Below are 137,691 nucleotides of genomic sequence, written 5' to 3'. Positions count from 1 at the left end.
CAGTATGTAAACTCAATGAGAGGTGTGTTTTTGCCCGGTAATCTCATTCATAAAAATTATTTGGATACCATACTACATCGAAATGCTTATGGTTCTTTGATTGTCCTTGAATCTTTCCCCCACACGTGCCATCCTCTCCTGCCATGCCACTGTGGCAAGCCACACCCTTTGAGAATCACTGTGCTAACTCATTCTGACTGAACCTGGAGACGAAGCAGGAAGGAAGTAAAGCCTGAAAGGATCTACTGTGCCAAGAGTAAAGGTAAAGGGACCCATGACCATTAGGTCCAGTCGTGACCGACTCTGGGGTTGCGGCGCTCATCTTGCTTTATTGTCCAAGGGAGCCGGCGTACAGCTCCCGGGTCATGTGGCCAGCAGGACTAAGCTGCTTCTGGCAAAGCAGAGCAGCGCACGGAAACGCCATTTACCTTCCCGCAAGAGTGGTACCTATTTATCTACTTGCACTTTGACATGCTTTCGAACTGCTAGGTGGGCAGGAGCAACAGGAGCTCACCCCGTCGCGGGGATTCGAACTGCTGACCTTCTGATCGGCAAGTCCTAGGCTCTGTGGTTTAACCCACAGCGCCATCCGTGTCCCTTAGTGTGCCAAGAAGTACTTACTAAAAGAAAAGGAATCGGTTGCCTCTCTGTCTAGCCCCCTTCTGCATCCTCTGCTTCAGGTAACTGATTGCAAGTGTTGTTGCCTTACTCCCAAGGTAAGGTGGATTTGAAGTGGCAGAGTGGAAAACATGATAAGATCCGAAGGTCCTGAAGAAGCAGGCTGCAAAAATATAGTGCATTACTTTGCGTCCAATCTGCAGAGAATTAAGATTGCACAAAGATCCACCTGTTTCAACAGCTGCATATAATAATGATCAAGAGTAAAAACATACTGAAAGAGAGCATCAGGGCTGGCACAGCATGGATTGCATCCTGCACCATGCGAGGGAATCATAGAATCATAGAACTGTAGAGTTGGAAGGCACCCTGAGGATCATCTAGTCCAACCCCCTGCAATGCAGGAATATGCAGCTGGTCCATACAGGGATCGAACCTGCAACCTTGGTGTTATCAGCACCATGGTCTAACCAACTGAGCTATCCAGGCTATGGCAAGCAAACCACCCAAACTAACCTTCTTAGCTTCACCGTTGTCACCAAGTAGATCTCCCCACCACCACCCAGCTGCCTCTACTAAACCAGCTGCCTTCTTGCCTCCCAGACTCAAGACTCATGAACACAATCACATAACATTTCTCTTCTTCAGGATTAAGCTCTGTGTGAACTGAGTACGAGACCTAGAACTCATCCTGTGGCTGCATATTTGCAGGAGGAGATAAGTAATGATGGGCAAGCATGAACTGAAATATAACGTTGGCTTAGCACTGGCACGCAGAGCTTGCACATGTACTTTAAATGCAAACGGCAGTCAGTGTGCAGATTCTAATACCGATTTGCATTTTCTAATTATTGTACTAATTGTGCATTTCCTAATACTGGGCATGGATTGAAGGTGGGGAGGATGAAAGCAGTAGGGTGGCAGTTTAAATTAGCTGTGGGTCAGATAAAAAGACTCCAAAAAGCTTGAAAATATGGTCCAAATCTGTCTATGTGGCAGGGCTACATAGTGAAAGGGTCCCTTGTAAGGTATAGCTTGTTTCTGCTGCTAAGCGTGAAGCTGTGATGTCCCAATCCACTCCCCCCCCCCCCACCATGTGACTCATCTTCCTCAAGGGGAGAGCGCTTCATGTTGTCCCTCTGAATCAGCGATGTCTGAATGACCATGCAGTTGATTCCCCCCCCCTTATATTTTCAAAGCCTTGGGGAGAGAGGGGTGGGGAGCAAGAGGGCAGGCTGAATGCCGCTTCTCTTCCTCTTCATTCTGCAGGAAAAGTGTCTGCAGCTTAGTCTTTTTAATTTACTTGTGTCATCACACACGTCTTGCACTGCTAAGCAATGCAGTTCCCAACTTCACTCACAAATATATGTTGTCGGCAGCCTTCTGTCTTGATGGAGTGCATCTCCAGGAGTAAAGTCAAACCAGAGCACAGGCCTGGGCAGTGTGTGTGGAGGTCCTGGGCTCCCCATATGACAAGACCCACCCACCCCCCGGCTCACTGATGGGGTCCAAAGGAAAGTGTTATGCACTGAAGTTCTCACCCTGGGCCAGCAGGGGGATACTGTAGATAGTTCAGGTCCACATATGCAAATAAGGGATCGAAAGTGACGTTCAGTGATTGGATAGTTACAGAAAGTTGTTACAGTTACGTTGTACTGGAGCTCTATATAAGCAGGCTGACTGAACCCTTCAGTTCAGTTCAGTTCTGGCCTGTGAATAAACAAGAGCTGTTTGAAGAATCACTGTGTCGTCTGATATGTTCACGCACAACTTAACAGAAAGTAGAGCAATACGTTTGGCACCAGCTTGGCTGCAGGAGTTGCTGGAAAGAGGTGTACAAGACTCCACTCCAGATTTGTGAAGGATTTACTCCTCAACCCTTTCCAAAGACATCCTGCAAGGCAGCAGAAGTTTAGGATCTGAGTTTTCCTTCTCCTAGGTGGGCTACCTTCCCAGGTTGATGAGCCCCATCCATCGCTCACTTCACTCTACAGTACATATAGAAACTGCCTTCGTGACCATTGGACCCACTATAGGTCTTGCCTGCTCAACCCTCTGGATCCTGTCTTTGCATGCAGGGGTGTCCCTAATTCACCTAGGATTTCAGACCCATCGGCTACCCCCACCCGGTTTAGCCAGCCAATCCAAGCTGTTCCCTTGCAAGCAGGACCAATGGTCAGGGTTGATGGGAATTGTAGTCCCCAAACAGATGGAAGCCCAAGTTTGGGAAACACTGATCTAGACTCTTACAAGTAGGTTGTTGTTGTTGTTGTTTCTATACTGTCCTTCGTCCAAGGATCACAGGACAGTTTACAATATAAAAACCCAAAAATATATAGCATAGTCACGAACAAAAACAATAACTGCTCCTCACACCCCCCGTTTAAAAGGCTGTGGATTGTTTAATTAACTAAAGTAACATTGAAGTATCTGGTTTCAGATCCCATCCCTACATTTTCAGTATTCTTTTATGCCCAGAGAAGCTGCTCTTCTCCTTCTTGCTGTTTATTTAGGTCAGAGTTGTCGCTCCCCTTTCAAAGTGTAGAGCCACTTCTATCACACTTCCGTAATAAAGAATTTTGATACCTACCTTGTGAATTTTTCCTGCGGCTTCTTTGGGCGACCTTGAAATGTGCCAGCACTGATGCAGCTTGGGGACTTTAGGAGATTTATTGAGAGCGCCTATCCAGAAAAGACAATATCTGCTCCTTGCTTGGCTGCAGACAGGTGCCCTGTGCATTTGGCAGCACACATCAATATATTCCGTACAGACTGTGTCAGTCCCACAACACCTCTTCCTCCGACTCTTGAGTGTGCCTTCCTAAACTCCTGGCTTGCTGCCCTGTCAGCTACCCAAGTGTCTCACACAACCCTGAGAGAGGGGGTAATGTGTGCCAACATTTGTCCCTTTGCCTTTCAACGCCAGGACTGGGCTCTGGTATCATGCATTTAGGGCTGGCTCAAAAAAACTTGTCCTCAACAAGCAATGCAGAGCATCCCTGTGTTTTCAAGGGATCTGGGCTGCACTCACCATTTGAAAGGGTCCAGCCAACTCTACCAGAAAGAAGAGTTTTGGCTTCTGTGCCACTTCTTCAATGGTAGGCACCCTTTGAATGCTGCTGTCCTGTATAGTTGAGTGGATCTTAGACGTCACTGTAGATGAGACATTGGTAACGTAAACCTCCTTTCCCTCTCCATACCGCAACGTTCCTTTAGCCTAATGGCACCTGGCTAAGTATAGGTATTGCTCCCATTGCCCTAGTTCCAAAGTCAGACTGGGCTGACAAACCAAAGGGAGAATACTCCCTTTGCTGGTTAAAGTCTGGGACTTCTTCCAGTAATGCAAACAGCCCACGGAGGGAACACGGAATTATGGAACTGTAGAGTTGGAAGCAAAGACATCACCTTGCCAACAAACGTCCGTATAGTAAAAGCTAAGGTTTTCCCAGTAGTGATGTATGGAAGTGAGAGCTGGACCATAAAGAAGGCTGATCGCCGAAGAATGGATGCTTTTGAATTCTGGTGCTGGAGGAGACTCTTGAAAGTCCCATGGACTGCAAGAAGATCAAACCTCTCCATTCTGAAGGAAATCAGCCCTGAGTGCTCACTGGAAGGACAGATCCTGAAGCTGAGACTCCAATACTTTGGCCACCTCATGAAAAGAGAAGACTCCTTGGAAAAGACCCTGATGTTGGGAAAGATGGAGGGCACAAGGAGAAGGGGACGACAGAGGACGAGATGGCTGGATAGTGTTCTCGAAGCTACAAACATGAGTTTGACCAAACTGTGGGAGGCAGTGGAAGACAGGAGTGCCTGGTGTGCTCTGGTTCAGGGGGTCACGAAGAGTCGGACACGACTAAACAACAACAACAACAACAACAACAACAACAACAACAGAGTTGGAAGGGACCCTGAGGTTCATCTAGTCAAGGGGTAGCCAACTCCCAAGAGACTGCGATCTACTCACAGAGTTAAAAACTGGCAGTGATCTACCCCCTTTTGGGGGGTTCAGGTCAAAGTTGTTGAGCTTTTATTAGAGAGGAGGAAAGCCCTGTTTATAGGGGGTCTGGGGAGCAAAACTTGTTGAGCTTCTTTGGAGGCAGCCAGTGATCTACCACAGATGTCCAGTGATCTACCGGTAGATCACAATCTACCTGTTGGACGTGCCTGTCTAGTCCACCCACCTGCAATGCAAGAATATGCAGCTGTCCCTCACAGGAACCTGCAACCTTGGGATTATCAGCACCACGCTCTAACCAACTGAGCTATCCAGGAGGATTATCTTTGGGTGTCCCAGAAGCATATATCATAGTTTGCAGACCCTAAAATGAGGGACAGGGGTTATCTGAATGGGAAACAGTCAAGGGCAAAAATAAAAATAAAACTGAACCTTTCTATTGTTTATCTACATTGTTTCCAAATATTTCAAATAGCACCAACAAGCAAAAACCTCATCCGGTGCTGTTGCGCCAATCAAATTGGGAATCCCCTGCAGCTACTTTAAAGTAAAAATAAAAAATGTCAGGGGATCCAATTATGCCCCTCCAGATTCTCTTACTAAATTCATCTGATGACAGATCTCCTGCATCCTTGCTTCTGTAAGGAATTATTCTCTGGCTCTCCATGTCAATGTGACATATGGGAAGGAAGTGAGTGATAAATTCCCATAATTTTATTTTTCTCTTTTTCTTGGTTGAAAACAAGCAATGAGAAAACAGCCTGTGACACATATTTGCTATTTAAGTAAAAGGAATAAGTTTTTAAGGGCAGTCAGAATATTATTACTCATTTTGGTAGCACCTTTTTTTTTTGGGTGAAAACTACTTTGCAATGCTCCTCTCATTCAACCAGAAAAACTTGCAAGATGAGTCATTAGAATGCTTATTCAACAAAGGTTGAATCGAGGCTGAGAGAGATTTTTGCACAGGGCCAAGTAGCAAGTTCAGAGCTCAGCTAAGATCTAAACCTCAGACTCCCAGGACCACTAGAATCTACTATGGGTGCCGGAACCATCAGTTGCCATCTCACCAACACCAGGGGTTGTAAACAGTGACTGCTGGAATCCACCTTAGTTTTCCACGTTTCAGTATGGAGAGAATGTCTGGCTGCCTCTGATGGAGAAACATCTCACACATTCTTTTGTGCCCGTCTCTCAATGACTCATGTGTACGGCTATTTATATTTCTTGTCTAGCAATTTAAGTCCCTTTCATTTAAGGCTATTTGCTCCATTTGTTTGCGATTCTCAGTTGGTGATCTTAAGAAGCACCTTACTTTCCGGACTAGGTTTGTTTACCCTGACAGCTTCTTATAGAAAATGCATTTCCTGCATTGAGGGAAGGAGAAAATGAAGCTGAATATATTTTTATGTGCAAAGAATAGCAGAAAGGTGGATGGAGTCTGCTAGATTCTACAGTGCCTTTAACTCATTGGTGGGCAGAAGGTAGATAGGGATTTGTTTATTTATTTATGTTTTATTGGTAGAGTTCTCCGGGGCTTTTATATCAGCCAGCACTCACCAGAACTCTGTCTCAGCACCTCTAAGGTGGGCACCATTGCCATTATAAAAGAACAAGGGAGGTGTTTGTGGTGAGTTTCAGCACCTCATTTTCTAGAAAAAATAGCACTGGATTTCTGGGTGATTTTTTAATGATTTTCAGTTTTATACATTTCAATAATATTACAATCATGTTAACATTTCAAAACTCGACGTCCTTCCCCCTCTTTCTGCAATTCCTTAAATTTGTTTTTTTTAATAATTTATTTTCTGCATATTCCAAATTAACTTAATTTACTCATTTATTCATTTACTTTAAATATATACTCTTATAAAACTGCAGGTTATTACAGTAATCCTACCAATGTTCTTATCTGCTTACAGTTTATTTGTAAACATTCAATAAACCATTTCCACTCTTTTATAGAATGTTTGTTATCTTGATTTCTGATTTTAATCAGGATTTCTGGGTGGTATGCAGTTCGGTGGCTAGGGTTCCTGACTCCCCGTCATTTAACAATAGCACCCATAGCCTAAATTATGTTGCTTAAATTAAAAAAGCAAGGCAGGGTGGTAACAAGATATACCGTATTTTTCGCTCTATAAGACGCACCAGACCACAAGACGCACCTCGATTTGGAGGAGGAAAACAAGGAAAAAAATATTCTGAATCTCAGAAGCCAGAACAGCAAGAGGGATCGCTGCGCAGTGAAAGCAGCAATCCCTCTTGCTGTTCTGGCTTCTGGGATAGCTGCGCAGCCTGCATTCGCTCCATAAGACGCACACACATTTCCCCTTACTTTTTGGAAGGGAAAAAGTGAGTCTTATAGAGCAAAAAATACGGTATATACACACACACAGAGAGAGAGAGAGAGTGTGTTCTGTGAACTTCATTCAGTTCTAGTATTCAAAATGGACTCCTGTGGTCAGAATTATTTAATTCCAAAGTTAGGTCTTTTGCACCAAGATCTAGTTGGTGGATGTTGGGGAATGCAACCACAAGGTAGATTCAAGTCTGCCTACCTCTGCTTTAACAAGAATGTCTATATGCTCCCAAAGACCAAGGGTTGTATTCAAAACCTAGCTTTACATAAAAACCTCTAATCACAATATAACCATTGTAGTTTGTATTTTTGTATTTCTATACCACTTTATATTTTTAAGAAAAATCTCAAAGCAGTTTATAGCATATTAAATCAATAAAACAATCTGAAGAAAGTCAAATATAGAGCGTACAGTCAAAACAACAGAACAGAAAACTAAAATATTATCTGAAAGATTTCAAAATAAAACACTACAAAGGAGGTCAACTACAAAATACATATTGTGTTTATTAAAGTTTGAATTTTACACACAGCGCTGCCCACTGCTTTGAAGCAACCGGATTAAAAGCTCTCTGGGACCTGTTGCCTTGGTAGGTGTTCCTCAGGACCACGTGACATTGGAAATCGGTGAGAGGATCTCCCATCTTGATTTTACTTGATAGCAGCTGCCCTGCATTTTGTCAGAGCAGCAGTACCAGAGACCTTTTCCCCTGCAAAGTGAAAATCACACACACACTTCCTATTATTTGACCTGCACTTCAAGACATACAAGTATAATTCAGGTACTGGTAAGTCCTACACATACTCCCTTGGGGCAAATAGCAGCCGGGGAGGGTTACCTTCTGAACTCTCCTGTCATTAGCTTTAATTGATGAAACCATCAGTGGATCATTCTGGAACTATTAGAAAGCCATTAGCCTAATGAAGGATGATCTCTTAGCCTTTTCCTTTTGAGGCAGGGAAAGGGGTTTTTCCGGTGATGGCATTGGGCCAGCCATTAGGAGTGGGGTGATGGATTTTATGGAGCTAGCTGACCTCACTGGAAGAGTCTGCGACCAGAAAGAAGAGGAATTTCAAGAAGATTGGAAGAAATTTAAAGACTATTTGAATAAATATTGTAATATTAAAGACTAGAAATTACTTGAAAGTACTAATTAGGCCTAGGATTAAATTAGGATTTAATTAAATAAATGAGATCTAGAATGTTAAGGAAAGTTAATAAATTTGATTACAATCAGAATATTGTTTTTTGAATACAATATTCAAACTGCTACATTCAGTTACAAGGAAATTCAGATGGGAAGGATTAGAGGAAGTCAAGCAATAAGTTTATGAGGCTGGAATTTTAATTAATTAAATAATCTGTACTGTTTATATTTCCCCCCGTTGTGAATTGTTGTATTTGTTTCATTTCTTACTTGTTCTTTTTATTTTTGTCTCATTTGTTTTACAGTATGTGTTATATGTGTAAGAAAATTAATAAATATTATTGGGGGGGGAATCATTAGGAGTGGGATGACTGCCTCAAGTGGCAGATGCTGGGAGGTGGGGAATGACAGAGGGATGTTGAAGGATCCGAGGCCTCTGTGGAACGATCTGCAGCCATATCACAAAGACATGATTGCTAGACAGTCACCATCAGGAGCAATGACACCATGGAGTTTCAAAACCTGTATTGTATAGAGAGGACTCTATGATGCCATATCCCCAAACCTGGTGGCGGGGGAAAATGGGTTAATCTCTATCCCTTCCTGTCACTTCACACTCTTCTTCTTACCTATGATGAGGTAGGTTGCCTGTGAGCTCTCCAGGAAGTGCACTCCATTTTGAACTGGACTATGGACCTTTGTAACTTTTAAGGATTATCGCCTGTCTGGTTTTCATCACTGCACCTGTTGAAACCTGGCAATACATGTAAGGTGAGTAAACCTCCTATTTTTCTGGTTTACTTAAACTGTCTGAGAGTGATTTCTTTGTTAAGAGGGAGACATATAAAAGCAGAGGATCCAAGTCTTCCCTAAGCATAATTAGATATAATAATTGTTCCGGAAGGTTACGCAACCTTGTCCTAAAAACTTCTAAAGATAAGCTGTGCACGGATGGTAATTTTCTCCGCTGAAATACGTATTTGCATTCTCACACAAGTGAGAAAAAGAGGGAGGATAATTAAGAAATAAAATATCCTCCCTTACTCATCTAAATCCATCCAGCAGCCTCTTAGCCCGGCCTGTGGCACCTAATTCCAAGTGCTTCCCTTTTGTGGATGCTGTCCTGTCAAGAGTTATCTTCTGCATTTATCCTTTGCTTTGCTTCAGGCAGCAATATGTCTTGGGCTAGCTTTGGTGAGACAACGGCAGTGTAGAATGCCTTTCCCCAACCCAAATAAAAGGAATAAAAACCTCATTTGATTTGGGCTGCCTTTGGGTTTGGTGGCCTCTGCAAGTGCTGCAAGATTACAGAACTACAGCAAGTTTGACTCTGTCTGGAAGCAGACAAGGTTGTTGTTGTTTTACACAGAAGAGAGATGATGTCCACACTTGATTTATTTATTGCCAGTATTTATAGGCCACCCTATATGACTGGGTTCCCAGGGAGGCTAACCACTATGTTAAGAACAGATTAAACATTAATACCATAAAAGAAGACAACGGCAAAGCACAAAAGCAGCATGAAATATATATGGCAACGATAAACGAGATTAAAGCTAGTGCAGATTAAAAGCAATGGAAAAGGACCGGTTTTTTAAAAGCCTCCTCTGGGCACCACAAAGTACATAAACGAAGGTGCCAGGCCACTTTCCCATTCCAAATTGCGCTGCCTCCGTGCCCCAAGGGCTTTTCTCTCCTCGGGGATACACCAGGGGCCGCATTTCCTCCGGCTAGCGCGTGCTGGCATCACCGTCTACACGCGATACGTGCGAAGCAGCCCAACACGTGTCCCCGGATCCACCCCCAAGACCGCACACCCCACATTTCAACCCCAGGCCCCTGGTGGCGTTGCGCGTCTCTTCCCGCCTGTGGCCGATTCGTCTTCCTCTGCCTTACACAACCCCCACCTCCTGTTATGCTCCCGTTCAGACGTGACGCGCGCTCTCGCGGGCCTCCCTCCGTCCCGTGCCGTCGTCCTCCCACCACCCCACTTGCCGCCGTCACACCTGTTACCCCGGGCCCGTCCCCGCGTCTCCATCCCGGCCCGAGGCCGCTTTGGATCCCCTCCGGTGCGGCGATGGGAGGCGCGCAACGCCCTCGGGCTCGGCGCACGGACGGCGCGCCTCCTCCTCCTCCTCTGTCTCCTCCTCCCGCTGCTGCTGCTTCTCTTCCCCCGAGAGGGACTCCAATCCCCGAGAAGCCCTGAGCCGGGATAATGCTGCCACCTCCCCCGGGGACACGGAGGGAGGGAGCGAGCGCGCCGAGGGGACGGACGCGCGCGCACCAGCCCAGGCGGCCGAGCCGGGGCCGCGGCCATTAACAGAAGCACAAGCGGGATTCGCTTGGCTGGGTGGGTGGGGAGCTAAGGTAGGTAGGTGGCCGCCTGCCCGCCATCCATCTCCCTCCTCCTTCGCCCCAGGATCTCTCCTCCGCCCGCCTTTCCCCGCGCGCCCTCGCTCCCCCTCGCCAGCGCCGCCGCCGCCGCCACTTCCAGGCGAGATGCGGGCAGGAGCGAGCGGCGTGGCTGGCGAGCGAGGCAGCCGCTCCCGCAGGCAGACACGCACGCAGCCGGCGGCAGCAGCGGCAGCAGCAGCAGCAAAGGATGCTCCGGTCGCCATGGCAGCAGAAGCGGCAAGAGGTAAGATGGACCAGCTCGCGCAGCTCGCTGCCTCCCTGCCGGGGCCGCGGGGAAGGGGCGGCCTGGGTTTCGCGCCGCGGTCCCCAGCCTGCCCTAGGGGCGCCTCGGAGCCCTGGCGCGCCTTCGGGCGATGGACGGCGCGCTTCGCCTTGGCTGGAGAGCGGGCAGCTCTTGACCTCGGCCCGAGGGACCCTCTTCTCCCCAGGACGGAGGCCCCTGCCTGCCTGCCTGCCTGCTTGCTTGCCTGCCTGAGGCTGCAAGGACCCGACTTCCACCATCTCCCTCCTGATGACTTGGGCATGGCCACCGGTGGGCACGGATCTGTCTCGGCTGGGTGATTTGCCCCCACCTCAGCCAGATTCTCTTATCTTCACTTCTGCAGGAAAGGGCAAGGCAGGCCTGTTCTGCTCTCCCCTTTACTACCTGCCCACCCCCCCTTCCTCATCCCCATAGGAGCCAACTCTGAGGAGCCCAGGTCCCTTCATGCTCCCCCCCAAAATATTTGAGGGGGCAGCCCCCAAGTTGATGGACACTGCCATTCAAATGGTATGTGTGTGTGTGTCCACCTTGTAATCAATTTTGCAGGACGTGGCTTACCTGTGTCCACCCCCACCCGGCTATTTTATTCAAGTTGGCACCCTTGCCCCCCCCCAGGCCTACCCTCATCAGCAATAACCATGGTAACTTAGTTGAGGCCAAGGTCTGCCCAAGACAGAAGGATATATAGCGTTGGACTGGTGGCGTTGGGGGAGGATGTGTCAGTGGGGAATATCACCCCCCACCTTTATTATTCCTGGTTTCCCCCTGAGCCCCACAGGGCAACAGCAGGGGCTCTTCCTGGCCCAACCTCGGCCAGGTTTCCTCTCTCATGCCCACCTTGTGTTTTATTTTTATTGTCTCTCTTCATTTCTGGGTCATCTTGCTCTCCCTCCCAGTCCCTCCTTTTCTGCCTCTTCCCCGTCACGAGCTTGTGAGTTAACTTGTTTCCGTAGTCAGGCAGAACTTCCCATATGGAAAGACGGCTAGGATGGTGGGAGCTGGCATTTAACAGGAAGCGCCGTGGGGGGTGGAAATCTGCCAGCATAAGGCTTGCTGAGAACCAGGCAGGCCCACGGGATCCCAGGGTGAGGAAAGGCAGGAGGAGGAGGCAGCAGCGGGGTGAGGTCTTAGCCAACCAGCTTAGTATTGCGAGGCTTGACCAGAAGTTATGAGAAAGGTGCTGTGTTGCATTTAGGGAACGCGTTGTCATTCCGAGCTGAGCTGACCCAGCTAAACCTCCGTGTGCCATTCAGATTAGCAGTGGCCGGCGCTGTCATCAGCACGGCCGAGCGTGAATTGCGAGTGACAGGCACAGTGATCCGACACACCTGACACCCGTGTTGGGTCCTGCCAGTTTTCTGAGATGCCCAAATATGGTCGGGATGCTGAAGCATCATAAAAACCTGCAGAAGCTCCCCGGCCAGAAACCGTAGCATGGGAAGCAAAAAACAACGCCTGTATGATGGGCAGTAATGACTCTGTCACATCACCTGCAAGTTGTTGTTGTTGTTGTTTTTGGGGGGTGGAAACATTGCTTGTACAAAAAGCTCACCACCAAGCAAGCAAAACAGGATTCCAGGCCAGGCTAGCAACCAGGGTCTGATATAAGACTGATATAAGGTACTGTAGTAGATATTTTTGCCAGTCTTTGACCCTCTTGTTCACAAGGTGTTCATGATGTGAGTCCCAAGATTTGTGAATTAGCATGGATAGACTGTTAATGGAATTTCCAGCTATCTCAGAGGAAACAGATTGACACTGAAGCAATTTGCCCCCCCCCCTTTTAAAGGTCAAGCGAAGTGATAGCTCTAAGAATGCCCTTCAAGGCCGGCCACCAGTGCCCCCTGCCAGGCTGTAGTCTCCTGGGTGGTCCTTCACTCTGGAACTATTCCAGGAAGGCTGCATGTGTGCAGCAAAAAAAACCTTAACTGGCAGGGAGAGGCTGTGCAGCTGAAGAATATTTTACAGCCAATCATGTAGAAAGAACAAATAGGCCAAATGCATGACTCTGGGCAAATTGAGGAGACATGGGTCAGGATGGATTGAGGTTTATCAGCTGAGCTGCGTGTAGAGAGACAGGACTGCAGTGGATGATGGTTATGAGGTCAGGGGGTCACTGGCAGAGAGCTGTGGGAAATAACCGATGGCAAGAGAAGAATGGGGGGGGTGCGGCAGGACTGAGGAGGAGGAGGAGCAGAACTATAGTGGGAGCTCAGGAATGAAACAGCATGTGGGAATTGAGGACCGATGAAAGGGCATCGTTGGGTGGCAACAGCACAGACTTCTGCTCTTTGGGAGAAAAGCAAGTAGGCAAGACTGTCAGTTGGTCAGGTCACAGGAAAAGCAAAAAGAAAAGGAAAAGCACAGGGAAATGAGGGTCTTTTCAGCCGTGCTTTGAGAACCACCACTCACTGCAAGGTATTTCAGTACGGGCTGTTCAGATACAGCCCAAGACATTTTGATCCCCAAGGCAGAAAATCCAATTGGCATACCCACCCAATAATAATCTAAAGGACATGGGGGTGCAGCTCACCAGGAAAGTTCTCCTGCCTAAAGGTAGATGAAAGCAGTGGGAGCTCTGTTCCCAGTTCTGTCAGCGGGACTTGCACAGAAGAACTTCCCCAGTGAATTGTGCCTCATGGGCCAGGTGTGTCTCCCACACTGCCACCTTTAGCAGTGCATGAAATCCACTGTCTGTGGCACTGGCTCAGCTTGCCTCCTGCAGAGCACAGGGGAGTTGTAAGAGGCAGGGAGAAAACTAGGACCCTCCCCTTCCCACCTGCCTCCCAGCAGATACTTTCATATTTCATGAAATTATTCCGGCCTGGACTCTCCTGGGGTGCAAAAGAGCAGGTAACAAGAGGCACATGTGGTTGAACTCCTGACATACAATTTCATTGTTCTATTGATCTAGTAATTTGGCACACTAGGCTATACACGCTCATTGCGTGGGCTGGTGAATTGGGAATGATTTCTGCGAGGTGGGGAAGAAGGCTGGAAGAGATGGAGCTGTTTTCTGACGCTTTCCTTTTTCTTCTTTCTACAGTAAGGTTTCTCTAAACTCTTGAGTTACCAAGGAACTCTGGGGAAACAATTATTCCCTCCTGCAGTTGTTGATTGGCTGCCTACAGATTCCAAACAAGAGGAGAAGGTTCAGGTGACACTGAGAAGCGGAGAATGTTGGTGTCCTTTAGGCACTGAAGAAAGAAAGAGAGAGAGAAAGAGAGAGAGTAAGAGAGATCACTCAGTGGCCTGCAGCTCAGGTGTTTGGTGACAGAAGTCTGGTCTTGCTCCCTGTGAGAACCAGGGCTTTCATTCTGTGCACCATTCCATTTCCCCATTGATTCTTTATTCATCCAGGAGAGTCAGAGCAGTGTGGGGTTAAGAGAAGGTTATCTTCTTTTCATTTCTTTTTCTTGAGGGAGACAGAAAGCAAGCAAGCAACCTAAGAAGTAGTACCAGTAAATAAAAATGCTTCTTGCTTATTTCACCTCCTTAAAATTTATTATTTATTTTCAACATATATCCTCTGCCTCTGTACTTGATGCTGTGTAAAAATAAAAAAATATAAAGCCAGTTACAACAATAGTTTAAAACGCAACAAGGGAACCAGCCGCACAAATATACAGAGCCTCTCGAAGAAAAGCAGCTGAAATAGACAAAATGCCAAACCGCTATCACTAAAACTAGCAGTAAATCAGTAAATACATAGGCCAGCAATTCAGGAAAGCAACTTTTGCTGACCAGAGGCTCTGAGGAAAAGTGTCTTACATTTCCTCCCAAAATCCAGGAGGAATGGGCATAGGCTGTCATCCTCCAAAAGGTTGTTCAATATTATCCAGCATACAGCTGCAAAGAGTTATAAGGATCCTGTTGCTATACGTGGACTAGCTTTCCGTACAGACAAAGCAGGAGGGCGTTAGTACCTAACTTTAAAAGGTAGGAGGAGGGGCACATACAGGTTGCAGCCTTCTGTCTTCTTTCGCTAGTTTCTTTGTGTTCTGTAAACAAAATTAAAACAAGATATAAATTTAAAAGATATATAAGAGGAAAAGCGAGACAAAAATTAAAGCAGGGAGTATGGATCGAAAGAGTGAAAAACAAAGAATGCAGAAAGAGCAGAGGAGGAAGGACTAATAAGGAATAGGATTAAGAGAGTGGGCCCTCCTCATGGCAGTACCTTCCGGACGTTCCTTCTACAGTTCTCTCCTAGTTCCTCCCGGAAGTAGATGAGACAGGCACCCCTTTGCCTTGTGCATGCTCCTCTGTACTGTCTCCAGATCCCAAGGTGGAGGAGGCACAATGAATCGCGGTGGAGGCAGCAGCCCCATGGAGGAACTCTCAAAGGCTACCCTGCACAATAACTCGCTGTGGTGGCTGGCTTGCGGGCTCCTTGCCCTGCTGGCCAACTCCTGGATCATCCTGAGCATCACAGCCAAACAGCAGAAGCACAAACCTCTGGAGCTCCTGCTGTGCTTCCTGGCAGGGACCCACATCCTCATGGCTGCCGTGCCACTCACCACCTACGCGGTGGTGCAGCTGCGCCGCGAGTCCTCCGACTACGACTGGAACGAGAGCATCTGCAAGGTCTTCGTCTCCACCTATTACACCTTGGCCTTGGCCACGTGCTTCACAGTCGCCTCCTTGTCTTACCACCGCATGTGGATGGTGAGGTGGCCTGTCAACTACCGCCTGAGCAACGCCAAGAAGCAGGCCCTGCATGCCGTGATGGGGATCTGGATGGTGTCCTTCATTCTCTCCACGCTGCCTTCCATCGGCTGGCACAACAATGGGGAGCGGTACTACGCCAGCGGCTGCCAGTTCATCGTCAGCAAGATAGGCCTGGGCTTCGGCGTGTGCTTCAGCCTGCTCCTCCTCGGAGGCATCGTCATGGGCTTGGTTTGCGTGGGCATCACTTTCTACCAGACCTTGTGGGCTCACCGAAGGCACCACAGATGCCACCACCTGAGAGCGGAGGAAGCCGCCTCTGCTTGCCCGTCTTCAGCTCACAGCACCTTCAACGTGCCAACTATCGTGGTGGAGGACGTTAGGGGCAAACGGCGGTCGTCGCTGGATGGGTCTGAATCTGCCAAGACTTCCATGCAGATGACCAATCTCATCAGCGCCATCGTTTTCCTCTACGACACACTGACCGGGGTGCCCATTTTGGTAAGAAATACCCCTTCCTCCTCTTTTCCATTGTCCTAGAGCAGTGCTATGGGGTGTTAGAGGAGGGGTAGTACCTCTGGTGGGGGGGACACATCATGCCCCTTCTGGGGTAGTTTGTCCACCTTTGAATTTCAATTTACATTTTATTGTTAAAAAGTGCAATTAAGTCCAGCCCTAAATTTGGATAAGAGCTTAATATAAGGTCACACACATAACTATCTGGTTATAGTTTATTATGTCAAAAGTTGACACAGCACAGAGGTTATCTAAGGGTACTTGAGGAATTTGGTCTCAACCTCATTGTAAAATACACCCTTTCAAGAGCACCAGATTAATTTCACCCCATTTTCCATTTAGAGGGTCATTCCTTTGTGGGTACTGATCACGTATACCACTCTAAAGGTTGTGAAACAATTTCCACCATAACTCTTTGTCTGAAACATCCTCATACCTGTGTCTGAAAGATTCACCTTAGGGCTCAAATGTTCCATTTTGAGTCTTCACCGTTTTAAAAAAACACTGTTACATAAAAAGAAAAACTTTTTCAGTTTGTCCACCTTTGGTCCCACTCTGCACTCTCTCACCTGTGGCTCCTAGAAGCTGCTAGCATGCTAGAGTGGCCGCACCCCAGGAACGGCTTCGACTGGCCGGCTAAACCAGGTGAGGGTAGCCAATGGGTCTCAAACCCTCAGTGAGTTAGGGACTTCCCCTGCATACGAAGACTGGCCTCAGCAGATTGAGTGGATGAGAGCAATAGTGGGTCCAAAGGTCAAGAAAGCGGCTACTGTATGTGCTGCAAAGGAAAATGAGGGGCAGATGGGGCTCATCGACCTGGGAAGGTAGCCCATCTAGGAGAAGGAAACTCTGATCCTAAACCTCCACTGCTTGGGGGAATAACTTTGGCTGAAGAAAAGCCTAAGGAGTAAACCCTACACTGATCCCCTAAGCCAGTCGGATGGCGTCTTATATGTCTCCTTCTGGCAACTCCTGCAGACAAGCTAGTGCCAAACCTATTGCTCTGCTTTTCTTTGACCACATAAGTGAGTCGGGGGGGGGGGTCTTGCCATACAGGTAGCCCAGGACCTCCATGTGCACCACCCAAGCTTGCACCCCTTGGAGGTCACTTCGGTTGTCCATTGTCTCTTGAGACAGACAGATGCTAACATTAGTTTCCTGAACCTTTGAACCTTTAGGAAACACTTTCTGCACTGACATGTTTGCAATGAACCTTTGAGACTCCAACATGGGCTCCCTGTATTTTGCAGAGGATTTGGGGACATAACTCATGTGGCCAGGTCTCTTAGCCCTCCCCATTGCAATGTGTCCACTAGAATTCACCCCAAAACACTCCACTGCATCTAAGGGGCTCAGGAGAAGATCAGAAGCGATGCACAGGGTGTTTTCAGAGAACCCTGCTTGCCATTATCGATCACCTCACTGAGGAATCCCCAGTTAGCTTCCAAGGAACATCAGTGTTCCCTGAAACATAGCTTGAAAACCACAGTTTTAGAAAGTCAACAACCTCCCTGCCTCATTTTAGAGAGAAGAATGAGCATAGTTCGACAGAGGCATTGTTGGCCTTGATGTAAAGGTAAAGGGACCCCTGATCGTTAGGTCCAGTTGTGGACGACTCTGGGGTTGTGCGCTCATCTCGCTTTACTGGCCGAGGGAGCCGGCTTACAGCTTCTGGGTCATGTGGCCAGCATGACTATGCCGCTTCTGGTGAACCAGAGCAGCACACGGAAATGCTGTTTACTTTCCCACTAGAGTGGTACCTACTTTTCTCCTTGCACTTTGACGTGCTTTCGAACTGCTAGGTTGGCAGGAGCAGGGACTGAGCAATGGGAGCTCACCCCATCATGGGGATTCGAACCGCCGACCTTCTGATCAGCAAGCCCTAGGCTCTGTGGTTTAGACCTTGATGTACGCACACTATTGTTGTGTCTGCCATTGCCTCTGATCAAACAGGTCTAGGGGGATTTTGAAGAACTGAAGAAATTTACAAAAACAGCTTACCAAAGACAAGAGTGAGATGCATACACCACGAGGCGCAGTGCATGTGCTGTTTTGCTTTAAAAACTGAAGAAAACCATCTGTTTCCAGCCTCAGGTTGCATTTATATACTCCTCCAACTAGCCTCTAGAGGGCATAATCTCTGTCCTGGCTCCCCAGTTCCTGTTAGGATTGGCAGATCAAAAGAACTTTTAAGAAAGGAGCAAACACATACACATAAAGAGATGCTATTTTCTGAAACGCGGGCCTTTGATATTTTGAAATAACGTTATCTTGAAACAACAGGCAGCCTAAAGGACTTGTGGATTATATCATAGGTACCTAAGCTATTTCCCCCCCACCTGTTCAGCTTCTCTAAGCTTTGATGTCCATCTCTTTTGGCACCCCTTGACAAATTAACTTACATGCTTCGGTGACTGCACACACATCACACACAGCCATGCAATCTCTGTCCTCAGGCCCCGTCTACTGGACCTGCAGTGTGTACCAAGCAGGCACCAAGTGCCGTAGTTCTGCTACAGAAGGAGCCTGTTGTACATTAGCGAAATGCAAAGCTGGTGCTAGACTTTAGGGGGCGTTGGCACAGGGGTTGTCAATAGGCCTCCTAGCCAGGGGAAGACCTATCTGTAGTCTTGGTCCTACTGGAAGTGTAGTTCCATAAATATATATATAGATGTTATGGCTGTATAGGCTGGGGTACTGCATTTCTGGTATAATTAAACAGGCTGAGCAGCCACTAAAGATGGAAGCTGAGTTTGGCTTCCATTTGAAAGTGGCAGCGCTGCCTGCCCTGCACTGAAATCACCTCTGGAGGCCTGGTGAGAAGGATCAGTGCCGGATTTACATATAAGCTAAACAAGCTATAGCTTAGGGCTCCACTCTCTTGGGGGCCCCCAAAAACATTTAAAGGGAAAAAACCCCTGGATGTACATTTCCAATATATAAGACAAAAAACAAATAAAATAAAACCTACATACAGCAACAGTGTTTTGTGTTGTGTAGGCTCCTATGATGTAAGTAATGGGCCCCGCCTGCTAGCCTGCTCCCTAAAATATCACTGGTTTGCTCATTTCTATATGTATGGTGACTACATTCTGCAAAGGGATGCGGGTGGCGCTGTGGTCTAAACCACTGAGCCTCTTGGGCTTGCCGATTAGAAGGTCGGCGGTTTGAATCCCCGCGACAGGGTGAGCTCCCGTTGCTCGGTCCCAGCTCCTGCCAACCTAGCAGTTTGAAAGCACGCCAGTGCAAGTAGATAAATAGGTTTCACTCCGGTGGGAAGGTAAACGGCGTTTCCATGCGCTGCTCTGGTTTCAGTGTTCCGTGTGCCAGAAGCGGCTTAGTCATGCTGGCCACATGACCCGGAAAAACTGTCTGCGTACAAACGCCGGCTCCCTCAGCCTGTAAAGCGACATGAGTGCCGCAACCCCAGAATTGTTCACGACTGGACTTAACTGTCAGGGGTCCTTTGCCTTTACCTTTTTTTACATTCTGCATGTGCAAATGGCTTTAGATACCTATTAGGTCCATAAATTTCCATATAGCATATATTCAACACAAAAGACAGCGACAATTTGTTGTTGACAAGGACAGCTGGACATATCAAGGAGCTGAGGGCCTCATCAAACCTAAATCCGGCCCTGGGAAGGATGCAAAGTTGCAGCACAGCAGGGCCCTTTGGAGCTCCTGGGGCCCTTGGCCAATGCCCAAGCCAACTGACCTTTGGCACCAGGCCTGACACAAGGCATGGGGTGTGGGGAGGGAAGCCCTTTATAGTACAAGGAGCACTGGGGATGCAAGGACAGGCAACTGGGGTGAGAGATTCTGGAGGGTGCTTGTCTAGTGGAAGATAGGTCAGCGTGTGCTAGAATTAGAGGGTGCCCTGAGCTTAGCTGTGGCCCCATGAGCAGCGCTTTCCTCTATATAAATGAATGGGGCCTATTGTTCGGAATGATGTAAAGAAGCGTATCCCATGGGGCACCACTGGGCGGGCACTAAACCTGCCTTGGTGACCCCAGTCATCTGGGCAAGAGGTGAGTTCGACCTGCTCTCAAATGTATCCCATTGGAGGCTGAGCCTCATTTATTTGCATTGCCCGATGGCCTTCGTAGGAACAGCTCCGTTAGGAGTTGGCTCTTTCCTTTTCTGGGGAGTGTTATCAAAACTTGTGCGGATGCGCTTCTAAGATACAAACATGCATTGCAATAATGCTTTCAACATGTAAATAAATAAATAAATAAATAATAAAGCAAGCATCAAGGTAGAAAACCAGTTTTGCAACGTTTGCCCTCAGATACTTTTTCAGAAGTCCTGACCTTTCAGAGCAAACCGGAATTGCATTTTCCTTTTCATAAAATGTTCTCTCGGGTCCCTGTTGAGTGGGTATAAAGCCCAGAACCAGTGGCGTAGCGTGGGTTGTCAGCACCCGGGGCAAGGCAAGTAATTTGCGCCCCCTAACCCGTGGATTTGCGCCCCCTAATCCTAACCCCCAGATGTTGCGCCTGGTGCGGTCGGGCCCCCCTGCACCCCCCACGCTATGTCCAGAACTGCTTCTCTAGCCGGTGTTCTGGGGGCAGCTGGAAGATGTGGAGTATGACTGTTCATGAGAGTGGCAGGAAGAGACAGGACTGCAGTTGTGAGTTTCAGTACAGGTCCCTAGAATCCTTGTCAGTTTCAAGCAGAGTTCGTGCCCCTGGAGTTTTGTTTTCCCACCCATGGATGTACATTCCAGCAATGGAGAGGGGAAGACAGAGCTTCTAATGATCTTTTCTCTCTCTCTTAAGTAGCAGAAACTGTTAGCAAATCTAAGAGCACTACTGGGGCACGTGGTTTCCAGGGCTTAGCAGTTAGAATATCTACAATTGTCTGGCACAGCAGCAGAATATATGGACTGCAAATTAAAACACATACACACTACATGTTAAATAAAAAGACCACAAAGGTCTGGGGACCTGAATTTTGTTGCACTACTTTGGTAACATTTGTGTAACCACATTCCACACCTAGTTTGTGATTTAGAATGGTGGAGTTGCTGAAAATCGTAGTTTCCCAAAGACAGGGGTCAGCAAACTTTTTCAGCAGGGGGCAGGTCCACTGTCCCTCAGACCTTGTGGGGGGCCAGACTATATTTTGGAGAGAGAAAATGAACAAATTCCTATGCCCCACAAATAACCCAGAGATGCATTTTAAATAAAAGGACACATTCTACCCATGTAAAAACACACTGATTCCCGGACCGTCCACGGGCCAGAATGAGAAGGCCATTGGGCCTTAGTTCGCCTACCCATGCCCAAAGACAAAGTCCAGATCAGCCATTGCTCTTTACATTATTCTAGCAACGATTAAAGGTAAAGGTACCCCTGCCCGTACGGGCCAGTCTTGACAGACTCTAGGGTTGTGTGCCCATCTCACTCAAAGAGGCCAAGGGCCAGCGCTGTCCGAAGACACTTCCGGGTCACGTGGCCAGCGTGACATCGCTGCTCTGGCGAGCCAGAGCCGCACACGGAAACGCCGTTTACCTTCCCGCTAGTAAGCGGTCCCTATTTATCTACTTGCACCCAGGGGTGCTTTCGAACTGCTAGGTTGGCAGGCGCTGGGACCGAACAGCGGGAGCGCACCCCACTGCGGGGATTCGAACCGCCAACCTTTCGATCGGTAAGCCCTAGGCACTGAGGCTTTAACCCACAGCGCCACCCGCGTCCCTTCTAGCAACGATTAGCATTTGTTTGTTTTTAAAGTGCTTTGTTAGTGCTTGTTTGCAATGAATCAAGTTGCCTGACACTTGCCATGAGCGGAAGCTGAAATGCTGCGAGTCAGCATTCAACTCATTGATCTGATTGCACCGAGGTGCAGAAATTCAGTTCCTCCTGTGGCGAACTAGTTGAATGAGCTTTTTGCAGTGAGCACCAGGCACAGAATAAAGTCTCTGCTGTGAGTGAGGCAGGTATGTGAACTAGCTCACAAGTTACAATGCTTCCATTAATGTTAGGAATGACTCCCATGTTGATGCAGGAGTTTTGCCAAGAATATTTCACTACCAGCTGCATTTTGCAGGCACCTCTCACAGCCTAGAGACACCCTCTCACACAGCCCAAATAGAAGTTAAGGGAAACTCTCAACAACGGCCATGGAAAATTAGTGTAGAAACCAGAGAGTTTAAATGCTGCTCTGTTGGGTGGGAGAATCCACCATCTTTTCAGCAGCCCCAGTAAACCCCAAAATGGATCCACAGGAGCCAGATATATGGAGAAACGTGACTCAAAGAAGTAGGAGGCCCAGGGTTCACTCTGATGGTTTAGAAATACACAATCGTTTTGAGGTCCTCTCCCCTAGCATGGAAGACGAAGAGCAGACTCCATTTGAGGATCTCTCCCTCATTACAGTCGATCAGGATTTTCCCAGATTACTTTAGAACATATAGAATTCTCATCAGGGCCAGTTCACCCATGAGGCAAGGCTGCCTCAGGTGGCAGAAACGATAGTGGCAGCAGATCTGGCCTCCAAGGAATGAATTACCCACTGTTGCTGGTTCCCAGATTCCCGATGTAGATCTTTACTCACCTTTCTTCCATGCCCCCCCCCCACATTTTGTAGTTTGACTCAGGTGCGAAAATTTCTTGAGCTAGCCCTGAGTCCAGTGTAATTTATATGCCAAGAAGCATACCTTCAGTATACCTGAAGGAGTGTCTCCACCCCCATCGTTCTGCCCGGACGCTGAGGTCCAACGCTGAGGGCCTTCTGGCGGTTCCCTCATTGCGAGAAGTGGGGTTACAGGGAACCAGGCAGAGGGCCTTCTCGGTAGTGGCGCCTGCCCTGTGGAACGCCCTCCCTTCAGATGTCAAAGAGAACAACAACTACCAGACTTTTAGAAGACATCTGAAGGCAGCCCTGTTCAGGGAAGTTTTTAATGTATGACATATTAGTGTATTTTTGGTCTTTGTGGAAGCCACCCAGAGTGGCTGGGGAAACCCAGCCAGATGGGCGGGGTACAAATAATAAATTATTATTATATTATTATTATTATAAGCAAAAAATGTTAAGAAACATCACACTTATGAAATGATACACCATGAAGCAAAACAAACCTCTCTTTAATCTGCTCCAAAACTACCATCAATTAACTCAATATTATTTACAAATACAGTGGTACCTCAGGTTAAGTACTTAATTCGTTCCAGAGGTCCGTTCTTAACCTGAAACTGTTCTTAACCTGAAGCACCACTTTAGCTAACGGGGCCTCTCGCTGCTGCTGCGCCGCTGGAACACAATTACTGTTCTCATCCTGAAGCAAAGTTCTTAACCTGAAGCACTATTTCTGGGTTAGCGGAGTCTGTAACCTGAAGCGTTTGTAACCTGAAGCATATGTAACCTGAGGTACCACTGTATGGTGGTACCTCAGTTTATGAACTTAATCTGTTCCGGAAGTGCATTCTTAAACCGAAACTGTTCTTAAACTGAGGCACACTTTCCCTAATGAGACCTCCCGCCGCTGGTGCCCTTCCACCGTTCGGATTCCGTTCTTAGACCGAGGTAAAGTTTGCAAACCGGGACACTACTTCTGGTTTTGCAGAGTTTGTAAACCAAATTGTTCGTAAACAGGGCTGTTCTTAAACCAAGGTACCACTGTATTAGCTTTGTCTGGTACATTCCGTAACATAGTTCACATGATTTAACATAATGGAATGGATAAATGAGCAAGATTATGCAAGCAATTGTTTATTTATAATGGCATTATTTACTGTATTTTTCCGTGCATAAGATTAGCTATTTTTTACCAAAAAATTAGGTTTAAAATTGGGGCTCGTCTTGTATGAGTGCTGAGGGGTGTTTTCTTAATTTGGAGTCCCCCAATACACGAAAATATACGGTATTTGCACATTCAAAACACAAGTCAATATTTTTTTAAGCGAGTGAGTGGCTTTCCATTTCTATTGCTTCTAAAAATGATCACTGCTTGTTATATGCAGACAAACAAACAAATGTACAAAATACACAGAAGCCAGAGAGGGCTTCTATTTCACCTATATAGTTTACTTTCCCATGCCTGAAAACACAGATGCTTAAAACACTTTGCAAAGGTGTGGAAGAAAGGAAGCATATATGTGTGGAAATGTCAAGTCGTGTGACATAATGTAAACCACTTATGTGAACGATGGTGAGGAACATGGCGCACGAGCCTAATGCGCATATGAATCTGAGTTATTTGATGAGTGTGTGGGAGAGGGTTAAGCAGCAAGGGCCAGCTCAAGACATTTTGCCGCCTGAGGCGAATGGCAAAATGGTCACACACACACACACACCCACACACACCGGGGAAGAAGGGATGAATGAAGATCTGTATCAGGAACAAGGGGGGAATGAAGATTTACACCAGGATCTGCTGCCCCAGTGGATCTTGCTGCCTGAGGCAGTTGCCTCACCTTGTCTCATGAGTGGGCTGGCCCTGAGGAAGACATTTTGCTTTAAACTACATTATTTAGTTGGGGCATTTATAGAAAATTCCTGTATACTACACTAACTTTGCGGTGGGACGGGGGAATATATCAAGTATTATAGGGACCACTTGCTGGGCATTAAATGCTACAGTGCAGCAGTGTTGCTGCTTGGGTAAATGTAAACATCATGAACTGTGATTGCTCTTTCTTCAGCTTTTCTTCTGTGTGTATTGGGTGGGGGGGACCTGTCTCCAGACTTAGCTGTGAATGTTGTTGTTTAGTCGTTTAGAGCACACCTGGCACTCCTGTCTTCCACTGCCTCCCGCAGTTTGGTCAAACTCATGCTGGTAGCTTCGAGAACACTGTCCCACCATCTCGTCCTCTGTCTTCCCCTTCTCCTTGTGCCCTCCATCTTTCCCAACATCAGGGTCTTTTCCAGGGAGTCTCCTTTTCTCATGAGGTGGCCAAAGTCTTGGAGCCTCGGCTTCAGGATCTGTCCTTCCAGTGAGCACTCAGGGCTGATTTCCTTCAGAATGGATAGGTTTGATCTTCTTGCAGTCCATGGGACTCTCAAGAGTCTCCTCCAGCACCAGAATTCAAAAGCATCCATTCTTTGGCGATCAGCCTTCTTTATGGTCCAGCTCTCACTTCCATACATCACTATAGCTGTGAATAGGGAGCCTGATGGTGGAATGTTACTCACAATGTCCCCGTCCTCCTTTCCTTTCTGATTTCAGGTGGTGAGCTTCTTCAGCCTGCGCTACGACACGGCTCCCACCTGGATGGTGCTGGCTGTGCTCTGGTGCTCCATGGTGCAGACGCTGCTCTTGCCATCCTTCATCTGGTCCTGCGAACGCTACCGGGCCGACGTCCGGACTGTGTGGGAGCAATGCGTGGCAATAATGTCAGAGGAAGACGGGGAAGACGGTGAGCTGCTCCAATCCCATGTTCTCTCTACGCTAGAGGAGGCTCTGTGTATTTCCTTCCTTCCTTCCTTCCTTCCTTCCTTCCTTCCTTCCTTCCTTCTTTCTTTCCTTCTTTCTTTCTTTCTTTCTTTCTTTCTTTCTTTCTTTCTTTCTTTCTTTCTTTCTTTTTCTTTCTATCCTTCCTTCCTTCCTTCCTTCCTTCCTTCCTTCCTTCCTTCCTCTTCCTTCCTTCCTTCCTTCCTTGCTTCCTTCCTTCCTTCCTTCCTCCCTCCCTCCCTTCCTTCCTTCCTTCCTCCCTTCCTTCCTCCTTCCTTCTTTCTTTCTTTCTTCCTTCCTTCCTTCCTTCCTTCCTTCCTTCCTTCCTTCCTTCCTCCCTCCCTCCCTCCCTCCCTCCCTCCCCCCTCCCTCCCTCCCTCCTTCCTTCCTTCCTTTCTTTCTTTCTTTCTTTCTTTCTTTCTTTCTTTCTTTCTTTCCTTCCTTCTTTCTTTCCTTCTTCCTTCCTTCCTTCCTTCCTTCCTTCCTTCCTTCCACACCATCACTGTGGTACGGTCAAATCCACACGCGTTTTCCTTGTGCACGTAGTCAACTAGAAATGGCAAGCTATTTCCCATAAGCACAGAATACAAGCAAGGCTGCATTGTGGGAAACTTGACATGCAAGCCCAGCTCATTACAGGCTTGCGGCAATAGATGCCACAGTCGTGACGAACCGCTTAGAAAACCAGCTCGCCACAAATGAACACTCTAGCCTCCTCATAGCGCAAGAATCCAGATGTTCCACGCCTGCATAGGTCTGCCTTCTGTCTGTTTGAGGTGGGGAACAAGAAGGAGGAGCGAAAATGTGGCAAAGACATTTTTGTCGTCCTCTAGATGGCACTGGTGACGATTACGGTGACGGGAGGATCTGCAAAGTGCGATTCGATGCCAATGGTGCTGCATCTATGAAACGGGATCCCAGGGATGCTAAGCTGCTGCCAGTGCATCACATGCTGTTGCCCCATGACAGGGTGCACTACCTGCAGGTAAGCAGTCCCCTTCTTCGGGGGTTTGGCTGCCAGTCTGGGACATGAGCAGATCACGCCTGCCAACATTTGAAATGTACAAACCAACATTCTGTTTATTTAACACATTTATGGGACTGAGACCACATAACACCGGTCCTGAGAGATCTTCATTAGCTCCCAGTACGTTTCCAAGCACAATTCAAAGTGTTGGTGCTGACCTTTAAAGCCCTAAACGGCCTCGGTCCTGTATACCTGAAGGAGCGTCTCCATCCCCATTGTTCAGCCCGGACACTGAGGTCCAGCGCCGAGGGCCTTCTGGCAGTTCCCTCATTGTGAGAATTGAGGTTACAGGGAACCAGAAAAAGGGCCTTCTCGGTAGTGGCGCCCACGCTGTGGAACACCCTCCCTTCAGATGTGAAGGAAATAAGCAGCTATCCTATCTTTAAAAGCTATCTGAAGGCAGCCCTGTTCAGGGAAGTTTTTAATATTTAATGCTGTACTGTTTTTAACATTTGATTGGGAGCCGCCCACAGTGGCTGGGGAAACTCAGCCAGATGGGCGGGGTATAAATAATAAATTATTATTATTATTATTATTATTATTATTATTATTATTATTATTACGTTGCTCACTGAAAATTTTCTCTGTGCATGATGTAGCCTTGAACTGGATCCACCTAGCAGAGGCAGATGGTTTCCTTAGCCCTCTTCCCTGAGATGCTAAGGAGCATAACTTCCGCATGCAAGCAGACTTCCACCCAGAATTGAAAAGGGAGAAAGTATGGACTTACCCAAGGGTATGGGGTGTTAGGGAAGGGGCAGTACGTCTGGGGGGGGACACATCATGCCCCTTCTGGGATAGTTTGTCCACCTTTGGTCCTCGCCCTGAATTCAGCCCTCCTAGAAGTGGCTCCTAGATGCCGTCAGCATGCAACAGCAGCCACACCCCGGGAAATGGCTTTGACGGACTGGCTAAGCCAGGTGAGGGTAGCTGGTGAGTTAGGGACTTCCCCTGCATGCAAAGACAGGCACTGGCATATTAAGCAGACAGGATCCATAGTGGGTCAAACGGACAACTGCACTATCAACTGCAGGTCATAATACAGTGGTACCTCTGGATGTGAACAGGATCTGTTCCGGAACCCCGTTCGCATCCAGAGCAGAACGCAACCCACGTATGTGCGGGTCACCGCTTCTGCACATGTGTGTGACGTCATTTTGAGCATCTGTGCATGCACGAGCGGCGAAACCCGGAAGTAAAGCGTTCCGTTACTTCTGGGTCGCCGCGGAGCGCAACCTGAAAACGCTCAACCTGAAGCGACTTTATCCCGAGGTATGACTGTAGTGTGCAGTCCACACATTACCTGGTCTGTGTGTGTACCCACAAATGGTGGGGGTACCATGATTTCTGGGTGCACCACAGGGGGAAAAACCAACGCGGAGATTTATGTAGGGGAGAACATTAGAGGGAGAGCTGAGAGATCGCTTTGCTTTAGGAGTGTGAGGACAGCCTTATTGTCCCCTTCTCTCCTTAGAAAACAGAGCAATGTAACTGATCTGTAGAAAAGACTTCACAGCATGAAAAAAGAGACAATGCACATACGTTTGTAAATCAAGAAGATATTTAATAAAAAATATTTTTTAAAAAGAAAAACAGAACAAGGATGAACTGAGCAGCTAAAAGGTACTCCAGACTCTCCCACCAACACAATTCAGGACCACAAATCTGTGTTAGTAGAACACATGGGTTTTCTTTCTCTGTCTTGGAAGTTGTGTAGCCCCAAAAAGCTACAAAACTAGGAAAGCCAGGGGGAGAGGTGTGTGTCACATTTTCTTTACAAAGTGGTGTTACGGGGCAGGTGTGTGTTGCTCACTAAGACTCACATACCCAAAACATTTCTATGAAATTTGCATAGCTGCAGAACTCGAGGAAAATGCATCAGAAATAGTGGCACTAGGTAAAGGTAAAGGGACCCCTGACCATTAGGTCCAGTCGTGGCCAACTCTGGGGTTGCAGCGCTCATCTCGCTTTATTGGCTGAGGGAGCCGGTATACAGCTTTCGGGTCATGTGGCCAGCAGGACTAAGCCGCTTCTGGCGAACCAGAGCAGCGCATGGAAACGCCATTTACTTTCCCGCCAGAGCAGTACCTATTTATCTACTTGCACTTGGACGTGCTTTCAAACTGCTAGGTTGGCAGGAGTAGGGACCGAGCAATGGGAGCTCACCCCGTCACAGGGATTCGAACTGCCGACCTTCTGATCGGCAAGTCCTAGGCTCTGTGTTGTGTTTCCTCTTTCTATATATATATATATATATTTGCCATTGGAACTCCCCAGTGCTATTTTTCTAGAAAAAGAGCTGCTGGAACTCACTACGAACACTTCCCTTGTTCTCTTATAATGGCAATAGCACCCACCTGAGAGGGAAAAACCCTATACTGTATATTGCACGCCGTCCAACCTCCTTGCCCGCTGTCTCTCACCTCCTTCTTTCCTCCCAGGTCCCTCTCTCCCGGAGGATGTCCCACGACGAAACCAACATCTTCTCCTCCCACCGCTCCTCGCCTTCCTTCCTCCACAAGTGGTCCTCATCCGACGACATCCGCGTGCCTACCCCTCACAAACCCGGGGGCGTCCCCAGCTTCCTGCTGCCGGAGCTCCGCAGCTACCATCACCACCACCGGCGCCACCGGCCTCCCGAAGACGAGTTCACCACGCTCCGGCAGTTCCTGGAAGCCGGGCTGGTGTCCCGGGTACCTGCCTCGGGGTCTAGCGTCTGCTTCTTCCGCGACGAGATCACCACCTTCATCGACGAGACGCCGGTGCCGTCCCCGCACAGCAGCCCGCGCCACTCGCGCCTGCCGCTGGCGGCGCAGCAGGAGAGGCGCCACTCTCTGGATGGCACTGAGCAGGAAGACGGCCCCGAGAGGGATCGGCGGTGTTCACTGACTGGTGGGGAAAACCTATACCTCTACAGCGGAGAACAGGAGCCCGGGATACGGACCTTGGGAGCTCAGGAAGCACGGGGTTTCCAAGAGCTGGGCCTATGAAACGGCGGCAAAAGCGTTTGCTGGGCTCTGGATTTTTAAGCCAAACTCGACGTGTCTCCCCAGGACCCAAGGGGTGTTTTTAGGTCCTTGTGTTTCTCACCATGTTGGCAGAGGAGGGGGGTGGTGCCCACGGCGGGGTCCTGATGTGGTGGGGAAGGAGAATCGGCTTTGTTCGAAGGAGCCACGGAGCCCTGCGTCCAGGTGGCAAAACGTGAGCACAGACCACCGCAGTTCACCGGAGGGCACTTTTTTCTCCAGTTCCACCCCCTCAGTAGCATTGTTAGTGCCACACGCCCCTCCCTTTTCTTAGCTCCACCCATTATGAGAAACGCTTGTCGTCGGCTGCCAAGTGTGGGACAGGAAGGTATTAAAAAGAAATCTATATTTGGAGTGTCACCAGTGCCTGGCTTTCTCTTCTTAAAGTGTGTTCACAATGTCTGTGGTTTTGTTTTCAAGTGATTCAGACATGCATTTATCTGGGACTAAGCCCCACTGAAAACAATTGAGACCTACTTCTGAGTACAGTGGCACCTCGGGTTACATACGCTTCAGGTTACAGATGCTTCAGGTTACAGACTCCACTAACCCAGAAATAGTGCTTCAGATTAAGAACTTTGCTTCAGGATGAGAACAGAAATCGTGCTCCGGCGGCATGGCAGCAGCAGGAGGCCCCATTAGCTAAAGTGGTGCTTCAGGTTAAGAACAGTTTCAGGTTAAGTACGGACCTCCAGAACGAATTAAGTACCGTATTTTTCACTCCGTAAGACGCACTTTCCCCCTCCTAAAAAGTAAGGGGAAATGTGTGTGCGTCTTATGGAGCGAATGCAGCGGGGAGGCAGGCAGGAAAAGCCCCCAAAGGCCGCACACAAGCTCCGTGCGGCTCTTGCGGGCTTTTCCCCAGGAGGGAGAAAGGACTGACATGGCCAGTCAGTCCCTTCTCCCTCCTCGTAGAAAAGCCCGCAGGAGCCGTGCACTCCTTAAAGGGTGTGTGGCTCCTGCGGGCTTTTGCGGGAGGTGGGGGTATTGCCATAGCCGCGCACAGCCTCTCCCAGCTGGAGAGGTTGCGTGCGGCTAAAGAGGAAGCCAAGACAGCCAGCGGGATGGATCCCGCTCGCAGCCTTGGCTTCTTTGCTCTTTGGGGCTGGGGGGGGGTGGGACCCGGGCTTCCCCCAGCAGCCCCAGAAGCTCTGGGAGAAGCGGACAAGATTTTTTTTTCTTGATTTCTCCCTCTAAAAACTAGGTGCGCCTTATGGTCCGGTGCGCCTTATGGAGCGAAAAATACGGTACTTAACCTGAGGTGCCACTGTAGATACTACTTAAAGAGACTCAACAGCCAACTGAGAAGAAAGGATTCCAAGACGGAGTGTCCCAGTGCCAAGAGATGACGCATGCATGTAATATTGAGCATGCAGCGCTCAATTTAAAAATGCTCCAGACATGCTATTTCAGTTCTCCTGCGGCAGGCACGCTGTGGTGGGCTGGTAACATCACCCCCATGATACAGGTGAGTTTGGCTATCTTGTCAAGAAAAAGGATGGAAATCTTCTCCATCACTAGCCATGAGGAAAGCTCGATTTCTCCGTATACAGCCTTTGCAGTGGCGTAGCAAATGTTGCTGGCGCCCAGGGCAAGACAAATATTGCACCCATTGGGTAGACTGGGCAGCCTTATGCAATTTAGGACCCCAATACCTCAAGAACTGCCTCTTACCCCATGAACCAACCCAGACCCGGCGTTTTCCACATGAGGCCCTTCTGCATGTGCCCCCTCAGAGCGATGCAGTGGGTGGCAAGACAAGAACTTGCCTTTTCAGTGGTGGCCCCCCATTTATGCAGTGCTTTCCAGGGAGGCGTGTCTGGTGCCATCGCTAACTGTTTTAGGCACAAGGCAAACACGTTCTTGTTCACCCAGGACTCTGGGTCTTAATTTTAGTGGGGTGAGGCAGAGTTGGATCTGTGTGTGTGTGTGTGTGTTTGTGTGTGTGTGTTATATATGTGTGTGTGTGTGTGCGTTGTTGTTGTTTAGTCGTATCCATCTCTTCGTGACCCCATGGACCAGAGCACGCCAGGCACTCCTGTCTTCCTCTGCCTCCCTCAGTTTGGTCAAACTCATGCCTGTTGTCTTTGTCCTAGGAGTTTTCTTGGCAGGGATAATGGAGTGGCTTGCCGGTTCCTGCATATATATATATATATATATATATATATATATATATATATATAATATTCGTGTATTTTAGGCTGCTTTGTCCTTGTTCCTTACCCCTTTTAATGTTTGTTTTTTGTAAGTTGTTTTGAGCTTCATTTGGAGGGGGGGAGTAATTAACAAATAAATAGTAATAATCACCTCAGCCAAAACTTAATTGAGATAAGACAAGCTATACTTTAGCTCAAACACCTTAGAATATATGAGAGCTCATGCCCTCTTTTAATCCTTAATGTAACATTATCAGATTACTTTGTGCTAGTAATGTCCAATTCTCATTGATTTTAAAGCCAGAGGGAACCATTAGCCTGATGTAGTCTGCCCTCTTACGTAACCCCAACCACAGAAATTCACTCAGCCATTCCTGCACTGAAGCCAGAATTCTTGGAGGAACTGAAATTCCAAATGTATGTATTATATCAAAGTGTGAGCCATTAGAGTTCTTTAAGACCTCAGACCATTTATTTGAAGATGATTTCCACTGCTGGCAACTTAATTTTTTATTCTCAAGTGTTTTGAGTTTGTACTGGCTCTCGTGCCTATCTTTTTGGAGATATAAAAAGATATCCACCCATAATCACATCACACATTTATTTTACTGAACTCTCAGGCCATTTCGAAACTTCAGGAGGGTCGTACATGTTAAAAAATAAGACCTGTACACACATTGTCAAAATGTAGGCCCGCCGTCTTAAGGGAAGAAAAGTTTGTTCATCCTGGTTTATTATTTTTCATGTATGACGATCTCGCTTAGGAAGAGCGGGATTTAAATTATTTTCAACATATACTGTATATAAGGGACGTGGGTGGCGCTGTGGGTTAAACCACAGAGCCTAGGACTTGCCGATCAGAAGGTTGGCGGTTCGAATCCCTGCGATGTGGTGAGCTCCGGCTGCTCGGTCCCAGCTCCTGTCAACCTAGCAGTTCAAAAGCACGTCAAGTGCAAGTAGATAAATAGGTACCGCTCTGGCGGGAAGGTAAACGGTGTTTCCGTGCACTGCTCTTGTGTCACCAGAAGCGGCTTAGTCCTGCTGGCCACATGACCCAGAAGCTGTACGCTGGCTCCCTCGGCCAATAAAGTGAGATGAGTGCCGCAACCCCAGAGTCGGTCATGATTGGACCTAATGGTCAGGGGTCCCTTTACCTTTACCTTTATACTGTACATACATATGTATATACATCCATACTTACACAGTGTGGGGTAGTGGTTAGAGTTGCGGGCTAGGATCTGGGAGGCCCGGGTTCAAATCCCAGTGACTGCATCCAGCTAACCTGCCTCACAGGATTGTTATGGGAATAAAACAAAGGCAGGGAGAACCAGGCATTCCACCTCAAGCTTCTTGGAGGAATAGTGGAATGCAAATGCAATAAATAAAGGATACACCAGGGCTCCTGGCAATCTGAAACAGAAGCCTTGCAATCCTAACTGGGGATTTGAACCTTGGGCCCCATTTTTGTTGGGGGAGGTCAATGTATAAAGTCAATCAACCAACCTGGGTTTCCTCCTCCTCATAGCCCTAGGCTGGCACTTGACACGGACTGGTTGGACACAGAGGAATAGTGGGAGGAACCAGTTGAGAGTCATATCCCAAGGGAAGAAGGCTCAGATCCCAAGAAGTGGTGGTGGGACAACAATGATTGGTCAGAGGGAGAAGACCAGGAGGAGGAGGTCTCAGAAGCTGAAGAGGTAACAGGGCTTAGGGAGTGGGGAGACTCTTTGCAGGGACAAGTCCAGAATCAGAGATAGAAGCATAGCTGTCAACTTACAGATTTGAAAATAAGGGACCAGCAGCCTCGAAAATAAGGGACCAGCAGCCAAAATAAGGGATTTTCCAGCCACAGGTATGTTCAACTTCTGAGCCCCTCCGAGCCAAAGGCAGAAAGCCCAGCCAGCAGCCAAACGAAGCCTCAAGCGGTGGTTCCCACAGCGCAGCAACCCGGCAAAGGGGATGCAGCAAGGAAAACCACCGTCACCTCTCCGCTGGGAAGCGGAGAGCGTTGGGAAGCACTGGGAAGCGCTGAGCAAAGGTGAGTCCCCAGGCAACGCGGCCGATTTGATCGGCACAAGGCATGCAAGCTCCACCCCCCAGTCATTCTTATACTCCTTATTGGGTGAGCAACGCAGCCAAGCAACACAGTTGGAGCCTCCCTCCTCCCTGGCCTCCCTCCTCCTAATCATGGCTGGCTGGCAGGCCTGTTGACTGCACTCCTTAATGTAGAGGCACTCCTACCATGACTAAAAAATGTGCTGTGTCAAGGTGCCCTGGAGTTCTGCGAATCCTGTTAGGGTGTTGGAGGCAAAGCTCTGTGAGGAAGAGAAGCAGAGTTTGATGCTCTCTCCCTCCCTCCCTCCCTCTCTTTCTTTCTTTTTTGGCTGGGTTTCTACATCTATCATCCTTCTAGCAGGCAGAAATCCAGCAGGTGGGGAGGATTTCCTTTCAATAGTGCTGCTGGAACCTTTGCAGTGACTTGAGAGCTTCCATTGGATCCTTGTGATGGATTGTTTTGAAGTGATTTCTGCACCAGGGAAAGGGATTTTTGTTGTTGTTTAGTCGTGTCCGATTCTTCCTGACGCCCTGGACCAGAGCATGCCAGGCACTCCTGTCTTCCACTGCCTCCCTCATGCTAGTAGCTTCAAGAACACTGTCCCACCATCTCGTCCTCTGTTGTCCCCTTCTCCTTGTGCCCTCCATCTTTCCCAACATCATGGTCTTTTCCAAGGAGTCTTCTCTTCTCATGAGGTGGCCAAAGTCTTGGAGCCTCAGCTTCAGCATCTGTCTATTCCATTGAGCACTCAGGGCTGATTTCCTTCAGAATGGAGAGGTTGGATCTTCTTGCAGTCCATGGGACTCTCAGGAGTCTCCTCCAGCACCAGAATTCAAAAGCATCAGTTCTTCGGCGATCAGCCTTCTTTGTGGTCCAGCTCTCACCTCCATACATCACTACTGGGAAAACCAGAGCTTGAACTATAGGGACCTTTGTTGGCAAGGTGATTAACCCCCTCCCACACACCTGTCCAACCAAAGGTGGCAACCCTACTTAAAGCACAGGAATTAAGCAGCAAAACGTACTTTATCCCCTCCAGGCTAGGGCAGAGCCGGCGAGCGGGCGCGCCCCTCTCCACCACCGTGCGCCCCACCTTCCTTCCCCGCCGCCACCGCGTCCTTCCCCGGCTTGTTTGGGCCTCCTTTGCCCCTGGGAGGAATTTCCAGCCTCGGGCAGCAGCTCCGGATTACGCATCCCTTCTCCCCGCCTTCCTCTCCCCCTCCGCCAGCAGCGCAGGCCCCTTTCCCAGCCGCCTCCTGCCCGCCCCTTTCGCCCCAACTCCTCGGGCGACGTCTGCAATTTCTCCCCTCCGCTGCTGCTGCTGCCTCTCCTTTGCGCTCTGCCATGACTCTCCGCTCGCGGCCTCCTTCCTCCTCCTCCTCCTCGCCCCGCTTCTCGGTCCCCTTCCTCCTCCTCCTCCTACTCCTCTCCATCCTCCTCTTCCTCTCCTCGCCCTCCTCCGGCCACCTGGCGCCCTACGACGCGCTCTACGCCGACGGGGTGCGCGCCTACTTCGCCCAGGACTGGCCTCGGGCGGCCGAGCTGCTGCAGCGCTGCCTGCACAGCTACTCCGGGCTGCAGGGCGCGCGGCGGGAGTGCCAGGGCGCGTGCCAGGGGCAGGCCGGCTTCTCGGCGGGGCGCCCGCCCTCGCGGCCCTGGGAGACGGGCTTCTTCGAGCGGGTGCTGCAGCGGGCCGAGTGCCTGGAGGAGTGCCTGGGGCGCCGGCTGGGCGGGCAGCCCTCCCTCCACCGGGCCAGCGCGCAGATCCGGCAGGACTTCGAGGAGAGGGAGCCCTACAACTACCTGCAAATCGCCTTCTTCAAGGTGAGGGGCAGGACGGGGCCAAGAGGCGCCCGCAGCTGCTGATGTGGCTGCCTCGCCCGCCCGCCTGCCTTTAAAAACTTGGCAAACTTTCTTTTTCACTTTCCCAAACTTGGGCTTTCCAGCTGTCTTCGGACTACAACTCCCATCATCCCTAGCTAGCGGGATCAGTGGTCAGGGATGATGGGAATTCGTAAAATCATAGAATTGTAGAGTTACGATGCAGGAATCTCTGCTAAAGCATCCATGGCAGATGGCCAGCCAACCTCTGCTTGAAAACCTCCAAGGAAGGAGAGTCCACAACCGCCCGAGGGAGACCGTTCCACTATTGAACTATCACTGGCAGAACGTTTTCCTGATGTTTAGTCAGAATCTCTTTTATCGTATCATACTTTGTGGTCTTTACATTAAGAGCAACCATGTGTCGTCGTCTTCTATGGGCAGAAAAATGCCTAGTGCAGTCAAGAAACATTCAGGCCATGCAGAATTACTCAGCAAAAAAATAAAAATGTGCAGATGGCCACAAGCAATTTAAACTGGCAGGTCCTTGGCACTCAGTTCAGAAGTCCTTGTTTATCCATTTTTTTCTGCTGCTACGTCTACTGCCTTCCAATTCCATGCCTGGGCTGCCTTAGAGCAGAGTTAGCTGCTACACACAAGCATTTCTAAAATGGGGTTATGGGTATAGAACTTAGGACTCCCCCTCCCCTTGCAACATACCTTAGAATCACAGAATCATAGTGCATCCTCCTGCAATGCAGAAACCTTTTGCCCAATGTGGTGCTCGAACCTGCGGCCCTGAGATGAAGAGTCTTTGTTGTTGTTATTTAGTCGTGTCCGACTCTTCATGACCCCCTGGACCAGAGCATGTCAGGCACTCCTGTCTTCCACTGCCTCCCGCAGTTTGGTCAAACTCAAGCTGGTAGCTTCGAGAACACTGTCCAACCATCTCGTCCTCTGTCGTCCCCTTCTCCTCTTTCCCAACATCAGGGTCTTTTCCAGGGAGTCTTCTCTTCTCATGAGGTGGCCAAAGTCTTGGAGCCTCGGCTTCATGATCTGTCCTTCCAGTGAGCTCTCAGGGCTGATTTCCTTCAGAATGGATACGTTTGATCTTCTTGCAGTCCATGGGACTCTCAAGAGTCTCCTCCAGCACCAGAATTCAAAAGCATCCATTCTTCGGCGATCAGCCTTCTTTGTGGTCCAGCTCTCACTTCCATACATCACTACTGGGAAAACCATGGCTTTAACTATATGGACCTTTCTTATGCTGTACCAAGTGAGTGGTGATGGGTGCCTCGTGCCTCCAGGGCAGGCCCTGCCATGAGCCACAGCGAGGTGATTTCCCTTGGGAAACGGATGCTTTCTTCTCTTCAGCTGGCAGAGCCTGGTGTGCCAAACAGCCTGCCCTTCGCTGCCTCAACTCGCCTTCTTCCCTCAGGTGTGATGGTGGAGGATGCTGCGAAATCACTAGCATGAGAATGATGCTGCTGACTCTGTAGGGTTCTGCGTATGGACTGGGCTGCATAGGCACCTCCAGCACCTCTAGCAACAAAAGGCCTTGGGCTGGTGATGCTTGTATCCGTGCCAGATTTTTTCTTCTTTTTCTTTTTCTTTTTCTTTAAAAAGAACTTTTATTGATAAATGCAATATATACAAACACAAACCAGAACACTAAACAAGCTTATTATACATAGATACATACACCTCTCAACTTAGATTACAAAAAAGAAAGCAAACATACAAACTAAACATACAGACATAAATTTTGACTTTCCTCCACCTATATGTGGCTTCCTTTGTTTCTTTTCTTCTTTTCACTCTGTTATCAATATTATTTTTTACTATCTTGTCTTAGACCCATTTCTTCTTACTTTTTTACTCTATAAGTTTCATTCATTGCATATTGATATATTAAAACAGTGGTGCCCCGCAAGACGAATGCCTCGCAAGACGGAAAACCCGCAAGACGAAAGGGTTTTCCGTCTGCAGAGGCGCTTCGCAAGACGAATTTCCCTATGGGCTTGCTTCACAAGACGAAAAATGATGAAAAAAATCGAATTTTTTTTTTGCTCCAAAACCCCTTATTCTGAATCACTAAGCTGCTAAAAGCATTTTAGCAGCAAAACCGCTAATCCCCCCCCCTAAAAAAGCCGTTTTTAGCCCTTTTTTAGCCAATAGCGCTAATAGCGCTACTCTGTCAATGGGCGAAAAAACCGCAAGACGAAAAGACTCCCGGAACGGATTCTTTTCGTCTTGCGAGGCACCACTGTACCAGAACAATGTTTTTTGATGTATTCCTTCATGCAAGTCCACTCCTCTATCAGTTTCTGGTCTGATTTGCCTCTTACCACTGCTGTAAGTCTTGCTGAGTCTATATATTCACAAAATCTTATTTGCCATTCACTTATTGAGTGTGGGTATTGTGGACAGTTGCTCTGCACAGGGTGCTGAGCCAAGAGGGCACAACATTGAGAAGATTCATTTGGGGCACCAAATGTTGGCCTTGATCAGGGAGCCATGCAACCAAAGTCTGCCCCTGCTCATATTTTCCCCTCACAGACTGCAATCATTTGTAATCTGAAATAGGCCTTTGTCCAAATCTTGAAGTTGTTGCGTACAGAGGTTGACAAGAACTTTAAAACAGGGGAAATGGTGTTCTGTCAGGAACGATTATGAGAGGGGGAAGTAGTCATGGACACACATATCCTGTGTTGCAGAGGGCAAGTGTTTATTTGACAGGGCTACCAATAATAATAATAATAATAATAATAATAATAATAATAATAATAATAAAATTTATTATGTATACCCCAACCCATACAGCTGGGTTTCCCCAGCCACTCTGGGCGGTTCCCAACAGCATATTAAAAACATAATAAAACATCAAACATTAAAAACTTAACTAAACAGGGATGCCTTCAGATGTCTTCTAAAAATCAGATAGTTGTTTGTTTCCTTGACATCCACAGTGTGGGCGCCACTACCGAGAAGTCCCTCTGCCTGGTTTCCTGCAACCTCACATCTGACAGTGAGGGAACTGCCAGAAGGCCCTCGGTGCTGGACCTCCGTGTCCGGGCTGGATGATGGGGGTGGGGACGCTCCTTCAGGTACCTACATTTCTATAGTCTGCATGCTGGGTGGCTTTGTTTTTAAAGCAAAAACCCTTTTTGCTTTTAACAACAAACGAAAGCTGTTCGATAGTGGAATGGGCTCCCTCAAGAGGCTGGGGAATCTTCTTCACTGGAGGTTTTTAAAGCAGCGCTTGGATGTCCATCTGTTGGGGAAGCTTTAGCTGAGGTTCCTAAATTGCAGGGGGTTGGGCTAGATGACCTTTGGGGGTCCCTTCCAACTCTACAATTCTATGACATCTCTTTTGACATCTGATAATACTTGTTGTTGTGGTCGTTTAGTCGTTTAGTCGTGTCCGACTCTTCGTGACTCCCTGGACCAGAGCACGCCAGGCACTCCCGTCTTCCACTGCCTCCCGCAGTTTGGTGAAACTCATGCTGGTAGCTTCGAGAACACTGTCCAGCCATCTCGTCCTCTGTCATCCCCTTCTCCTTGTGCCCTCCATCTTTCTCAACATCAGGGTCTTTTCCAGGGAGTCTTCTCTTCTCATGAGGTGGCCAAAGTATTGGAGTCTCAGCTTCAGGATCTGTCCTTCCAGTGAGCACTCAGGGCTGATTTCCTTCAGAATGGAGAGGTCTGATCTTCTTGCTGTCCATGGGACTCTCAAGAGTCTCCTCCAGCACCAGAATTCAAAAGCATCCATTCTTCGGCGATCAGCCTTCTTGATGGTCCAGCTCTCACTTCCATACATCACTACTGGGAAAACCATGGCTTTAACTATACGGACCTTTGTTGGCAAGGTGATGTCTCTGCTTTTTAAGATGCTGTCTAGGTTTGTCATTGCTTTTCTCCCAAGAAGCAGGCGTCTTTTAATTTTGTGATAGTACTATGAGGTATAAAAAAAAACTGTAACAAATGTTTTTAACTTGCACTGCTTTGCGTGTGTGTTTGTGTGCATGCAATTAAATCCTAGAGTGGGCTTGTCCACGCTCTCTGCCACTTCAGTCTGAGAATGGTGCCCTCGTGGCCCTCATTTTACTTCTAAATGGTACTGTTTTGTTCCTGCAGCTAAAGAGACTCGATGAAGCCGTTTCCTCAGCTCACACGTTCTTCGTGGCCAATCCACAGCACCTACAGATGCGCGAGGACATGGAGAAGTACCGGCGCATGGCAGGGGTGAAAGCAGAAAGCTTTCGGGATCTTGAGGCCATGCCACACTGGGTGAGACACTTCTGGGAAACTGGATGTTACTTGGCAGATTAAGGAGGGCTGCTTTGTGAACCCTACTGGGGCTCTGTGGGTGGTAAAGAATTCACAGAATCGTAGAGTTGGATGGGACCACCAGGCTTACCTAGCCCAATCCCCTTGCAATGCAGGAATCTCAACCAGATCTTATGTGACATATGGCCATCTAACCTCTGCTTAAAAACCTCCCAAGGATTGAAGGTGGGGGTGCGCCCCCCTTCCCACAGTGCTACCTGTGTCTCCAGAGGGGATGGTAACCTGAAAATGGCACAGAAGGATGTCATGGAATTCTTCTCAATATGGATCCAGATTCCAATGTATAGTTAAGTAAAGGTAAAGGGACCCCTGACCATTAGGTCCTGTCGTGACCATTAGGTTGCGGCGCTCATCTCACTTTATTGGCCGAGGGAGCCGGCGTACAGCTTCCGGGTCATGTGGCCAGCACAACTAAGCCGCTTCTGGCAAACCAGAGCAGTGCACGGAAACGCCGTTTACCTTCCCGCTGGAGCGGTACCTATTTATCTACTTGCACTTTGACGTGCTTTCGAACTGCTAGGTAGGCAGGAGCTGGGACCGAGCAACAGGAGCTTACCCTGTTGCAGGGATTCGAACCGCTGACCTTCTGATTGGCAAGTCCTAGGCTCTGTGGTTTAAGCCACAGCGCTACCCGTGTCCCTTAATGTATAGTTAGCAGAGTAAAAACTGAAACACGTTGCAGGATTCCCAAAAATTAAACCAGAGGCAATAAATATTTCATCCAGCAGAGCTTTACTGCTATGGAAGGCAAATGAGCATAATGGTCACAAATCCAATATAGTGATACCTCTGGATGCGAACGGGATACATTCCGGAGCCCCATTCGCATCCTGAGTAGAACGTAAGACGTGCCTGAACGTGCGCAAGTCACATTTTGCCGCTTTCACGCATGCGCGTGACATCATTTTGAGCGTCTGCGCATGCGCGAGCAGCAAAACCCGGAAGAAATGCACTCCGTTACTTCTGGGTCGCTGCAGAGCGTAACTTGAAAACGCTCAACCTGAAGCACATTTAACCCGAGGTATGACTGTACATTCAGGATTGGCATTGTCCATAAGAAATCCAGTTGCAGCAGACTTAACTTAAACTTTCAATAACTTACAATAAGTCTAAACCATACCACTATATACAGAACAGCACACCAGGAGGAAGAGAGATAGAAAGAGAGTGTGAAACCCCGGCTCCTCCTGGCCTATTATAGTCCGCATGACCTTGACAGAAGAGATAACAGAACCAGTTTAAGCCAGCTGTACTCAGCTTCTCTGAAAGTATAACCCAAACACCATGAACCTTCTGCTTGTTTCTTTCACACAGAGAAGCTTCCAGAACACTATTGAATTAAGTAGAATAGGAGAGATCTCTACACATCAGATCAATACTTTCTGCACTAAGAAATGCAAACTGACAAGGGAAGGGTTAAAGACCCATTAGACAACTCTTACCATTCCTACATGCTGCTTTTAGGACTTAAAAGATACATCTAGCCATAAACTCCCATGCCTCACGTGGTTTGGCCCTGAGAGCTTAGCCTCTGGTTGCAAAGGCCTGCTACCACAGCCCCCCCTCCCCCCATCATCATCATCATCATCAAATTTTATTTATATCCCGCCCTCCCCAGCCAAAGCCAGGCTCAGAGCGGCTAACAACAGTAATATAAATACAACATTCTAATATCATTTCATTATAAAATTAATTCAAATCAGATTAATGGCAACTGTTGGGCTAGAGTTTTGTGAGGATTGCCAAAGGAGGGGATCAGGCTGTGCCCTGGCCAAAGGCCTGGTGGAACAGCTCTGTCTTGCAGGCCCTGTGGAAAGATGTCAAGTCCCGCAGGGCCCTAGTCTCTTGTGACAAAGCGTTCCACCAGATCGGGGCCACAGCCAAAGAAGCCCTGGCTCTGGCTGAGGCCAACCTAACCTCTCTGTGGCCCGGGACCTCCAATATGTTTTTGTTTGAAGACCGTAAGATCCTCCATGGGACATACCAGGAGAAGAAGTCCCATAGATATGAGGGTCCTAGAGTCACAACCTGGGCTGTCCTGGGGGACTGATGGGTTTGTGACCTGCAGGTGGCCTACGAAGCTGGAATTCAACATTACAAGGCGGATGACTACCAGCAGGCGGCGACAAAGCTGGAGGAATCGCTCAAAGAAGGGCTGCTGGCGCTGGAGGATTGCAGGGCCCTTTGCGAAGGGCCTCAGGAGGATGAGGAAAAGGAGGAGGAAATGCAGCTTGGCCTCTACGAAGCCATTGCAGGTAGTAGCAGCAAAAGTCTGAGGGAGCGCTGAACGTGAAGAGCTGGAGAGAGCTTGTGGTTTGAGGCAGCCTTCCTCCTGAAGCAAGCACATGTGCTTACTCCTCTGTAGACTCATAATAATAATAATAATAATAATAATAATAATAATAATATTTATTCCCCACCCATCGGGCTGGCATGTTCTCCAGATGCTTAACGAATATCAAATGTTTGCCTAAGAGTCACAAAAAATGGGTGAGGGTTTAAATAGATGAGGTGGTGAGAGCCATTAATGACATTTCCTGTGTTCTTTTAAGAGCAGTTAGAGGGGTATTTGGGTTGGGATCTGGCAATAGAAAGAGGAGGTTTATCCACTTCCCAGCGATGTTTTCCCAATTGAAATGTCCTCCCCACCACAAGCATCTGTTTCACCTCATGGGAGAAAAGGGGCAGGTGTGTTTTCATTTAGGTTGCTTTCCTGCACTGTGGTGAAACTAAAAAATGTTGGGGAATTTTGAATATTGGCAGTATTCCTCCCCTTCCCCCCCCCTAAGTTAATGACTTCTGGGGGCATTAAAGGTAAAGGTACCCCTTCCCGTACGGGCCAGTCGTGTCTGACTCTAGGGTTGTGCGCCCACCTCACTTAAGAGGCCGAGGGCTAGCGCTGTCCGCAGACACTTCCGGGTCACGTGGCCAGCGTGACAAAGCTGCTCTGGCGAGCCAGCGCAGCACACAGAACGCCGTTTACCTTCCCGCTAGAAAGCGGTACCTATTTATCTACTTGCACTTGGGGGTGCTTTCGAACTGCTAGGTGGGCAGGAGCTGGGACCGAACGACGGGAGCTCACCCCGCCGCGGGGATTCGAACCGCCAACCATGCGATCGGCAAGCCCTAGGCGCTGAGGTTTTACCTACAGCGCCACCCGCGTTCCTCTGGGGGCATTACCGTGAGAGAAAAGGTATTCCCTAGGTAGAAGAAACATCCCATAGCCCTTAAAGAAGCACCTTCTGCTTTTCAAGTGCTGCTCTTCGAATAATAATAATAATAATAATAATAATAATAATAATAATTTATTATTTGTACCCCGCCCATCTGGCTGGGTTTCCCCAGCCACTCTGGGCGGCTTCCAACAAAGATTAAAAATACATTAAAATGTCACACATTAAAAACTTCCCTGAACAGGGAAAAGAGGGAGGGGGTCCCGCAAAAGGGAGGTCAGGTCATTGTGGAGAGTTAGCCATCTGGTTTCCAGGATACAGGCCTTGAAATCCGACACACAGGTAAAGGCCGTGGGTTTCTTGAGGGTATTGTAATCCTCCTGGCAAATAGAAGGGGAAGAAATGGAGGCAGTGAGAGATTTTACTTTCTTGGGCTCCATGATCACTGCAGATGGTGAGAGCAGCCACGAAATTAAGAGACGCCTGCTTCTTGGGAGAAAGGCGATGGCAAACCCAGTGGTGTAGCGTGGGTTGTCAGCACCCGGGGCAAGGCAAGTAATTTGCGCCCCCTAACCCGTGGATTTGCGCCCCCTAACCCTAACCCCCAGAAGTTGCGCCCGGTGCGGCAGGCCCCCCCTGCACCCCCCACGCTACGCCACTGGGCAAACCCTGACAGCATCTTAAAAAGCAGAGATATCACCTAGCCAACAAAACTCTATATAGTTAAAGCTATGGTTTTCCCAGTAGTGATGTATGGAAGTGAGAGCTGGACCATAAAGAAGGTTGATCGCCGAAGAATTGACAGTCCAGCTGTTACTCTGGGGGCATGTATTCTCTATTTCTATTTCTCATTCTCTTTCTGCCTTCTTCCAGCTCACTACATCCAGGTCCTAAAGTGCAGGCAGAAGTGTGTCCTGGACATTGCCACCAAGCCCGGGAGGGTGTCTTCCACAGAAGACTTCATCCCGTCTCATTTTGATTTGCTGCAGTTTGCCTATGAAAGAAGTAAGCAGGGGGTGCTGTGCTGAGTGGGAACGTGCCCAGGACAAGAGTGGGGTGGAGCACGGATGGAATGGTAGTCGGAGCCGTTGTAACTTGAGTCCATCTTCTCGTTTTCAGCTGGGAATTGGGCCCTCGCCGCTGAATGTGCAGCTACCTATTTGCAGTTCTATCCATCAGACGGGGCGTTGCTGGAAAAACTGAAGCAATACCAAGCAGAGCTGGGAGATGTGCCCATTGCAGCCAGAGAGGTACCAGTAAACATTTCTTCCATCTGAAAGCAAGCACCACATCAATGAGAACAAAATATTTTGCACACCGGGCATAATCCAGAGAGAGTTAAGGATTCCCAACTCTCTCATGAAAATCACTCAAGTGACCTTAAGGCACATGGGACAGATAGCTGTGCAGATTTACGGTCAGAGTTTGTTGTTGTTGTTTTTAAGCAAAAAAGCGGGAGCCATTTTGTAGTACTTTTTTTAAATGCCTGGTTTTAATATCTTTATTTCTCTCACAGAATATCCGCCACTATGTGGAGAGGTCTCTTATGGAGAAGAAACTAATTTACTATGCAGTGGAGCACCTTGGGGAAACTTTTAATGACCCTGTAAGTAGCTGCAGTCTGCTTTTTCATCTATGGATGTGTACTGGACAAATTAATATATGGGAGTGGACCATTCCCCCCCCCCCCACTTCCTGCCTTGGTGCCTGAAATAAGTGATGAGCAGGAAGAAAAGTATGGATATAAAAGATGCTTCAAGATGGCTGCTTCCAGTTGAGCACAGTGAGTTCCCAAAGCCAGGAGGGCGAGGACTGTTTAAATAAAGGAATCGACTGCTTACCTCCCTGACACAAAGTACACCTTTGGTCAGGCTTCTCACTTGATGTGGCTCCAAAAAGATCCCTGTGGTTTGGTGATTTTCAAAGAATGTGGCGCTCCACACTGGTTTAGCCCGAAGGATGGCAAGTGTAGCCGGAATATTCAAGGACAATCAAATAAACATTGAAACATTAGTGTAGTGTAAAATAATAATAATAATAATAATAATAATAATAATAATAATAATAATAATTCATTATTTATACCCCGCCCATCTGGCAGGGTTTCCGCAGCCACTCTGGGTGGCTTCCAACCTAATATTAAAAACAATACAGTGTCAGACATTAAAAACTTCCCTAAACAGGGCTATCTTCAGATGTCTTCTAAAAGTCTGGTAGTTATTATTCTCTTTGACATCTGGTAGGAGGGCATTCCACAGGGTGGGTGCCACTACCGAGAAGGCCCCCTGCCTGGTTCCCTGTAACCTCACCTCGCAGCGAGGAAACTGCCAGAAGGTCCTCCTCAGTTTCCGGGCTGGATGATGGGGGTGGAGACTCTCCTTCAGGTATACAGGACTGAGGCCTGTATAGTATAATATAGCATAGCATAGCATAGCATAGCATAGCATAGCATAGCATAGCATAGTAATTGTTTTGGACGTACAAACAGAAACAGTATCCCCGCCTCTGTTCAAGAGCATTGGCTATACTACTGTTCTCCACGATATATTGTTGCGAACAGGGATTTTCAACACTGACAAATCTGATACATCAGAAAAGAGTAAGGCTTCTTTGCACTGATGAGGAGATGAAAGTTTGTTTGTTTCAAAGTAAACATCATATAAACAAAATTACCTGGCAAAAGCAAGCTCACACCTCTCAATGAGTTGGTATACACACTTAAGGTACATGTGTAAGAGGCTCATTCATAATTACATTTTGGGAACGATTCAAGTTCTTCTGTAGCTGCATTGCTTTATACTTTCTGAATGTCCCATGATTACATTGGCTCAGGATTTCAGTGTTTGATCTAGGGAAGGGTTTGTACCAACACCTGACCAATGAGGAATTTGTCAGCAAATGCAGAAAACCATGGCTAAAAAAGCCACCTCTATTGGTCTGTCACCCCCCCCCCAACTGTATTACCTGGGTTATGAAGGCGCCCTAAAGATGTTAAAGCAAAGATTATGGGATAATGCACACAGTGACTTGCGATCTCAATCACACACAGTCTGTAGTCCGCTGGCAGTAGGAGTACAATATGGGTATGTCTTTAAGTTAACATCTTACATTAAAAACCTGACAGTACCAAACTACCGAAGGCTTTTCACCAAAGCCAGACTAAACGTCTTTCCTTCTGCAGTGTTGGATGGTAGGTTGAGAGGATTTCCCTACCAGGACAGACTTTGCTCGTGTGCTCAAGACATTGATTCCATAAAACATATTTTGTTGCACTGTGTAAAATATGAGCAAGCCAGGGCTGAACTGATATTACCCTTGCTGGTACCTTTCCCAGGAAAATCAGAGGCTCACTATGTCAGGTTCCTATTGGAAGACCGCACAAACGCTAGAACATTAGCAGTGGCAAAGTTTTTGTCAGTGGTTGCAAGAACCAACGATCCCTATATTCTGAACAAAATGCTTGCTTAAACTGGAGGTAGGCTGTATGAATTGTGTATTGCTTTGTAACGATTTGTTGGGTCTCTGGACCGTAAGATTGATGATGATGACATTCTAAAGTAGTTGTATTCTGTGTTATAAATCGAGCACCGCTCTGGAGCGTCTCTTCCTGGGCTCCAGTGTATTTATTATCAATGAAAAATTGGTGTGGTGCTGGTAAATTTTTATTCTGAAAGTGTGGCCCAGAGAAGAAAGCTTGGGAGCCACAGCTGTAGCAGGAACTAGCTTGGAGGCAGAGAATGTGTGCACATACCATGGTGAGGGAGCAGGAATTTTATACTGCAATATGTAGAAGGAGGTGAGGGTTCTGCCACAGCATGGAAAAAATCTTGTGTAACATGAGTCCGTGCCTTTATTTCTTTAGGATTCGTGGACTCCAGAGGAGTTGATTCCTGAAAGCATGAAGGAAAAACACAAGTAAGCACCAGAAGGTGGAGAGGCTGGGCTGGGGGCAGGGAGCTATATTAAGTTGTAGCCTTGGCTTTTTTGCCAAACTTTTTAATCGGGGAGAGTCTCATGTCCTCCATTTCTACAATTGATGGCCTTTCTTGTGTTTGTTTGTAAATCCAAGAGAAGATCAAGAGAAGCAAAGGCTGAAAGCCCCAGAGATGGGACAGCAGGAGCCAAGAGGTGAGTACCAGAAAACGAGCTGACATGCAGGGAGGAAAGGCTGAATAGGCAACAAGACTTAGTCATCCCCACCGACTCCCTATGGTGGTTTGAGTTGGGCATTGGTGAGTGAGATGAGCCTGAAGCTTCCTCTGAACCTGGAGCTAAAGAGAAGAAGGAGCCAACTCTGCCCCTTCTCCAGCTCCTAAGTTTAGCTGAAGCCTGGGATTTGCGTGTCAAGACCCCCATAGTTGAGAAATAGCACACACAAGGACACGGATATTAGGTTAATGTTATTGGGCAAATTTTGGCCACAACTTTATTGATTACAGAATGGGAGCGGTATTAGGCACTGAATGGACCCGACTATATCTGACTCCTGCCCGTCACGCAGGGAGTCCAGTAAGGGTCAACCACCGGAAGGGGGAGCCCCATCAATGCATACCAACTCGAGCTCCCCCGGTGTTCCCGTCGAGGTTGTGTCATGGCTCTAGCCCCACCCCGGGCTTCGGACAAGATCCACACCCCTGGATTCCTTTAACGGAATACCCTTAAGCATGGAGGGGCAGGGGATGGCCACACCTCCCCTTTCCCACACAAGGTCAAACAATGCCTAACCGCAACCCTAGCAAAGTTGTGACCATTGCTACTATGTAGGCGAAAACCAAATGGCCTGTGCCAATTTGCCAAGTGGAAAAATTCCTACCAGGCCCCTTAATGGCAACCAACCGAGGTCCATAGCAAGGCCAATGACGAAAACCTGCAAAATAGGGAGGGAGGGCGGGCAATTGAGGAAGCGAACCAAAGAGGAAGCCCTCTGGCTCACGCCTCTGCTTAAATGGATTGGCTGACTGGGCACTGACGTGGCCAGGATCCCCCGGGCAAAGCGGGGCTACGTCCCCTGGCCCCGGGGGAGAGTGGGTGGCCACGTGGTGAACTAGAGGGGAGACGAAGGTGCGTGGCTTGAAGCAAGCCTCTCCCCGGTTGTCCTGTTCCAAATTGTTGGCGGTGGGGCCTTGTTTTCTCTCTTCCTCTTCCCCTGCAGGCTCCAAGTTTAGAGCTTCAGAAGGGGAGGGGGGTCCTGGCAAAATGAAAGTTTGGGTTTGCTTATAACGCTAGCCAAAAAATATTGTTGAGACTCCTGTTCAAGTTTTAGATTGAGCCTTGTAGCCTTTGGAAGAGCACTGAAGAATTTTGAACAATCCGCTGGTTTTATCTTAATTCGGCATTTCTGCTCCCAGTGAAAAACAACTGACTTTGTCTGAAGCCGTGCTTGCAGCACAGGGTGGGGTGTTTTTTATCGCTTGAATTAAGTTGGCTCTGAATTAAATTGGCTTTGGTGAATTAGGTGAAGCTTTACGTTTTAAGGATTTACCCTGGGTTTGAAATACCATTTTGTTTCGTGATCCTTTCTTTTATAAATATGTGAATTGTGCAAAGGATAGCTCAGCTGGTAAAGTGTGAGATTCTTAATCTCTAGGTCATGGGTTTCAGCCCCATGTTGGGCAAAAAGATTCCTGAATTGCAGCGGATTGGACTAGAGGACCCTTGCGATCCCTAATAATAATAATAATAATAATAATAATAATAATACCTTTATTGTCAATGTACAATCTGTGTACAATGAAATTAACTGAGCCTCCCTCCCCCCCCAAACACTCAGTCTCATTGCACTCTGTGTGCTTGTCGCAAAACACACCAACCCCCAAAGTCAATTGCACTATATTATTTTCCGTTCAGCAGCCTAACAGCCCACGGATAGAAACGGATTCCAAACTCTATGATTCTGTGAAATGACAGGGACCCAGTGCTGAAGCTTCCAAACTCATGCTAAATCAGATCGACTCGGAGGTTGCTTAAGAGGCAATATGCTGAGAAATCGGAAAGTACTAGGGAATTAGGAGCTTATTCACTATATTTAAGAGCAGCCCTGCTGGATCAAGCCAATTCATCATCATCACTTTTAATTTGTATACCGTCTTTCTATCTTACAATACCCAAGGCGGTTTACAAGCTGAAGAAACAAAGAATGTACACCGTATAACAATCTAATGCAATACAAAAATATGATAATAAAACATAACTTTAAAATACGCAACCTACATCAAATAAGTAACATTCAACATTCCTTAGAATAGTAGAGAATAATATTAAATATCAGCATATAAAAATTAAACTGAAATCCACTCTTAAAAATTACAATAAATAATTTCTAAACTCCAATCAATAAAACAACGGCAAGCTACGGTGCATAAAATAATACAATACAAATGGAGAAGCAGAGACTGGAGGGTGGGGCAAGGCAGGTGGAATAAGGCTTTGCCTGATGAAGTCTCTCCCAGTTGCCATACAGTCCAGCATTCTGTCCCCACAGTAGCCAGCAAGATGCCTCTGGGAAGCAGGACTGGAGCACAACAGCCCTCTCCCACTCATGATTTCGGCGGTCGGTATTCAGAGGCATACTGCATCTGATTACAGAGGCCGTGTAACCATCACGGAGCATAAAGCCATTGACAGCCTCATCCTCCATGCAAACTTGTCTTGGGCCCATAGCTGCTTTTGCAGAGCCAGGCAGCACCCTTGGGGTGGCAGTGTTTGCTTATGCACAGGCCTTGCAGCGGCAGGGTTGCCTTATGCACATGTGTTGTACCCATGCAAAAAGCACATTACTTCCCAGAAGGAGCATGTTGCCCCCTTTCTGCGCAATGCAGGGGCACGTGCTTGTCTGTTTTGATGCTGTTCCTTTGGCCATCTGCACAGCAGATGGGAGTGAAAGTGAGGCCAGCAGTGGCTGCCCTGCCTGTGTGACCCAGGGAATGGTGTTGCCAGAGATGAGCATTTGAACACCATGTTTATGCCTCCTTTTTGGACAACAGCTCCTCTACTTCCAGCTGGGACCGAAACTGTTGACTCGGAATGGGAGACATGTCTGGCTGGTGTCTTGTACCATGCATGTTCATTGGTAGTAGCCCTTGACTATATCAACAAAGATTTGTCAACGTATTTGGTTCTTACGCCAAAGGTTATGGCAAATTTACAAGGTGAAAATAAGCAATAGCTGGATTGCAAATCACACACTGTTTGCTAGTGTACTAAACGTGAATAAAGTGTACTAAGGATCTATCTGGATGACAAATCCTGAATGTCTTTAAGCCTCCTAGTGGTCTTGCTTGTTGGTTTTACGAAATTTTATACTTTTTTTTTACTTTAACCATTTCCAAATATTAAAATAAAAGGTTCTTTCAAACCTTCGGACCTCCTTCCCTCCCTCCATGGGTTCCATATTCAAAGAAAAATATTTTGCGTCTTTTACCGTTATCTATCTGTTACATAGGGGACGCAGGTGGCGCTGTGGGTTAAACCACAGAGCCTAGGACTTGCCGATCAGAAGGTCGGCGGTTCGAATCCCAGCGACGGGGTGAGCTCCCGTTGCTCGGTCTCTGCTCCTGCCAACCTAGCAGTTTGAAAGTAAGTCAAAGTGCAAGTAGATAAATAGGTACCGCTCCGGCGGGAAGGTAAACGGCGTTTCCGTGCGCTGCTCTGGTTCACCAGAAGCGGCTTAGTCATGCTGGCCACATGACCCGGAAGCTGTACGCTGGCTCCCTCGGCCAATAAAGAAAGATGAGCGCCGCAACCCCAGAGTCGGCCACGACTGGACCTAACGGTCAGAGGTCCCTTTACCTTTACCTATCTGTTACATATCCATAGTTACTAAAGTTCATTTCACATTACAAGTGTCAGTGTATCCCTGCCAATGATTTTAACTGTTTACAGTGGTCTTTTAAATATATTAAAAAATTATTCCATATAACCGGTGTTATATGGTCTTACAGGTATTCTCCCTACATGTTTGGGAAGCAACACATAAATGACTAGGGCCTGTAAGGAGATCAGTTTCCTCCCTGTTTATTTACATCCCTTGGGCACAGCGGAAGGATAGCATGTTGCCTCATGTATGCATTCCTATACCGCCTTGCTCATCTCCTTTCCCCAGAACCCCTTGCTTTCGAGGGCATCACCATCACCATGGACTCCCAGCAGCTCAATGGCTCCCAGAGAGTTGTCTTGGACAGAGTCCTGACTGAATCTGAATGCAAAGACATCCTCCGCCTGGCCAAGGTAAGGAGAGGTGCCAGCCCCTGTTCTGCATCACCCCCCGCCAGCAGCAGCAGGAGAGGGAGCCAAGAGCAACCCTGCGCCCCTCACATTGTTCCTCTGTGTTTCAGGCAGCTGGAGGAACAGAAGGCGGCTATCGCGGCAGGCGTTCGCCTCACACGCCCCATGAGAAATTTGAAGGATTAACAGTGTTAAAGGCTCTGCAGGTAAATGTCTTTATTATTATTTTTAATTGAATTTATATACTGTCCTATACCCGGAGGTCTCGGGGGGTTCACAGAAAATATCACAATATATAAAATAAAAATAAAAACCCAATAACACCCCCCAAAAAAGTGGTTGGCGCAGAAAGGGCTCAGCACACCCAGACGTGCTTCTTCTCTCCAAACAATCTCTTCCTGAAGCTGCTTTGCCTTCCAAAAAAAAAAAAAGCCACTGGGTTCTCTGGGACGAATTTGCATGTAATGTATAGTTTTGCCTTTATGTAGCCTTCATAGCCTGTGATGTATGCGTTTATTCATGTTCTCTGGCAAAGAGTTTCTGATGGATTTTGAAGAATGACTTTTTTTTGTTTTTCGTTTATTCAAAAAACAAGGAATTTAGAAACATTATTCCACACAGCATCGTGCCGCAGACTTAGCCCATAAAACACTCTCCATCATAGAATTGTAGAGTCAGAAGGGACCACAAGGGTGATCTAGTCCAACTCCCTGTAACGCAGGAATCTTTTGCCCAACGTGGGGCTCAAACCCACAACCCTGAGATCAAGAATATCAGGCTATACCAGCTGAGCTATATCCCATATACCTCTCCTCCTTCGTACCACCCAAGAACCATTTCATTATTAGTCTTGCTGCTGCTAAGGATCATAACATTTCAATGTGCCTGCACATAAGATTATAAAGGTAAAAGGCAAAGGGACCCCTGACCATTAGGTCCAGTCGTGGCCAACTCTGGGGTTGCGGCGCTCATCTCACTTTATTGGCCAAGGGAGCCGGTGTACAGCTTCCGGGTCATGTGGCCAGCATGACTAAGCCGCTTCTGGCGAACCAGAGCAGTGCACAGAAACGCTGTTTACCTTCCCGCCGGAGCGGTACCTATTTATCTACTTGCACTTTGATTTGCTTTTGAACTGCTAGGTTGGCAGGAGCAGGGACCGATCAACGGGAGCTCACCCCGCCGCGGGGATTCGAACCGCCGACCTTCTGATCGGCAAGTCCTAGGCTCAGTGGTTTAACTCACAGCCCCACCCGTGTCCCTAGATAAGATTATACTTTTCTTTTAAAAAGTGCTTTCTAAATACATTCATATGGTGACATTTCCCCAGTCCTCCCACCCATCATTCCAAGAGGAATGAGTCTCCTCCATGGGCAACGATGTGTCTCTAATCCCACCTTCAGTTTGGTGGGGGAACTGCTGTCCTCTAGCTTCTGACAAGTTGGCAGACCTCGTATCATGCACTACATGCTTGTCCTATAAGTGACAAATACTTTGCCCAAGACCAGCTTGCAAACCAAAGCCTTACAGGAACCATACCAATGGGGGGGAACCCAAATATCTAAGGATTTTCATTGTTGGTTTGTATTTAGAGATGTCACCATCAGGAATGATAAATGTGAGGGTAATAGAAGCCCTGAGAAAAACACTGAGGCCATATTATGAGCATGGGTGGAGTCTTGACGAAGAGGATCCTATTGTGAAACATTTGAGAAGAGGACAAAAAGATGTAATGCAAAAGATTTGTGTAGACTGCTTGCTGAGGGAATAGAGGAGGCCTGTAAGAGAGCCAGTGTGGTGTAGTGGTTAAGAGCAGTGGACTTGTAATCTGGTGGACCGGGTTCGCTTCCCCGCTCCTCCACCTGCAGCTGCTGGGTGACCTTGGGCTAGTCATACTTCTCTGAAGTCTCTCAGCCCCACTCACCTCACAGAGTGTTTGTTGTGGGGGAGGAAGGGAAAGGAGAATGTTAGCCACTTTGAGACTCCTGAAGGGGAGTGAAAGGCGGGATATCAAATCCAAACTCCTCCTCCTCCTCTTCTTCTTCTTCTTCTTCTTCCAAGGATTTCTTCCCAAGGTGTTTCTTAAGGTGTGTTTCAACCTTAGGCTGATGTGATTATCTCATGCCAGTGAATATTCCCAGCATTCTTCCTTTCTCCCACCCTCGCTTGCTTGTGTTCTCTCTTTATGAGCATTTCTTTTATCAAATATCCTTTATTAGGCATAGCAAACCACACATTATCAAACAGACACCGTATACAAATTGTGCAAAATACGAGCTCAGCATAACAAGGTTTGTCCCAGCCAGATCTTTAACTCCAGAGGAAATCAATTTGCATAAATAATACAATACTACACTACCACATCACCAATCAATTAAGAAGCACTAAATCTCTTTATAATGGCCCAGTCTTTCTACATGGACAGCACTCAAAAATTCAGCCCCTATTAAAGTAATTTGATCATTCCTGTCCGAGAGCAGGCCCTGAACCGTTGGTAGCGTAGAATTGAGCCTATTGAGTTGTAAGACCTCCAATAATTGTCTTCTGACATAAATGCCAAAATCACAAGAAAAGAAAATATGCTATGAGCATTTCTGCTTCAGGCCCCATTTCTTGAATTCCACCAGTGCGAGACCCCTTCCTCCATGCTTCCTCCTCTCTGCAGTCATGGAGGGTGCCCCATTGCAACAGAGGACAAGCCTCCTGTGCTATGGAGAGTTGTGCAGATGAAGGAATTTGGGCAGGTGCAGATTGCCATGCAACACATACCTTGATGCAGGCAAGGAAAGGCAGCCAAGGGGACCAGGGAGGAAGCAGTCATGCCATTTCCTTCTCTCACTTCAATGATGCTTTGAAAGGTAAACACAGATTACCCTGGCAGCTCTAACAAACAAGAAAAGCTGCACCAACTTTCATTCCCTCCTCTCCCCAATTGTTACATGTGCAGAAGTCCCCTCTCCTGCATTTTGCTAAGTAAACTGCTGCATATTCTGGCAATTGTTGTCTGTACCCTTTATTTCTTTTTCACATGTGTGCCTGGAGCTTCACGCAAATTCAGGACACTTCCGTAAGTGAGGGTTTCTGCAATGGCTTTTTGTCTTCTAGCTGGCTGAGGAGAGGACTGTGAACTGGAGGGATGCTAAGCTTCTCTTGCAAGCCAGTGAGAAATCCCGGAAAATTGTGGAATCCTATTTCACCCCTGGCAAAGACCTCTATTTTTCGTTCACACATCTTGTGTGTCGCACGGCTGCTGAGGGTAAGGAACTTTGCCTAATGTTCCACACTGAACAAGAGCATTTCTACATTGTCAGTTGGAAATGTGACCCAGCTGATAAATTTACTCCTTCAAAACAAACAATTAATAGAAGTGATGTGAAATATTCTCGGAGTCGAGTGTGGATTTCATGCTCTTTATTCAGCTCATAGTAGTGAGGAATGGAAGTTCCCCCAAAATATCTGCTTTATATACATTATTTACACAATGGGCCGCATGTGATTGGCTAATTCTGGCATTCTCCTGTAGGCCAATCAGGTTGTGGATTCACTTCCATCTGGAGCTGGATTGGGTGGCTCCTGCAGACTAATCATACAGCTGCATTGTTCTAGGACCAATCATACTTCTGCATTCTGAATCCTATTGTTCTAGGACCCATCAGACTGCTGCCTTTTGGATCCTATTCAACTCAGTACATAACACCATGCAAACAATTCATTTGAAAGGCAGAGTAAAACCCTTGGCTATGCTACTATCTTCTAATAAGGAGTGAACATCAGCGCTGAATCTTACATTTGTGAATATTCAACATATGCCAAAGTTTCAAATTTTTCTGTTTGCAAAATTCACACCAAAATTCGTAGAATTGTAGTATTGAAAGGGACACTGAGAATCATCTAGTCCATCCCCTGCAATGCAGGAATATGTAGCGGTCCCATATGGGGATTGAACCTGCAACCTTGGCCTTATCAGCACCACACTCTGACCCACTGAGATTCTGGAGTTGCGTGCTCCCAAATACAAATTATCAAGAGTATTGAACATGAAATGTCATCAGCTGAACTCCCTCAAATATACCCGTCGCAATCCAGCAAGAGAGTTCCACATACATAAAGTAGTCTTGTTATATGTGACTAGTTGCCCATGAGTAGTTGGATCAGAGCCTAATTATCAATGCATGCTAACTATAAAATACAATCTGAGGGCCTTCTGGTGGTTCCCTCACTGCAAGAGGTGAGGTTACAGGGAATCAGGCAGAGGGCCTTCTCGGTAGTGGCGCCCGCCCTGTGGAACACCATCCCATCAGATGTCAAAGAAGTAAGCAACTATCTGACTTTTAGAAGACATCTGAAGGCAACCCTGTTTAGGGAAGTTTTTAATGTTTGACGTTTTATTGTGTTTTTAATATTCTGTTGGGAGCAGCCCAGAGTGGCTGGGGAAACCCAGCCAGATGGGCAGAGTATTATTATTATTATTATTATTATTATTATTATTATTATATTCAATAAAAATGCTGGAATGGCAGATAGCAAATATTTTATGAATATTTATTTATTTATTTATTTATTTACACTTAATTATTTCATCCTGTCCTTCCCCACAGGATGTGTTTATTCCCCTCCAACATTTTTCCTTGCATTCTTCAACATTTTCTCTTGGTGTCAGAAACAAGGCATTTTATGGTTTTCATTGGTGTTGTTTAGGAGAGCAGGAAAGCCGTATGGACCTCAGCCACCCAGTCCATGCTGACAATTGTCTCTTAGACCCCGAGGGCAGCATGTGTTGGAGGGAGCCTCCTGCCTACATATACAGAGACTACAGGTGAGGCATGGAGGGGGAAGACTGATATATATGTCTTTTAAAGAGCCACATGTAGCCTTCATTTATACATAATCCAGATTAAGGCGATATATTTATTAGGCCATCCAAAATGTCGCAAAATGGTGCGTAAGCTTTTGAGGACATCTTCACCAGGCTAGATCGGGGTTTCCTAAACTTGGCCCTCCAGCTGTTTTTGGACCACAACTCCCATCATCCCTAGCTAGCAGGACCAGCAGACAGGGATGATGGGAATTGTAGTCCAAAAACAGTTGGAGACCCAAGTTTGGGAAACCCCAGGCTAGATGGTAAACAAAGCAAGCAGGGGGAAGAAAAAAAAAAGATGGTCTAGGAAAAAGTACTGTCTTCATAATGAATTTCAAAAGGTTTCTTATGGGCATAGCTGTCAACTTACAGATTTGAAAATAAGGGATCAGCAGCCAAAATAAGGGATCAACAATTACTTTGATAAAATACATATTTTGTTGCGTGCAAATGGCTTTAGATACCTATTAGGTCCTATAAATTACCATATAGCATATATTCAACACAAAAAAAACAGCAACAATTTGTTGTTGACAAAGGACAGCTAGACATAGAAAGGGCCCCATTACCTTCAGTAGCTTATTTAAGGGACATCATCAATAAGGGACAGCAGCGGGACATGGCCCTGCGATAAGGGACTGTCCCGCCAAATAAGGGACGCTTGACAGCTATGCTTATGGGCCAACATGGCTGCCTTTTACATTTTGTGTCGGCTCGACGTTCTTTGCTTCGGTTTAAAACAACAGCCCAGCAAACATTTCGGAAAGGGTTAAAGAACGTGCTCTGGGGTTTTGTTGATGTTGCAAATGCCCGTCAAGCGTAACAACACAAATCCTCACCCGAGCGGTGCCAGTCTCTGTGGCAACGTTCATGTCCAAGCTGGCTCTTAAAGACGAGCAAAGAACCTTGGAGCAAATCCCGGCTACCCATAATTCTGCCTGTCTCCCGTTTCTCTGCAGTGCAATCCTCTACCTGAACGATGACTTCCAGGGGGGGAACCTCTTTTTCACTGAGATGGATGCTGTGACTGTTACAGTGAGTCTGGGCCCACGGCTTGGGGGGGGGGGTGAGGGAATGGCTGAGAAGGAAGAACAGCTGTAGCTGGGATTCTCCCCCTCCCCTCCAACAGAACCTGTCCTTGGCAACAGCAGCAGATTCAAATCGGGCAGTCAAAGGCAAATTCAGTCAAATTTCACCCTGGAACAGGCATTTAACTCCTTGTCGACTGGTATGCCTAGCTCTTCTGCTAATTCGCTCCAGAGCAGGGGGACCAAGATCCCATCAACAGCTCACAAAGTTGCCGTCCAACTTGGCGCCCCAAGAAGAAGCCGAGTCGGAGAAGGGGAAACGGATGGGCTCATGGCAAAGCCCTCGATTCACACCAGTCTCCCTCTTTCTCTTTCTGTGTGGCAGGCCGAGGTGCGCCCTAAATGTGGACGGCTGGTGGCCTTCAGCTCTGGCGGGGAGAACCCTCACGGCGTGTGGGCTGTGACCCGTGGGAGGCGCTGTGCCATTGCCCTCTGGTACACCCTCTCCCCAGAGCATGCGGAGCAGGTAACGCAAAGCAAAGGAAGAGCTGGAGGGTGTAGGGTTGAGGGAGCCAAGGGGCATTCTCCAAAGGCATATATACTTAAGTAAAATGGGGGCTGGGCTGGGGGTGAGATGAAGTGTTGGTGTTGACCTTTAAAGCCTTAAATGGCCTCTGTCCAGTATACCTGAAGGAGTGTCTCTACCCCCATCATTCTGCCTGGACGCTGAGGTCCAGCTCCGAGGGCCTTCTGGTGGTTCCCTCATTGCGAGAAGCAAAGCTACAGGGAACCAGGCAGAGGGCCTTCTCGGTGGTGGCGCCCGCCCTGTGGAACGCCCTCCCATCAGATGTCAAAGAGATAAACAACTACCTGATATTTAGAAGACATCTGAAGGCAGCCCTGTTCAGGGAAGTTTTTAATGTGTGACATTTTAATGTATTTTTAATCTTTGTTGGAAGCCGCCCAGAGTGGCTGGGGAAACCCAGCCAGATGGGCAGGGTACAAATAATAAATTATTGTTATTATTTTTTGCTTATGCGGCGCATCCAAGCAGCGAGTGGAAGAATTTAATGCGTACACATCCTGTGGATTTCCCGAGGAGGAAATACCACTTTTTTTATTTGATTTGATTTATTGTATTTCTGTGCTGCTTTTCATTCAAATGAATCCCAAAGTGGCTTACAAACAAGAAATAACAACATGATAAGCCATAATAGAACATCGCAAATACAGCATAAATCATACAATTAACAAATCATCAATAAAACGATTACAATCTATAAAACAACAAATGAAAAATAAAATAAACATTGCAATTACAACAAAAGTCAAATGATTAACAAATCAATATGGCATAATCTATAAAACAATATTGACAACTTTAAAAAAGCAACTTTAAAAAAGCTAAGCACTGTTAGGCTCATACACACTCTCATAATTCATAATTTTTCACTCTACAGTGGTACCTCGGGTTAAGTACTTAATTCGTTCCAGAGGTCTGTTCTTAACCTGAAACTGTTCTTAACCTGAAGCATCACTTTAGCTAATGGGGCCTCCTGCTGCTGCTGCGCCACCAGAACACGATTTCTATTCTTATCCTGAAGCAAAGTTCTTGACCTGAAGCACTATTTCTGGGTTAGTGGAGTGTGTAACCTGAAGCGTATGTAACCCGAGGTACCACTGTATTTGGTTCATTAAAATAAATATAAAATACACATAATGCATGTTATTAAGCTAGCTCAACCCTTCAGCAAGGAGACCATCAACTTACAAAGTGCTGCTCTTCAAGACTCCTTCCGCCTTTCTAACTAGGCACACCAACTCTAGGGGGCCGAGGTGTCTTCGCCCCCCTTGATACTGGTTTGAAAGGGGCCCGGTTGTGGAAGGCTGCGCTGGCACTGCGTGGCATCAGGAGATGCCACAGGGACTAGCGCAGCCTGGGATAAGGTCACACCAGCCTGCACGGTGTTGAGAGATGCTGTGGGGACCAGCGCAGCCTAATGGAAGGCCGCACCAGCCTGCGTGGTGTTGAGAGATGCGTGTGATGTCACACGATGTGTGGCTGGCCTCCTCAATCTTGGGGGGGACCGGGCGCCTCTGTTTCCAGCACATACGGTCTTCTCGCTCTCTTCTTGTAGGAACGGGCCCGGGCAGAAGAGCTGATGCGGCAGAAGGAGGCAGAACAGGAGCAGTCGCGTTCAGAGGAGGAGGAGCATGCAGGAGCTGAACCCAGTGGCGGAGACTCCCCCGAGCCCCCAACTCCAAAGGGAAGAGCCCGGTCCACTAGCCAAAGGACCAGGTCAAACTCAGACTCTGGGATACAGTCCACGAGGCTGCGAGCCAGAGATGAATTCTGAGCATGTTGGACATGCACAAGCCTTTCAGATTTTGTAGCAGCTCGTGGCAAGTGAATGACTTGGGAGTTTCTGCCCTGTGCCAGGCATTGTGGCAAAGCACCTCTGCTTCTCCATGTGGCACTACCAGAAATGACATCAGAAGGTGGCTTGGACCATGCCCACCCAAGTTAGCCGGAGAATCGTTTTGTCCCCACTGGGATGCCTGTGAACCAGAAATCATCCCTGCTACAACTCTCTCATCTCAGCTATAGCCTCTCATCTCTACACAGGAGTAATAGGACTGTTGTAAGGATGACAGAGATAAAGTGCTTTGACCATTCTGAAGTGCTATATAAATGTTGAATATCATTCTTCTACCAGTCCCGTTTCTCAAATAGTCATATGAAGGAATTAAACAAACAGGAGGAGGGCACCATCAGAAATGGATGGGTCTGAGAAATTTTGTTGTGATGGAAACTTACACTTGTGGAAGCAGCTAGGCCAGGGCAGGAATCTGTGGTGGGCAAGTTAAGAAATGAGCGAGTGGGGAAACCTGAACAGACCTTTCCTAGTCCTGAGGAAATGAAGAGTAAAAAAAAAAGCAGAGAGAAAGAAATACTTGCGCCAATTAATTTTCTGAGATATATCCTAGGAACAGCTTGTGCTGTCTATGCCAGATCTTCAGTAGATCAGTGCTCTCCTCCTAGGTAGGTTTTCACTGTTTAGTCGTTCAGTCGTGTCTGACTCTTCGTGACCCCCTGGACCAGAGCACGCCAGGCACTCCTGTCTTCCACTGCCACCCGCAGTTTGGTCAAACTCATGCTGGTAGCTCCGAGAACACTGTCCCACCATCTCGTCCTCTGTCGTCCCCTTCTCCTTGCGCCCTCCATCTTTCCCAACATCAAGGTCTTTTCCAGGGAGTCTTCTCTTCTCATGAGGTGGCCAAAGTACTGGAGCCTCAGCTTCAGGATCTGTCCTTCCAGTGAGCACTCAGGGCTGATTTCCTTCAGAATGGAGAGGTCTGATCTTCTTGCAGTCCATGGAACTCTCAAGAGTCTCCTCCAGCACCAGAATTCAAAAGCGTCAATTCTTCAGCGATCAGCCTTCAGGTTTTCACCCTAAGGGCTAATAGCATGCTTCAAGGGTGGGTGGGAAGCTCTAATTCTCTTCCTACAGAGCACATACTAATTTGTTTTGCCCCACTGTTTCTGAAACCCTTCAAAGCCAGGCAAAAGTAAAACGGCGATATCGATCCTTTCTTCATGAAAATCTTCCAACTTCCTGGAAAACGATGACAGTCTCCAGCAGTTCATAGAATTATCGAGTTGGAAGGGACCTCCAGAGGTCATTTAGCCCAACCCCCTACAATAGCAGGAGTGCAATGGAGTTCAGATATATATATGAAATCTTATCCAGAGAGAAACTTTGATGGAATAAGTGGCCCAGAAATTGCTTGATCTCTTTAACAAGCAATCAGATATTTGTTTCTCCTTCCATGGCAAATCCTTCCCATGTGGTGGTGCAGCATATTGTATGTGTGGTAGAGCACACAGAAGAAAGCTTCTTTTTCAAACTGACCCCCGCCCTCCCCGCAAAAAGGACAGCACAGACCAGACAAGAGTCTTTGTTTCTGAGACAAATATGACACGATGTTTAGGCACCACATAACACTGCGCTGAAGACGCACCCCACCATGTGCACGATGGTCTACCAGTGCAGACAACATGCCACAGGCTCAAACCTCACCACTAACCCTGCCTGAATGACCTACTTTGCACCGGTGGCATTTTGCATCTCTTGGGCAGAAAGTGGGAAAACCACAGGCTTGCTACTAAACATGGCAGCGAGAAAGCAGCTTTTTGAGGATGAAAGTCAACAGGTCCAACTTGGATGAGTGTGATTATCGCTCCTGGGAGCTTGTCAAAACTGTGGGGACAGAGACGAAAACACACACACACACACACACAGAGAGAGAGAGAGAGAGAGAGAGAGAGAGAGAGAGAGAGAGAGAGTCTGTGGGACATCTGAGTTGCCACTGGAAGCAAAGATTTAATTAACAAATGAGGCTGGGAGACAGAGGCCTGGAGAAAGGGAAAACAGATGAATAGCCCTTCCCTCAGCAAACACAAAAGTGGGCGAGATTAGGAAAAGAGTTACTGATAACTAGCTATGGCTTTTAGTATTCAGTCTTTGCAGTTATTTAGACATACATGGTCTCCTGTATCTGTATTGGATCACATAGCTAAACAGCAGGGAGGACGAGAACTTCTGGATTGTTTACAGGTTTCCAGTCTGGGATAAACACAATCCACTGTTGTTCCTGCGCAGGGGATTAGCATCCAGAGATGGGATTATATTGTAGTCAAACAAGCTGAGAGGGGAGAGTATCAAAGATGGCAATGACCCCATTCCTGGGAGGGGCCTGGGCCTTTGGGCAGAGGAATTGGTGGCCCAAGCGTTGCTTTTGCACCGCAAGGGACTCTCAGAATTACAGCTGGCTTCCCACTTTGCCTTATGCATCCACACAACAGGATATGACACATGAGGAAGAAAAGGACAATTCAACTGAGCGCACTTTTTAAAAAACTTTTTTTTAAAAAAAAATTGTGTGAAAGTGCAAATAAAGGTAAAGGGCCCCCTGACCATTAGGTCCAGTCGTGGCCGACTCTGGGGCTGCGGTGCTCATCTCGCTTTATTGGCCGAGGGAGCCGGCGTACAGCTTCCGGGTCATGTGGCCAGCATGACTAAGCCGCTTCTGGTGAACCAGAGCAGCGCACGGAAACGCCGTTCACCTTCCCGCTGGAGCGGTACCTATTTATCTACTTGCACTTTGACGTGCTTTCGAACTGCTAGGTGGGCAGGAGCAGGGACCGAGCAACAGGAGCTCACCCCATCACTGGGATTCGAACTGCCAACCTTCTGATCAGCAAGTCCTAGGCTCTGTGGTTTAACCCACAGCGCCACCCGCATCCCGAAAGTGCAAATACTACTGAGCAATTACTTGAATAACTTTTTTGAATGTTTTAGGTCAAATTATAAAGGGGAGGGGGGAGGAACACACTGAAAAGGATGTTGACTATAAAGACCAGAAAACATGGAACACCTTTGCAGCTTCAAGGGTGCCCCTTGTTGAGACTCTTAATCTCGGGTTCATGGGTTCGAGCCCCACACTGGCCAAAAGATTCCTGCATTGCAGGGGGTTGAACCAGATGCCTGCGGGGGGGGGGGTTCCCCTTCCAACTCTACAATTCAAATTTAAAGCCTTAATGTTGTTGTTTTTTTAAAAATTAACATGTTGATAAAATGGCACCTCCAGGTACGGAAATAGTGAGCATGTGCTGGAAAGTAGGTAGGAATTGGCTCAGCTGCCCAATATGTCACCACACTTTTCAAAACAGCATCTCTTAAAAAGATGGAAGAAAAAGACCGCAGTATCAGTGGAGATTCACCGCTCCCCTTAGAAAAGTCAGATTTTCTGCAATCAGAAAAACAAGCGTGGTGAAAACACAAGAGAACGATGATTTGGTGACAACATCATACACAAGGCCCTATAAAAGGTGAGTGAAGCAAGTGGGATTATTCAATATGGAATCACCCTTGGGGCAACAGCATGGAAGCAGAGATGATGGGAGATAAAAGACAAAACTAAGCAGAACGTGAGTTACCTAAACTAGGATAGCTCACTCAGCAGAGCATGAGGCTCTTAATCTCAGGGTTGTGGATTCGAGCCCCAAATTGGGCAAAAGATTCCTGCATTGCAGGGGGTTGGATTACACGATCCCTTGTGGTCCCTTCCAACTCGACAGTTCCACAATTCTAAGGGGCAGCCATTTTTTGATCTCCTGAAATCTTTCAAGATGCTGTTTTGCCATCAAATACCACCAGCAAATTCAGGCCACGCAGTTAAAGTGGATTTGGTGCTCTTGTGCAACAAACCTATTCCCTCGCAAAAATTCAGACCTTGCGATAAGGCAAACGCCAGGAAATTCTACTGTAAAGTGTGAGATAGCAATTGTTTTCGTCGTGCAACCTCACTGAAAACAGATCGGAGCGCGTAAGCATCAAGCGTCATAATACCACCCTGAAAACTTTGTGCAATCAAATCAGGAAGGATGGTCAATAAACAGGTCGTCTGGAAGCAACCTTTGTCTGATAGCAGCAAAACCCTACTGGATTGGATCCAGACTATAGCACTGGGGGTGGGGGGGGAGGCTTAACCCTTCCCATTCCAGGATTGAGGGCTAAGCATGGTGCTATAAAAACAGCCCTGAATGAACACAGAGTAGATCCGTTTCATACGTTGTCTGTGGCTCCTGACTGCCTGGCCACTTGATGGGAGCTAATCCAGTCCCAATGAGCTTGGGAAGATATGGGATGGCCAAGCAGGTGGTTTTGAGTGTGTTACACATTTGCTTTGATGCGATTCTGATAAAAACTGATAGGTGGTTTGCTCCCACCTGCTGCTGCTGCTGAGTAGAAGCTAAGATGCCTCGACTCGAAAGTTTCGCCTCACCCGCAAAACTCATTAGGTAGCCACAGGCAAATAGCAATCTCAGCCTTAGCTACTCATCTGCATTATGAGGATAATGCTGTGCTTCCACACGGGGCTGCCCAAAGGATTACCGAAGCACCAAGAATGCTTGAAATGAACAATATAAATGCTAAGTGTTATTACTATTATCCTACTCTAAAGGGAACCGGGGAGAAGAGAGAACTAAATGCATTTCCCCCTTTCCATTCTCTCTGCAACATCTGCTTCCCTATCCAATTGCCCTTTTCTCCTGTACATCCAGAGCTCATTTCAAATCCAGTTGTCATAGATGATGCTCATTTTGCGGGAGGAAGAGGGCACATTACTAGCCCGTCGGGGGGCTAGTCGGCCTCAGATCCATGTGAGGTCCTTGGCCCTCTCAGCATGGTGGGCTACCTCTGGCCCAGAAGTGGCCCAGCTGATTAGATTGATGGCTTCCTGACGTCAGAATGCGATCCGTTAAAAGGTATTTATCTCAGGCTTGGGCCAAAGCTGCAGGAGAGATTAAAAGAGATTGAGGCCAAGATAATCCTTCTACAGCAGCATCCCAGAACACAGCTGCCAAAAGGCCTTCGACCAAATGCATTTGGCAGCCCACCGCACACCTTTTTTTCTAGAATACAGTTGCCTCAATTATTGCCCTAAGGTGTGTGTCCCCATTGTGCCCTTTCCCAGCCTAAGGTGGGGTCCGCCAAAAAACAAGAGGACAGTGGGCTTCTCCAGAATACAACCTGCCTGCCTCTAGGTACCCCTCCAGACCCATTCCCCATAAAATGGGAAAAAAATAAATGCATGTATATTTTCTCCCTGGGATCGTTTCTGTTATCCTAATGCAAAACACAAATGAATCACACCAACATTCCCTGGGTGTGCTCCCCCCCCCCCCTTTCGAGAAAGCACATAACTCTCCCTCTCTCTCCCCTCCCAACCTGCTTGCTTTGCATTAAGTCCCAATCCGATTTCCCCAACTCTCTGGTGTCTGATTTAATTTGCCTGATGCTGCTCCTGGAATTGGCCCTCCCCCAAACCCCCACCCTTCCCTCCACAGCATCCCAGCTCCCCACAGGGAGATCTATCCTGGGAGAGGATGAGACGTTGAGAGCCAGCGAGAGATACCAAGCGTGTGGACTGTCGCTGGTGCTGGAACACCAACAGCTGAAGTGAACTAGCAGTGGGAGCAGGTACCTCGTGGCCTGAAGGAGCCAAACCCCCCACCCAGGGAGCCAGGGGGTCCCAAGCAGGAGGGGTCAGCCCATAGAGAACGGTAAGAGTAGACTCCCTTCTTGTTTCGTCTCTTCTCTCTCTGTTTTCTAGCACCCAAATCCCTCACTCTTTTTGACTTGGTGGAATGCAAATTCTGGGTTTTCTAGGGTGTTGAAAGAGACCTGGTTTAAGAAGGTTGTGGGACAGGCGATTGCGCAAAAGTGATTTTGTTTCTGGGGCTAGTTTCACAAAACTACATTCCCCCAACCCATTATCTCTGTAGTTTGTGGAGCGGAGGTGTGGATATTGCCCCTTGTGAAGGCAACAGGAGTGTTATCTATCTCTATCACCGATCAACTTTCCAACTGATGAACTCATTACAAACTAAAAAGCGACTAGGCTTCACGAGTGATGGTGAACGAGCTTTGCCCTGTACTTTTTGCTGCCCTGAAGGATTTACGCATCCTGCCTGAAGTGGGACCTCAGAGTTGGCAGGTTGGCGCAAGTTCTGTTCTGCTTGCCGAAAAGGAGAGAGGGCCAGAAGTCCGGCTTCTCCCAGAAAAGGATATTCCACAGAATGCCCTGAAGGACCTCCTAATGTAATGAGCTGGCAGCCACATGCTTCAGATTCTCACCCTTGCGCCGTACTTTTAGCGTTCTCTTTGGAGAAAGAATCCACAACATTTGGTGGGAGCTGAAGGAATAGAGGAGGAGAAGAGATCAGGGTAATTTTATCCTGCCCTTTGATCTCTGCTGGCAGGAGGAGGAGGGTAAGAATGGTGGTGGATCAACTCTATCCGGTGCTGAAGCAGCTCAGGGTCAACAGGACAAGCAAGTCCTGCCTGCATAGGGATTAGATGGAGTCCCAAGACGTCTATTAATCCCACGTCCTTCCGTGCCTTTCCCTTTTCTATTTACAGCTCTTTGCCATAGCCTTCACCCGCCTTCCCTGCCTCAAGAGGAAAACTTGGGGTGCCATAGAAATTCAAGGCAGAGGAATCTGCACTGCCTGCTCCTCCCCACTGGTCCGTTTCCTTTCAATTTGTGACATTAGCTGATTTAAGTTCCAAAAACAAAAGTTCACACCACTCTGTTGTACAGGCAAGTGGCACCCACACAGCAATGTCAGGAGGTGCCCTGCATTGGTGGACCCAAGCCATACTGAGTACATCCCTCAAAGTTGTTGCTATTTCGGCCTACGGCTTGTGTAACGGTCAGCTGCCAGTCTGCAAAAACTTACAGGTCCGGCCCTATCGTTGGGCAACCTGAGGCAGCAGGTTCAGTGAGGGGTTGAAGCGGTGTGTGCTGCACGGCATGCCGCTGCAGCTCTAGGGTAGCTGGCTGTCCTTAGGTGTGGCAACAGATACTGCGATGTCTCCAGTGCCAAAGTGAAGATTCAGCTGCCGTCTCAGTTGGTTTCAGTCCACCCTCTTGGGCTTCGCCTCAGGTGGCAAAATGTCTTGGATGGCATTGGACGTAAGCACAGCCGGAGTTTCCTTTTGCTAACTGAACCACAAGCACACACATACACATAGTATTGAGGGGGGAAACTGAGTGACCCTACCCTAAACAGCTTGTCCTGATAATATCAATGAAGTGTATGGAAAGCAAAACAGAGTCACCAAATACTCTGGGGTTTTTTTAATGTAGAAAATATTTCAGTTTCTTATATTTGGAAAAATGCTGCTGATTTGGAGCAGAGGTATTGTTCACATACTTGTTTTACACCAGGTTTATTTTCCACATATCAGGTGAACATATGGCCAGCTTTCATTGGTTCTTGCCCTTAATGAGCGGTGTTTGGTCCTTAAGTAACTACGAGTGTGAGCTTTCTTCATATAGAAGTTGCAGAGTTGAAATGGACCCTGAGGATCATCCAGTCCAACCCCCTGCAATCCAGGAATGAATATGCAGCTGCCCCATGTGGGGACCGAACCTGCAACCTTGGCATTACCAGCGCCATGCTCTAACCAATAGCTGAGCTATCCAGGCTATTGGCCTTAATGTGTGGTGCTTTATCCTAGAGCAGCAGTAGCCAACGTAGTGCTCTCTAGAACTTGCTGTACTATAGCTTGAATCATCCTTGACCACCGGCTGTCTTGGCTGTGGCTGATGGGAATGGTAGTCCAAAACATCTAGAAGGCACCCAGTCAGTGAAGACGGATCTAGAGGCCTCGTTTTATGGTACAGTCCTTAGGGGAAAGCCATATTTTGTATAACATGGGCGAAGTTGTCTAGGTGCTCTAGCACTGCTGAGAAGGACCGAAAGAATATAATACAGTAGCTCCAACCAGACCTGATAACGTAGTATTAAGGTATTGCAAGGAAGATAAATGCAATCACTGGTGGCATTAGCAAAGCACCGTATACAGGACATGGGGCACTTTTTAAGAACAAAAAGGAAGAATTCAGATAGTAATAACAGGGTGTTTTTTAATGTGTGTAAGGCTGAGACAAATAGGTAGGTTCAACTAAGATATTATTATAGAACAGAAGAGCATGTAGTTATTTTCACAGCTGTCATATAACTCTTCATTATAGCTGAAGAAGTAGCAAGAGAAGAAGCATCTCCTCCATTTTTTTGTTTTTGTTTTTTTAGTGGTGGAACAAATTCCCAAAGACGGGTTTTATTTGTTTTAAATGTCATAATGTGTTGTACAGAATTATGGATGATGTATAGTGTTTTGGACCTGGAATTTGTGGAGACCTGGACTCAAATCCCTACCCAGCCGTGAAGTCCTCAGATGACTTTGGACAAGTCATTAATATTCAGCCTAACCCATCCAAACAGGGTTGTTGTGGGAATAAAACAGGATTAACATATTCATGCCCCTCTAAACTGCTTGGACAAAGAGCAGGATACGAATGTGATAAATGAACGTCTCTAAAGTTCACTTAAAAGCAGATAAACATGACCCAGATTGCATCAGAAAATAAACAAGTGTGCTCTTAACCCTCAAACTCCTTAATTAAACAAGGAAAGCTTTAGTTGATCACCTAATTAAAGCTTCCATTCTACCCTACACTGTAACAGGTAATGTAAGTCAAGCATCTAGCTATCTATTGAGAACTGTTCAGGATTTATGTATAACATGTGAGAAACACAACAAGCCTACAGAGTCACATCATTTAAAAGTTAATAATGCTTGTTGTTGTTTAGTTGTTCAGTCTTGTCCGACTCTTCATGACCCCATGGACCAGAGCATGCCAGGCACTCCTGTCTTCCACTGCCTCCCGCAGTTTGGTCAGATTCATGTTTGTAGCTTCAAGAACACTGTCTAACCATCTCATCCTCTGTCGTTCCCTTCTCCTTGTGCCCTCCATCTTTCCCAACATCAGGGTCTTTTCCAGTGAGTCTTCTCTTCTCATGAGGTGGCCAAAGTATTGGAGCCTCAGCTTCAGGATCTGTCCTTCCAGTGAGCACTCAGGGCTGATTTCCTTAAATAATGCTTAAGTCCCAACAAAATCAACAGGGCAAAATTTAAGCTCATTTCAGCTGGACGAGGTAACTGTTAGGTGGGTTTGTAGCTGGTTAACTAACCAAATCCAATGAGTGCTCACTAATAGTTCCTCATTATCTTGGGAAAAGGTGACAAGTGAGATGACTCAGGGTTCTGTCCTGGGCCCATTGTTGTTCAGCTACTTGGATGAAGGTATTGAGGGGATGCTCATCAAATTTACAGGTGACACCAAACTGGGAGGGTAGCTAATGCCGCAGAAGACAGAATCGGAGTCCAAGATGACCTTAACATACTGGAGAACTGGGCCAAAACGAACAAAATGAATTTCAGTAAGGAGAAATGTCAGATTCTGCACTTAGGCAGGAAGAACCAGATGCACAGATATAAGATGAGGGACACCTGGCTTGCTAGCAGTACATGTGAAAAGGATCTAGGGGCTTGGTGGACCAAAAACATGAGTCAACAGTGTGATGCAGCAAGGAAAAAAGGCTAATGCTGTGCTAGGCTATATCAACAGAAGTATAGTGCCCACATGAAGGGAGGTTATAGTTCTGCTTTATTTTGCCTTGGTTAGACCACACCTGGAGTACCATGTCCAGTTTTGGGTGCCACAATTTAAGGAGGATATTGTCAAACGTGGCACTGTGGGTTAAACCACAGAGCCTAGGGCTTGCCGATCAGAAGGTCGGCGGTTCGAATCCCCATGACAGGGTGAGCTCCTGTTGCTCGGTCCCAGCTCCTGCCAACCTAGCAGTTTGAAAGCACATCAAAGTGCAAGTAGATAAATAGGTACGGCTACGACGGGAAGGTAAACGGCATTTCTGTGCACTGCTCTGGTTCACCAGAAGCGGCTTAGTCATGCTGGCCACATGACCCAGAAGCTGTACGCCGGCTCCCTCGGCCAGTAAAGCAAGATGAGCGCCGCAACCCCAGAGTCAGCCATGACTGGACCTAATGGTCAGGGGTCCCTTTACCTTTACCTTTTATTGTCAAACTGGATGGAACGTGTGCAGAGGAGGGCAACCAAGATGATGAAGGATCTGGAAACCAAGCCTTATGAAGAAGAGTTGAGGGAGTCGGTTATGTTTAGCCTGGATAAGAGGAGACTGAGAGGAGATATGATAGCCAACTTCAAATATCTAAATATCCAATGGAAGGTAGAGCAACTTTCTGTTTTCCTGCTCTGGGGGGTAGGATTTAAACCAATGGCTTCAAGTTACAAGAAAGTGTGATTACAACTAAACATCAGGAAGAGCTTTCTGGCGTCAAGAGCTGTTCAGTTGTGGAACAGACTCTCTTGGAAGGCGGTGACCTTTCCTTCCTTGGAGAGTTTGGATGGCCATCTGTCGTAGATGCTTTAGTTGAGATTCCTAGATAGCAGGTGGTTGAACAAGATGACCCTTGGGAGCCAGTGTGCTGTAGTGGTTAAGAGCAGTAGTCTCGTAATCTGGTGAACCGGGTTCGCATCCCCGCTCCTCCACATGCAGCTGCTGGGTGACCTTGGACTAGTCTCACTTCTTTGAAGTTTCTCAGCCTCACTCACCTCACAGGGTGTTTGTTGTGGGGGAGGAAGGGAAAGGAGAATGTTAGCTGCTTTGAGACTCCTTCGGGTAGTGATAAAGCGGGATATCAAATCCAAACTCTTCTTCCTCTTCTCTTCTTCCAACTGTACAATTCTATGATTCTGTATCCATTACCATACATGATCACATCCAGAGCTGTAAACAAAGGAGTGTAGGCAGCCATGCTGGTCCCAGCCAGGGTGCAGGAGGAAATCCACTGAACACAGTCATAACTCAACAAAAAAAACCACAGAGCCAGTATGTTTTTTGCATTTAAGGCTCAATCATCTATTTTTAAAGGCGAGGTAGAGGGAAAATATGTTACCACTTGGAAGGACATCTTACTGAATCACCATTGTAAAACTAATATATTGTAGGTGTACTGTGGCCTACACTCTCCAGCCGTCCACCTCCATTTTGTTTATCGTTTATTTTATTTCATAAAGTTTATATACTGTTTGATTGTAGGAAAAAGCCCAAAGTGGTTTTCTTTTCTTTCTTTCTGCGAGTTTACCATTTTGTCATTTTTAGATGGATTGTATTCAGGGCTTTTTTCCCAGCTGGAACTCGATTCTGGCACCTCTCAGGTGGGCGCCGTTGCCATTATAAGAGAACAAGGGAGGCGTTCATGTTGAGTTCCAGCACCTCTTTTTCTAGAAAAACAGTGCTGATTGTCTTGCATTAGCATCACGGGTTCTGCCTTGTGTATATGAAAGCAGGACTGTCTGCATGTCCCTGGGTTTCTGCAGCCTCAAAACAAGCTTCATTTGATGCCGGATCTGCTTCAGGCCTGGCTCGATGGGCAGGGTTCCTACTGTATGTCCACTGAAATACTTCACAGAATTTGCTGCATTTCCGGGCCAACATTTGCTTTCTGCCATTTACTGTAGGGTTCAGCAGGGCTGAGGCTTCAGGGGGGGCTACGAGTTATTTTTATCCTTGTGTGTGGCTCCTTGTCCTTCTGAGGTTGGGAACAATTCCCAGCCTTCATTTAGATTGTTCCCTTTGCGAGATTGGAAGGTTCCGCTGGAGACCTGAGCCTAAGCTGCTCCATCTCTCCCTCCTGCTATATTTAGCCCTTCCTATCCCTCCTAATAAGCGAGCCTCTGCCCTAGCGTAGGATTCTTCTGCCAGCTTAGTAACCCCTCACCTTTGCAGCGGTGCAAACTTCGCCGCACGCGGTAAAGCACCAAGCCCCATCACACCTCCTTCCCCGAAATGAACACGGGGGCTTAAAAATAGCTAAAGGAGAACGAGAAGTTAGGGGACGAAGCGGGTGGTGAATGTCAAAAAGAGAAGTTGGGAAGGGAGGTACGATTTGGAAATAGGGCAAGGAGAATACGAGGAGATGGAGGAGCAACAGAGCTGTGCCTTGAATGTGGGGCTGAGGTCAGCAGCAGCTGGGAGAAGTAGCGGGGATTTGGGGCCCTCACAGGACAGGAGAGGGGCTGCAGACAGAGTTGGGAAGCTGCCACCCATTAGATGCAGAGGAATGGACACTGGCGCCATTTGCGGCCAGGCAGGGCTGGTGGGCAAAGCACTGTGCCAGGAGGGTGGCCAGAGAGCTTGGAATTGAGGCAATCTGGGGTGGTAGAGGAAGCCTTAGTTTGGAAAGAAGGGGTTTCAAAGCCCACACCCACTGGATAGCTGTGGGCAAGTACTTAACCTCTCACACTAACCTCACCAAGTTGTTGTGAGGACACACTGTACATTCCCCCATAGGGTGGCCACTCTCCCCACATTACAGCGTATTTACAGAGTCTGTTTAGAGACAGCCTCTCTTTGAAGGGCTCTCAGACCCCAGTCTGCTGTAAGGCATAAGGGGAGTCGCAGTGGCCCATTGAGTGTTAATACCTGGGCGGAAGACCGAGCAGGCAATCAGGTCACCTGGCCACAATCTTCCCTGCCATGCAGGGATGTATTGTGTTTCTGTTTAAATTCCAGCCATTATTTTTAAACGTGCGCCTATCTATACATACAAATTAGGCAATGCAAATGTTACGCAAATCTGTGTGTTCTCTTCTTTGTGGTGAAACCTTCCCCTCTTGCCTAAATGGCCCTTCTGCCTGAGTTCTAAAGAGGAATGGCGGGACAGCATTGTGAAAGAAGGAACAATGGCTCTAGTCCCACTGCCATTTTTTAATAACTCATTTGATGTTTTATCACACATGGGCTTGGAAGGGAAATGTCACAGATCTTCCAAAGCTCTTGTGTTCCATGGCCTTTTGATCTCGCTCAGAGGCCTTCGCTCGCCACACCTGGCTGGACCATTGAAGGGAGGGAGGCAGAGTTGGTCCGCCAAGGATGGTTAATCTGACGAAGGAGGCACTAGCCCCTAAAAGCTTATGCCACCATAAATCTGGTGCAGACCAATTCTATGCATGTTTGCTTTGAAGTAATTCCCCATTAAACACCATGGGGCATATTCCCAAGTAAGTGTGTGCTTGCAGCTGTAAGCCTTAATCTTTCAGGTGCCACCTGTCTCTGCTGTTTTTGCTTTAACCCTAACATCATTCCTAGAACTAGCAAAATAAATAGAAATGGAAAAGTATCCTGTTATCGTACTTGGAGGGTTGAGGTTGAGAAGAGGGAGGGTCCACAGTGAAATATGGACCAGGTGCTTTCCAGCTCATAACTTCCACTTTTAGTCACTGTGTTACACTGCAAAAACCTCAAAGCCCTCCTTTCTCCTCTTCTTCTTCCTCCTCCTCCAGTATAATGTTGTACTGCTTTCACCTTCCATTAACTCCAGGGGTGCAGGGAGACAGGACATGTGTGTCTGATGCTTTTGCTATACTCTGGCACTGCAACATAGCCTCCAACGTTTCTCTGATGAAAATAGGGACGTCCCATTCCATAATGATAATGTTACTCTTTATACCCCCACACATCTTACTGGGTTGCCCCAGCCATTCTGGGCAGCTTCCAACATATATAAAAACATAATAAAACATTAAACTTTTTTTTAAAAAAAATACCTTCCCTATACGGGATTGCCTTTAGACGCCTCAGGGGTCAGATAAGCCCATACATTCCAACATGTCTCCAATGAAAATAGGAACGTCCTAAGGAAAAGCAGGACATTCTGGGATCAAATCAGAAACAGGGACATCCCTGGAAAATAGGGACACTTGGAGGGTCTGGAACTGTGAATTGCCAAATTCAAGAAAAGACAGGCTTTAGAGATGTAGAGGCAGGTGGATGCTTCTCCTTGGAGCAGAGCAGAGAGTTTAGGCCAAATTGGGCCAGGATTCAGTTCTGGCCTTAGACAAGACAAAGAAAAAGAGAGGGAACAGAAAGGTCAGAGGCCAATTCCAGCTTTTGCCAACCTGGTACCCTCATTATTAAGACCAGTTCTTTTTTATAGAAAAAAAGGTGTCGGTACTCGCCATGAAGTTGTCACAGTAAGTGCCACACTTTTAACATGTGAGGAAGGGGGGAAGGTGCTGGTATTGCGTACCCTTGCATCCTGGTTAAGACTACAACTTCCCTCAGTCCCCATCTAGCACAGCTGTGCTGGATGAAGCTGATGAGAGTTGTTGTGTGGAGGGCTCAAGTTGGAAAAGGCTGTCATATTCAAACGACTGTTTTGCAGAGGATAACATGACAGCTGCACGTCTACCTTTGCTTGTATGCCTATTGCCCACTCTAATAAACCACACATTCGCCTCCAAGAATAATAAGACCAAGAGCTGTGTCGTTAAAAGAACACTATAAACACTATAAATATTATTGAGTCTCTTGGCGCAGGAACCAGGCCCTGTGACCGGTAGGGCTTCGCAGGACTGCGGCTTTCCTAAGTTTGTTCTAGAGAGGCAAGGCGCGGCCGCACAGGTGAGGCCAATTGGTAACTCACAGCACCTGGTGGCAAGAGCCGAGAAGGGATATAAGGTCAGCATTTCCCTTTGGCTCTTTGCCACAGCAACACGTTCCCTGCCTTGCTGCATTTGACTCCTTGCTTCTTGATCCTTGGACCCTTGACTTCGTGACTCCTTGCTTCCTGATCCTCGGACACTTGGCTTCTTGACTCCCGGCTCTCTGACCCTCAGACTCTTGGCTTCCGGACTCCTGGCTTCCGGACTCTCATTCCTGCTCCCAGCCCACCATCTTGTCCCCGGTCCTTACATCCTCAGCCGGGACTTAGGCCATCCGTAAACTGGACCATGACAACAACTCAGACAAGATTCAGATTAAAGCACATGGTTAATATTACTGCAGAAGGGACTCAAGGAAGATTCTGCCAATGCATTGAACAGATGCCCCAAGCCAGGACCAATTTTAAACTCCCGAAACATCAAACGTGGAAACAACAGAGATGCACACGTAGATCTACTGGTCTTTCCACCGCTGCTATAGTTACAGGAAGGTTAAGGCAAGTGAAATATTATAAATGGGAAAACTCACAGAAAAGTCATAAATAAGAGGATGGAGTACTGCATGAAGAGAGAGGGAGGAAAATTTGTCCTAGAAGACGATCACCCATCAAAATTTCTATACCAGTCTTCAGTTGAAATTCCCAGGGTGTTTTACATAAAATAATTTTGAAAAATTAAAAGTACAGTTCGTACAGGAAGTAAGAGCTTAAAAGCCAGATAAAAACAATAAGCAAAACTAAAGTTAACTCCAAAAGGCCTTTCCTTGATTCTTGAAAGTACGATGAAGTAGGCACCAAAACCTCTCTGAGGAAAGCATTCCTTAACTGAGGTGCCACCACTTAAAAGGCCCTGTCCATGGTAGCCACTTTCCTTACATCAGATGGCAGCCCTTTGCAAAAGGGAGGCACCTTTGAAGACAGACAGCTATTCAAGTATCCTGGCATCACAAAGTTCGACTCTCTTCTTGGGACAGGAAGTGAGCAGATTACACCATACCCACTGAACTGTGGGAAACGGTGAACCACAGTGAAGATGTGAAGGACCTGTCCAGAGCTTCAGACAATGCTAGTTTGGGACTTGAGATTCTGGCTGTGTTCAGCTTGTTTGTTCAATGGCCTTGATTTGCTCAGCTTGACTAGTAACTTGAGGACCATGTGAGATTTTGACCCTTACAGAAACCACAAAAAGGATCCAATGTGGTTGTAGCAGCTGTGGGCCAGAAATTATTTATTTTTTTAAAATCCTGTGGTACCTCATGAAAAATAGCAGCCATCATTTCAATTTGCATTGTCAAGGCTCTCTGCAACAAGAAAAACAGGAGAGAAAACTGCCTAGTTTTTAAACTGGGGGAGCTTGTCTTTTTATGACATCTCATATGGGAAACATTCCAGATCTTCTTCCAACCCAGAAAGGCTGGTTTTGTTTGATGATCGAGAAAGAAAGCACATGAAGGAGAAGCGTGGAAGGTGAACAGAACTGAGAGACGTCCAGAGTCCAAACAAAAGGGGTCTAGAAGAAGTTAAGAGGGAGTTTGGCTCTTGTACAACAGCTACCGTATTTTTCGCTCTATAAGACGCACCAGACCACAAGACGCACCTAGTTTTTGGAGGAGGAAAACAAGAAAAAAATATTCTGAATCTCAGAAGCCAGAACAGCAAGAGGGATCTCTGTGCAGTGAAAGCAGCAATCCCTCTTGCTGTTCTGGCTTCTGGGATAGCTGCGCAGCCTGCATTCGCTCCATAAGACGCACACACATTTCCCCTTACTTTTTAGGAGGAAAAAAGTGAGTCTTATGGAGCAAAAAATACGGTACTTCTCTGGCACATACTCACTTCTGCTGGCGCAAATTCCCTTGTCACTCCTAAAAAGTTTTATTTTCAATGTCCCTTCAATGCAGATTAGTTAATATGCTTCAACAAGCCTTTTATACCTGCAGTACAGACGGGGCCATCAATCATATTTACTCAAAGCATATTTTAAGTATAGAAATTTCTGGTCTGTGCTCTTCAATTCCAAGCCCAAAACCAAGAGATGGTTTATTCCAGACTGATAACTCCAGAATAATATGCAAAGTTTAGGGGTGAAGTGGGGTTGGTGACAGTCAAGGAAGTGTAAACAACTCCCTTGTGAGTCCATTGTATCCCTTTGATGCAAGAAGCAGGAAAAATCCATCTGCCTGACATGGAAAAAACTTGAGGAAAGAGAGTGGATAGGTGGGTGGTGAGGTTACCTGCAGAACGTGAAGCCTGAGAAATTTCTGGTGCTGTCTGAAGACCAAGAGCAAAGCCTACACGCCATACATTTAAAGCACATTTCCCCCAAAGAATCCTGGGAGTGGTGGTTGAAGGGTGCTGGGAACTGTAGCTCTGTGAGCAGTAAACTAGTTTCCCAAATTCTTTGGAGGAAAGCCATGTGCTTTAAGAGTGTGGCTATAGCATTGCTCTGATTGCCAAGTTACAACCTATTAAAAACAAGTTAATTAATGACACTGCAAGCAATAGCCTCCAGAAGATCAAAAGAGACTACGAGGCTCTGGGCAGGAAATTGAAGCAATTAAATGCACAAATCGTCATCTCATCTGTCCTCCCAGTTGAACGACGTGGCCCAGGGAGAGAGGGGAAAATAGTGGAAGTAAACAGGTGGCTTCGCAAATGGTGTAAACAGGAACGGTTTGGATTCTTAGATCACGGACTGCAGTTTCTTGAAGATGGACTTCTGGCAAGCGATGGGCTGCACCTCACAACGGTTGGGAGGAATGTTTTTGCCAAAAAACTCAGAAACCTCATCAGGAGGGCTTTAAACTGACTAATGTGGGGGAGGGAGACAGTGCTCCTGAAGGTAGGAGTCTATCAATTGATGAAGATGATCATCCAAATGTCATAGACCAAATGGAGCAAACAGCAAGCAGACCTAGTGGTGGGAGGAAAAAATCCTTAAATAAGAGACACGGGGGAATGACTAATGGACTTCAATGTCTGTACACTAATGCACAAAGCATGGGAAATAAACAAGATGAGCTTGAGCTCTTGGTACAGCAAACTAAATATGACATAATAGGCATCACTGAAACCTGGTGGGATAAGTCCCACGACTGGAATGTAAAAATGGAGGGATACAATCTATTTCAGAGAAACAGACCAGACAAGAAAGGAGGAGGAGTGGCGTTATATGTCAGGGATGTGTATACCTGTGAAGAGATCCAAGATTTAGAACCTCAAAGCCAAAGTGAGAGCATTTGGGTCAAAATTAAGGGAGAGAAGAATAACAGTGACCTCATTGTGGGAGTTTACTATAGATCCCCAAGCCAAACGGAGGACATAGATGATGCCTTCCTGGAACAGATGGCCAAGCATGCAAAAGGAAGGGAGATAGTGGTAATGGGGGACTTCAATTACCCAGATATTTGTTGGATGTCAAACTCAGCCAAGAGCATAAGGTCAAACAGATTCCTCACTGGCCTTGCAGACAACTTCATTGTCCAGAAAGTGGGAGAAGCAACAAGAGGAACAGCCATTTTAGATCTGGTCCTAACCAATGTCGATGACCTGGTTAATGGGGTAGAAGTGGAAGGATCATTAGGCGCAAGTGATCATGCTCTTCTGAAGTTTACTATACAACGGAAAGGAGCAGCCAAGCATACTAGGACTCAATTTCTTGACTTTAAGAAAGCCGACTTCATAAAACTTAGGGAAGTGCTGGGTGAGATCCCATGGACAGTAATACTAAAAGGAAAGGGAGTTCATGATGGCTGGGAGTTTGTTAAGAGGGAGATAGTAAAAGCACAACTTCAGGCAATACCAATGAGACGGAAACATGGAAGGTGCCTAAGGAAGCCAGCGTGGCTATCTAAAGAACTTTTAACTGAGTTAAGATTAAAAAAGGATGTGTACAAAAAATGGAAAAGGGGGGAAACCACCAAAGAGGAATTCAAACAAATAGCCAGCACGTGTAGACACAAAGTCAGAAAAGCTAAAGCACAAAATGAACTCAGGCTTGCTACAGAGGTTAAAAGCAACAAAAAAGGCTTTTATGGGTATGTTCGTAGCAAAAGGAAGAACAAAGAAACAGTGGGGTCACTCAGAGGAGAAGATGGTGAAAGGCAAACAGGGGACACAGAAAGGGCTGAACTCCTCAATGCCTTCTTTGCCTCAGTCTTCTCCGATAAAGAAAACAATGCCCGACCTGAAGAATTTGGAGCAAATGATTCAGCAGAGAAAACACAGCCCAGAATAACTAAGGAGATAGTACAAGAATACTTGTCTAGTTTAGATGTATTCAAGTCTCCAGGGCCAGATGAACTGCATCCAAGAGTATTAAAAGAACTGGCAGATGTGATCTCAGAACCACTGGCAATCATCTTTGAGAATTCCTGGAGAACAGGCGAAGTCCCAGCAGACTGGAGGAGGGCAAATGTTGTCCCTATTTTCAAAAAGGGGAAAAGAGAGGACCCAAATAATTACCGCCCAGTCAGTCTGACATCAATACCAGGGAAGATTCTGGAGCAGATCATTAAGCGAAAAGTCTGTGAGCACCTAGAAAGAAATGCTGTGATCACCAATAGTCAGCATGGATTTCTGAAAAATAAGTCATGTCAGACGAACCTGATCTCATTTTTTGACAGAATTACAAGCCTGGTAGATGAAGGGAATGCAGTGGATGTAGTCTACCTTGATTTCAGCAAGGCATTTGACAAGGTGCCCCATGATATTCTTGTAAAGAAGCTGGTAAAATGCGGTCTTGACTCTGCTACCACTCAATGGATTTGTAACTGGCTGACTGACCGGACCCAAAGGGTGCTCATCAATGGTTCCTCTTCATCCTGGAGAAGAGTGACTAGTGGGGTGCCACAGGGTTCTGTCTTGGGCCCGGTCTTATTCAACATCTTTATCAACGACTTGGATGATGGACTCAAGGGCATCCTGATCAAATTTGCAGATGACACCAAACTGGGAGGGGTGGCTAACACCCCAGAGGACAGGATCACACTTCAAAACGACCTTGACAGATTAGAGAACTGGGCCAAAACAAACAAGATGAATTTTAACAGGGAGAAATGTAAAGTACTGCACTTGGGCAAAAAAAATGAGAGGCACAAATACAAGATGGGTGACACCTGGCTTGAGAGCAGTACATGTGAAAAGGATCTAGGAGTCTTGGTTGACCACAAACTTGACATGAGCCAACAGTGTGACGCAGCAGCTAAAAAAGCCAATGCAATTCTGGGCTGCATCAATAGGAGTATAGCATCTAGATCAAGGGAAGTTATAGTGCCACTGTATTCTGCTCTGGTCAGACCTCACCTGGAGTACTGTGTCCAGTTCTGGGCACCACAGTTCAAGAAGGACACTGACAAACTGGAACGTGTCCAGAGGAGGGCAACCAAAATGGTCAAAGGCCTGGAAACGATGCCTTATGAGGAACGGCTAAGGGAGCTGGGCATGTTTAGCCTGGAGAAGAGGAGGTTAAGGGGTGATATGATAGCCATGTTCAAATATATAAAAGGATGTCACATAGAGGAGGGAGAAAGGTTGTTTTCTGCTGCTCCAGAGAAGCGGACACGGAGCAATGGATCCAAACTACAAGAAAGAAGATTCCACCTAAACATTAGGAAGAACTTCCTGACAGTAAGAGCTGTTCGACAGTGGAATTTGCTGCCAAGGAGTGTGGTGGAGTCTCCTTCTTTGGAGGTCTTTAAGCAGAGGCTTGACAACCATATGTCAGGAGTGCTCTGATGGTGTTTCCTGCTTGGCAGGGGGTTGGACTCGATGGCCCTTGTGGTCTCTTCCAACTCTATGATTCTATGATTCTATGATTCTAAGTTGTTGCTGTTGTTGTTGTTTAGTCATTTAGTCGTGTCCAACTCTTTGTGACCCCCTGGACCAGAGCAGGCCAGGCACTCCTGTCTTCCACTGCCTCCTGCAGTTTGGTCAAACTCATGCTGGTAGCTTTGAGAACACTGTCCCACCATCTCGTCCTCTGTCGTCCCCTTCTCCTTGTGCCCTCCATATTTCCCAACATCAGGGTCTTTTCCAGGGAGTCTTCTCTTCTCATGAGGTGGCCAAAGTATTGGAGCCTCAGCTTCAGGATCTGTCCTTCCAGTGAGCACTCAGGGCTGATTTCCCTAAGAATGGATGTGTTTGATCTTCTTGCAGTCCTTGGGACTCTCAAGAGTCTCCTCCAGCACCAGAATTCAAAAGCATCAATTCTTCGGCGATCGGCCTTCTTGATGGTCCAGCTCTCACTTCCATACACCACTACTGGGAAAACCATAGCTTTAACTATACGGATCTTTGTTGGCAATAGAAAAACAATAAAAATAGTAGAATCACCCAATGGGAGGCCACATTGGATGTGGACAGCAGTACCTGAGGGTGTTTAATTCTTCCCTTTGGCACCATTTAATTCCTCCATCCTGTATCTGCTGAAGAAAAAAGTCAGGCACAATATGGATACCTCTGTCTTGCCTTCACCCCACAGTGGGGTTATTAGCATATTTGGGAGAGGACTTCAATCAAGTAAACAACATGGACAGGACAAGTTAAAACATCCCTCCCCTGCCTTGATCTAGTATGGACACCCTGCAGGTGCTTTTTTTTTTTTTACGGTTATTATTTTAATGGCAAGAGATCCAATCATGGTTCTGCCATGCAACATGCAGGTTTATTCTGGCTTGATCATTTTGGGCCAATCAACATGCAATCTGTGACTAGGATCTCCTATGGGGTTTTTAAAATTGAAAGGTGCTTGGGGGTTAGGTGGGGAATCAGGCCCAAGGCCATGGGGGTATTAACCCTTTTCACAAAGTGTTTCTTAAAAATGAAATCTCGCCATCACCCAGCCTCAGAATGCGTGGTGACCAGGCCTTTGGCTAAAGAACTGTCATATTTCTCTAATGCAGGCATAGGCAAACTCGGCCCTCCAGATGTTTTGGGACTACAACTCCCATCATCACTAGCTAACAGGACCAGTGGTCAGGGATGATGGGAGTTGTAGTCCCAAAACATCTGGAGGGCCGAGTTTGCCTATGCCTGCTCTAATGGCTGTGCGGGTGGTTTCCTGATCTGCAGAGGTGATGTTTGAGACAAGGGCTCTGCAAGGGGTTGTATGTGATGAACGGCAGTTTGCCATTTCAACAAAGATGGGGATAGAGAAAAATTGGGGCATCTCTGTGAAGCAGGGATCTGCTGCCTATTTGGCACGGCTGCATTTGTATATTCACAAATAAAGTCAACATTGCGACAACACTCTGAAAGCTCCAGTGCCATCTCCCATCCAAAGAAAGTGAAGCCACTGTAGGTAGCTCTGCCCTTGAAACCTCTCCCTGTTTGCTTGGGGAACACAGATGGCTCTAGCAGTTCTCCAAAGCAGGGAAGAAGGAAACAAATGCTTGGGGACATTTCTGAACTGGCAAAGGTCTGGGCACGGTTTCCTCCCTGAACCAGCCGCTCCCTGAAACACTCAAATAATATATTCCTACCACCAAACAGTCTTACCTGGGATCATCAGGTGAGATGCAAAACATGCAGAGAACATCCTGAAACCTGAAACTCTCACCGTGGCCCATCACAGAACAGGTGTGAGTGGAGTCTGAGGATGGAGGGATGCTGGTGGAGAGAGAGGAGTCAGTGGCAACAAAGGGTGATGAATGAAGAAGAAGAAGAAGAAGAGTTTGGATTTGATATCCCGCTTTATCACTGCCCTAAGGAGTCTCAAAGCGGCTCACATTCTCCTTTCCCTTCCTCCCCCACAACAAACACTCTGTGAGGTGAGTGGGGCTGAGAGACTTCAGAGAAGTGTGACTGGCCCAAGGTCACCCAGCAACTGCATGTGGAGGAGCGGAGATGCGAACCCGGTTCACCAGATTACGAGTCCACCACTCTTAACCACTACACCACACTGGCTCTCCTCTAAACCCTTGTTGCCATACGTTCAGACCATTTTCACATGACAGTCTCCTGGCCTCTTTGGATCTTTGCCATCCAGTTATCCCATGTTAACATTCCAACCAGCTTCATTAATGTGTAACCCCCAAATTTTGGGTCCCCTACAAACTGACACCAAAGTTTTGGCACTGGGTTTGGAGTGAACCGGAAAACGTTGGGGTTTTTTTGGGGGGACCCATGGCCCCCAGTTTGAGTATTAATAACTCAGTTTGGGAGGGCAGCACAAAATGCGGGGTTCGTGGCACAACAGGAGCACAAATCTTTGGCATCAATTTGGAGGGGATCCAGTGGCGTAGCGTGGGGGGTGCAGGGGGGGCCAGCCGCACTGGGCGCAACATGGGGGGGGGCGCGCTCGCACTCGCAGCTCTCTGCCCCTACCTGGCTCACTCACGCTCTCTCACTGCAGTGCTGGCTGTGCGAATCCGATCCGAGCCCCCGGGTCGCCGCCCACTGTGGAGGGGAGGGTGCCAGGCGTGCGGTGCGGTGCGGAGAGAGCGAGGGACTATCTGGGGGAGGGACAGTGCAGCGGGGGGGGGGGGGGGCGCAAATTACTTGCCTTGCCCCGGGTGCTGACAACCCACGCTATGCCACTGAGGGGACTGGACAATGTGGGATTGGGGAAGGTGTTAACTTGGAAGCCTGATTTCCTGTATGAATTACTCAGCTTCGGGGGTGGCACAAAACAAGGGGTTCAAGGTACAAAACAGGACAAAATCATTGCAAAAAAATTGGCACTGGTTTGGAATTAATTGGACAATGGTTTGCGGGGGGATACTTACGGCCTCTGGTTTGAGTATCAATCACTCAGCACAATATGTGGAATTTGCAACACAAAATGAACACAAAACTTTGGCATCAGTTTGAAAAGTTACACGTTAAGCTGTTCCAGCCCCTTACCTCACTCCCATAGTTGCCGTTGTTTTAAATCCTGTGCATACAGCTTCAGCCTCCAATAGATTTATCCCATTGGATTCATTCATTTAACAACATTCAAAATGACCAGAAAAGACATACTTAATTAATCGGACAGCCCTATTTTTAAATGCCAATGATTTTTACTAGAAATTCTTACAATAACTGCAGGTGGCCAGTGCCATCTTGGAAGAGGGCTTCCCTCTTTCACTGAGGGGGAAATCCATTAAATAATGTCTGTTAAAGACCATGACCAGAATTGGCTGAAAGGGGTGGAAGGGAATTAGATGCATCACTAATACCAAAAAGGAGGTTAGTGGGATGGGTGAGGAGAGGAGCTTATTGAAATGAAGGCAGCCCTGTATTTAATGTTTTTAATGTCTGGTGTTTTTTCATGTTTTTACTATTCTGCTGGGAGCTGCCAGGGTGGCTGGGAAACCCAGCCAGATGGGTGGGGTATAATTGTTGCTGTTGTTGTTGTTGTTGACAGGATAATTTTTCCATTCTGTCTGGAGTGCCCCAGCCTTCTGGGCTTGGCTAATTTAAAGGAAAAAGAAAATGGGTTTTTCATACAGAAATCAGCCACACTTGACACTGAACTCCAAGGCCGCACACTCGCAAACCGTTTCCAAGCATTCCTCTCCAGCGCAATTCATTTCTGCAACACATGCAAGGGGCACATGCACAGTGGAGAATAGGAAGTGGAAGGGAAAGGGTCATGGGCCTTGCCTCACCCATGAGGCAAGGTGATGCATCTGCCTCAGGCTGCAGAGTACACTGGGGCAGCAGATCCCAATGTAGATCTTTCTTCCCCTCCTTGTTCCTGACGTAGATCTTCATTCATTCCTTCTTCCCTGGTGAAGAGGGAAGGGTGCCATCTGGTGCTCTGTCTCAGGGCCAAAGCATCTCAGGCCAGCCCTGCATGGACTCGGCGCTAGGGTTGGTCCTAGAACAATAGGATTCAGAATGCAGCAGTCTGATTGGTCCTAGAACAATGCAGCAGTATGATTGGTCCGCAGGAGCCACCCAATCCAGCTCCAGGTGGAAGTGAATCCACAACCTGATTGGCCTACAGGAGAATCCCGGAATTAGCCAATCACGTACAGCCCATTGTGTAAATAATGTATATAAAGCAGATACTTTGGGGGAACTTCCATTCCTCCTCACCGCTATGAGCTGAATAAAGAGCATGAAATCCACTCTCGACTCCGAGTATATTTCACACCAGAAGTTTGATCTGCAAAAATCAGCAGGTGAAGGGGTTTTTTTTTGGGGGGGGGGGTTGTGGCATGGACATTATTGCCTCCCGCTGCTGTTGTTCAAGACATAGAAGCACCAGGCAGTAGTAAGCGGTCAAACCTACCCAACAATGGACCACAGCAGGGGAAATTCTGGTAGTGGGGAAAGCAGAAGTGGATGACATCTCCACCCCATGCTTTTAAAGCACATTGAGCACAAATTTAAAGCACATGACGTCTCCCAAAGGCTTCTGGGAACTACAGTTTCCCCTTCACAGAGCTCCCAATTCCTAGCACCCTCTACAAACTACTGCTCCCAGGATTCTTGGGGGGAAGTCATGTGCTTTTAATGTATAGTGTGGATCAGCTCAAAGCATAGCTGTCAAGCGTCTCTTATTTGGCGGGACAGTCCCTTATCCCAGCGCCATGTCCCGCTGCTGTCCCTTATTGATGATGTCCCTTAAATAAGCTACTGAAGGTAATGGGGCGCTTTCTATGTCCAGCTGTCCTTTGTCAACAACAAATTGTTGCTGTTTTTTTGTGTTGAATATATGCTATATGGTAATTTATAGTACCTAATAGGTATCTAAAGCCATTTGCACGCAACAAAATATGTATTTTATCAAAGGAATTGTTGATCCCTTATTTTGGCTGCTGATCCCTTATTTTCGAGGCTGCTGGTCCCTTATTTTCAAATCTGTAAGTTGACAGCTATGGCTCAAAGGCTGAAGAGACTGGGCGAAGTTGTGGAGACGTGGCATGACACAGGACTTGTGGTTTTTGGAGACCACAGGAGGGGCCACACATTTCGTAGCCTGTTTGGAATCTCAGTGGGTGGACAATTCAATATTTTATTAAAGTGGATTTATTTAACTGTGCTTTTTATTTTTAGGGGCTATAACTTTTACAAATGGCAAACAGAACAATATAGGCTGTAAAAACACATGGTTGAATAACACATTTATTTTATATGTACACACACACTCACACCTCACCCTTGCTCATGGATTTTTCCTAGTGAGCTTTCCCCATCAATCTGTGGCAACAGAGCGATGTGGTAAAAGTCACTGCTTTGCTTTTGGGCTGGCCCAAAATTTGCAGAACATTTTGCTTTGTAGGTGAAATTGCAGAGTAACACACTCTGGCAAACGGCATTCAAGCAACTCTTGAGATCTGGATGAACAGGAGGTGCTGGAGGAGACATGAATGCGTTGGGATGTGGCCACATCAACCTCTCTTTTCATTTCCGCAGGACCCAGGTGACCCCGAGTGGGAGGCCCAAAGCTAGCCTGTCAAGATGGGTGAAATAGAGCAGATGAAGCAAGAAGCTGAGCAGCTGAAGAAGCAGATTGAGGTAATGTGGGGCAGGGGGCGCGTAAGCCAGGATGAGAACCTAGCCCCCTCCAGACATTCTTGGCCTCCATGGTCAATGGTCAGGGATGGTAGGAATCGTAGTCCAAAAAACATCCAAAGCAGTGTTTCCCAAACTTGGGTCTCCATCTATTTTTTGGACTACAACTCCCATCATCCCTAGCGAGTAAGAAGACCAGTGGTCAGGGATGATGGGAATTGTAGTCCGAAAACAGCTGGCATCCAGAGGTTGGGAAACACTGATCCAGAAGGCCAGAGGTTCTCCATCTATGGTGTGAGGGCCAAGCTATGGATCAGGAAGACCCTAGTCCCAATCTTCCTTGCCATTTACAATAAGAAAGAAGAAATAAATCAGATGAGAGAATCTTTCATATAAACGCCACCCCACCCCCCACCCCATTTTTCAATTGACTTGCCTAAGATCCAGGACAAAGCGCCACCTTCCGGAAATTCCCCCATAACATCAATTCTGCCTTTGAAATCCCAGTAATGTCTGGGGAAATCCAAACACATTGCAGCCCTGTTGTAGACACAGACCTTCTTTGGATAAATGCAGTGATATTTGCTATGAATTTATGCATAACATATTAGGTTATTGATGTGTATTAGGATAATAAGAATAAACACGTCTGTATATTAAATGTATGGTCATGTAACAGTATTTTTTTAATATTCTTTTACTCTCCCTTTTTTCTCCTATTTTTTCTCAATCTTTTTATAAATGAAATTCTTCTTCTTCTTCTATTATTATTATTATTATTATTATCCAAGGCCAGGTAATCTGAGACACCCAGCTTCCACAAAGATACAGAAGATCTCCAGGCCTACTGCCTCTTTTCGCCTGCAATTTCACTCCATCTCTCCTTTGTTGCAGGATGCCCGAAAAGCTTGTGCGGACACTACGCTTACACAGGTAGGAAGGGCTGATACTAAATCACTGTGTCTGGGCAGAATTTGTCTAAGGGGAAGAATCCATCAGGGCTCAGAAGAGAGGAGTGGAGTTTCCCGTAATCACCTGTGGCCAGGGCCGGCCCATCCATTAGGGTAAAGAAGAGAGGAAGAAGTCGCCTCAGGCAGCAGATGATGGGGGGGAATATATGGAGTAGCAGTGACTAGGCATTGGAGTATAGAGTCACACAGCCTGTACTGTACAACCAAAGGTGGCCTACAGTGGTGTAGCGTGGGTTGTCAGCACCCGGGGCAAGGCAAGTAATTTGCGCCCCCTAGAGTGAGTGAGCCAGGTAGGGGCAGAGAGCTGCGAGTGCGAGCGCCCCCCCAATGTTGCACCCGGTGTGGCCGGCCCCCCCTGCACTCCCCACGCTACGCCACTGGTGGCCTACATCCTCAGGTGCAGTGAGGTGTGCTGGTCCCGGGGGCTAACCGAGAGGTGATGTCCGAGTCCAGTTCGAGATCAATGGTGCACAATGAAGGCAGTCCATAGAAGTTGAAGCTGGGTGCAGGGCAGGGTGTCGGGTGAGGTCAGGAGCTCCGGCAGGGAAGCAGGTCAGGGATCAGGCTGGAACTGACAACCAACAATGTTGCTCCTGCAACTTGGGACTGGGGCTGGCTGGCTTTTATCTCCCCCGAGGCATAGGGCAGCCCCGATCCACAGGTGACTCGCCTCTCCTGGCCTGGAGGCGAGTACTCCTCCTGCAGGAACTTAGTTCCCTCCGCCTCTCTGCCCTGAGCCTCTGCAGCTCAGGAGAGGCTGGAGGGTTACCGGACCCAGAGGCAACCTCCTCTTACCCTGACGGGGCTGAGAGTGGGGCACCTGCAGGCAGTGGGTCCTCCATCCCCTCAGGAGCCAAAGCAGACTCAGCTGATGCCTGCACCTGAGGACCCAGCACAGGTGAGGACCTTTCAGGCTCATGCCCCAGCCCTGGCTCAGCTAGTTCTGGAGGCGGGGACTCCTGTGCAGGCTGTGATCCCTCACGTTCAGCATTCGAATCCGATTCCCAGGCCATCACATGAGGGATGCTGATTAACTTTCAGTTACTCAGCGGCAAGAAGAGGAAAAAGAAATAAAGATTGTTCACACAAAGAGTTCCTTCCTCTGTTTAATCTTTATTGTCAACCAGAAATCAAGCTTTTCACTCTGCCTTAGCCAGCTTCCCCTCTCTTCTTTGAGACTCTTACAAGCTTCCCGATCATAAATTTTCACCAGCAGAGAAATATCTAAGTTACAATTTTTCTGGTGCCAAAAATGTTTTAAGAAAGAGAGGGTGCAGATCTTCTGACCACGAATGGTTCTTTGAGTGAGATGTCAGTTCCTCGACTCGCCAGCTCATTTTAGCCCCCATCTGAGCCCTTGGGCGCAGACGGCAGAAAACGGCTTTGATCAGAGCATTTGAGGTTATTCCCTCGATCACTCTTTATCTCAGAGTGCCTGGTTGTCAGACATTCAGTCTGATTACCATCAATCACCAGGTAATTATCTTCTGTCATCAGAGAGCCGAGACTGTCAACCCACCATTCCTTCCTCTAGAAGTCCCCTGATTAAGGTAGTTTGTGTACATGGAAGGAGAAACAAACTAATACCATGCAGCCATGACAGTGTGTGTTCATACCCGCATTGTCCCTCCTTCCGCCATACACCTTTGATGGCAGGGGCTGAAACTTCCTCCTTTCTCTGCAGCTTGTGTCCGGGCTGGAAGTGGTTGGGCGCATTCAGATGCGTACACGGAGGACTCTGCGTGGACACCTGGCTAAGATCTATGCTTGTCACTGGTCCACAGATTCCAAGTAAGTGATGGATAAGGATTGCGCCTGCTTCCCCTTGTTGCGCCCAGTGCCAGAAGCTCCTTCCCTCAGGCTCAAGGTATTTTGGCACCTGAGGCAAACCACAAAATGGTGCCCAGGAAGATCTACGCTGGGAACGGGTGGGAGAATCAAATCAACCTTACAATGGTTGAAGTGGGAATCAAGGGCCGTCATGTAAATTGTTGGTGTTGTATAATCATTGTGATGCTATTATGTGAGTCTAAGCTATAAGAGTGCCCTGTAGGCAGAGAAAGACAAGCCCACCCTTCCACTACCCCTTAATTACTCAAGTGTAGTAATTACGTTGACATCAAAACACCAGTCCATATCTCTCCCCCCCCACCCCAGTCCTATTTAATCCAGGTATAAAATTCTTTATACCTGGGGACGCAATAATTAAAACAACAACACTTATTACCAGCCACCTGTTAGCAATATCTCAATAGACCATGAAAATTAAGCCCTCTTCTGGAAGTGCCCTATGTAGTAGAAAACACAAACGTGCCCTTGAGAATATGGACTGAACCAGGAAGAAGAAGAAGAGGAAGAGGAGGAGGAGTTTGGATTTGCTATCCCGCTTTATCACTACCCGAAGGAGTCTCAAAGCGGCTAACATTCTCCTTTCCCTTCCTCCCCCACAACAAACACTCTGTGAGGTGAGTGGGGCTGAGAGACTTCAGAGAAGTGTGACTGGCCCAAGGTCACCCAGCAGCTGCATGTGGAAGAGCGGAGACGCGAACCCGGTTCACCAGATTACGAGTCCACCGCTCTTAACCATTACACCAGGCTTCCTCAACCTGGGCCCTCCAGATGTTTTGAGACTACGATTCCCATCATCCCTGACTACTAGTCCTGCTAGCTAGGGATCATGGGAGTTGTAGGCCAAAAAATCTGGAGGGCCAAGGTTGAGGAAGCCTGCTGGCTCCCAGTGCCAGTTTGGTAGCCCTGAAGGTTTGGTAGTCCTGGGGAGAAAAGCAATGGCTTGAGATGAGGCAAGGAAGTGTACTCTGAAGGAGAGAGCCTTCAGGACCTTACCGGTCAAAGCAACCAAGCTGACGTTCACCTGGTTCTCTCCCTTAGGCTCATGGTCAGTGCCTCACAAGACGGGAAACTTATTGTCTGGGACACGTACACAACCAACAAGGTAAGGGATATTATCAGCAGGTACGAACCATCTAGCAGTCAGCAAGATCAGAAATGGAAAGATGACAATTTCCCCCAGAGCCACAAACATCTTGTTCCTGGGTTTGTTTTGCTGCATCTGAATTACAGCCCGTGTTTCTTTCAATGTTCCTAGCTACATCTGCTTGCATAATATTGTATAATAGAAACATAGAGTTGGAAGGGACCTGGGGGGGGGGCGGTTATCTAGCCCAAACCCCTGCAATGCAGGAATCTCAACAAAAGCACCCATGGCAGATGGCCATTAGGGCTGGGCGATATATATCAAAATATTGTCCGAAACCTGTTTGACATCCATATTGGTTTCATAATTTTTGACCTGTTAAATGTCACGAATCATGGTGTGTGTGTGTGTGTGTGTGTGTGTGTGTGTGTGTGTGATGCAAAAATCAAAATGTGGGCAAAACCATGAATCCAGCCAAGGCCTCTGCATAGCTCCATCCTTGTTTCAGACATCATGATAAATCATTATGTTTAGCTGGTTATATATCGTGATGTTGAAAACCAGATACAGTATTAAAGGTAAAGGTAAAGGGAGCCTTGACCATTAGGTCCAGTCGTGGTCGACTCTGGGGTTGTGGCGCTCATCTCACTTTATTGGCCGAGGGAGCCAGCGTACAGCTTCTGGGTCATGTGGCCAGCATGACTAAGCCGCTTCTGGCGAACCAGAGCAGTGCACGGAAACGCCGTTTACCTCCCGCCGGAGCGGTACCTATTTATCTACTTGCACTTTGAGGTGCTTTTGAACTGCTGGGTTGGCAGGAGCAGGGACCGAGCAACGGAAGCTCACCCCATTGCGGGGATTCGAACCGCTGACCTTCTGATTGGCAAGCCCTAGTCTCTGTGGTTTAACCCACAGCCCCACCCGCGCCCCACAATATTGCCCAGCCCTAAATTGGCCATCCAACCTTACTTTGGATTTCTACCCTGTCCTCTGATCCCAGGTTCATGCCATCCCTCTACGCTCCTCCTGGGTCATGACCTGTGCCTACGCCCCATCAGGGAATTTTGTGGCCTGCGGAGGTCTCGACAACATGTGCTCCATCTACAACCTCAAGAGCCGCGAAGGGAATGTGAAAGTGAGCCGGGAGCTTTCAGCCCATACAGGTGATCTTTCTGCCAGGGCTTTGCACCTTCTGTCCTCCCACAGAATCACAGGAAACACACAGGAAGCGGCACCAAGTGCCAAATTCAACTTCCTGGAACTCCCAGCTTGACACAAGATGCTGCCTTGTTCCAAGTTACAGCATTGGCCGAATCCGCTCTCTACACTCTCTGGCAGCTGCTCTCCTGGTTTTCAGGCAGGATTCCTGGGGAGATGGAGAAGTTTCTAGCCCTGTGATTGTGAAGATATGCTTCCAAGTGCGGGGGTAACATGAAGAGCCCAAGGGGTTGCTGAATACGACTCCCAGTGGTAACCCTGTGTAGATCCTTGTTCCTCTCTACAAAGTGGGATAAATGGTCATTCTTATAGTAAAGGGACCCCTGACCATTAGGTCCAGTCGTGGCCGACTCTGGGGTTGCGGCGCTCATCTCGCTTTATTGGCCGAGGGAGCCGGCGTACAGCTTCCGGGTCATGTGGCCAGCATGACTAAGCTGCTTCTGGCGAACCAGAGCAGCACAAGGAAATGCCGTTTACCTTCCCACCGCAGTGGTACCTATTTATCTAGTTGCACTTTGAGGTGCTTTTGAACTGCTAGGTTGGCAGGAGCAGGGACCGAGCAACGGGAGCTCACCCCGTCGCTGGGATTCGAACCGCCGACCTTCTGATTGGCAAGTCCTAGGCTCTGTGGTTTAACCCACAGCGCCACCCACGTCCCATGTTCTTATAGTACAAATTGCAAAACAATGCACAATATTTTCCTCATCAGCCTTATTTATGTAGGTTGCCCAATTCAGCTTTTCATGGTCCAAAATGTTGATTTCAAAAACCTAATTACTTTTTTTTAAGCAGAGAGTACGGACAGTGCCTGTAGTAACCTCTACCACCACAAACTTGTGATATTCAGAGTCTGTTATCTCTTCCCTGCAGGTTATCTCTCCTGCTGTCGATTCCTAGATGACAACAACATTGTGACCAGCTCTGGGGACACCACATGGTGAGTGTATCTTATCTATCCATGTAGGAAGAGGAGAGAGAGAGAGACAGTAGGAGAGAGATTGATGAAGGAATGACAAGTGCTTGAAGGAAAAAATTATTTCAGCCCCAGTATGTTTCAGAATAATCCTCCTTCAGGAACATTGTATATATTAAACACACACACACACACACACACACACAGAGAGAGAGAGAGAGAGAGAGAGAGAGATAGCACTGGGACAGTATTATGTTTCATAATCTCATAATACAGTAAATATGAAACAAAGTGGTTAAATTACTTATTATAAAGGGTGGGTGGGTATAGTTTCACAATATACAAACAGAACAAAACAAAACAAAACAGTATAGGAAGAAACCGTTAATAACCTTTATTACATTTCATGTAGCATACAAAAATCTCAAAACTATTTCCAGCAAAGCATCTAGATTTAGATTTCATTGTACCTTAGTACACCAATACATGGTGAAAAAAGTCCATTTTTAAACAAAGCAGCCACAATTCCCCTTACCCTCTTTGACCTGAATCATACTAGTCAGTTTAACTGTGCAGGCTATATCCCAAACTTTGGCCAGCCAGGAGATTTTATTCCAGCTGTAAACAATAATTATACAAACTGCACAAAATAAATAAAGGAACGTCTCCCTGTCACCTTTTGATATACCCAAAAGGAGTAATCGGTGGATCTCTTGGTAAGCTTCATCCAGTGATAATTTTGATTTCCTAAGTATTTTAGGACACTTCCAAAAATATGTAAAATGTCAGCAACGGGCATCTTACATCTCCAACATAAACCACTCGCTGTTTCATATGCACAAGTAAAACATTATGATTTTAAGGATCCTTAAAGCCACAACCAGATCAGATACAAGAGCAGAGCAGGTGGCAATTTTAGTAATGCTGCTGTTTTTGTTAGCTGCCTTGAGGTCTGTTTTGAGGAAAGGTGGGACAGAAGTACTTTAAATAAGCAAATGAGAAAGAAAGAGCGTGTGTGTGTGTTTCTCTGGGTGAACCCATGAGCAGAACAGCCCCATCACTCCGTTCCTCTCTCCTCCTCAATGCCCCCTCCCTGCAGTATGCTCTGGGACATTGAAACCGGACAACCGAAAACAACATTCGTCGGCCACACTGGAGACTGCATGAGCCTGGCCGTCTCCCCAGACTTCAATCTTTTCATCTCTGGAGCCTGCGATGCCTCGGCCAAGCTGTGGGATGTCCGGGAGGGCAGCTGCCGCCAGACTTTCACAGGGCACGAGTCGGATATCAACGCCATCTCTGTAGGTTCCCCTAAATGGCCGGGCCCAGAGCTGAGGGGTGGTGGCAGGGCTGGAATAAAGGACAGGGGAAGGCAGCTAGTGTTAAAATAATGGGCTGCAGAATAGGAGGGGAGTGAGATCATTGTTTGCACCCACACCGACTCGGCCCCGAACACACTGACCAGATGCTTGGAAGCTGTGGCTGGATGGTTTCGTGGGAGCCGATTGAAACTAAATCCTTCAAAGACAGAGGTCCTATGGCTAGGTCGGGATGGCATGGGGATGAGGGACCAACTCCCTTCTCTTGCGGGGGCCCAATTAGTGCCATTGCCTTCTGTTAAGAGTTTGGGTGTAATCCTTGACGCCTCCCTTTCCATGGAGGCGCAAGTTACAGCAACAGCCAAGGCGACATTTTTCCACCTTCGCCGCATCAAGCAGTTGGTCCCTTACCTTTCCCGCCCTGACCTGGCCACAGTGATCCATGCGACGGTCATCTCCAGGCTTGACTACTGTAATTTGCTCTACGCGGGGCTGCCCTTGAAGCTGTCCCAGAAACTCCAGCGGGTGCAGAATGCTGCAGCGAGGCTCCTCACGGGGTCTCTGCCATATTCACCCAGTGCTTTTCAAGCTGCACTGGCTCCCGGTGGAGTACAGGGTCAGATTTAAGGGGCTGGTTTTGACCTTTAAAACCCTTCCAGCCTGGTGGAACGCTCTGCCTCATGAGACCAGGGCCCTGCAGGATCTGATCTCTTTGCGCAGGGCCTGTAAGACAGAGTTGTTCCGCCTGGCCTTTGGCTTGGAGCCAATTTGATTCCCTCCCTCTCTTTTCTTTTTTCTTTTCCTTCTCCTCCTGCGATGAAGCTACATTTTAATATTTTAATGTTTCAATATTTTAATGTTGTATTTTAATTTTGTTTTTAAGTTGTAATCATTCAACTTGTTTTTATTATTGCTTGTAAGCCACTCTGAGCCTGGCCTTGGCTGGGGAGGGCGGGGTATAAATAAAAATTATTATTATTATTATTATTATTATTAATTATCTGTCTCTGCCCAGTTCTTCCCCAATGGCGAGGCCATTTGCACTGGTTCCGACGACGCCACCTGTCGCCTCTATGACCTCCGGGCAGACCAGGAGCTCATTGTCTACTCACACGAGACCATCATCTGCGGAATTACCTCAATTGCGTTCTCCCGCAGTGGGCGGCTCCTGCTGGCTGGATACGATGATTTTAACTGCAATATCTGGGACTCCCTAAAAGCAGAACGTGTGGGTGAGTAGGCCGTGCCCCGGAGCTACCATCTCTCTATGCCAGCTGCTTCACTTCTCCCTCAGGAAAGCGTGTCGGTTTATTTTATTTTAAAGTATTTATATATCATCACACTGATTCCAGCATGGGTCACAACAATGAATTGCATATGCAAGTACAGTGGTACCTCAGGTTACATACACTTCAGGTTACATACGCTTCAGGTTACAGACTCCGCTAACCCAGAAATAGTGCTTCAGGTTAAGAACTTTGCTTCAGGATGAGAACAGAAATCGTGCAGTGGCAGCAGGAGGCCCCGTTAGCTAAAGTGGTGCTTCAGGTTAAGAACGGACCTCCGGAACGAATTAAGTACTTAAGCCGAGTAAAGGTAAAGGTACCCCTGCCCGTACGGGCCAGTCTTGACAGACTCTAGGGTTGTGCGCCCATCTCACTCAAGTGGCCAGGGGCCAGCGCTGTGCGAAGACACTTCCGGGTCACGTGGCCAGCGTGACATCGCTGCTCTGGCGAGCCAGCACCAGCTCAGCACACGGAAACGCCATTTACCTTTCCGCTAGTAAGCGGTCCCTATTTATCTACTTGCACCCGGGAGTGCTTTCGAACTGCTAGGTTGGCAGGCGCTGGGACCGAACAATGGGAGCGCACCCCGCCGCAGACCTCCAGAACGAATTAAGTACCGTATTTTTCGCCCCATAGGACACACCGGCCCATAGGACGCACCTAGTTTTTTGGGGGGGAAATAAAAGGAAAAAAAATTATTTCCCCCCCCCCCAGGTGCAGGGCTGGGGCGCGGGAAGCAAAGTCACGCAGCTCTTCCACGGCTAGTGTAGAGCTGCGTGCTGAGCTCAGCGCGCCCCAAGCTTCTGGGTGCCGGCAAGCTCTCCGCTAGCCGTGGGAGAGCCGCGCACCGACCCCCCTCGCTCTCCAGGCTTCAGCAAAAGCCTGCATTCGCCCCATAGGACACACACACATTTCCCTTTCATTTTTGGAGGGGAAAAAGTGCGTCCTATAGGGCGAAAAATACGGTACTTAACCCGAGGTACCACTGTATTTAAAATAACACCTGCGGGGACTTTTGCTCTTTCATTGTACATTGCCTTGGAATGCTTGGGTAGAAGGTGATCAATAAGTTGTTATTAGTAATACTAATAAATGTGAGGGACAGAAGGTGGAATAGAAATTAAACCAACACGAAGGGGTGTTATATGAATCGTCAGGGTTCTATCATCTTTTTGAAATGCATGTCGCTTGGAAACCTTAGTAACATGTGACTAATAAATCTAATTAATAGTAGTAAAGGTAAAGGTACCCCTGACCGTTAGGTCCAGTTACGGACGACTCTGGGGTTGCGCACTCATCTTGCTCTATAGGCCGAGGGAGCCAGCGTTTGTCCGCAGACAGCTTCTGGGTCATGTGGCCAGCACGACTAAACCGCTTCTGGCTGTTTACCTTCCCACCAGAGTGGTACCTATTTATCTACTTGCACTTTGACGTGCTTTCGAACTGCTAGGTGGGCAGGAGCAGGGACTGAGCAATGGGAGCTCACTCCGTCGCAGGGATTCGAACCGCCGACCTTCTGATCAGCAAGCCCAAGAGGCTCTGTGGTTTAGACCACAGCGCCACCCTAGATATGTCAGAGCTCAGGCTACTGTCACTCACTCTTTCTCCAAAATGCTAATTTGCTGCATCCCCTCGCCCACCCCTTGAGGGCTCTCTAATTGTGCAACTTCAGGCCGAAGTGGTACGACTTTACTGTTTGTATAAAGTGGTTCAGAGGCTTGGGAATGGAGTTGAGATGTGGACTTTAATGTATTGCAGGACCATCCACAACAACAAGCATAGGTTGAGTGATAAACAAAGAGCTACTCTGTCCCATTTTAAGCTGCCCAAATGGAGGCCATGCTCTGAGTAGCTCTGATGCAGCAAGTGAATGGCAGCCAGAGACAAGTTTGGTGGCACCCAGACTTTGGAATTCCTTCCTTAAAGGGACCTGGGTGCTTCCTTCCTCTTATGCTTCCAGTTATTTCATCATGAACTTTATTGCACTAGCCAAAGGCCATGGCATCATTCACAAAGGGAACAAAAAGAAAAGCAACAATAGCTATAAAAACACTGCTGATACAATAAACCACAATCACTTCTCCTAAAAATTATTTGTTGCATACGATAGAATAGCAAGAGGTTCTCAGCAGCTTAGAGAATATTTTAACTTGGGTGGAATCTACACTCATATAAAAAAACGCTGTGAAAATGCTTCTTTAAAAAACGTTTTGAAAAATATATTGAATGTGCCATAGCTCACCATCACCATCTAGTGCTGCATTTGTATATTGCACCTCACAACACATTTAAAATGTTTTATTTGCAGCTGTATAGCCGAGTTCCAAGTTTCCCATTTTGTCATGGCCATGATTCTCGGCTTGTATCTGTTCGTTTACACCACGTTTTCTGCTTTGTTAGGTTAGGTGTCTCAGTCTGCATGGCAGAAAGATGGGATGCAAGTATTTCCAAAGTGTTCCTAATGGGTTTCCATCCATTCCCCTGCCAGGAATCCTGTCTGGACATGACAACCGGGTGAGCTGTTTGGGCGTAACCGCAGACGGCATGGCTGTGTCTACCGGCTCCTGGGACAGCTTCCTGAAAATCTGGAACTGACGAGGAAATGGGAGAAGGGAGACCTCCCGAGGCATCATTTATTGCGTACTACTGGTTGCTTGTTCTATGCAGACTTACTGATCCATAAGACACTTCCCTACTTAAAGGAGGTGGTCAGGGAAAGGGGTCCACAGGCCAGTTTTCCCAACACTTTTTCTTGCCCTCCCCCACAACCCGAGCTCAGGGATCCCCTCTTAGTGTGGCTGCTTCAGGGACACACTTCAGCGAGAGGCAGGCCACCTATTAACTCTGCCAGCTTCCTTTACTTGAAGCTGCAGAAAACCCCTAGGCTCCCATCAGATTCCTGACCCTCCTCATCCAGAAGAAGTCTCATGCATTCCCCAGTACCTGCAATTTTTAAGATTTCAATTTTCATCCCATTAGTTCACCCACAGACATACCTCCACCCGTTTTGCCCTTTGTTAACCGATCGCATGCATTTCTGTGAAAAGAAGAGGTTCACCAGACCAAGGATTCTGCATTGATCTTTATTCACTTTTATCTCAAGTAAGGAACGAAGAGTAAGTTAGCTCCTCACTGCTATAATCTATGCATTTCCAGGGCGGGGGGGAGTTTGCTGCCTCCATTTTGGGCGCCAGAGTCAGGGAATGCTTTATGTAGTCCTGTAGTCAGTGCTGCCACCCTGCATTTTCTTACCTGGTGTGTACACTTTTCCCCTCTCCAGCACCTGCTAGATTCCTCTTAGCCACTGCTTTGAAATGTAATTGTACCATACAGGAGTTTTATAGCCCAAGCAAAATAAAAGTGACACATCAGACAAACTGGCTCCAGCTGCATCATTTGAGAAATCTTTCCTCCCGTTAGACTTCAGAGTCCAGTATTACCCTCCTGAAAAGGGTCGCAGCTCCCAGAACAGTGGGAAGTCAACTCTTCCAACAAAAAACAGCACAGTTCACTAGCCTCCCTCCCAGCAGGTTGCAAAATATCAAAGAGCCGCCGTCTCAATCAAAAGCGAAAGTTTATTTTCCACACAAGAAAGAAAACACAGAAAGTTGATAGCAGCAAAGACATTTCAGAAGGTAAGCTACCTACTAGAGTCTGTACAAGATAAAACATAAATATGAAGCTTGAGATGAGAGAACTATATAAAGAGCGACTCCTTTACTGAGAACAGAAGCAGTGAGAGGGAAACCAGTTGCCAGGGAGGCAAAAGCTGTATTTCCCATGATACGGCCACAATCCTCGAGTCTTCAGAGTTTCCTTCCTGCAACTTCCAGGGGCCAGGAATTCCTGGAGCATCTGAAGGAGACTAGTTTTCAACCAAATGACGCTGATTCTCTTTGTTCAAGGAATCCCAGCCGTAGAAGCCTGTTTTGAAGCCCCGTCCAGAATTCAACACGCCTTCCTTGCGCTCTCCTTGGTTATCGGCCGCTGACGGTCGCCTCTTACTCTGAAGAGAAGGAAAAACAAGATGTTGAGATGGGGAGTGGGAGAGACACCAGTGCACACAAATGCTCCCACCCCTAGATAGGAACAACCAGTGACAAGCTGGGAGAGAGGGCATTTACAAGTTTTAATAAAATTCTTCCCCCAAAAAGATATCTAGCGAGAGAGAAAAGGTCAATAACTCAGTGTGTTTCTGTGCAAACAGACACAGAAACACACACCAGCCTCATTTCTCCTGCTGTGCTTCCCCCGTCAGAAGAGGCCAAGCTGCCAGGGTCTAGCAAGACCAGGTAGGCAGTAAAGGTGGTGAGATTTTATCCCCCAGTAGTGCCCTCAGTTGTGGTGGCCTCTTATTTTGTGCCTTAGAACTCATTTGAGTTTTAGGAAGAAATGTACAGGCAACAACCCAATTTATGCTCATTCAATTGGTGCATGGCTGCGCATGCATCACACCAAACACGGATGTGACTTTTAAAATGTCAAAAACAGCCCTAAAAGAGCCCAGAAAAGGTGCAAAAACAGCACCTAGCAATCCCACAAGTCTGCAAGTGCAATCCCAGGAGCCCTTACACCAACCATCGAGGCCTGTGGGGAGTTTAAACAAGGAAGTTTGGAGGGGGCAATTGTGGTGGAGTTTGGCATCTGGTAAGTGCTGCTGGTTTTTCCCAAAGGGTTTCCAGAGGTTTAAGAGAGTATTTGCAGGCTTTTCCAATGGTGTTTCAAAAACTATATACACAATCTCACTTGAAGCTGGAGGGACTATAACAAAACTAATAGGATGGGAGAGGCACCAAGCAATCAGTTCTGCTCCAGCTGCTGAAACTGAGAATCCAAGCCCCAGAAATACAGCAGAGGCGTGTCAGAGCTTTCATGGTCAGTGGAAATGTAGAGAGACTTCCTTCCCCATACATCACCTGATGAGAAGCAAGGGAATTCGGGGAATTGTCGTCCTGCAAGACACTTAGGGGAGAACGTCCAGCACCTGTTGACATTGCCAGTATCTTGCTGCTGGCTCTGTGCCTTGTCGTTCTGCTCCCTTGAAAAGAAAAGGGCAGAGAACAAATCAACGAAAACTTAGCATGCAGCATTCATGCTTTGCAGCGGGCTGGACTAGATGACCTTCGGCAACTCTACAATTTCTCAAAATAGAAGTGCAAGAGCTTTGACACACCCCTTCGCCACCTCCACATGGTCTGGGACACATTTTGCTGCACCAGCCGAACCAGCAGCTTGCACTGTGTTCCTCCATTTTCCCTTTGGCGCAGGGTCTCCCAAGAGGAAGCTGGCAGAGATGGAACACGTGCCTCATCATATCCAGCATTTAGTTTTAAACCAAGCCTGATTTGCAAATTGCATGCATGGGACACACACTGTTTGACAGGAGTGGGGGACAGTACTTGTTTCCCCCATACCTTTCGCAGTAACCACCAGCTTACACTGCTACAACTGCACACCCAAAAATATGCGTTTACACACAAACATCATTACCCCCCCCCACCCCAACTGCCCCCATAAATTCCTGTTCCCTCACTCCCCTCTGAACAGGAACTGTCACGAGCGAGCCAGCAGTAAATCACACCAGGCAAGTTGGAATTAACTCTTGCTAGCCACAGTTTGCAAAGGAGTGTCAGGTCTAATGAGCACAGCAACTCGTCTCCAGCACTTCTTGCTCCCATGAAGCAGTTGCTGAGACTGGGGGTCCCTGCCTCCCCACAGTTGCCTTAGTCCCCTCCTCACCAGGGTTTGTCTCTCCCCCCCCCCCCCCCCAGTGATCAGATACTGCGCCTGCATGCAACCAACCTCACCTCCACCCTCTGCATGCTTCTTCTGGTTCTGGGAGAGAAGGGTGGAGGGGAGTATTTTGCAGCAGGAGGGGGAGACCCCTGTGCCTCTTCACCAGCTGGACTCATCTCTGTCTCTTGGCCTCCCTCATCCCACTCTCCTGTTCAGCATCCGCCTCTGATTCTGGACTTCTCTCGGCCACAGAATCTCTAAGCCATGTTACCTCTTCAGCTTCTGACACTCTTCCCAGTCTTCTCCCTCCCACCCACTGTTGTCCCACCACCACTTCCTGGGCTCTGAGCCCCCTTCGCTTCGGGGGTTCCCCCAGCTTGTGCCTCCCCCCATTGCTCTGCATCCAACCTGTCCATGACAGCAACTGACTAGAGGCACTGCCTGGAGCGATCAAAGCCTTACCTGTTGGATGAAGAACAGCGACAGGGGGAGCTGTTCTTGTTGCAGCTGCAGCAGAAGCGTTGGAGGGCAGCGGCTCATTTCTCTCCTCTGCCCACAGGGGACTCTCCTGGGATGCTTCTCCTGGAGAATCTTTTCCCCTGGAAGCCTCCTCTGCCGCAAGAGCAGCTTCAGGCTTCTGGCTTTCAGGGCAAGACTCCTCCAGAAAGATATCTCCCTCCAAGTCCTCTGCTACAAAGACTCTGCTGAGTTGCTTCACTAGACAGTTTATGGTGTCTGGAAAGAAGGAAAATCACAAAACTGAGAATATGAGTTGTATGGTTTGTTTTAATTTCACCTCTTTTTGCTGTGTATGTTGCCTAGAAAATGCTTTTTTTATGTGACTCACAAACTGAATAAATCAGTGTGAAATCTTATGCCAGGAGAAACATCTTCGATAAACCTCCAGCAGGAACCATATGTTTTCACCTCTGGATTTGAGACAACACAAGAGCAGAGCCATCTTTGGCAAGATGATGATGATGATGATGATAATAATAATAATAATTTTGTTGTTAATACCCTGCCCATCTGGCTGGGTTTCCCCAGCCACTCTGGACGGCTCCCAACATAATTTAAAAACACAATAAAACATCAAACATTAAATATTTCCCTAAACAGATGATGGCTTTGAGTCCACTCAGCTCTTTCCTCAAAGAGAGGAAAGAGCAGCCAACATTGTTCACTACGGTTCTTGGGAACCATTCTGCCTAGCAGCAGTTTTCAAGCCTGGAAAATCAAAGGTCCCATTTCTCTGCTCATTGGGGTTATTGGGCATCACATCCCCACTTACCTGGCTCCACAGGTTTCACGGGAGTACGCGAGACACCAGGTGTTGGGGAACGAGGGTCGCAGCCAAGATTCTGGTTGTTGGGTACCAAGCCAACGTCCTTTGGATCGGGCAGGGGACTCGCTTGCGGGGAGCTTTCCACCTAAGGAACAATAAATATGAGCATGGCTCAGCCTGTGTGAACTAAGTTAGAACAAATAACAGGAAAGGGATGGGGAAAGAGGAAGGGACAACATGCTAAGCCATGCTGCTTTAGAGAGGCGTTGAACGATGGGCATCAAGGTCTCCCTGTACCTCTATGGGAGTTCTCAGGATCCCAGCTGTAGGTGATCGTGGATCGCTAACGTGTTGCAGGTGCTTATTCAGCAGAGGCTTGCAGGTGGGTGTTGTTGGAGAGCTCTCAGAAGCCCCCATGACAGCAGGCAGCAAACACGGCAACTCCTCAGGGCAATTCTTCTGCTGACCAAGACTTCTGTAGAAAGAAGAGTCACTTGCCATGTTGAGTTACAATCCAGGAAAAGGGTCACCAACAGCGTAATATTCTAAATCAAAGGCTACCCTCAGTTTAAAAAGGCCTGCTACCTCAAAGCACTGCAGGATGAAGAAAGCATAGGAGAAGCCATTATGAAATCCTGGCACCGTCTCCCTTAAGGGGTATCTAGAATGCCAGCCAGAAGGGCTTTCTTTCAGCTGGAACTCAGTTCCGGCACCTCTCAGGTGGGTGCCATTGCCATTATAAGAGAATAAGGGAAGCATTATGGGTGGGTTCCGGCACCTCTTTTTCTGGAATAATAATAATAATAATAATAATAATAATAATAATAATAATATCTTTATTGTCATTGCCCCCTTCGGGGACAATGAAATTACTTGGCTGCTCCATAAAAACACTAATTAAACAATATAGTAAAATACAGCAAGTGAGATTAGATGACTTTCAAAGTCCGGGCTTCCCATTCAGGGCCGAGATCGCTCTGGAGAAGAAGCTGTTCTTAAGACGGCTCGTTCTAGTCTTCATCATCCTGTATCTCCGTCCCGACGGCAAGAGCTCGAAGAGACAGTGACCAGGATGCGATGGATCTTTTACTATGTCCAGTGCCTTCCTATGGCACCTTGTGGCATAAAAATAGCACTGCCAGCCAGCATAAATCAAGGGGGAAATAATAATAATTTTTAATTTATACCCCGCCCTCCCAAGCCAAGGCCGGGCTCAGAGCGGCTTACAAGCAATAATAAAAACAAGATGAATGATTACAATACTGAGGAAGATATTAGCATTCCCTCAACACCCAGTGGAAACCTCTCAAATTCCATATAGCTCTCACTGAAGGAGTAGCAGCACCTCAGACTGCAGGTGGAGAGGACTCACATGACTGAACACTCCTTAATATAAGTCACCATATGTTATCACCAGAAGTCTCTTTTTTGGCCACAGCAATTCAAAGCAACTCATAATATTTTAAGCCCAAAACACATACATTAGAACCAGAACTGGCCAGATTAACAGGAAAAATACAAGACCAGGATGAACAGAAGTTTCAAGAAAGCTGGAGTAATTATTTGGTGTATATAAGAGATAATTGTAAAGTGTTAAAGACACTGGCAGGATTGGAATAACTCTCACAATGGGTGGTAAAAATAAGTTAATTAAACAAAATACGTAATGTTAGAAAATATATGATACTTACCGAAGGAGGGAAGTCCGAAGCTCGGCGGAGCTAAAGATAATTATGTTGTGCATATATGTTATAAACGTATTATGAATGTATGTTCAATGAAAATAATAAAAATTTACTGTGGAAAAAATAAAAATAAACCCAGCACTACATTTTATCTATACACACACACACAAAATATAATTTAACACTATTAATTTTAAAAAATGATTCCCCTCCAATATGTTTTAGCTATTCCTGCTATCATTATTATTTATTGAATTTGTTTGCTGCCCTCCATTGGAAAATCCGAGGGCAGTTCACAAGCTAACTGAACAATATGAGAACGCATAATCCACAATAAAAACAAACACATAACCCCACTCCCGCAACAACATTTAAAAGGACGTATAATGTTAATCGGCTGAAGTCCACCTTAAAGTCCTTGTCAGGGGAAAAAAGGCGTGGTATAAATGATGATACTAATGATTATGACAAGAAGAAGAAGAATAAATCTTGCACGTAGAAGGCTAGTTGTCAGGTGAAAGGGGGCCTTCTCCCTTAGGTGCTATTATTATTATTATTATTATTATTATTATTATTTATTTGTACCCCGCCCACCTGGCTGGGTTACCCCAGCCACTCTGGGCGGCTTCCACAAAGACCAAAAATACACATTGAAAGGGGCCTTCTCCCTTAGCTGCTAGCTTTCTCCGTGCAGGGACCTCTGCGGACCCGAGTCCCAGCTAAGCCCGCTAAGTCCATAGCCACCTTCCCCGCGGGGTCCCGCCAGGTATCCTGGCTGCGCTTCTTCCCACCGCCCGAATTACGGCCCGCTATATGCGACTCACTTGCTTTCGCCCGCCCGACGCGCCGAGGGCCAACTCGGGCAATTCGAATCTCCCGCCTTCCCCCCCCACAGCCGCCACGTTGCAGCTCTGACTGGTTCAAGCTCCCGTCACTCAACTCGCAGCGCTCTTCGGAGCGGCTCAAGGTGACGTCAATCCCGTTTTCTCCCTTCCTTCTCCCCACCCTCTTTTTTCTTTTATCTGGAAAGTTGAAAACGTCGCCCCTCCTATAGTGGCCTTCTATTGGTGGAGCGATTGTCAATCAATCATAAGACAGGGTGGGCCACAGAGCCGACGTTATTTTATTGGCTAATTCGGGCAAATACAAAAGCCCACCACCCAATAACACAGCTCGAATCACATTGGGGCGGAGTTTAAAAAAAAAGAAATCGAACGTTTCTATTTGTCGGAAGGGGCACCTAGTATTTATATTGGATCAGGAGGACGTCCGTTTAGAACGAAAGCGCTGATAGGCGGGGGAAGGTAGGTGAGGAGGACGAACCAAACAAAGCACCGCGCGTCCTAGCGTTCGTCTTCGTGGCTGCCCTCATTGGCTAGTGGAGCCTGAGGTACGTCGCTCTCTGATTGGTCGGACCTTGCTGTGGGAGGAGTCGGAAAAAGCAGCTGTCATGGCGGAGCTGAGTGAAGCGCTACTCTCTGTACTGCCATCCATCCGGGTCCCCAAGGCCGGAGACCGCGTCCATAAGGATGAGTGCGCCTTCTCCTTCGACACCCCGGTAAGCTCCCGTACCAAAGCGCCGGGCGCCGGAGGGAGCCCCCGTTGTCGCCGCAGACTCCGGCCGCCCAGGCTGTGGGAGCGCGGTGGGGGGAGGAGGTTAGCGTAGCCGGGCGCAAGGCACCATGGGACTTGTATTTTTCCCAGGGCGTGACGTCCCTTCCGAACCTGCTGCCAGGGAGCCGAAAGAGCACTACAGGTCCCAGCAGGCACTGCGGCCCAGTCACCTTTTCCTTTTTTCAGTTGCTTGAAATACGCTTGGCTTCCTGGGGATTGTAGTTCTGCGGGAGCCGCCGCCTTCCTCTTGGCTTAGGCCCGCGCCTTGCCTGCGGGCGCCCCACCCCGCCGTTTTCCCGGCCCCTTATCCCTCTGACAGGCCGCCTCAGCCGTTCTGAAGAGATACAAGGCCGGGCCGCTTCGAAGCTGAGGGGGGCGCGCGCGGCATGCTGGGAGCTGTAGTTCTCGCGCCCGGCTGCCGGCTGTACGGCTGCGCTTCGCCGGACTACTGAAGTCTCTGGAACTATCGGGGCGGGGCATGCTGGGAAACTGAGTACCTCTTAGTTGTGTGCTTGGCGGCGGCGACCCCCCCAGAAAACTGCAAATCCCGAAGTCCTTTGGGGCGGGGGGAAAGGGCAACGTTAGGCCTCTCAATTTCGAATCGCACGTGTGCTGCATCACTGGCTCTGCAGCCACACCTTTTACATGGGATTGATGCGACGAGGTCCTGAGCCTCTGGCATCCTCGTCTGTTTGTTTGTTTGCTTGCTTGCTTGTTTATTTGTTTTGTTTTTCTTTTCATAGTTTTTTTAAAATAATTTGATTGATTTCCATTATATAAAAACCACACACAACTTATACTAAGCTGGGATCAGTCAGTCGGTAATAATAATAATAATAATAATAAATTTTTATTTATACCCCGCCCTCCCCAGCCATGACCGGGCTAACAACCAATAATAAAAACAAATTGATTAAAATACAATTTAAAAGATTAAGATACAACATTAAAACATTAGGATACAGTCTCTTCATAGGAGGAGGAAGGAAAAGGAAAGGGGGAGGGAATCAAACTGATTCTAAGCCAAAGGCCAGGTGGCACAACTCTGTCTTACAGGCCCTGCGGAAAGAAATCAGATCCCGCAGGTCCCTGGTCTCATGAGACAGAGCGTTCCACCAGGCCGGAGCCAGTGTTGAAAAGGCCCTGGCTCTGGTTGAGGCCAGTCTAACTTCCTTAGGGCCCGGGACCTCTAGGGTGTTGTTATTTATGGACCTTAAGGTCCTCCGTGGGGCATACCAGGAGAGGCAGTCCCGTAGGTACATGGGTCCTAGGCCATGAAGGGCTTTAAAGGTCAAAACCAGCACCTTAAATCCGACCCTGTACTCCACCAGGAGCCAGTGCAGCTGGAAAAGCACTGGGTGAATATGCTCCCATGGCAGAGACCCCGTGAGGAGCCTCACTGCAGCATTCTGCACCCGCTGGAGTTTCTGGGACAGCTTCAAGGGCAGTCTCACATAGAGCGAATTACAGTAGTCAAGCCTGGAGGTGACCATCGCATGGATTGATGCGACAAGGTCCTGAGCCTCTGGCATCCGAGGTCTTCGTTTGCTTGTTTATTTGTTTTGTTTTTATTTTCATAGGTTTTTTTTAATAATTTGATTGATTTCCATTATATAACAACCACACATACAACTTATACTAAACTGGGATCGTTCAGTCGGTAGAGCACGAGGTTCTTAAATCTCAGGGTTGCGGGTTCGAGCCCCACCTTGGGCAAAAGATTCCCGCATCGCAGGGGGCCAGACTAGAAGATGACCCTCATGGCCCCTTCCAGCTCTACAATTCTGTTATTTTTATTTATTAAATTTGTATACCGCCCTTCGTCTAAAGATCTCAGGGTGGTTCATAGCCTAAAAATACAGACCAAGAACACAAAATAAATAATAAAAACAAGAACGAACCAAACCAATACCTTCCCTGTCCAAACACGTTTAAAAGGACATAGAATGTTGATCAGTCAAAGATCTGGTTGAAGAGGAACATTTCCGTCTGGTGTCTAAAGGTGTATAATAAAGGCACCAGATGAACCTGCTATGATTCTATGTAATAGCAACAATGAAAAAAATCTCTTAAGTAGCTTATATAAAAATGATCTTAAAAAATAACACTGCATTCAGTGTAATTTCCTAAGAAATAGATATAAACTGTACACAACAGTATATCACAGATAAAGCTGAGGAGTGTACAAAACAAAAATTAAGAGTCATGGAGAGTGTCGGTAAACGTGTATGTTTAGTGCTCTGAGGTCATTACTGTCTCCATCTCACAAATTGCCTAAAGGTGGGCGTTCCAGAGGGTGGGAACAGTTACAGAGATGGCTTGCTTTCATGTTGGCACCAACTGGCAATCTGCTGGTCATGGAACGGCCAGAAGCGTCTCCTTGAAAGATCAGCTTGGGCACATGGGCTGGCCACTGTGAGAACAGTGTGCTAGACTAGATGGGCCAGAAGAATGAGTCTCTTCTAAACAACAGGAGAGTAGTCTCCTTTTTCTTAGCTCCCCACAAGCCTCCACAAATGGGTAGGAAGGGATTGTTTGAGGCACTTGACTGGGGCTGTTTGGTTGCAATAATTGGCAGCTTTGGGGACCCTGTCTGACAGGTTCTCATTTGCATTATCACATTCCAGGCCTCTCCAAACATAGATTGTTTCTACTAGCTGGGGAAATAATAATAATTTCCCAGCAACAGTGTGTTGCAGTTTGAGTGTTATGAAAGTACGACATTCCTGGGACAGAAATTCTGGGGAGACATAATGAATCCTTCACAACAAACATGATCAGAAAAAGTGCATTTGAGACTAGCTGGCAGTCATCAGAAAAAGCCCTGTGTCATAAGAGATGGCTGTAGAGTGATTTTTGACACTGACAGGGTGATGTCTATCATTTGGCATGTTGTTCGCATTCACCAGTACAGAACTAATGCCACACGTATTGTCAAGATAGGGATAAGCATTCAGCTCTCACAAAATCTGTCTCAAGCAGTTGGTTTCAAGGCCTCCTTATTTGTAATTTGGAATCTAGGTGACAATAGTCAATACCCACATGCTATACTGTTTTAAAACACCATGCATCTTGATGGGATTATATTAAATAAAAATCTGTATTCTTTCAGAAACAGGTGCTGTTATCTCTATGTTTGAGTTTAACACTACTTTAAATCTCAATTCCAGAAAGGACTTGAATGCCATATTTCTACTGTTGCCCATTACAATCTTGCACATGGACCCAAATTTCCTGAAAATGATATGCAGCAGTACTGTCCATAGGTAGATTTGGAATCAAACATCCTATAATAAAAAGACTGATCTGCTTTTAAGAAAAAATGGAAAGAAAATGTTCGATCTCAGAATAGGGATGCTTCACCACACGCACTTCAAACCATGTTCTACCTTGTGGGGAAGAGTTTGAGAAATAGCAGCTACCTGAGATTTATCCAGCTTTAGGTGTTTTCATGGTGCCTAATACAAACTGCTATTGGAGGATGTGTTCAGAAAATCTAGCGCTGTGCCTGTTACTCCGTTCACTCTTTTAACTGTCAGAATTATCCAATTAATTTAAAAGCAACTTTTGCAAGTTGTAAAAAATCCTGCGTATACTTTCTATGCAACAGGAGTTCTTCCACAGATTCAGATTCACCAATTGATTAGGATTTATTGTGATGACCAGATCAAAAGTCTTTTAATGAGGACACACCCGGTGTTCGCAATTAGCCAGGCACATTCTGCATCTGGCTTTTGACCATTTGCGGCCAAGTGAAGATGGCTGGGTGTCAGGATGGCACCTGATGTCTCAACCAGCTGGAGGTGCCTGCCTGGGGATCCTTAGATCTTGCCTGTTTTCACACACTAATCCCCCAGCCTTTAGAATTCTATCAGTTATATTTTATTTTCTGCACAATCAGAATGAATTTTTGGAACCAAAATACTTTTTCTGTGCAGCCTGAGCAGGAGCAGTCACCATTAAGAAAAAAAGAGGTAGGAATAGGACTATATACGTGGACTGTCCTTGAATCAAGGGACTTTTCTTCTTTCAGCTCTCAAAAGTTCTTAACCTAGCTCAAGGCTGCCATCTGAACTAGCCAGATGTTTAAATGATAATCGCATTCAGTTAAAAGATCATTTTATCATTTAAAAGATAAGACTTAAGCACTGTCTTGCCCCCAAATAGCAACTGGACTTTCTGTTTTGGCGGCTGCAACCTTGGTTTAAGAATCCATTTGGCGCCCAGCTTATATATCTGAATTTTTAACACTGGATACACGCCCAGTCAGTGGGGATAAAAGAGGAGAGCACTGGTTGTTCACCGAGATGAATATTGTACTGCTTCCTGGACAGTAAAAGCAGCCTAGACCACAGGAGGGAGGGAGGCTTGCAGTCCAGTGTCTGTCTAAGGAGGGTGATTCCTGGCAGCAGGTCAGATGTTTGAGGGTGGAGCACAGCTGCATAAGGAGCCAGACGGCAACTATTACTCAGCAAGCAGAAACCAGGAATATAGGAGTAGACTGGCTACTTTCGCTCCAACACAGAATGATTGTGATAGCACAGAGACTGCTTGGCCTGAAAGAGAGTCTGGTAAGGCTCTTCTCCAAAGATCAGCTCCATCTCTTCTCCCTTCCCTGCTGCTCTTTCTCTGCCTGCCACATTCCTGGGAGCAAGGATGCCCAGGAGGCTGGTTCATCTTGAGCGAGTGTCTGTCCATGCTGAGATTTGTGGAATTGGAAGAAAAATGGATCGACAACCCATCTGCCTTGAGTAGCATCCTTAACCTCTGTGCAGAAAGCCGGTCCATGAAATAAATAAAAAAATTGCAAATATAACCGAGGGGGCGGGGGAGGATAGAAAAATAATAGGCTAACAGTAACAACAGAAATATTCCATCATATGTAACTTAAATGAATAGATTGATATATGCAGCTCATATGTCCAAACAGGCATCTAAACAAGACTGACAATTGTAAGCCAGCCCTGAGCTTTATCGAGTTACACAGGGGTAAAAGGCAATGCAGAAGAACACACAAAATGACCTGTCTCTTTCTCGATCTTCATAGTTACGCTTTTCTCAAAACTTTAAGCTTTTTCCTTGGGTCTTTGATGTCTCATGAAGTGTTTAAAAATAATAATAAATAGCAAGTATCAAATCACTGCATGAATCTATTGCGTGCTCACACTCACATTTAGGCACTAAACTAGACCATAGCTAAGCATGAACTTACGAGCATGTGGGTACTCACAGCCAAAGTCACAGCTGCTTTGCTTCTCCCTCAGTTCTGCTGCTGCTGAGCTACCCAGATTGAAGCCATGGTTTGGCTTAGTTTTAAGTGTTAAGCTGGGCTCGTGATTTGTATCGCGCCACACAAACCACAAGCTGCAGCCAAGGTATGTGCTTCACTAACTGCTGGTAGTTTGTCTGAGGGATACAAACCACAAGCCCTAGTTCAAACATAACACTAAGCCAAACCGTGACTTAGCTACAGGTAACGGGTAGTTCAGCAGCAGTTCAGAGGACCAGAGGCAGAACAAAAGCGGCTGCGATTTTTCCTCTGAATACATTTGTGTGTTCACATTTTGATATGATTTGTTTTATATGAACTCAACCTTAGAATACTTTGTGTGTGTGATTCTGGTTCCTCTGTCTCCAAAACATCATTGGCTGGGTAGACTACGGAAAGTGATAACTGAAAGATAGATCAGGGAGGAAGCAGCCTCGCACCCCGTGACAAGCAAAAATGCCTCAAACCTGGAAATCCTCCATATTAAAGACAAGGGACAAAACGTGACGTAGACCTCTCATTTGAACCACTTCAGTTTGAATGGCTTGAATGATGTTCCACTTCAAATCTCCCATGCACATGTCAAGCTAGTATGTGTGCACAATGGTTTCAGTCTAGCCTTCTCACTGGCACACTTAACTGTGCGGGCTTTTAATTTAAACCGGGCGGGGGGAGGACATGCAAACATTTGATTTCCCCGCTTGTAGAATCTGGTCCAGACTGTGCAGCTTGGTTTGTAGGCTGGATTTGGTTTTCAAATGCAGTTTGTAGACTGGGCTGCCTTTAGGCCCCAATTCTGAAGAGTGCAGAAAAACAACAACACAGAATGTAGTGTTTGGTGTAGAACTCAGCTTCCTGAAGGTTGCACAGATGTGCTTGGAAGTTGTGTGGCAAAGAGCCTGGAATCTTGTAAGAAATTGTTAAAAACGAGAGACTTGCAGATGGAATACATTTGGATAGCTTAGGCTGTGGGCTTTTAGCTTGGGGGGGGGCATAGAATCTTTGTGATATTGTTGTTTCAAAAAAAAAAGTTGGGTTACTCACAGCGCTGCAGACTCATCAACAACCCCTCAACCCCCATACCTGTTGAATGTCCTCATATTTCTATTCTACAGGAGTCTGATGGAGGCTTGTATATTTGCATGAACACATTCCTGGGCTTTGGAAAGCAATATGTGGGGAAACATTATGAGAAAACAGGTCAGCGAGTTTATCTACATCTTAAGAAGACACGCAAATTGGTAAGAATAGCTGACTTTCTACATTATGTGCTTGAACTGCTTGAGCTGAGAAAGTGGGGTTCACATGTTTAATTTTCTGAGCAGGGGAAGAAATTCCAGGTCCCAATGGCTACTGCCTTGTGGGCTGTGGCCCAGTCTTTGGGATGGCTTCCTAACTACCTCCCTCTTGATTTTCCTCCAGAAAGAAGAAGATACCAACTCCAGCTCTGGAGATCCTCCTAGGAAGAAACCAACGCGTCTAGCTATTGGTAAGCAACTATCCCTGCTCCTCTTTGGTACCCTGAGCATGAAGTCCTTGCATATATTTGGGCTACAGTTTTCCTAGTAGTAAAGACTGCAGGAAAGCTGATATTTCCCATTCCGTTTTAGATCATACATGTCCTAAGCTGGGGGCTCTGATGATGTGGAGTTTGGTCTTTGGCTCAGACTTCTAATTCCTGATCTTACCATGTTGTCTCTTGCACCTCTCATTTGCTGCTGTTATGCTTCTCTTTTGGCAGGCGTGGAAGGTGGGTTTGACATCCCGGAGGAGAAATATGAATATGATGAATATGTCAAAATAGTCATTTTACCAGAGCACTTGGATATTCCTCGAGATGGACTGGAGGGTCTGCCAGATATGGTCAAGGACAGGGTAGGCTCTCTGTTTCATTGGAAGGGGGGCAGTCCTGGATTGTTTGTTGGGGGCAGAAGAAAGGCCAAGTACTGGGGCTTGGGGGGGAGTATTGAGGTGCCTTGGCAGAACTCTGTCTGCAGCTGCAATGCAGGTGGGTGAGTTAGGAGACACTGGAAGGCTGACCCTCTCCTCTTGCCCATTCAGATTTCCAGTGCAATTGAAGCGATTCTGACAGCAGACTCTGCCTCGCGGAAGCAGGAGGTGCAGGCCTGGGATGGGGAGGTTCGGCGTGTGTCAAGGCACGCCTTCTCACTGCAGCAGCTCCAGAATGCCGTGCGTATCCCTCCTTGGTGAGTTTGATTTCAAAGTCTCGGCATAATAATACAATTAAGAATATTTATTTATTTATACCCCGCCCATCTGGCCGGGTTTTCCCAGCTACTCCGGGTGGCTCCCAACAGAATATTAAGAACACATTAAAACATCAAAAACTTCCCTAAACGGGGTTGCCTTCAGATGTCTTCTCAAAGTCAGATAGTTGTTTATTTCCTTGACATCTGATGGGAAGGCGTTCCACAGGGCAGACACCACTACCGAGAAGTCCCTCTGCCTGGTTCCCTGTAAACTCACTTCTTGCAGTGAGGGAACCGCCAGAAGGCCCTCGGAGCTGGACCTCAGTGTCTGGGCTGAACGATGGGGGTGGAGACGCTCCTTCAGCTATACTGGGCCGAGGCAATTTAGGGCTTTAAAGGTCAGCACCAACACTTTGAATTGTGCTTGGAAATGTACTGAGAGCCAATATAGGTCTTTCAGGACCGGTGTTATTTGGTATCGGTAGTCGCTCCTTGTCGCCAGTCCAGGTGCCGCATTCTGGATTAATTGTAGTTTCTAGGTCACCTTCAAAGGTAGCCCCACGTAGAGCTCCTTGCAGTAGTCCAAGTGGGAGATAACTAGAGCCTGCACCACTCTGGCAAGACAGTCTGCGGGCAGGTAGGGTCTCAGCCGGCATACCAGGTGGAGCTTGGTAGACAGCTCCCCTGGACACATAATTGACCTGCGCCTCCATGGACAGCTGTGAGTCCAAAATGACTCCATCCCTCTGCTGAGCCCTGTAGCAGGAGGAAGGGACTCCTTTGACGCTTGCCAAGTCTTCCCGCCTGCTCTCACCTGAGGACGCAAGCCCGCAAGTTCTCCAGGAAGGAGGCAGGCTTGCGTGTGTGCCTATGCCCGGGCTTGCTTGTACATGGCTGCCTGCCTGCCTGTTCCTGGAGGGCTGAAAGTCGCAGTGGCTGAGAGAAGTCGCTTATCCCCCACCTGTTTCCATTGCCAGTGGCTGGAAGTGCAGCAAGTGCGACATGCGCGAGAACCTGTGGCTCAACATGACCGATGGCTCCATCTTGTGTGGACGACGCTACTTTGACGGCAGCGGGGGCAACAACCACGCAGTGGAACATTACCGGGAAACGGGCTACCCGTTGGCCGTGAAGCTGGGAACAATCACTCCTGATGGAGCTGGTGAGCGAAGCGTCTAGCTGAGGCTGCAGCCAAGTCTCTGTCCTGACAATGTGGGAATGTTAAGGATAGTAGGAAAGGATGTATTGAATGAGTATTATCCCTCCCTCCTTCACGCTAGGGAAGTGATGTAGCAGAGCAAATTCCCCTCAATATAGCTGGAAGCTAGTTTGCAGATTTGTTTGAATCTCTTAGTTAAGATTATTTCCTGGTGTCCCATTTGACAACAACAACAACAATAATAATAATAATAATTTTTATTTGTACACCACCCTCCCCGGCCGGAGTCAGACCCAGAGCAGCTAACATCATATAAATAATACAATATGCATAAAAACATAAGACACAAAAGTCTTTCTGAGTAAAGTAACAAAAAGTTTACTCACATTTCAGTTCACGATTTGGTGAAAGGCAGGCTTTACTTAGTATTTACACAAACAGACAGTGAGTTCATCTCATATGGAGACTGAACTCATGTGCTGCTGGCTGAGAGCCAGCAGACAGCAAAATTACTTTAATAGAACAATATGGCGGCAGGAGAACAGCATGGCAGCAAAAAGAACAGTAAGCAAGAGAGCAAGCGAAGCAAGACAACAGACTGAGAAAATGGCTGCATGATGGCTCTTTTATGGAGTCAGCCACGCCCATCTCCCAGGTCACATGCAGGGGGAAGATGCTCCAGTCCAGTGGAACAGGAAGTTACAGGAATGTTGCATTTGACTGTACCAATGGATTACATCCTGCAAACAAGACAGGTGCTAGAATAGTTTTTGGAGTCTGTGGCCACGGACAGATTCTCTTGTTTGTGCTCTTGCTATGAAGCAGTTACAGTCATAGGGGTCTGCAAGAAGCCTTTGCTGCCTGGGCCCAAGGACAGTTTGGATCGGAGCTGACTCCTCTTTTCCCCACCAACTTGAAGTGAGCACGGCTATTCTTGCACATGCCAACATTCTTCCACGATTGGGAGGCCTGCTAGGGCAGTTGGTTTGCTACATATCCTAGAAGCCTGCCTTGCTCCACCAGGAATGACCACATGTTCTTGGGGCAGGGGAGTCAGAAATGAGTTTTGCTACACGCCCTTGCATGCAAACAGGCTCTGGCAGACTGAGCAGATGAGACTAATAGTCGGTCCAGTGGTCAAGAAGACGGTTTCTGCGCCTGCTGTAGAGGGAGGTGAGGGGCAGATGGGGCTCATCAAGCTAGGAAGGTAGTCCCTCTAGAAGAAGGAAAACTCTGATCCTAAACCTCTGCTGCCTTGCAGGATCTCTGCTGTTATCGAGCATAGGTGCTTCACAGTTAATGAGAGACATATATTTCTGCACATCTGGAAGGCCTGTCTCTTTGCCCACATTTTGTAGGAAGGAAAGGTTTTGGACATACAGTCATACCTTGGTTGTCGAGCGGAATCTGTTCCGGAAGTCCATTCGACTTCCGAAAACGTTCAACAACCAAGGCGCGGCTTCCGATTGGCTGCAGCAGCTTCCTGCACTCAGTTGGAAGCCACGTTGGACATTCGGCTTCCAAAAAATGTTCACAAACCACAGCACTCACTTTCAGGTTGATGGCGTTTGGGAACCAAGACGGATGAGTACCAAGGCATTCAACAAGCAAGGTACAACTGTACCTTGGTTTTGCAAGGCCTTGAAGAGCCAGATCAGCATACTTGAACACCTGAGTGTGTCCCATCAGCTGCCAGTTGGCAGACCTTCTCGACCATGAGCTGGAAGCATATTTTGACATGCAACCCATCCCTTCCATAAGCAGCTTGAGTAATTATGGGCCAATAGTATTGTACATTAATCCTGCAAAATAGGCGTATAAAAGATTTAATGTTGAAATTTTAAGTAGTATTTTTTGCATGCAGCTTTCAGAAACGACACCCCCGCCCTGCATTACTCAAAGTGCAGTCAAAGATAGTTCATCTTCTCTCCTGTATTTTTTAAAAATGATAGAACTGCTGGGGACCAGATAGAATTTATCTTGCTGGCTCAAGCAGCATTCAGCCTGCTGGGCTGCCCCAGATGGTCATCCCTGCTCTTGAGGATCTCTGTAGGTGGAACAGCACCAAGATGCACTGGGTAAAAAGCTGTTGGTTTCCACCTCCCCTCCCAATGTTTCCTTTCTCCGTAGATGTCTATTCATACGATGAAGACGACATGGTTTTGGACCCCAACCTGGCTGAGCACCTGGCTCATTTTGGGATTGACATGCTCAAAATGCAGAAGGTGAGGAGGGGCGATGGGAGTGTTGCTTCCTGCCCTGATATTTTCATGGCCACTAGGGCTTGAGATTTTCACATGTGACACTAGGATGGAATATGGATTTGCCATTGGAGTAGCTCAAAGGCTTTCGAACAAATGGGGAGCGAGAGAGAGAGACTACCTGTTGTTGTTGTTTAGTCGTTTAGTCGTGTCCGACTCTCCGTGACCCCCTGGACCAGAGCACGCCAGGCCCTCCTGTCTTCCACTGCCTCCCGCAGTTTGGTCAAACTCATGCTGGTAGCTTTGAGAACACTGTCCCACTATCTCGTCCTCTGTCATCCCCTTCTCCTTGTGCCCTCCATCTTTCCCAGCATCAGGGTCTTTTCTAGGGAGTCTTCTCTGCTCATGAGGTGGCCAAAAGTATTGGAGTCTCAGCTTCAGGATCTGTCCTTCCAGTGAGCACTCAGGGATGATTTCCTTCAGAATGGAGAGGTTTGATCTTCTTGCAGTCCGTGGGACTCTCAAGAGTCTCCTCCAGCACCATAATTGCCTGTTACCAACTCCTAATGCCAGACTGTGGCCAGAATAATTCTTCTGTCTTTGATTCAATGTTTTAGCAAGATAAATTCCAAGTAGCCCAGATGAAGAGTGGGAAGAGGGCTCTTGAGTTCTTTGTAAGCTTTCTCACATGCCGCCTTTGTTGTGACTTACTCCATTAATTTTCCTTGGATCAGCAACTCTTGGGAGAGGGGCATTTTCTGAGCATTTCCTGTGCTTCTTTCTTCCCAGACTGACAAGACGATGACAGAGCTAGAGATTGACATGAACCAGCGGATTGGTGAGTGGGAGCTGATCCAAGAGTCCGGGGTCCAGCTCAAGCCACTCTATGGCCCTGGCTACACAGGCATCCGTAACCTGGGAAACAGCTGCTATCTCAACTCAGTAGTGCAGGTTCTGTTCAGCATACCAGATTTCCAGCGGAAGTAAGTGACCCGGAGGAGGCCTCCATTGTGCCTGTAGCTGCAGCAAATTGTGTTGAATCACTTCTGAGAGTGCAAACAGATATCGCCTGTAATATAGCAATCTTAACACCTTCAGAGATGAGAGCATAGCGTAGTATGGTGTCATTTTAGAGGGTGAAACATAATTTTTGCAAGTTTCTTCAGCTGAAGGGTCTCAAAAATATGTTTTTGGGTGAGGAATTCAAATCTGCTATTATTTTTGTGATTAGACAACATTTAGCTTGGTAAGTCTGCATTTGATGAAGAGGCACAAATGGCTTTTGGAAAAACAAAGAAATTTTATTTTGCCTTCTGAAAATGTCAGGCAGTACTAAATAATAATAAGAGGAAGCAACAATATGAAGCAATAATAAGCAATAAAAATAATACTAATGTATCTAACTGCAAATACTTGGCAATCATTTTTAATGATTTCTTTGAAATTTTACACACATTTTACTTACCAAGCAAAACTAAATTATATCGATTTAACCAAAATATCTTTTGAATTCACAAGGTATGTTACAGCATTTTAGCTCTCTTCATTTTTGGAATTTGAAAGTTGAAAAAAAATCAACGTGTCCTGATAGCGTAGCCCAAGTTCATTCTCTCTGCTTCTAATTAAGTTAAAATAAACCATTCGTGGGCCTTGTCTAAAGCTTTGTAAATCTAGCAGACCTACAAAATTCGGATAATGATTTTCAGTGAGTTTTGTTGCTGTTGTTCAGTGTGTACCCTGCCACACCTCAGGCACTGGGAATGGGCGAGAGTTCATCAGTCACAAAACTGCTTGCCGCAATTCTTTAATTAAAGCCCACCCTCCTTGCTTCTGGCTATCAGAAGCCAACTTGAATGAAAACACACTGCTTCCAGAAGCCATGCCAAACAGGAGTCTCCAGAGGAAGGAGATTTCAGAGCTGAGGGGCAGCTATCTCTCTCAGCATCGTTCAAGTTGGTACCTAAGCAAGGTCATATTAAGGGGACATTCCAACTCCAAACATGCAAGAGAGGCCCAAAAGCAAGAGATGTTTCTCTGCCGCTCCAAGGCCTAGACATGTGCATTATTATTATTATTTTCACAAAATGAGGTTGAGATTATTTGGGCCCCCAAACCCCTGAAACTTGCCAGCTCTGCTGTTCTGAATTATGCAACCGTGGGTTCACTGAACTGTTCTTTTTCGTTTGCTTGCTTGCATTCTAGGTATGTAGACAAGCTAGAGAAAATATTCCAAAATGCTCCTGCTGATCCGACACAGGACTTCAACACCCAAGTGTACGTAGTGCTCTAAAGGGCTCTTTCTGTCATGGGCTGCATTCCCTCGGGGGTTGTCTGTGTTAGCGGCTGCTGCGCTGCTAGCAGGGTACAGCCACCCCTTCTCTCTCTTTCTGCCACACGCCACACCCCTTTCTTCCTCCCTCTTCCCAGCCAATGGACTGCCAGAGGAGAGTCAGACAGATCTCTCTTGCCAGAGGTCTGAGCTGATGGATGGCAGAAGGCCTATTCCTTCCTGACGCACATCCATTTCAGCTCCCCCCCCCATCACCTGTGAAACTAGACTGCTAGACCCCTGGGTGCCTGTCTCTGCCCCAAAGGGACAGGGTTGGGGACTAAAGTGAGGGGTTTCTTTCCTCTCTTGCAACTGCCCCTCATGTTTGTCCCTCTTTGGCAGTGAACAGAGTGTGCTCACTAAGCAAAAGCAGTGACAATTTGAGAAACATTCTGTGCTGATTGGGGTGCTGCCACATTTTGTAGAATTGTGAGGGTTTAGAAATCTAAGGACACAGCTAGATTGGTAAAGAAAAGGTTTTTTATGTGTGTAGTATATGCATTATAACACTGTGGCACCAGACTTGGGAGTTCCATTTTTGCCAACCCGATTTCTCATACAAAGTTTAAAGCGTGTTTGCCTGAAACAGTTCTTTGATGTGTCTAGATCAGGCATAGGCAAACGCGGCCCCCCAGGTGTTTTGGTACTACAACTCCCATCATCCCTAGCTAACAGGACCAGTCGTCAGAGATGATGGGAATTGTAGTCTCAAAACATCTGGAGGGCCGAGGTTGAGGAAGCCTGGTCTAGATGCAGTCTGTTAAAATGAAAATGAAGATTTTGGGATTTTTTTTTTTAAAAAAAAAACACCTGAATTGTGTGAATTAGTTTTTGTTTCAGATGTGGGAATCTTTGGCCCACCAGGTGCTGCTGAGCTATGAATTACATCCGCCCAGCAAACATGGCTAATAGCCAGGGTTGATGGGAGTTGTAGTCCAGCAACACACAGTGGGCCAAAGGTACACCACACCTGTTCTTGAAAAGAAAAAGCTTTTAAGCAAAGGTTGGATGGCTGTCTGTCCTGGCTGCTTTAGCAGAGATTCCTGCACCTTAGAGTCCCTTCCAGCTCTATAGCTCAAGGAAAAGCTGGATGCCACCAATCCTGAGATCCCTATTCCGTGGAAAAGACATATTGTACTGTTTGCAGAATTCCTTGAACACGGTTGACACTGAGAGGCTCCTAAAGCACTCCAAGTATTAGAGCCCAAACACTGATCTTTTGTGTGAAGTGGGAGGTGCCCATCAAGATTTCGGCAGGCTGCAAGGTTAAAACTCGCAAGGTCCTGCTTTTATTATCCGTGCCTGGGCTGATTACATTTATCTGCTTTTCCAGAGCCAAGCTGGGCCATGGGTTACTCTCTGGGGAATATTCAAAGCCAGCTGCTTCAGATGGAGAGCAGCCGCTGGACCAGAAGGTAGGGTTATGAAGCCCATTTGTCCCTGAGCTTGGAAGGAGGCTTCCTAAATCAGTTACAGGCAGGGTGGATAAAAATATATATTTTTTTAAATTTAAAAATCAGATTTTTTGGATTTAAATCGGATTTTTTGGATTTAAATCAGATTTTTAAAATAATACGATTTTGGAGAAAAATTCCTTCTAAAGATAGTTTTCAATTTAAGTTACATTATAGTCCAAAGGCTATTCATTAGGAAATAAGGATTTGTTTTAAGTTTTTCATGTGTGCTAAAACTCAGTCTGTTTGTTTTTTAAATTGTTTAACCACATCAGTTAACAAACATGGATACAAATGCTATAATGTTATTGTTTTAGTTAAATAAATTGTTTCAATTGTTATTAAGGAAATGATTACTTTTCTCCTTCCAATAAAGTACAGCAGAAAAGTTGTCCAAATATGGACAGTTTACGTAGTAAACCTCACAATAATTTCATAATTATCTGTCTTAATGTATTTCTGATAGTAGAACCAAATCAGTAATTTTTGATATAGCTGTAAAAACTATTCTGAAAATTTACTATTCCAAAAATGAAACATTCATCTGGTTGTAAAGATTAAGATTATACCAGCAAAAATGAGTCTTTCTGTAAAAAAAAGATTTAAATCAAGTCTTACTGACTTGTGATTTAAATTGATTTGATTTAAATCAAATCCACCCTGGTTACGGATCTCTCCTGGTTGAAGCAAATGTCTCTTCTCCTTGCAGGGCATTCAAGATGGCATCGCACCTCGAATGTTTAAATCACTTGTTGGCAAAGGTCATCCAGAATTCTCTACCAATCGGCAACAAGACGCTCAGGAGTTCTTCCTGCACTTCATCAACATGGTGGAGGTAACAATTCCCGGGCTTTAGGAAATGGATTTCTACTTCTACTGGATAGAAATGATAGGAAGGGTACTTGGGCCGGTGACTAGGAGTTGTTTGGCAGGCCAGAGTTGTTTGGCAGGCCAGCACTGAATGCTGCCACCAGAGGGAAAGAGGGAGAAGGCTGCTGACAGTATTGTCATTGGAAGAGAGGAAATACCGTATATACTCGAGTATAAGCCGACTTTTTCAGCACACTTTTTATGCTGAAAAAAAAACCCCTCGGCTTATACTCGAGTATAAGGAATGTTGGGTGTGCCATTGGCTTAGGCAGGGTGCTGGCTAGGCCCAAAAGAGTGCTTCCTCAACAGCCCAAGGAAGTGCTTTCCTGAAAGTCCAGAAGCCTGGAAGCTTTGGCATAGGCTTTTAAAGGAGAGGCGGACAGAGTAGCTTTTGCCTGTTTGGATTCTTGCTCCTGGATCCTCCCCTTCAGGATGTATGCTGTCGCTGGCCCTAACGCCTCTCCTTCCTGTTCCCATATTTTCCTTCCTCAGAGGAACTGCCGTAGCTCCGAGAACCCCAACGAGGTCTTCCGCTTCTTGGTGGAGGAGAAGCTCAAGTGCTTGGCCACGGAGAAAGTGAAATACACCCAGCGCGTTGATTACATCATGCAGCTGCCGGTCCCCATGGAGGCAGCGCTGAACAAAGGTGGGGAGCTGTGATGTCACTGGTGTCTCCCCACCTCCCCTCCGTCCTTTGCAGACCTTTATTTCTGTGTTCAAAGTGGTATGTGCAAGAGCATTGGCCTCCTTTCCACCCCAAGCAAAGCTTACTCTACCCCAATGTTTCCCGAACGTGGGTCTCGGACTGTTGGACTACAACTCCCATCATCCCTAGCTACCAGGACCAGTGGTTAGGGATGATGGGAACTGTAGTCCAAAAACAGCTGGAGACCCAAGTTTGAGAAACCCTGCTCCATTATTTCCCTGTGATTTTCATGAGGATAACGGCCAGCCAATTATCTTTTCCACGCTCCACTCTGAAATTGGTCTTGCTATGAGGTTCTAGTAACACTAAAACCCTGTCCATAGCAGCTGCCTCTGTGTCTCTCCACCTCTGCCCTATCTGTCATCTAGGGTGCATGCACATCATGCACTAAGCATGGATTTAAGGGAGAGGATACTGCAGAGCTTTTCCTGTGGTTTTTGTTATTATTATTATTAATAAAAAATTTATACCGCCCTTCACCCGAATATCACAGGGCAGTTCGCAGCACAAAAACACAAAATAAGAAGACAAAATACTTAATAAAAGCAAAAACAAACCAAGAACTCCCCCGTTACCTTGCCCAGCCAAACAGATGTTGGTTGGGCAATAGAATTAAATACCACCAAGAAATCCAATAAAATCAGCTCAGCTGCATTCACCCAACTTTTCTGCGTAGAGGTCATCTATGATCATTTATTACTATTTATTGAATACCACCCTATATCCAGAGGTCTCAGGGCGGTTCACAGAATAAAATCAAAATATAAAACCACAAAATACATAATTAAAAAAAAAAACAACAACACAATAACCCCCCCAAAAAAAACACATTTTAAAAGGGCATAGGATCCTCACAACATTTAAAATAAGTATTAGGGCAACCAAGGGAGATTTAGTTCCCAATATGAACCAGGATTCAAACTGCAACAAATAATAGATAATGAGTTTCATCTGAAGTTTGACAGCAACAGCACAATTTAACACCCTGCAGAAGGATTTGTGCCTGGTTGATAGCTGTTCTAATCCTAATTAATCAATGGCCCTTTAAACTGTTTGTGGATGGGGGGGGGTACTGTTTTTGTTTGTCACGATGGTGTGTGTTTTTGGAACATACCAGCAAGAATTTTAAGAAAGAAGAAAGGTGAAAGATGCTGCCACTAGCATGGCAGCGGACACAGGGAATTATGTAATGGAAATTGCAGCTGGCCAGTCCATTTTCCATGACCTGTAGCCAAACCTAATGATAAATCCCTTGTGTGCTTCTTTTTGCTTTTTCCTGCAGATGAGTTGCTAGAATATGAAGAAAGAAAGCGGCAGGCTGAGGAGGAGAAGCAGCCGCTGCCCGAACTGGTCCGTGCCAAGGTGCCTTTCAGCTCCTGCCTAGAGGCCTATGGGGCCCCAGAGCAAGTAGATGACTTCTGGAGCACAGCCTTGCAGGCCAAGTCTGTGGCACTCAAGTGAGTTGGGGGAGCAGGGAGGCAGTGCTAGCAACTTTGAAATTCGGGGCATGCAAGGAAATAAACCTTGCTGAGGATTGCATTTGTGTCATCTTAGTACAGTCGTACCTTGGAAGTCGAACGGAATCCGTTCCGGAAGTCTGTTTGACTTCCCAAACATTCGGAAACCAAACCGCAGCTTCCGATTGGACGTCGGACGTTCGGCTTCCAAAAATAGTTCGCAAACTGGAACACTCACTTCTGGGTTTGCGGCGTTCGGTATGCAAAACATTCGAGAACTAAGCTGTTTGAAAACCAAGGTGCGACTGTATTAGTGCCATTGTGGAGTTGTTTCCTGCTGCTGTGAAGCTTTTGTGTCGTTCAATGATCTTCCCAAAGAACTGGACAGTTTTCCTAAAACAGGACCCCTTTTCCCCATGTAGAAAAACACTAAGTATGGCAGAGGAGCACCACCTGGGCAGACACCAGGCTCTTGCACAGACAGGCCCGGTTGGCAGACATTGGGCACAGTTTGAAGGCCTGGCTGGAGGCATTAGTGGCTTTGGCAAACAATGCATATTATAAGATTTGAGAAACAAAGCTGCACCACCGAACCAGAGCTGATGAGGCCCAGAGAGTGGGACCTTGAGCTGAACTGGGAGACCTAGGTGCTAGAAACCTGTGTGACACACTTTCCAGTCTTGGTTCTCATGATCGGAAACAAAAGGCATGAGCCCATTTGCTTCCCCTTGCAGCACCAGTGACCAAGGGATGACGTGCCGTGGTTTGGTAACGTTCCCCTTCATTGTATACAGCTTACCTGAATGGGTAGCCAAACTAAGGCCCAAGGGCTGGATCCGGCCCAATCGCCTTCTAAATCCGGCCTGTAGACGGTCCGGGAATCAGCGTGTTTTTACAGGAGTAGAATGTGTGCTTTTATTTAAAATGCATCTCTGGGTTATTTGTGGGGCATAGGAATTCGTTCATCATTTCCCCCCAAAAAATATAGTCCGGCCCCCCACAAGGTCTGAGGGACAGTGGTGAAAATGTTGAAAGTGGCTGAAAATGTTTGCTGACCCCTGGCTAGAGCTTACATAGGAGATATTCCCCTCACCTGCAGATCTTCCATGAGTTGGGTGTGTTGTTCTCCCACTGCCCACAGGATTTGTGGAGAAAACAAAAACCTGGGCTGTTGCTCCCTCTCAATTTGTGCAGATTGTGGCTGATGCTATGGCAGCTGGGAAAGTGAGAGGGGCTCTTTATTGCCTTGCCTTAGTCAAGTAATTACCCAGAACGGCGCGCCCTGCACAGCTTCTTGACTTGGGAGGGAATAGCTCAAATCATATTTGGATATCCCTCGTATCCAAAGTTAACTCCAGCCCCTTGGCAAATTCCCTACCTGGGAATAATTTGGGGAGGAGGGGAAGACTGAGCAACAACAGCCTCCTTAGCCAGAGAAGTGGCTGCAATCACACAGGTGCAGCTGCCTGTGAAGGATATCTGCTTCATCCTGTTTCCCCTCAGTCCATTTCCTCCTCGTTTTGCTAGCTAGTGGATGGGAAAACTACCGGGTTCTTCCATTTGGAAGGCTGCCAAGTGCCATGGCCTGATGTTCTGCCAACATGTCTCCCTTGTCTACAACCAGAAACTGCCCGTCTGCTATTCATTGTAATTTATGACAATGAATGGACTGATTCAGTCAGTATATGAGAGAGAGAGAACATCCTTCTCTCTCTCTCTCTCTCTCTCTCTCTCTCTCTCTCTCTCACACACACACACACACTGTGCATAATTGCTCACTCACTAAAACACACTTGGATTCTGAGCAAGCTTTGAATGAATAAAGGTAAAAGAAACACATGCCAGGCACAGGGAGGAGACTGATTAGCTACAATCTGCAAAGCCATATCACAGAGGAATGGGATCTGGGTGGGACAACTTCTTCTTCTTTGGCGATCACTCGTAGCTGAGTAAGATTGTCTTCCATAAACACGGTTTTAACAATGAGTCCGTAAGTGACTGTGGAGGCCAATTCTGGATCCACACATCCTTCCACAGTGGGGACATTGGTTTCTGGGCGGGAGTTGATCACGGTGTGGATTTGCCAAGCGTGCCTTCCTCTTAGCACGTTTCTCCCTTGTGTCCTGAGTTTGAGTGTCTTCAAAGCCCATGATACCTTTGGTAAAGGCTGTTCTCCAACTGGCCTTCCCAGTTGTTTACCAGTTGTCAGTGTTTATAATACATTTTTTTTAGATTTGCCTTGAGAGAGTCTTTAAACCTCTTTTGTTGACCACCGGCATTACACTTTCCATTTTTAAGTTCAGAATAGAGTAGCTGCTTTGGAAGATGATACTCAGGCATCCGCATAACATGATCAGTCCAGCAAAGTGTATGGGAATAGGACTGAAAGTTTTAAAGGAACTGATAAGCTACAGCTGTATTTTGCACAGAAACCTGCAAACCTTTCTCCAATTCAGAAAGTACCAGCACAGGCAAAGGGTAAACCTCTCTTTTTTTGTCCTTCCACCTGTGGAAGGAAGACATATCACATTGTTGGACATCTTCAGCTCAAAAGTGTACAGTTGCCCCTTTGGAACTCATTTGTTTGTTCTGTTAGCCTTGTGACACTGGTGGCTTCCATTTTTTGGTTTTGTTTGGTATGAAACAACGTGCATCCTTAGTAGAAGCAAGTTAAGCAATTGTGTGCAGAAAGTGGGAAGCTTGCAAGAATCCAAGAAACTGTAAGCTTGCAACTTCTGCTCCATGTGAGAGTCTATATTGAGGAGTCTCCCTTCTCTCTTGGTTGGGTGTTGCTTAACTTTTGAAATGGGGCGCTTCACTAGCTCTTCCTCTCATTTTTTAGGACAACCCGGTTTGCATCCTTCCCAGATTATCTCGTGATCCAGATCAAGAAGTTCACTTTTGGCCTAGACTGGGTGCCCAAAAAACTCGGTAAGAGGGCTATTCTTCAAGGTTTTTTGTACATTTTGTGTTTTCGTCTTGTATTTTTATGCTGTGAACCGCCCTGAGATCTACGGATGAAAGGTGGTGTTAAAATGTAATAAATAAATAAAATGTTGAGAAATCACAGGTTGTCCAGGGTTGGGAATGACGCTTCATAATTCCAGCATGGCAACTCTTGTCGCTGCACCAGATATTCTGTCCTAGTTGACAAGTGTAATGACAATACTTAGCAAAGATATATGGTGTTTCTGACTGTTCAAAGTGGCTCAGCTCTCTGGTAATCCTTAAAATACCCTTGTGAGGTAGGCCACTATTATCTTCAATTGTAGATATGGGGGAATGAAGGGGGGTGCACCACAGGATGTTAGGTTGCTTAAAACTACCTGGTAGGTTAATAATAATAATAATTTATTATTTATATGCTGCCCATCTGGCTGAGTTTCCCCAGCCACTCTAAGTGACTCCCAACAAAATATTAAAAACACGATAAAACATCAAAAATTAAAAACTTCCCTAAAAGGGTTGCCTTCAGATGTCTTCTAAAAGTCAGATAGTTGTTTATTTCCTTGACATCTGATGGGAGGGCATTCCACAGGGTGGGTGCCGCTACCGAGAAGTCCCTCTTGCCTGGTTCCCTGGAACCTCACTTCTTGCAGTGAGGGAACCACCAGAAGGCCCTCGGAGCTGGACCTTGGTGTCCGGGCTTAATGATGGGGGTGGAGGCGCTCCTTCAGGTCTACTGGGCCAAGCCCATTTAGGGCTTTAAAGGTCAGCACCAACACTTTGAATTGTGCTCGGAAACATACTGGGAGCCAATGTAGGTCTTTCATTACCAGTGTTATATGGTCTCGGCGGACGCTCCCAGTCGCCAATCTAGGCGCCGCATTCTGGATTAATTGTAGTTTCCAGGTCACCTTCAAAGGTAGCTCCATGTTGAGTGCATTGCAGTAGTCCAAGTGGGCATGCACCACTCTGGCGAGACAGTCCGCGGGCAGGAAGGGTCTCAGCCGGCGTACCAGACAGAGCTGGTAGACAGCTGCCCTGGATACAGAATTGGCCTGCGCCTCCATGGACAGCTGTGAGTCCAAAATGACTCCCAGGCTGTGCATCTGGTCCTTCAAGGGCACAGTTACCCCATTCAGGACAAGAGAGCCCTCCACACCTGCCCTCCCCCTGTCCCCCCGAAACAGTACTTCTGTCTTGTCAGGATTCAACCTAAATATTTTAGCCACCGTCCATCCTCCAACCGCCTCCAGACACTCACACAGGTTTGTGGCTGTGGACTTGGTTCATGGTCTCTGCTACTACGCAACATCTATTCTTAGGAGCCTCTCCTTATCGGTGGCCTTGTTCTGTTAGCACGTCCATAGATTGTGGCGTTTTCTTTCATTTTTTACGCTAGCCTTCTTTGTTTAGCCAGTTTACCTTCGACGCAATCCCTGACCTGATCCCCATTGTGCTGCTTGCGTTGACAGATGTCTCCATCGAAATGCCAGATGAGCTGGACATCTCTGCGCTCCAGGGGACGGGACTGCAGCCTGAGGAGGAGGAGATGCCTGACATAGCGCCTCCGCTGGTGACGCCAGATGAGCCCAAAGGTAGCCTGGGTTTCTATGGCAACGAGGACGACGACTCCTTCTGCTCCCCTCACTTCTCCTCTCCGACATGTTAGTGACTCTTCTCCTTTCCTCTCTTCCTTGAGTCTCTCACTCACTCACTCAACCCCCCCTCCCTCTCTCTCCTTGTGTCCTGTCACCTGTGTCAGTGCCTTTCCTTCTCCTTGCTCAGTCTGTCTTCCTGTCAGCTCTTCTGTCGAATTGCTGGCTGCCTGACTCTGCACCACCTTACACTACATCTCAGGATCCACTATTGAATCATGGGGGCTTCAGGGATGGAATTGTAAAGTCTGAATCTTACAGGGTGTGTTTCTAGAGAATCACCCGCCCCCCTTTCTTTTATTTTTTTAGCCTGAGTCAATCACTGTTGAAGATTCATTCCCCGTGTCTGCAGTCATGGGATTGTTGTCTATCACATGACTCTGTATGTCTTCATTCCACAGAGTGGGAAGTGATGGAGACAGGATGTTTGTGTTACTGTGTGCCGTGAAGTGGGACTATTGTCCTTTGTCTCTTCGCTGTCTGATGCTAGAGAGAGAGGGAACCATGCTGCAGTGCTCCGTGTGTGTTTTTATGTAAATAAAGTAGATTAGCCAAAATGCTGAGCTACTGAGTTCTGTTACGCAAACTGCGAAATACTCTGCGTATCTGTAAGTGTGCCGATGTCTGTTGGCATCGGCCGCTGTGATGATCGGGCAGAAGAAAGCTTTTGAAGCTCCCAAACGATCGACCAGGAGGGAGAGAACATGCCAGTCAGGCATGTGCCTCTGCCAGGGTCCTACTCGAGAGTAGGGGATCCTAACAACCACTCTCAAATCCTGTCTCTGAGGCACGTCTGTTTAAGACCTGTCTTCTCCTGTCACACCTTTTCCCCATCTAATGAGACCTGTGGTGCCCTGTAGCTTGCCGAACCCTTCCTTAACTGAGACCTTGAATCCCACCATGAAATTAGCAGAGTGAAATGTTATGGCAATGGATGGGGCATCGTGCACCTTCAGGCCTCGTTCAGAAGAGGTATTCCAGAGGAACAACCCTCTGCGATCCTTGGCAAAGTCCGTTTCTTGTCAAAGGGCACTTGCACCTCCTCTGCTAGCAGTCATCGTCACATGCAGCATGTACATTTCCTTTAGAGAAGACCTGTGCAGCTGTGGCCCACCAAACTGAAAGCCGCCCGCCAGCTAGAAAGTGTAGCCTGCCAGCGGCTTGACAACCCTCCCAGTTGTCATAATTCCTCTGGCTCTCTCAGAAGTCAGTGGCGAAAAGCTCCACTATTGTCTGCCTGAATCTCCCACCTGAAGGTAGGGCAGCAACCAAAGTCTCCACTGACTGCTCTCAGGATCAGGTTTGTGAAATCTGAAAGAAACCGTAGTATGTCAAGGGCGAAACCGACCTAGTAGGATGTTCCCCATCTCCCGTTCCTTAAATACTTTTGTCGGGGGTGTTGTTTTGGCAAAGGCCAGAACAGGAGACTGATGGAGCTGCTGGCTAGCAGGCTACCATATAATAATAATAATAATAATAATAATAATAATAATAATAATAAACTTATTTATATGTCACCCATCTGACTGGGTCACCCCAGCCCCTCTGGGCAGCATGTGGGTTTGGTGAGCCACCAGTTGCACAGCCCTGTGAGGAAGGTATGGGTGGGAATAGGGCTTGGTCTATCTTTAAAAAAAATAAAATGCTTTTTTTTTGGGGGGGGGGGAGACATACCTCACATCAACCAAAAAGGAAGAAGACGAAGAAAAGAGAGACATCACAGTGCATATAGAATTGTTCCCCTAGTTATTATGAACCCATATTGTTCAACAATAGTATTGTATTCGTTACGAAGCATGGTGTTGTAAATCGTGGTCATTGTTTGCCATCTCATCCCAGGCTTGGTCTGTCTTTGACTCCTCTTTAAGAAATGTGCGCGGAGCTGGGGAGGTGGCTATGCCTCTCCCAGCAACTGCTTGTTGCCGCTGCAGGAGTGGCCATTTCCATAGACTGCTGGATACAGGCATGGCCTTGGCGAAAGCGCATAGTGTGTGCGAGAGAGAAAACCTGCAAAGCAGAAGGCTGGGGCCTGATCCCGCGAAGGGCTTGGCCAGAAGTGGTGCTTTCTGGAGACCTCTAACCCTTTCCCCTCCCATTGCAGCCCCCATGTTGGATGAGTCTGTGATTACTCAACTGGTGGAGATGGGCTTTCCGACGGACGCCTGCCGCAAAGCTGTGTATTACACTGGGAACAGTGGGGCTGAGGCGGCGATGAACTGGGTCATGTCCCACATGGATGATCCAGGTACGTCAGCAACGTGGGTCCCTATTCTCAGGGCATTAAACTTTTCCTCCTGCTGGGATTAGGACATGTTGGGCAGGAAAACTCCATGGCTCCCGCCTTTTCCCTCATTCCTCTTTTCTCTAGATTTTGCAAATCCTCTGGTTCTTCCTGGATCCAGTGGACCAGGTTCCACCATCGCTTGTCCAGACCCTCCATCAGAAGACAGTGTGGCCACCATCGTCTCCATGGGCTTTTCCCGGGATCAGGCCATGAAAGCGCTCAGAGCTACGGTAGGTCAAGGGTGAAAGATGAGCAGAACATTCCTCCTCTTCTGTTTCTCCTCTGCATCATTGTGCCTGGAACTGTAACCTTTGGGGGCAGGGGGGAAGAATTGGGTGGGCTCCTAGCTTGACTGTTTGCAATCCTCTCCTCCGCAGAATAACAGCCTCGAGCGGGCGGTGGACTGGATCTTCAGCCATATTGACGACCTGGACGCAGAAGCGGCCATGGACATTTCGGAGGGGCGTTCGGCGGCCGAATCCATATCTGAATCTGTCCCCGTAGGGCCAAAAGTGCGTGATGGATCTGGAAGTGAGTCTGCAACCCTGGGGGAGTTTTGGCTTTTGAGGGTTGAGTAGTTTTGGTACCCTGGCGCTTTAGAACATCGTGGTCCATACTGTGGTTGCCTAGATCTGTGCCTCACCCATCAGTCTTCATCCCAAGCCCTGAAGCCCTTATTTATTTCTCCCTACCCCACTCCCAATTGGGAGCTTGGCACCAAATTGACCTAGAGAATTTGCTCCCATAAGATACAGTGAAAGGTACTGTCTTAGGTGGCTTTAAATCCGGGATTGGACAAGTCATGGTGGCTGGGGCTATAAAAGGCTCATAGCCATATTAGAGAGGATACCTGTGAATTCCTTATGCCAGCCAGCAAACGATGCAGGAAGGGTTATTGCCATTGTTTCCTGGAAATAACTGGGTGGTTATGGGTGACAACTAGATGGGCACTGGCCAGGTCCAGAAAGGCTCTTCGGTTGATTTTATCTGAACCAGTCTTGTGTCCTCTGGCACCTTCTTTAAGGGGACGGGAGTGTTTGAAGACAGACTTGGTGCCGTTCCAGATTATCACACACACACAAATGCACGTGCCATGGCCGGCCTCTCATCTGTACATGTCAATGAGGCTGTTCTTCAGGACAGCTCATCCAGTCTCATAATGTACCAGATCCTGCATTGATTCCTGCATTGCAGAGGGTTGGACTAGATGACCCTCGGGTTCCCTTCCAGCTCTTCAGTTCTACAATTCTACCATCCTCTGGCGGTATGAGGGAGAGCTTGCAGAGAGGGTAGCAAGCATGCTTGACTCTTCCCTTTCGCTCTTTCAGAATACCAGCTTTTTGCCTTCATCAGCCACATGGGCACATCCACTATGTGTGGCCATTACGTCTGTCATATCAAGAAGGATAGCAGGTAAGGGGGAAACAAAGTACCCTTTGAGAGAGTTGGGGGGGGGTGGACAAGGAAGGATTCTGAAGGCAGCCAGCCAACTAGATTTGTGTTACTTACAATCTAACCCTCAAAATTAAACAAGGCAGTCCAAGCGGAAGTTAGAAACATGAATTTTCAGCAAGTTTGCAGTTTTTTGCTCCCGGTGCATATGTAAGCTACCCTGTAGGCAACTTGTTTTAATCGGTCAAGCCCCGTAGAGGGAAACCACTAAGCCACAAGTACAATCCCTTGGTCTGCAGTGAAATATGTCTTTGAATTTTGTAGATAGGAAGAAGCCCTGTACAGTGGTACCTTGGTTTACAACCATAATCCGTTCCGGAGGTCCGTTTGTAAACCAAAACAGGTTGTAGCCCAAGGCACGCTTTTGCCAATGGGGCCTCTAAAAAAAATTTGTTCGTAATCAAAAAATAATGGGTTGTAATCCAAAAAAAAGGTTGCAAACCGGGACATGCACTTCTGGGTTTGACATGTTTGTAATCCAAGACGCATGCAAAGGAAGGAACCACTGTAACTGCCTTGATCGGCCATTGCAGAAGGGCAGCTTGGCTACTGAAAGAGCCCGTATGCTGGGCTATGTGTGCTTTTTAAACAAAATTCTGCCCCAAAGCAATCCCAAGCCTGTAATGCCCATTACGCAAAGTGGCATTTTAGAGGGGGGAAATAATAATTGTGCCCTATTGATACATTGTTTCACTTACATTTGAGAGTTGTGGGTGTAATAGCTATGTTGAATATCTTATTATCTCACCTCTCTGGCTGCTGAGATTTAAGCAGACATTCGATCTGTTCGCTTCTGAGCATTCTTTGCCACCGCAAGGACTAGAAACTTGGTTTCCTTTCATAAAAGGAAAATAAATAATTTCAATAAATCCCTCTTCTCCCCGCCCCGCTCCAGATGGGTGATCTACAACGACCAGAAAGTCTGCGCCTCTGAAAAGCCTCCCAAGGATCTTGGCTACATCTACTTCTACCAGCGAATCTCCAGCTAGGACGCTCTCCTGCCAGATGTGGAGTAGGAGCCAGGCGATGGCAGGAGGAGGGGAAATGGCAGCGATGAATGCAACGAAGAGGGCCAACTCTCAACCCCTATGTGTCTGTGTGCCACTGCTGCGGCCCCAGGAGCAGTATCCCTCCTCGAGGAAGCTGGAGTTTGCTGCCCCTCTGGACACTGGTGGGCGGGGGTGGAGGTGGGTTTGAACCTCTGTGTAAGAGCAAGAAGGGGGGGAATATATATCTCACTGAACCCAGGCACCCAGGGGACATCTGTGCACAACATGTTTCCTCTTGATGTAACTATAACACGCTTGGACAATTTAGAAAGGGGTGGGGACAGCAGGGAGCACTTGGGTTACGTGTGGCTTTCTGTACCATATAGGGCGGCTTCCCCCCCCCTCACCCCCACCCTGGGAATTGTGCTGGGGGGAACCTGGGCCGTAAAGTTAGCACCAGTTCTTCATGTGCCCCTTATATGCCAAAACACAAAGGATCAAATAAAAACCTTGTACCCCCCTTCCAGCAATTGGGTCTTGTTCATAGTCTTCATTTTTTATTATAGGCTGGCCTGCGTTGGTTGGTCACAGCAAATGGTGTTTTGGTCCATGAACAGGCCTTATGCCCTGGATCTGATGTAACAAAATACCGTATTTTTTGCTCTATAAGACTCACTTTTTCCCTCCTAAAAAGTAAGGGGAAATGTGTGTGCGTCTTATGGAGCGAATGCAGGCTGCGCAGCTATCCCAGAAGCCAGAACAGCAAGAGGGATGCTGTTTTCACTGCACAGAGATCCCTCTTGCTGTTCTGGCTTCTGGGATTCAGAATATTTTTTTTCTTGTTTTCCTCCTCCAAAAACTAGGTGCGTCTTGTCGTCTGGTGCGTCTTATAGAGCGAAAAATACAGTGCATCTTTTTTTCTTTTGGAGGGGGTATTAATGGAGATGAGCATGTCTTCTGCTTCTAGGAAAAACTCACCAAAATCTACTCCCATTTTCTAGTAGCTTTGCCTTGTTTTTCTGCTTGCTCCGTGAGCCATTCAATTAATTCATCAGAGTGAAAAGCAGACCTGGCGTCCTCCAAATTTGTCCACAGGGTTGGTATCCTGCTCACATGGCTTTCTGTGCCTTCTGCATTTGTTACGCCAGGCCTCTGCCTCCCTCACGCGGGCCAGGACAGAATCGTAAAGTGCAGTTCATTTTCCCTTCTGCTACTAGGACTGGAAAATATCTGGTTTTCAACACTGCAATATATCACCAGCAAAACAGTGAATTATTGGTACATCACAATGTCTGAAATAAGGATGGAGCTACGCAGAGGCATTGGCTGGCTACACTGTTCTTCCTACATTGTGATTTTTGCATAACACACACAAACACCATGATTTGTGATATATTGCCAGGTCAAAAATTATGAAACCAAGATCACAATATGGATTTCAAACCAGTTTTGGACAATATATTGGATCTATCGCCCACCCTACCCAAAAGGTTTTGGCACCTGAGGCAGCCCCGCAAATGGTGGCCCCATTCCCTGTCAATGAAGAAGGGACTGAGGGAAGATCTACATCAGGAACAAGGTGGGTGGGGAGGTGGAGATTGGCATTGAAATCTGCTGCCTTACTGGATCCTGCCACCTGAGGCGGTTGCCTTGCCTTGCCTCTCAGGTGGGCCGGCCCTGCCTGCTATGCTAAAGGAGTATTATACGAGAGAGACTTCTGCCTGGTCACGCTTGGGCTTGTGTTACAAAACTGAATTTTACTTTTAGGCACAGTCAAAAGTTAGAAAGATGCCCGCTGTATTCAGCAGAACTTAAAAGTGTAGTGAGTAACAAAATGATTCTCAATAGGGACAAAGTGATGGTGCTGCTATCTACTGCTGTCATGCAGGCCTTGTATCTAAAGTGCTCATCACTTGTTTCCAGGGCCTTGTTCCCTATAGAGTTGTATGAGCTGGTGGATCAATACAGCTGCAGAGCAGAAACTGTCCTCTGGGGTGGGGATCATGTCTCTGTAGTGACATGACCCCCACCATATACATATACATATGCTGTATATGGTATACACCATATACAGCATACAGAGGCCCTCCCCTACAGTATTTCCATTGGCTGGTTCTTTTAGTTCAGGCATATTATGACAGCTATTCTCTCAGTGTGAAAGGCGGAGGTTTGAAAGGACATCCTACTCTTAAATAGTTTTAAGTACAGTGGTACCTCGGGTTACATACACTTAAGGTTACAGACTCCACTAACCCAGAAATAGTACCTTGGATTAAGAACTTTGCTTCAGGATGAGAACAGAAATTGTGCTCCACCGGCATGGCGGCAGCAGCAGGCCCCAATAGCTAAAGTGGTGCTTCAGGTTAAGTACGGACCTCCGGAATGAATTAAGTACTTAACCCGAGGTACCACTGTACTAAATTTCAGGTGTCTGACTAGCAAAACGGGGGTTGCAGTGGGGGAGGCTTTCCCTTTACTTATATAATAAATGCTGTATTGTGATTATAAATAGGCCCCATGCATAAAACAAAATAGATTCCTCCCTATAGCGCAGATAAATGCAGGAGCTAATGCCACATGAATTTTCTAAATGTTTATTCTCTGCTAAATGAAATTCTGCACCAATGCAATAGAAACTCAATTCCAGAAACAGCTGCAATTATGCAAACACAGCACATTTCTTCCATTCTTTTTAGTTCCCCCAACTTCTATGCTGTTCTGCATCATCTCTTCTGCCTCGAGCCTGCAAAACCAGGGGTGGTGAGCTATGCAGGAGTGGGAACACTTTCCAATCACTGGAAATTCATGCAGTCAAGATACCCTTCTGAGGTTTCAGCAGGCATTGCAAATGCTCTTAGTCAGATGTTCAGAGACATAAGCCCTATAAATGTGCTGTCCCACAACTGATCTGCTTTACTATGCTTCTAAAGCTACTCAGACTTACAGAGAAATAGTGTGGGCTTGATCACCAAACTACTTTAACTGTGAAACCTGAATCCCTTCCTAAATGTCAAGGTATTTGCCAACTCATTGGTAGAACGGGCTCTATTATGCAACACCAGGCATTTCCCCATGTTTATGTTGGAGATGGGGATATTTGGGGAGAGTGCTGATCTGATCTGGAAAGGTTTTCCTTGTGGAAATGGTGTAGCTAGAATTGCAGGCTGTATGGAATGTTTTCATGACTCTACACAGGGCAAGTGGGGCTTTATTGTGTTCCACAGGTTGAGCAGGTGGGTGAAAGCTGCTCTTTTTATTCCAGGTTTTTATTTTGCAAGGCTGCCCTGGGCTGAGATCAAAATATGAAACGGATGATGTGCTGGGCCCTGTTCCACAAATTGCCACACACGGGAAGAGAGCCTTCTAGAAGCCACTGTTTTATGTAAGACATTAAAACAACACGTTGTGCTGCTGGGCATTATCTTAGCAGTACAGAAGAAGGGGCAAATTACAGAAAGCTGGGGTTGAGGAAAAGGGGTGTTGACTGCTGGTTGGCAAAGGTGAACAGATTCAAATAAACCCTTACTAACTTACCAATCAGGGACACGGGTGGCGCTGTTTAAACCACAGAGCCTAGGGCTTGCCGATCAGAAGGTCGGCGGTTTGAATCCCCGCGACGGGGTGATCTCCTGTTTCACGGTCCCTGCTCCTGCCAACCTAGCAGTTCGAAAGCACATCAAAGTGCAAGTAGATAAATAGGTACCACTCCGGCGGGAAGGTAAATGGCGTTACCATGCACTGCTCTGGTTCGCCAGAAGCGGCTTAGTCATGCTGGCCACATGACCCGGAAGCTCCCTCGGCCAATAAAGCGAGATGAGCGCCGCAACCCCAGAGTCGGTCACGACTGGACCTAATGGTCAGGGGCCCCTTTAACTTTAACTTACCAATCAATGCAGATCAGGCTTTCGTAGGCTGCTGTAAGTGCATATTTTAAACAAGTAACAGAACTCGTCTGCGCATTTCAATTACACATGTTGCTTGCAGAGCTGCTTAGAAAAAGAAAATGTTTTGCTAAACTAAAAGAGAAGCAGGGGGAGGGAGGTATTCTGCAGAATTACACAACTCCTGGTCCATCCTGGCTCCTTTCCAGAACCACACCTTACCTGTGAAGTCAGACTGTTGGTACACCTGGCTGAGTAATGCCCACTGACTGATAACAGCTCTGCTGGGAGAGAGACAGAGAGAGGCCTACCTGGAATTTTGACCTGGGACATATATTAAAGCAAGGAAAGCATGTATTTTTACCACTGAGCTCCTGCCACCATTCCAAACATAATTCAGATCAGCTTCAGCTAACTTATTTTTAAACCAGCGCATCCCTGCACTCAGCTCTCACCTGTGGCTCTTAGAAGGTGTCAGCATGTGACAGTGGCCACACCTTTGAATGGCTGGCTAAACCAGGTGAGGGGAAGTGATGGGTCTCAAACCTTACGTGCATTAGCGGCTTATTCTGCACGCAAAGACAGACTGGAAGATTGAGCAGACCAGACCAATGGTGGGTCCAATGGTCAAGAAGGCAGTTTCTGCACATACTGTAAAGGGAAGTGATGGTCAAGCGGGGTTTGTCTACCTGGGAAGGTAGAATCATAGAATCATAGAATCACAGAGTTGGAAGAGACCACAAGGGCCATCGAGTCCAACCCCCTGCCAAGCAGGAAACACCATCAGAGCACTCCTGACATATGGTTGTCAAGCCTCTGCTTAAAGACCTCCAAAGAAGGAGACTCCACCACACTCCTTGGCAGCAAATTCCATTGTCGAACAGCTCTTACTGTCAGGAAGTTCTTCCTAATGTTTAGGTGGAATCTTCTTTCTTGTAGTTTGGATCCATTGCTCCGTGTCCGCTTCTCTGGAGCAGCAGAAAACAACCTTTCTCCCTCCTCTATGTGACATCCTTTTATATATTTGAACATGGCTATCATATCACCCCTTAACCTCCTCTTCTCCAGGCTAAACATGCCCAGCTCCCTTAGCCGTTCCTCATAAGGCATCGTTTCCAGGCCTTTGACCATTTTGGTTGCCCTCCTCTGGACACGTTCCAGTTTGTCAGTGTCCTTCTTGAACTGTGGTGCCCAGAACTGGACACAGTACTCCAGGTGAGGTCTAACCAGAGCAGAATACAGTGGCACTATTACTTCCCTTGATCTAGATGCTATACTCCTACTGATGCAGCCCAGAATTGCATTGGCTTTTTTAGCTGCCGCATCACACTGTTGGCTCATGTCAAGTTTGTGGTCAACCAAGACTCCTAGATCCTTTTCACATGTACTGCTCTCAAGCCAGGTGTCACCCATAGTGTATTTGTGCCTCTCATTTTTTTTGCCCAAGTGCAATACTTTACATTTCTCCCTGTTAAAATTCATCTTGTTTGTTTTTGCCCACCTAGGAGAAGGAAAACTCTGATCCTAAACACCTATTGCCTTGTGAGATATATTTGGGAGGAGAAATGGCTAAGGAGTAAACCCTACACAAATCCAGAGATGATGCCAAACGTATTGCTCGACTTCCCTTTGGACCCCATCAGTGAGGCTGAGGGGGGGGGGGTCTTGTCTTCTGGCCAGCCCAGGACCTCCATCCACACTGCCCAGGCTTGTGTCCCAGGAAGGTCACTTTGGTGCCGTTAACACAGCAAAAGCAATGCAGGAGGCAGCAGTTACGAGTTATGGCTCTTTGCAGGCACAGTAGGGCACTGTGATTCTCCAGCGGTTTGACTTCACCCTCGGAGGCACACTCCATTGTTTCTTGAGACTGCAACTTCCAATCGTTCATGGAGATGTGGTTTCATTGTAAATATTAGAGACACAGGAGCCAACTCCTAGGCCTGAGGTCTCTTCGCTCTCCCCTCCCCAATAAAATATTTCAGGGGACTGCCCTCCATGGGTGTAGCCAAGGGGGGCAGGGAAGGGCAGCTGCCCCCCATCAATAAAAATACTTAACTGCAGTTCTTCCCCTCCAACATAAAGCCTGCCCTCCTAACAAAAATTCTGGCTACACCTATTGCTCTCCCCTCAAGTTAATGGAGGGACGCGGGTGGTGCTGTGGGTTAAACCACGGAGCCTAGGACTTGCCGATCAGAAGGTTGGCGGTTCGAATCCCCGCGACAACGGGGTGAGCTCCCGTTGCTCAGTCCCTGCTCCTGCCCACCTAGCAGCTCGAAAGCACGTCAAAGTACAAGTAGATAAATACGTACCGCTCCGGCGGTAAGGTAAACAGTGTTTCCGTGCACTGCTCTGGTTCGCCAGAAGCGGCTTACTCCTGCTGGCCACATGACCCGGAAGCT

General features: G+C 47.2%; 5 protein-coding genes and 1 long non-coding RNA gene across 8 annotated transcripts; 4 read left to right on the top strand and 2 right to left on the bottom strand.

Moving 5' to 3' along the window:
* Positions 1 to 7,420: 7,420 nt before the first annotated feature.
* Positions 7,421 to 10,179, bottom strand: LOC310668079. Its single transcript, XR_014506609.1, has 2 exons — positions 10,093 to 10,179; positions 7,421 to 7,648 (listed from the first exon to the last, which is right to left on the bottom strand). It is a non-coding gene; the product is annotated as an uncharacterized lncRNA (long non-coding RNA).
* Positions 8,766 to 29,754, top strand: GPR162 (G protein-coupled receptor 162). 2 transcript variants are annotated; one of them, XM_083420057.1, is made up of 5 exons: positions 8,766 to 8,857; positions 13,810 to 15,932; positions 25,117 to 25,306; positions 26,175 to 26,326; positions 28,810 to 29,754. In XM_083420057.1, the coding sequence occupies exons 2-5, from the start codon at positions 15,021 to 15,023 to the stop codon at positions 29,356 to 29,358; spliced, it is 1,803 nt and encodes a 600-aa protein (XP_083276183.1). In that variant the 5' UTR covers positions 8,766 to 8,857; positions 13,810 to 15,020; the 3' UTR covers positions 29,359 to 29,754. The 2 variants fall into 2 exon arrangements, with proteins under 2 accessions (XP_083276183.1, XP_083276184.1); XM_083420058.1 differs by lacking the exon at positions 8,766 to 8,857 and adding an exon at positions 10,233 to 10,724.
* Positions 29,755 to 34,742: 4,988 nt separating this feature from the next.
* Positions 34,743 to 59,761, top strand: P3H3 (prolyl 3-hydroxylase 3). Its single transcript, XM_083419994.1, has 15 exons — positions 34,743 to 35,430; positions 39,565 to 39,717; positions 41,846 to 42,032; positions 43,824 to 43,955; positions 44,070 to 44,200; positions 44,467 to 44,556; positions 46,813 to 46,865; positions 47,020 to 47,078; positions 51,052 to 51,176; positions 51,284 to 51,379; positions 54,276 to 54,426; positions 55,869 to 55,986; positions 56,988 to 57,063; positions 57,442 to 57,582; positions 59,195 to 59,761. Exons 1-15 carry the CDS (start codon positions 34,951 to 34,953, stop codon positions 59,411 to 59,413), a joined length of 2,211 nt encoding a protein of 736 aa, XP_083276120.1. The 5' UTR covers positions 34,743 to 34,950; the 3' UTR covers positions 59,414 to 59,761.
* A 5,253-nt stretch (positions 59,762 to 65,014) lies between these two features.
* On the top strand, positions 65,015 to 97,487 carry GNB3 (G protein subunit beta 3). The gene is made up of 10 exons (XM_083420523.1): positions 65,015 to 65,187; positions 85,370 to 85,471; positions 86,363 to 86,401; positions 88,124 to 88,230; positions 89,329 to 89,392; positions 90,375 to 90,537; positions 91,463 to 91,529; positions 92,605 to 92,806; positions 93,840 to 94,056; positions 96,599 to 97,487. The coding sequence occupies exons 2-10, from the start codon at positions 85,415 to 85,417 to the stop codon at positions 96,703 to 96,705; spliced, it is 1,023 nt and encodes a 340-aa protein (XP_083276649.1). The 5' UTR covers positions 65,015 to 65,187; positions 85,370 to 85,414; the 3' UTR covers positions 96,706 to 97,487.
* A 178-nt stretch (positions 97,488 to 97,665) lies between these two features.
* Positions 97,666 to 103,818, bottom strand: CDCA3 (cell division cycle associated 3). Its single transcript, XM_083420669.1, has 6 exons — positions 103,641 to 103,818; positions 101,429 to 101,606; positions 101,138 to 101,276; positions 100,309 to 100,581; positions 99,027 to 99,148; positions 97,666 to 98,116 (listed from the first exon to the last, which is right to left on the bottom strand). Exons 2-6 carry the CDS (start codon positions 101,546 to 101,548, stop codon positions 97,976 to 97,978), a joined length of 795 nt encoding a protein of 264 aa, XP_083276795.1. The 5' UTR covers positions 101,549 to 101,606; positions 103,641 to 103,818; the 3' UTR covers positions 97,666 to 97,975.
* Positions 103,819 to 104,117: 299 nt separating this feature from the next.
* USP5 (ubiquitin specific peptidase 5) lies at positions 104,118 to 131,941 on the top strand. Of its 2 annotated transcripts, none has more exons than XM_083419764.1 (20): positions 104,118 to 104,374; positions 110,815 to 110,940; positions 111,122 to 111,188; positions 111,441 to 111,574; positions 111,761 to 111,906; positions 112,887 to 113,071; positions 115,199 to 115,293; positions 116,059 to 116,252; positions 117,472 to 117,543; positions 118,932 to 119,013; positions 119,762 to 119,887; positions 120,415 to 120,568; positions 121,911 to 122,085; positions 124,928 to 125,016; positions 126,504 to 126,626; positions 128,788 to 128,931; positions 129,055 to 129,200; positions 129,348 to 129,501; positions 130,299 to 130,383; positions 131,318 to 131,941. In XM_083419764.1, exons 1-20 carry the CDS (start codon positions 104,267 to 104,269, stop codon positions 131,409 to 131,411), a joined length of 2,499 nt encoding a protein of 832 aa, XP_083275890.1. In that variant the 5' UTR covers positions 104,118 to 104,266; the 3' UTR covers positions 131,412 to 131,941. The 2 variants fall into 2 exon arrangements, with proteins under 2 accessions (XP_083275890.1, XP_083275889.1); XM_083419763.1 differs by having other exon boundaries at positions 104,178 to 104,374; positions 126,504 to 126,695.
* The last annotated feature ends 5,750 nt before the right edge of the window (positions 131,942 to 137,691 follow it).

Source organism: Podarcis tiliguerta, assembly GCF_965153285.1.
Source record: "Podarcis tiliguerta genome assembly, chromosome: 17".
NCBI lineage: Eukaryota > Metazoa > Chordata > Lepidosauria > Squamata > Lacertidae > Podarcis > Podarcis tiliguerta.
Note: the sequence above shows the minus strand (reverse complement) of the source record. Positions and strands in the feature narration are given on the sequence as shown.

What these genes read in the sequence shown, in the direction of transcription:
- USP5 (XM_083419763.1), top strand. Translation starts at nt 104,267, where the DNA reads ATGGCGGAGCTGAGTGAAGCGCTACTCTCTGTACTGCCATCCATCCGG. An exon ending in CCTTCTCCTTCGACACCCCG is followed by an intron (nt 104,375 to 110,814) that starts GTAAGCTCCCGT and finishes TCTATTCTACAG; the next exon opens with GAGTCTGATGGAGGCTTGTA. An exon ending in CAGGACTTCAACACCCAAGT is followed by an intron (nt 117,544 to 118,931) that starts GTACGTAGTGCT and finishes CTGCTTTTCCAG; the next exon opens with AGCCAAGCTGGGCCATGGGT.
- GPR162 (XM_083420057.1), top strand. Translation starts at nt 15,021, where the DNA reads ATGCTCCTCTGTACTGTCTCCAGATCCCAAGGTGGAGGAGGCACAATG. An exon ending in TGACCGGGGTGCCCATTTTG is followed by an intron (nt 15,933 to 25,116) that starts GTAAGAAATACC and finishes TTCTGATTTCAG; the next exon opens with GTGGTGAGCTTCTTCAGCCT. An exon ending in ACAGGGTGCACTACCTGCAG is followed by an intron (nt 26,327 to 28,809) that starts GTAAGCAGTCCC and finishes CTTTCCTCCCAG; the next exon opens with GTCCCTCTCTCCCGGAGGAT.
- GNB3 (XM_083420523.1), top strand. Translation starts at nt 85,415, where the DNA reads ATGGGTGAAATAGAGCAGATGAAGCAAGAAGCTGAGCAGCTGAAGAAG. An exon ending in CACTGGTCCACAGATTCCAA is followed by an intron (nt 88,231 to 89,328) that starts GTAAGTGATGGA and finishes TCTCTCCCTTAG; the next exon opens with GCTCATGGTCAGTGCCTCAC. An exon ending in ACACGTACACAACCAACAAG is followed by an intron (nt 89,393 to 90,374) that starts GTAAGGGATATT and finishes CTCTGATCCCAG; the next exon opens with GTTCATGCCATCCCTCTACG.
- CDCA3 (XM_083420669.1), bottom strand. Translation starts at nt 101,548, where the DNA reads ATGGGGGCTTCTGAGAGCTCTCCAACAACACCCACCTGCAAGCCTCTG. An exon ending in CGTGAAACCTGTGGAGCCAG is followed by an intron (nt 100,582 to 101,137) that starts GTAAGTGGGGAT and finishes CCTTCTTTCCAG; the next exon opens with ACACCATAAACTGTCTAGTG. An exon ending in CGCTGTTCTTCATCCAACAG is followed by an intron (nt 99,149 to 100,308) that starts GTAAGGCTTTGA and finishes TTTCTTTTCAAG; the next exon opens with GGAGCAGAACGACAAGGCAC.
- P3H3 (XM_083419994.1), top strand. Translation starts at nt 34,951, where the DNA reads ATGACTCTCCGCTCGCGGCCTCCTTCCTCCTCCTCCTCCTCGCCCCGC. An exon ending in TTGAGGCCATGCCACACTGG is followed by an intron (nt 39,718 to 41,845) that starts GTGAGACACTTC and finishes TGTGACCTGCAG; the next exon opens with GTGGCCTACGAAGCTGGAAT. An exon ending in CCCCAGAGCATGCGGAGCAG is followed by an intron (nt 57,583 to 59,194) that starts GTAACGCAAAGC and finishes CTCTTCTTGTAG; the next exon opens with GAACGGGCCCGGGCAGAAGA.